The sequence below is a fragment of the Tympanuchus pallidicinctus genome, unplaced genomic scaffold (genome assembly GCF_026119805.1).
Source record: "Tympanuchus pallidicinctus isolate F22 unplaced genomic scaffold, pur_lepc_1.0 scaffold5, whole genome shotgun sequence".
In the NCBI taxonomy this organism is placed as follows: Eukaryota; Metazoa; Chordata; class Aves; order Galliformes; family Phasianidae; genus Tympanuchus; species Tympanuchus pallidicinctus.
This window is the reverse complement of record NW_026294769.1, coordinates 48,654,357-48,758,474: the sequence shown is the minus strand read 5'-3', so window position 1 is coordinate 48,758,474 and position 104,118 is coordinate 48,654,357. Positions and strand designations below refer to the sequence as shown.

At 42.8% G+C, this 104,118-nt stretch overlaps 1 protein-coding gene across 2 annotated transcripts; it reads left to right on the top strand.

Moving 5' to 3' along the window:
* Window positions 1-8,700: 8,700 nt before the first annotated feature.
* Window positions 8,701-100,382, top strand: ZNF704 (zinc finger protein 704). Of its 2 annotated transcripts, none has more exons than XM_052704014.1 (9): window positions 8,701-8,913; window positions 25,686-25,933; window positions 68,936-69,039; window positions 73,378-73,610; window positions 76,458-76,558; window positions 78,404-78,665; window positions 81,614-81,718; window positions 84,943-85,037; window positions 86,742-100,382. In XM_052704014.1, exons 2-9 carry the CDS (start codon window positions 25,707-25,709, stop codon window positions 86,851-86,853), a joined length of 1,239 nt encoding a protein of 412 aa, XP_052559974.1. In that variant the 5' UTR covers window positions 8,701-8,913; window positions 25,686-25,706; the 3' UTR covers window positions 86,854-100,382. The 2 variants fall into 2 exon arrangements, with proteins under 2 accessions (XP_052559974.1, XP_052559976.1); XM_052704016.1 differs by lacking the exon at window positions 8,701-8,913 and adding an exon at window positions 9,072-9,093.
* Window positions 100,383-104,118: the final 3,736 nt, after the last annotated feature.

Sequence of the window (104,118 nt, the reverse complement as noted above, 5' to 3'; positions counted from 1 at the left end):
GCAAAATAAAGAATACAACAGAGGAGTAAGTTTGCAAAATGCATGTGCAAATGCAGTATCATTCTCTGTAATCTAGTTGCAGAAAACTAGTAGGGATAGATGGTGTTGGTTAACTAATCTTTTTTAAACAACTGTGCAGCGCTTTTGTCATTAAACTTAAAATACTCAAATAATAATTCATATGGCACCTAATGCTCTGTGGTAGAAGAGGTTAATTCTCTGCCAAAAGCAAAATATCTTTTTCTGCAAGGTGAACTTTCTGATACTGTAAAGAAGAGGTAATCTAGATCCCAAACATTAAAGTCTGGGTTTGCAGCCAACCAAATCTCCGAGCAGAAGGGCGGTGTGACCACAGACGTAGAAGTACAGAATAAAAAGGATCCAAATATTTTATCGGAAGCTGTATCCAGACATCTTCAGGATATTTAGCTATGTCATGAGTAACTTGCGGCCTCCCATTGAGGGGTATGATGCCCATTTGGTTACCTACTTCTCCTCTGTCCCAGTAAACTCTACCAAAGAGTTGTGTTCAAGGGAAAAATATAGCAGAAAATAAACATTAGAAACGAAATTTTTTGTTTCATCAGCTCTGCTTTCCCTAAGTGCCTTACAGCTCCTCTCTTTCCAATGCTTGACCCCTCTTAGCCTCCTCTGAGGCTTCCTCTTTTGCTGTCCTTCCTCTGTGACTATAGACAGACATCTTTCCTTTCTGTGTCCTCCGTCTCTACATTGTATTTTATTCTTTTTTTCTGCTTTGAGATTGTTTATCTCAGTAACATGTTCCAAATGATTAACTCAGCCAAAGCAGTAGATGCTTCATTAAGTTGTAGCTCAAGAAAGACTCATTATCTCTCCATCTACATCAGACTTGTTTCCACTTTCTGACCCACCAGAGGCAGGTGGCCTGCGGGGCTGCTGGGCACAGCCTTTCCTCCAGCCCTGCCTCCCTCTGTGCCTCCCACAGCAGAGCCTGCAGCAGCAGCTCATTCAAATTCTAACAAAAAAAAAAAAAAGTTTATACACAAATAAGTTTGTACTGTAAACACTGAAAAAGAACTCTTTGTATCTATAACACTTTCCGTACCCGCAAGGTTTCCTTCTTGCCCACACAAATCACTCATTACAATGCAACACACCACTAACAGAGGAAGCCAGCAAAGCAGGATCCTTCTGATGCTTCTAAACAGAATGTTGCACTTGAAAATGTAATCAGAAAAACTCTACACAAATGCTTCAGAATTCAATGTTTTCATTGTATGAGATTGACCCTCCCAGGACTAAGCCAAAGCCCCCAGCAGCCAGGGAAATCAGTGAGACGCAGCACGGCTGTGTTGGACTGCAGCACTGTGGGAGCTGAACTTGCCACAGCTGTGGCCATGCCGTGCCCTCGGGAAGTGTATCTCCCCCAAACCCGCAGCATGTTCCATGTCATGTGTTTACATGCGTGTTATGTCCGTAAAGCACCTCACTACGAGGCTACAAACTGCCCCAATCTAAATGAGATCGTAAGCTGAGCTTCCCAGTTTTAGCTTGAAAATCACAAGACGTGCGCGAGCCAAGCTTTGGTCATTGTTTGTATTTGCTGACTGCTGAACTGTTTGTTTATATCGACTTCCCAAACTTTTCTGTTTTTTTTTTTTTTTTTTCCTCGCAGAGAAGGGTTACAAAGGTTCTATTTGGGTGGTTTACTGAAGGAAGCTGAAAGTCTTACACAACCCTGGCTCCATTAACTGGGGCTTTCAGATGTTTATTTATAACCAATTATAAAACCGACTCCGGCCAACAACTGAGCAGCGGTTCGCCGAGGCGCGGTGCGTTGGGGCCAGGGCGCATCTCGGCCCTCACCGCCGCCATAGCGTAGGAAATGCGCAGATATGTCGCGGGGGCCTGCACCGAGGAAGGGGGGTAGGGCGGGCACAGCCGCCTCTGAGGGAGCCCAGGGCCCGGCTCCAAGGCGGGTACACCCGCTCCGGATGCCCGGCAGCCGCCTCTGCCCGCGGCAGGGGTCTGCCCGGCAGCCGCCGCCATCCCGCGGCGCCGCCGCCTGCCCTCAGCGCGTCCCACACAGCGCGCGCGGCGGGCGGGAATGGCGGAGCGCGCTGACAGGGCCGCACAAGTTGACGGGCCGCGCTCTGCCGGCGGGAGGAGGAATCTGAGGCAAAAGCCGAACAGGATCGCGGGCGGGAGCATGGATCGAGGGCTGCGGGGGCTCGCCGGGCCGTCGGGCGGCCAGGGACAGCGGTACGGGCGGCGGGGAGGGGACACGCGTGGGAAAGGCCGCGCCTCGACGCGGAGCGTGCGGCGGCGGGAGGCTGCGGGCTGATGGCCGAGCGAGGTGGCTGCGTCCGCGCCTCGCAGCCCCGTGAGGGGGGGTGGGTGGGTTTTGAATGGAGGAGAGGGGCAGGGAAATCCAAAGCCAAAAATCTGGAGTGCTGCTATCAAAGAAAAGGGTCCGTCTTCAAAAATTAAACATTGATGTGAATAAAACGATACTATCTTAATATAGTAAGCAATGCGATCAAAATTAAAATGTGTCTGTTGCTTAATGTGTGGGGTGGAGTATTTTCACTGGTGACATCGAGTGACAGCTGTATAATGACATACTCTCCTTGGTTCCACCAGATTCACTGTGGAGTTTCCATGTAAAAAGTGAGTCTGTAAGTGCTGCTTTGGGCCGTCCTGTAATATTTTAGGTTGGATATCAGGGAAAACTTCTTTACAGAAGGAGTTGTTAAGCACTGGAATAGGCTCTCCAGGGAGGTAGTTGAGTCACCATCCCTGGATGTGTTTAAAAACCATTTGGATGGTGCTCAGGGACATGATTTAGCAGAGGGTTGTTAGAGTTAGGTATGGTTAGGTTGTGGCTGGACTTGATGATCTTGAAGATCTTTTCCAATCTGAGCAATTCTATGATTCTAGTCATGTTTTCATGAGTGCTCGATCTCATTTGTTCATTCTGAAAGGAGCAGCTAGTTATTTTCTTTGTAATTGCTACCTCTGCAAATTCAGCGTTGACTGAGGATCAAGCTAACTTCTTTGACACTTCACTGAGAAAGAGGAAGTTGACGTCCCAATCTTGCAATTTTTAACATGTTTAATTTAACCTACCAGTGAAGTTCCAACTAGATTATGACAATGACAACACTTACTTAAAATAACATTTGAATACTACCATCATTCCTTTTCTATATGCATCCTTTATATTCTGGTGCAATTTTAGGAATCATCATTCACACACTGCTGTTGTGCTTGGGTGAGCACAGACCACTTTAAACTCCCCCAAAAGATTTTTGTGTAAAATGCATATCCAGATAGAGACATTTCTTTCTTGTATGTCACAGACATTTGCATGCAAGGCCTGTATTTTCCATGTTTCTGTTCTCATTGTGGATAGGTTTTTTTTGTTGCTTTTGTCCTGTGCTGATTTTGTTAAGAAAAAGTGTTGGTTTTTTTTTGTTGTTTTTTTTTTTTTTTTCCTTTCCTTTGATGGTCTCTCTGGACTAGTTAAGAAGGAAAACATTAGTCTTATAATTTTTTTTCAGCTTGGTGGCTGCCCTGTTTTTTTTGGTTGTTTTGTTTTTTGTTTGTTTTTTTTTTCTGGGAAACAAAGCCTTTTGAGAGATATAAAAGTGTAAGTTTTGTGAAATTACTTGTTGGAATGGTTAATTACAAAAACATTGGTGAGGGGGTTTAAAGAAGCCATACCTTTCTCATCAATATTCATTCCCTCACAGTCCAAGGATGGAACATCCAGAATTCCTCTCCAGACCGGTAAGATTTATTCAGAACTCATAAATGTTTCAGAGCAGTAACCGAGAGGAGCGATGCTTAATAGCTGATGGATTTTGCTGCTTCATTCCAATACATGGCTGGCATTGGAACCTCCTTCAAGCAAAAAGCATAGCCCTGTCTGCGGGGTGGAATTTTACTGCACAACAGCCAGACACAGAAGTGACCTTGTGCTCCCCACTCAATTGATGATTGGGGCAGAGGGATGTCGCAGAAGCGATGATTGTGCTCATTGAAAAGGGGGTCAGAAGGTTGCCACCTCTCCTTTCAAGCAGCATCTGGTAGAAAATTTTCCGCCTAATATTGTCAATCATTCCCTTGTTCTTGAAGGTGCCTGACTGTCCTCCCAGCTGGAGTGAGAACTTCAGTGATCACTATAAAGCAAAACAAATGCAAAGTTTAGAAAGGGGGTGTGGAGAAGGCAGGTTCCCAAAGAAAGAAGTTGGCAGGGTCTCAAATGCCTGGGATTATGAGAGAAGTGGAATGCACGTGATTAGTGCACGTGCTGGTCTGAATACTAAGGCTCAAACAAATAGATTTGTTGCACACTAAAAAATGAGAAGTGACTACTTGAGCAGGTTGTGTTTTGAAAAATGTGATTAAGTGAGCAGAAAATTGAGAGCTTCTTAGCACCAATTGGTGCTAGGCTTTTTTAAAGGCCAGGGAGTGAAGCATAGCATTGGTCTGGGGAGGAGGTGGGAGCAGAGGGGATCTTGCCTCTAGTGATAAGAAAAAGCTGGCATTAACAGACAAAACTATTCAGAGACTAAAGAAAATAAACCAAGAAATGCATTCTTTCTTTACGGTTTGGGGGGGGGGGTGGGAGAGGGGGGCAGCAGGGGGAGGGCGGAAGAAGAAGAAATCAGAATGCCAAGGTGAGGATTACAGGCAGTCCAGCAAAATACACTGTGGAATGTCTGCACACTGCTGCTGTCAGCCCTGCTCAAGCACACCCTTACCAGTGCCTGTGTGCAGCAAGTAGTGGTTGGTGCTGCTAGCAGCTTGCACTGCTGACTGATGGCCCTGATGGTAACAGGTCTGGGACCAGCAGATGAGGTGGTCACAGAACAGTGCCTTCCTGAAGCCTTGAGGAGGAACTTGTGGTTTTCCAAGCAGAATAGACTCCCCAGCTTTGTGTCAGGCAAGCTTTGCTTGCAGTCACGATCAGGGTATAAAGTAGCAGAAGCTGAATAAAGCAAAATGTCAAATATTTTAGTAAATAATTATATAAGAAGAATACTTAGGTAAAAGGTGGACTCTATAAAATGTAAGTTAAAAGTATATATAATAAGAAAACTCCACCGGACTTTGATCAGTGTAGACTACTTGTGTCGGTGCCAGGGAAAATCAGAATTTTCCTGTGCCTGGTGCATAGGGCTGCCCACTGGATTTACTGGAAGAAATTAAATGACTATTATTCAGTACAGCCTGAAAGCTGACGCTTGTAATTGACTTCTGCAGATAATTCTAGAATAACTTCTGGAGGAAAGATACCTGTTGATGGAACTGTTTTTCATGGCTTTCTGTGGTGAGATACTCACTACTTCCGTTGGAAATGTGAACTGATTGCTAAGATTTGACGCACAGAAGCACCTGAAACATTTCTTCTGTTTTGGAAAGCTGTATACATGAAGAGAGTGTCAACGTGCACATTAACTTTTAATAAGCTAGGAAATCATTGACGTGTAAACAGTTACTGCCACGGCCAGAGCCTGCAGTTCTGTCAGAGGCGTATTATGCTGTAGTCCAGTCAGCAGATTACTATTTAGTTGAGTGTTACCATACTATCCTGTGTATCACAAGGATTTTACTAGGTGGCAGGATGTGGCTATGGGCCAGAATTGTTCAGCAGTTCATCTCAAGTGCTAAGACTGAGTCTGAAGGGAAAAAAATGTAATGGGCAATAGCGGATTATGGTTTGTGTTTGCCTCTTTCCTGTCTGTGAACGTAGCAGGGTAAAGATATTGCAGAGTCCCGTATCTAGGGCTCGCTGTTCTTTGAAAAACTTTCTTCAGAAGTTAACTCCTGTGGGAAGTGCTGAAAGGGCAATTCAGGTTCAGTTGCAGCTCTATTCATGCTGCAAGTCAGACAGACTGGAAGAAATTGAACATTTCAGTCATTTCTATCGTTTGTATCAAGTACTGTAAGAGAAGTTATTACTACCGCTCCAACCTGGCACGCCTGGGAAGTGCTAGAAGTCTTTTAACCGATCTGTTACAGAGTTGTCAACACTGGCTTCTTGTCTCATGTGCTAACCCAGCAGGAGTAAAAAGCATTAGCAGCTCAGCTGACTGATCAAAAGTCAGTGTTCTTTGAGCCCCTTCTTGGGATTGCCCTGCCTGTCTGCCCAGTGAACTCTGGACTTCCTTTTCCCTCCTAATCCCTAAAGTATTTTGCCTCCTCTTCCCCCACGGGGATTTGGTGACACTCTTCCCCTTTACCCTGCCCAGTGTTTCCAGGGTTTGTCTGCATTCCTGCTGTGCCTTGAGAGAGCTGCAGGACCATCGCCTATGGAGTCCTGAGAGGAGGAGGTGGTGCGCTGGATGATGGAGCAACCTCTGCACAAGGAGAAACACCACATCTGGCAGGCAGGCAGGCAGGCCTGGTCTTTGCTGTGTATCCCTAAGGACTTTTCTCTCTTCTGCCACTATGCTCCCAAAACAGAACCTGGTTAGTAACTGTAGAAACAACTGTTGCAGAACAAACAACTGAAAGGCTGATTGTTGGTTAACAATCCTTTGTGCTCATGCACTGAAACATCTCAGCGAGAGGCATCAGGTCAGCCGTGCCTTGGAAGTAAGCTGACCAGAGGTCTGAGTGCAAAGTGCACATACAGGCTGACTGTGAGGTTTCACTGAAGTTAACAAAGATGTTTGTGCAAGCCTAGCTATATAATCACTGCTTTTTACATGAGATTCTATGGGCTCTGTGCTATTACTTGGGGTGTTCCTGCTAGCACATGTCATCCAATTTTGAGATAATGCATTTGGTTTGTCTATCATCTTATTTTTTATTCTGCTTTTGCTACAATTAAAAGATACAGACCTTGGAAAAACTCAGTGAAGTCTTTCAGGATCCACCCTAGTACATACCAGGTAGGAACAAGACCTTCAGTAACACAGTAATAGTTTAGATAACTGGACATAGGCCACTGCAGAAGATCAAAGTTAGATTGTGGTGCTATTCAAATGATTTGAGGATCTATGAAATACTTTGAATACTGTGAGGTGATGGAATGATTCTGTCTCTAGAGACCTATGCCTTTGAGGCACAAGCATGAAGGCACTGAGAGTGCCATTTAAAATCATGGTGGAATCCACAATTTAAGGCAAACCTTAAGTGTAATTTTCATCGTATCTTCAACACAGAAATAAAGCTCTGAAGTGTTTGCCCTGTTTTTTTTTTTTCTCCACAATTCTGTCCTTCCATCGTTACCCTCATAAAACCAGGGCGGACCCTCTCAACAGGTGCCACGTCTGCTGTGACAGCTGCAGCCACACGTGAAGCTTCAGGAGGACGAATTGCCACTGGGCTGGTGGCAGCACACCACAGCTGTGTGCTGTTCTGCAGCAAGGTCGACTGAGCCAGCACTGCGCAGCCAATAAGGTTGGAAAGCCCAGAAGTGTGGGGAAATGCTATGGGAAAACCAGGTACAGTAGGATTTGCTAGTGAATCTGTTACAGATCTTGTCCAGAAATACGTTGTCTCTGAAAACCTGGGAAAGAGGCTGTTTTGTGAAGCCAGGTGGAGAAAATTGAAACAACTTCCCTAGTTAGACAGGAAAAGCATTTTCATTATTTCTGTAAGAATGGTAATTGTATTATCTATAATTTCCTGCCTGCACTGTGTGTCGTATTCCAAAGTGAATAAAAATCATTGTGTTAATTTGTCACTGTCAAAAGTAGTCGTGGAGGCTGGGTTCCATGCTGGTACATTATTTGTGCATGTGGCACGTGAATGTTTCTGTACAGCAAAATGCATGTGGGGACGGGTACTAAACACAGCAAATGGAATTACTGTGATTTGCTTGTAAATGGGAGAGAATATATATATGTAGATATATGTGGCTCAGAAATAGCAAGCAAATAAGACTCAAAACTTAGTCCAAGAAGAAATGGTGAGGAAAAGGATGAAACAATTCTAATTATAATTTAATAGGGTACGTCAGTAAGTGGTAGAGAAGCCTGTAGGAAACGTCAGTAGTTACTGCAATGTCACGAAACTCTCCGTTTTGAAACATTTCTTTCTAAAGTCTTTCGTGTCCCAAGGTTCAGTTCCTGCATTTCAGACGCGCGCGAGGAGAGGTGCGCTCCCGTCACCGCCGCCCAGGCCCGAGCCGCCCCAGCTCCGTCCCACACACCGAGGGCTGCCGCTCCCCCCGGCTGCGGGCGGTGCCGGGGCCGGGCCGGGCCGCAGCAGGTGGGCGGCGGGCGGCTGCGGCGCTACGCACGGGAACCCGCCCGCGGCTCCGGGCAGCGCGGCCCCGCGGACGGCGGGAATCCAGTCCGGGTTTTGGTGCCGGGGACCGGCGGCGGCGAGGAAGGGCCGGCGGGAGCGGAGCCCGCACCGCGCCCGACAGCCGGGCCGGCCGGGCAGGGCAGGGCAGGGCAGGGCGGCGGGCGGGAGCAGGTGGGCGAGCTGCGGGGCAGCCGCGCCGGCTCCGGGCCCGCCTCGCCGCGCCCCGGGCCCCCATGGCCGCGGCGCACCCGCCGCACACACCCACCGCCGCCCCCCGGTGAGCGCCGCCGCCGCCGCCCCTTCGGCTCTGCGCTGCCGCTGCGCGCCCGCGGCGGGGCCGCCGCCCGCAGCCTGCGCTGAGCGGGCCGGGCCGGGCGGGGCACGATGCAGGCGCGGCGCCTGGCCAAGCGCTCCAGCATGGGCAGCCGGCGGCTGAGCGCGTGGCCGGCGGCCGCGCAGGCGGACGGGGCTCGGCCCCCCAAGCCCGAGAGCGCCTGGAGGCCGCCCCGGCGGGAAGGTTCGGCCGCCGCGGTGGAGGAGGAGGACGAAGACGAGGACGTGGTGGTGGAGGTGGAGGAAGAGGAGGAGGAGGAGGAAGGCGGCTTGGGGAGCCCACCACCGGCGCTGAGCGCCCACGGCAAGGGCCCCCTCCGGGCGAGCCTCAAGGTGCGTCCGGGCGGGCCGGGCCGGAGCGCGCGCTCCCCGCTGCCGGCGGGCGGGAGGGCGGTGGGAGGAGGCGGCGGCGGCCGTGGGGCGGGCAGGGCCCGTGCCCCGGGGCGGGATGCGGCGGGAGCGGCCCCTCCGCCCGCGTCCGGCGCTCAACAAGTCCCGCACAAAGCGGCAGCGGTGCGTGGGCTCCCGGAGCGGGGCCGGAAGGGCGACGGGGTGCGGGCGTCCCTGGGAGGGAACGCGGCGGGAGGGCGGCGGCGGAGGGGGCTGAGCCCGGCCGAGTGCTGTGCTGCTCCCGGCGGAGGGTTGCCGCCGCGCGTGTGGGCTGCCCGGTGTGCGGCGCTGGGGGTCGGAGCCGGCTGGGACTTCGGGAGGGGAATAACGAAAAGTTGGGCGGGCCGGAGGGCAGCGCAGGCCCCGTTCACAGCCGGTCCCGGTGTACGCGGTCGGGCTGTATGGGGAGCGCCCTGCTGAACGCCCTCACGCTGGGATCCCGCGGGCTTTGGTTCAGGTATTTTGTTAGGAGTGCTTTGCTGTGGGGGGGTTTTCTCTTGGGATAACGCAGGGTAGAACAGTTAGGTCCATGTGCAGGTTTGTAGAGGATTCACGTGGTAGGAATGCAGGGAGGATCACAAATAATTGTGCTTGAGAGTTGAAGCTGTATCCATCTGAATTTTTATTTTTTCAAAATTCTCTATAGAGTGTCTTACTTAGTAGGAGGGGAGGAGCGACAGAGTGGCTGTGCTGTATTATCCTGTGGTCTCCCCTATACCCACAGGAGAAGCACAGCTAAGGAGAGGAACGGCTGCCACACGGTCCTAGCAGGATAGGTACAGCCAGACACAGTGACTGCCCGGGTTCCATGAGCCAGTGCCGCACAGTGATGGGTGTGATCCCGGCCTCTGGGCTGCTCAGTGCTGCGGAGCCCTCAGCGCTTCACTTGGTAGCCAGGCACGATGGCACGCATGCGGCGTGCTGCTGCTTACCAGGGCTCTTGGCTGCCATGGCCCTTAGTGCTGGAGAGTGTTTGGGGAGGGCAGCTTGGGCTGGCTGCATGCATGGTTCCCTTTGCCAGTCCACAGCACACTGTTAGTATCTGTCTATCAGTATACATTAAGGCAGCTGATATTTGTCTCGCTTAATTCAGTCTGTATGTTCGTACAAGAATGTTATACTTGTGTGTATTTACCTCCCTGGAAAGTTAATCCGCTTCATAGATGAGATTGCTGCTGTTGGTATACACAACAAACTCTGAGGTCCTTGGCAGTGCTGTGTGGCTCCCTAAGTTAGGTATGCACTCACTTACGGCTTTGGAAGAGTATTTCTACCTCTCCTGACCCACTTCATTTCTTCTTTCAGCACTTACACTTCTAAGTACTGTAAACTAAGAAAAATACAATAACAGGTAAAGAAATTAAGTTGTCTTTATTTCCACGCATTTCTTTAGGGATTGATAGGATAGGCGTGCATAAAACTCAGGGTCTTGCAAGGAAGTTTGGAGTGACAGATTAAAAGTGGGAGAAGCAGACCAGAAGTGAACGCAGGGAACTGATCATGGGACTGTGAGAGGGTAATGGCCTGGCATGACACACCCACAGTTAGACAGAGTTGGGTCCCTGGCAAATGGAGAGCTGGCATAGGGTGAGGGGTGTCTGCCTCCTGAGTTGACCTTTGGAGGTCAGCTTCTAAAGACTGATCTTGGATTTCTGCTGTCCTGGAAAGAGACAATAAATGAGAGAGAGGGAATAAGGGGAGGGAGAGATTGCTTCTTTATGTCAGCGTAGCCACAAGGGGAAGAGGCTGGGCACTGGAGAGGGCTCCCTTTTTTCTCCTTTCCTGTTTCCCTGCTGCTCCAGCATGATGCTGGGAGAGGTGTGAGCATGCTTTACCAGGCCAGCGGTGGCTGGCAGGAGGACAGCCCAGGAAACCTTCTGAGCCTGTAGGGCCGTGTCAAAATTGCCAAGATTGCTGATCCTGCCAGAACCAATTCATTCATGTGGGTCAGAAAACAAGCAAGACCAAGGTGCCGTCTGCACCAGTTCATCTTGTATGTGAAACTATGTAATCCATGTTTTGTGCCTTGGCTGCATCTAGATCTCCAGCCTTTTGAGATTAGATGAGAAAGAAAAGTCTTCTAACTTTGGAAGAAGTTAGTTGCCCCTTATTTACATGCTTTGTTTTATTTCATTGAATTCTCTCACCTTCTTTTCTCTACCATCTTTCTAAAGCCAGGTGTGAATTCATTGTCATCCTTTAAATCAAATGTCCACGTTTACTCTTTAAACAGATTATAGGCTCACCTCAGGCAGAACAAACCTACTTGTTGCTTGATTAGTCGAGTGCTATTTAATTTAGCTTTCCTGTGTGCATGCCAACGTATTTGAACTGGCAATTTACAAAAAGCAATTTGTCATTAAATAGTGACTTCACTTTCTGGTGGAGAGGTCTCAAAAGCACTTTGGGAGCTTGCATGCTAACCTAAGAATGAACAGTTTTCTCTGGGACTAGTATTGGTAGGAACAATTGCTTCTGTAGAAATATCTGTGTAATACAGAACTCACATCGTGGCCTGGGAGCAGGCTCCTGCTATGCTGGGCTGTGCAGGGCAAGCACAGTGCTGCTCTGTTTGCTGCTGTGGGGTTGAAGAGAGAAAAAAATGGGTACTGATAGGCTGTGGAGGATAAGCAAATTAAGACAATACAGATTTATTAACACCAGCAGCTCCATTGTGTTTTTCTAAATATAGACTTTGACTGAAAGCCTGGCTGGTGACTGGGTGGAAACTGCCCAGGTAGACTTGGCTTTTTCCTCTTTATTACAAATAGAAAAGCTTGTGTGTAGTATGGATTAGTGGAGGGATGAGAGTGGTGCAATTGTAAGGTGGTATTCTTTTTCCTCAGTCTCCCACAATGAAGAATGAACGGGAGCAATTTGCTGGGAATTTTTGGTGCGGTTCGTTTTTTTGTTGTTTCTTGGACACTGACCAAGGGTAATCGCTTTGCCCTTAGAAGGAATTGTGTGAGCAAAGTGTAACTATGTGTGATGAATGAGGTGTGCTGGAGCCACTGGCAGCTCTAATCCATGTTTGTGGGACCATTCTCAGCCCCCAGTGAGGTTGGTTTGAGTGACCATGAGTTGCTGTCAGGGACACAGCGTTTACTGCTGGTGGATGTGTGCTGCTTGCTCTTTGTGTCTGCAAACTCAATACTGAAAAAGTGCTTTTCGTGATGTGGTCCTCAGTATGTGTAACGCATCCCATGAGAAGTATGGCTGCATAGACTTATGCCCTACCAGAGGGCCCTGGATGGACTGGATCAATGGGCCAGGATAAACTGTATGAGTTTTAGTATGGCCTAGAAGGTGGCCAAGAAGGCCCAGGTGGCCAAGAAGGCCAATGGCATCCTGGCTTGTATCAGGAATGGTGTGGTGAGCAGGACTAGGGAAGTAATCCTGTGCCTATATTCACCTCTGGTGAGGCCTTACCTGGAGTACTGTGTTCAGTTTGGGGCACCTCAATACAGAAAGGACATTGAGGTGCTGGAGCAGATCCAAAGAAGGGCAACAAGGCTTGTGAAGGGCTTGGAGAACATGCCCTACGAGGAGAGACTGAAGGAACTGGGGCTGTTCAGTCTGGGAAAAAGGAAACTGATGGGAGACCTTATTGCTCTCTTCCAATACCTGAAAGGTGCTTACAGCGAGAGGGAGTTGGTCTCTTCTCACTGATGTCAGGTGGCAGGATGAGGGGAAATGGCCTGAAGTTGCTCCAGGGTAAGTTTAGGTTGGATATCAGGAAACACTTCTTTACAGAAGGGGTTGTTAAGCACTGGAATAGGCACCCCTGGCAGGGGGCTGATCACCATCCCTGGATGTGTTTAAAAACCATTTGGATGTGGTGCTCAGGGACATGATTTAGCAGAGGGTTGTTAGTGATAGGGTAGTATGGTTAGGTTGCAGTTGGACTTGATCTCGAAGGTCTTTTCCAACCTGAGCAGTTTCTGCACTGCTCAGCCCTCTGTAAGCATTGCTGTGGGTCGAGCATGGATGGTGTTTGTTACTTTTTCTCCGCAGTAAGAAAGTGCCCACTAGCTTTCTCTTCATTAACCTTGAGTATTCATAATACTTTCAAGTGATTTATTGAATGACTTAACTAAAAATAGCAAGCAGCTTGACTATTCCTTGAGGTCAGCCAGAAGGAGACTGAGGACTAAAAGAGAAACTGTTATTAGTGTTTGTATTTATTTGTAAAGACTGAACAGGAAATAGAAAGTGAATAAAAAGAGTGTGAATAAAGAGTGTGTGTTGCGTTCTGTGGTGCCCAGCTTAGAGTTCCTGGTCTGGTGGTGACATCTAACTGCAGAGCGTTGCAGAGCAGAGCATATAAGCATTGAGCGGTGCCAGTGCTGATGAACAATCTGCAATTTGATCACTTTCACCTTTTGGGCACCTTGCCAGACTTTCTAGTCTGAAGTGGTGGCTGTGGTGACGTTTTCCTCATTGTATGAGAAAGTACATGTGTGGGTGGTATTTGTTGTTTGACAACAAAACTAACGAAGACAGGAAACTGAACAACTTCTGTTGCTCGAACTCGGGATAAAAATACACATCTTTTCATTGCTGTTTTTGCCAAAGATAAGAGTCAAACTTCCCTAAAACCCTGACTCTGATGAAGCTGATGGAAAAACCCCGCTAGTTTAAACAGACTTGGAATTAGAGCCCAATTACATAACCACGGGTGTGCATCCATTAGTCTCTCAAAACCTCTCTCCATCAGTCCCACTGATCTTTATGTACGGCTTCAATCTACCAGAGGCACTTACCATCACTGGACACAGAATCGGAGCAGGTAAAACGCCTCAGTGATTGGATACTGAAGTGTGAAATTACACAGCTCATCGTTTTACCATCTTGAATGTATTTTTTAACGGAGTGGATAAAAGCTTACTTGTACTTTAGATAGGCAATGCAATTATGACAAGCAGTCATGAGATGGGCTGGTTACTTAGGAAATTTTCTGCTTCAGCAGATCAAGTGGTAAACGCCTGCATCATACTGACAGAAAGAACGTTGTATGGAGACCTTCAGTGAACTGGGCTTTTTGAATTTGGTGAGCTAAACATTTGAGCCAACTTGATCCTTTATACATACATGCCTACGCCTTTGAAATGGCCAGAACAGTCTTTGAATTGAAAATGTTTTTGAAAACCTATTTTATAACAAGTCTCTTCTTTATGTAATTGTGTCTAATGTAAGTGCTACCTACAGAAAGAAACAGAACCAACTTTTTTACAGCCCGCTGTGGTGCAGTTGTTGCTCTGACAATCCGGGTGAGCAGTGGTGCCTTGCTAGCTCATGGTTCGCTGCTGCACAGGGCTCATCTGGCACGGAGCTGGAGGGGAAAAGTAGGACTGTAAATAATGGTGAAACTGAGGCTGCTAGGGATTTGCTTATGGATGTGTGGCCAGGTGTTGTAGACATCTGTCCTTCTTAGGGCATGAGAGAAGTGGCTTCTTCTGCCCTTTTTCTTCCCAATGCTTCCTTTGGGATGGGGCTCTGGGTTTTACCTACAGTTTGCCATGTCAAGCTGACCTGTTTCATCAGTACGAAAAAGGGTAAAGCATCCCTATTCCTTCTGGCCTTCCTTCTTCCAGCTCCCTGTGATGCACTGGACTCATTATAGAACTTGTTGCATGCTGCAGTGGGCTGCCGGAACTTGCCTGAACTGCTTGCCTAAAGCTGGCAACCAGTACAGCATCCTGATAGTGCGAGGGAAGAGGTGATAACGTCCCAGCTAGTACATGAAGGAGGAAAAAGAAAGGGAGGGAAGGAAGCAAGCCTTCCTCCTTTTGGGAACAACATCAGTTTGACTGGTTGATCTTTGCACAGAACTTCGGGATTCATTCTTCATGTTCTTAGTGAAGGCTCTTCTCCTATGAGGCATGTTCAGTCCATCCAATTTGCCAGAGGATTTGTGTCTAGAGACACTGAGGAAGCAGAGGTCACTGCATGTTTTCACTTGTGTTATTCCTTTGCCTGCAGGGGTACAGAGATGAAACTCTGATACCACTTTGCTGTGTAGTCAGACCCAAAAATAAGCTGCTCTGCTGGCACCTCTCCTACTCTGAACAGGAAAACTGTTAATGTTTTTGTCTGGAGCCAAACATAGCTCTGGGAGAACATCTGAACTGGTGGCAACACTCCTTATGTGCTCATCTCCTCTGGAGGGCTGTGCTGTCCACGTCCTGACTTGAAACAAGTTAGGGAAAACAAGAATGTGTGTATAATGTGAATGTGTCCTCCAGGCTGTAAGCTCTGGGGATCAGCTCTGACCCTTGAAGCTTTTATCCTCAGTGCCTGATTTCATTCAGAAATTGGATACATCTGTGAACTACCATTGTCTGATTTCTCCAAAACATCAACATTTAAAAAAAAGGCAGAGGTCCTTATTTTCCACTGTGATGCTTAGGCAAATGGATTACATTTTTGCACCCTTTTAAGAGATCTGTAATCTCAAGTCTCTTATTTCTGCTGGCTGCTCCCAAACTCGAGCAGTCGATTTTGGCCTTGGAAACCTCACACCTCTTTGTATCTGATCTGCAAGAGATCTTGAAAGTAAAGCTGATTTCTTTTTTCATTAGAGACACTGCTATACATCTTGGTCCACACAAAGAGCTTTCAGATGCAGACAGATCAGATGAGTGTTCTTACTTAGGAGCCAGTGAGGCGGCATTTCCAACATCTTAGTGTTGCATGTGGGAAGTTCTCTGCTGCCTCTCAGATGCCTGGATTTTGGGAGTTCTATTTGCTTAACCCTGAATGAGATTATAGGAGAAGTGATGGTGTTTCTCCATCCTGCTTGCAATCACTGCCATTCTTACTGATATCAAACCAGGAGAAAATGGAAAGAAACAAACCTTCTTGTACATCTTCAGTAGCGTTCTTCAAGTTGTTGAAATCAAGAAGATAAAACATTAACATAGATTATTAATATGTCTTTCACTTACACTTACAAAAAATGGATATTTCTGCCCATAACAGAGTCCATACACAAGGCTGTATTAAAGTAACCTGGAGCTGTAGTGTGCAGCATCTTAATGTAGACAGAATCAAAATGAGGGTCAGCAAAGACAGCGGATACTTTTTCATTAGCTTCTGTTACCTTCTTTATATCTCCTACAACAGAAGAAAATGGTAATTTCAGGGAAGATGCATGTTCATAGGAAGACTGTAGAAAATACCCTGATGTGAGATTTCAAAGCTTCAGCCACTGCAGTATCAACACCTGATGTGATGGCACTCAATAATTGCAGCTTGTGATTACAGTTAGCAATATAAAAGAAGTAACAGCCAAAATTGCCTGTAGTTTAATGAATTTACCTGCTGCCTTGTGTTATCACACTTGTTTTTAACTGTTTTTTCAGGCTTTCCCAGAGCTGGGCAGGCAGACGTGGGTGTGCCCTGCTCTTCTCCTTTTCTGCTCGGCTGCCCTCCCCTGTCCTCTTCCTGAAGCTCATAGTGTCTCGCAGGGACCTCCGACTCGCAGGGCCAGGCACGTATGCCACCTCGAGAAACGTGATAATTGTCTTAGTTAATTTTAAACCCTCCGTTTGGGAAACCAATAATTGGAAAAGCAATTATGGCTTCCCATTTTGGGCCAACCTGCTCCTTCTTAATTCGTGTCTGGTGGAAACCTGAGCGGTCAATGGTGGGCGTGTTTTGCAGAGTGTAACGTGAAGTAGCAGGATTGCTGAATGAGAAGTGAACCTGTTTTGCAAATACAGTCCTCTGCTTTCCTCCTACCTGAGGCCTTCCCTTTGTTCCTGTGATCAAGGAGGAAAAGGCTCCAATATCTCTAAATAATTTTTGTTTAGAACTGGATGTGGTGTATGGGAAGGGCCGTGGTTGTTTTCCATAGAATCTCCTATAATCTTATTGACATCCCTCTCTCCAAGTTTAATAGCACACTTCCTGCGTCAGTTATTGCAGGATTTCAGATGTCACAAATTGTTGCCTGTTCTGTATGGGACAGAACGGGTGCCTGGGTGAGTGCTAGATTTTAAATGTGGAATGTGCTTGTAAGTGTGTACAAGTACATGTCTAAGCCCACGTGCAAGTGAAAATTTCTGGCATTCATCTGGATGTTTGCTGATGGACGAACATCTCAGATTGGGTTCTACACTTGCAGATGAATTAGATTTAGCTAGATAACGTGTGTGTGTCTGCTGTGACAGTGAAGTGATGGAAACTTCTTGGTGACTCCAGTTCTTGCTGCCTAGCACCATACTGTGCATCTGTACAGCAAATATTCAGATTCGATTTTTAATGTTTAGAAAATAAGTACTTTGGACACTTTCTATATTCAGACAAATGATGAAGATATGGACTTTGTTCTAGCTAGGTTGAAAACAAATACTACGATCACATTGATATATTGGAGAGAACAGGTACAGTGACCTTAAGATGCTACATCTTAGGTGTTAGAGAGCAGTGGTTTACAAATGCTTGGAGTGATTAGATTAACACGGTTTGTGTATAATGAGCAACTGCTGGTGAAGCAAGTAATTAAATGCAAAGTATGCTCCAAAATGTAATGATACATTGAAATTCAGGGCAGATTAGTTCCAAGCATCATTACAAGAATGTCTTATCTCTTTGTATTCCTGTATGAATAGAGGTTTCTGGCTAAATGAAAATTCAGTCCGCACAACGTTTTCTTCCCTTGTGGTGAGAACGCAGTCTCAGAATGGCAAAAATGAGACCCTTCTTACATAAAGAATGCTGCTAAAATAACTCAAACTGCAAATACTGTATGAAGTAGTAAGAATAAACCTAAACCTTTGTCCTCACAGGGATTCAATTTAAATATTTTTTACTTGTATGATGTTATCTTGGTAATAAGTTCAGTGTTTCTCATTGCTGCTATTCTGTTTGCTGTCAACTCTGCTGCTGATTTCTTTCTTGTTCAGAAAAATGGATAGGCTTATTGTTGTCCCTAGAACATAGCCTGCTGCTCAGGCTGTGCTTGAAAATAGTCTTGCAGGTATTGATCTCTTATTTTAGATGAACGTGTATCATGTCAAATGTATTCATTTCATTGTTACTAATTGGCATGCATTTACACCTTCCATGTTAGGCTGAAATATATTGATTCCTTCTTTCTCTCCTCTGTTGAGCTGTGTATTTGTTCAGTTGTGAGTCAGAAATGGTAGAGCCTTGTTTTAAAAAAATCCTGTGACTTTTGTTTTTTCACCAGATGGCAGCTTTAGTGGTGGTCCATAACACATAGCATGCTTGTGTCTATTTCAGAATGTGGAAGAGGTGGCCACAAAGCTGGAATAGAAAAATAGCTTGTGAAATGCAACAGAGCTGTGTGGCAGGTTGGTGGCACTAAACCAACTTGTGGCTATCAGTGCTTTTCCTAGGAATCAGGAGAGGGTTTTCTGGTAGAATGACACCAACTGGTCTCATAGGCAATGAGATGGCATTCCAAAATCCCCATCTTGAACCGTGCTTTCTTTAGAAGCTATACAGTGTTACTACTGTATGTAAACCAAGGATCTCAACATTAAGTTGAAATCATTTATGTGTTGACAATACAAATTTATCCAGAATTGGAGCAGTGAGCATTGATGTGTGGTGTTGATGTGGTTGGTGTCTTTTTTTAAAAGAACTTCTCACCCATCTTTTCTGCAAAGCAGACAGGGTGGCTTGCAAGGGATCTTTGTTTTGGAATGAAGTGGCACTGGGGCCAAGTCTGACTATGGTGGCCTGTAGTTGAAATACTGCAAGTGCAACTTTGAGTTGAGAGAGAAAAGGAAGTTTGTATGAAAATGATAATGGTGTCAAGAGTATTAAGTTATAGTGATGCTGATTTTTTTTTTGTATTTGAGCAGCTGTTTTCCCAAAGCACATTTCCACTTGCTTTTTTTTTTTTTTTTATCCAGAGGTTTGAATGAAGTCAATTTTTGTACACTCTTCATCCTCATAAAATATTTCAAAATGTTTTTCTAGAGGCAATTTTATTTTGTTATAATATGAACTATCTCATCTGTAGGGAAAAAAGTAAGTAAACACAAAATGGCACAAATTGGCAATAGTGCATGGCTATTTTATTTACCCCAGCCTCTAGGATGCAAACTTTGCACAGAGGGATCTTGCTCAGGCGTCTTGGTTCTTGGGGAGTCCCGGCAGACCCAAGAGGACAAGTTGGTGTTGGCAGTTGTCTCCCAGAAGAGGAGAATGGCAGAAGGTCGGGCAAATGCAGTCACCTTCCACTGGCACAGATCAGTGCAGCTTCACTGTGGGTTGAATGCTGTGCGATTGGGATGAGCAATGCTGCGTGCTGAGCAGCTACTTTCTTTTTGTTCCGTCTCACTCATTGATGCCCACCTTGTTGGTAGATTGGCCCCTGGTTTGTTTGTAGAATTGGCAGCAAAGTATGTGCCTTACGTGACTTGGCAATTCTGATTGTTTTTCTATTGCTGTCAGCCTGTGCAGACCCTTGAAAGGCTATTAAAAATAAGATCTGTGCTCCTGGTATGCCCACCTGAATCAACAGGTATGGCACAAGAAAACAGGATCTGCAAGGACATGTGTGAGAGTCAGTTACAACCTTTACAGGGCCATTTCTGTACATTTGAGTCACATGTGATATTCTTGGGATGCTAATACTTGTCAGCTTATAGAACAGGCATCAAGGCCAGTCTGAATGGGGCTGTGAGCAACCTGGTCAGAGGGAGGTGTCCCTATAGCAGGGAGTTGGAACTAGGTGATCTTAAAGGTCCCTTCCAACCCAGACCGTTCTATGATTCTATGGTCTTAATGCCTTTTAAATGTTAGTGACTTATTTGAAAATAACTATCTTCAGTTTTTGATCAGCAATATACCAGAAGCGAAGGAAGGTGCTAAAAAGCCCCTTGAGATTGTACTCAGGATGTGAATTTGTAGTCTGTCAGATTTAAGGCTGTCGGTTTGATTCTAAGTATACCTCTTCTTATGTCTGCGCTTGCAGATCCCTTGGCTAGGTGGTTCAATACTCGAGCTGTTTGATCAACACATTTATTGCTATTCAGGGAAAAATCCGAGGTCAAATTGAACTGAAATTGGAAGAGACTGAAGTTTGAATGCATTGTGGTCATAGTATCAGGGATATGGCTTTGGGCAGATTAATAATGGTCTGCAGATATGTTAAGGTATAAACTATTGAAAAAACTGTAATCTGCATGTCCTTTATAGTGAATAGAGAAAAAGTTATCTAAAACTCCTCAAAAATAGGACTGATATGGAGTGTGCTTGAATTTGGGCAGGACTTCCATTGCAGTGCATCAACTTGATCAGGGCACATGAAATTCAGGACTGGCAACTCGGTGGTGACAAGGTACTACCAAACATAGGCTTCCATAGGCAGGCCAAGGTGACTTTTGAAAAAATAAAAAATGTAATGTGCTGATGGAAACACTAAAAATATTAACAGTGTGGTAATCATTTAAATGTAGGATTAAATTACTTGAGTTAAAGAATAATTTAGAAGAAATTTAAGCTTGAAATAAGAACTTTAACCAAAATATGTGTCATGGTCTTGGCAACTTCAAAGCAGAAAGTAAAACTTTTTCTGCTTTTGGTTTAGGAAAGGTTCTGGCTAGAAACCAAAGCAAAAAGTTCCTTTCAGTTTTCATAAGATTACCAAACTCTGGCTGAAGCAGCACCTGCCTCTGGTTTGCCTGAGCATAGCTAGAGTACAGCGCCATTGCAGACCTTGGAGAAGGGGAATACTTCAGATTAATCAAGGGTAGAGACTTTGTAACCCTGTCATTGTCTCTGAAGAAGTTCCTGGAAATGTTCCTGCTGTTAGATGTTGAAAACTTGAAGGACTGTGTGAGAGGGCCAGCACTTCTTGAAAAGGAACAGAAAGAGTAGAATCGGGTTAGAGCCAAGTGGGTGCAAGTACCAGATCTGAGCTCCAGGAAGGAGAACAGGTAACATTCAACTGTCATTTCCAAGTGTATCAAAAGTCTCATGTGCCCATAGTGGTAGGAGGGAAATTGTCAAAGGGAGGTGACGGTAACTGCCGATAGAAAACAAGGGTAGATGAAAATTTGCAGATCTTTTATAACTTGTATTTCTGTAACTGAACTTCCAAGCAATGTCAGTTGCCTGAGGGCAGGTTGCAAAGCACTTGGCTCAAAGCAAGCTGAAGGTTACGGATGGCTTGAAGGGAAAAATATGCAAAGAGTTGCATAGAAAAGCAATGACTGTAACATAAAGTGGTTTGAACGTGTGGTAATTACTTGTGTATGGAAAAAATTATGGAGGTATTTATCAGCAGTTGATACTGGAGGCAGTAAGGTGGCAAGTATTGAGGTATGTTGGCAAGAAAAAGCAAACCATTAGCTGGCACCATAATCATGTAGTTTTAACCACTTCCTAGCTAATGAGAGAGAAATGCTAAGTATCAGAAGTATTATCTGTGAGACTGCCTGCTTGCATTAGACATTCCACTAAGTTTTTGCTGCAATGTATTGTAGCTTTACAGAACTGCCAAAAGCCTTGAAATGGTTAAAAGGCTTCTGGATTCACGGGGAAAAAAGTTTCTGATAAGATAGAGCAGATAACTTATTTGGAAAAATACATTAGAAATTGGTAATGCTATCTCACAGCTATGAATGATCATGAATTAGAACGTGAAAAGTGGGTAGCCCCAATGGTTTATCAATGGATTTACCAAACAGTGAGAAATTTGATCAAATTACTGTGGCAGATGATGCTCTCACATTAACTTGCTCGTACATACATACTAGGTTGCCATAAAAAGGTCATGTACTCTTCCACAAAGGGCAGAAGTTTCAAGTGGAACTGGCTCTTGTAGGTGTGGATGAATTAAAGGAAAAAAAGCTGTCTGCAGAGCAGAGGGGAGTTACCAGACAGTAGCCACTGAATTCAAGTCCAGACTTGTTATCATCACCTGTTTTTAAAGGAGAAAAGATACCTTATGAGAAATCACGAGGGGGAAGTTTAGAAAGATGCTTTTTTTTTTTTTTTTTTTTTTTTTTTTTTTTTTTCCCCAATTATCTGTTGAAAGCAGAAAGAATAAGCACTAGATGTGGTCTCCTGCCATTTCTGGCTATTTAACCAATGGACCTGATCTGTTCATCTGCTGGTGGACCTTCTGCAACCTTCTGAACATTTGAATCTGTGGTCATTTTTCACTTTCACACACTTGCTTGGATCTCGCTATTAATGATGATATATTGAAATATGAAAACCCAACCATTATTTGAATGTATTTGAGCTGAATGTGAATATCATATCATATCATATCATATCATAGAATGGCCTGGATTGAGAAGGACCACAATGATCATCTAGTTTCAACCCTCCTGCTGTATGCGTAACAGTTTGGTTTGTATCACAGTAAAAGTGATTCTGTTCTTAATGTTTTTGATTCTATTTGTCTAACCGTTAATTTAGTCATGTCTGCAACCTTTTGTGATCACTATGACTAAATTTAATGATGTGTGACAATATATTTGTTGAAAATGAATAAAATGTCATAGTCCCATTGAGAACAAATTATTTTCTTCTTTGGTAAAATGATGAATATATTGGGTAGAAAAAAAAAAAAAACAACAAAAAACTAAAAACAAAGCAAAATCATCCTGTTGGATAGAGTGAATAGAGAAACTGAATGCCTTCTTTGCTTCAGTCTTCACTACCAAGGCCAGCCCACAGGAATCCCTGACTCAGGAGACCAGAGAGAAAGTGTGGGGAAAATAAGGCTTTTCCTTGTTTGAGGAGGACTGGGTTAGATTGGTTTTGGCAAATGTGGCACCCACAAGTCAATGGACCCTTCTGGGATGCACCCACAAGTGCTGAGGGAGCTGCTGAACATCACTGCTTGGCCATTCCTGATAATCTTTGAAAAGTCATGGCGATCAGGAGGGATGATTGAGAAAGTAAGCAGATGTCACCTCAGTCTTCAAAAGGGCAAGGAGGGCCTGGGAAACTGCAGGCCATTCAGCCTCATCTCCATCCCTTGAAAAGTAGTGGAGCAACTCATCCTGGAGGCCATCTCTAAGCGTGTGGAAGACAAGAAGGTTGCTAGAAGTAGTCAGCATGGATTCAAGAATGGGAAATCATGCTTAACCAACCGGCTTAGCTTCTATGGGATGACTGGCTGAATGGATGAGGGGAGAGCAGTGGGTGTTGTCTGCATGGACTTCAACAAGACTTTTGTCACTGTTTCCCATCATACCATCAAACTCACTAGGTGGGAGCTAGATAAATGGACTGTGAAGTGGATTGAGAACTGACAGTGCCATGTCTTAGAGGTTTGTAATAAAGGACATGGTCTGTTTGGAGGTGTGCAGCTAGCAGTGTCAGTACTGAATCTAGTATTGTTTAACTTGTGTATCTCTGACTTGGATGAAGGGATACAGGGCCCTTCTCAGGAAATTGGCTTATGATATAAAACCAGGAGGGGTAGCTGATATCCTGGAGTGCTCCACAGCCTTTGGGAGGGTCCTGTCAGGCTGGAGAGATGGGCAGAGAAGAACCTCTTGAAATTCAATGAAGGTCCTGCACCTGTGGAAGAATAATCTTATGCAGTGGTACAAGCTGGGGGCTGACCTATGGACTTAGCAGAGAAGGACCAGGGGATCCTGGCGAAGTACAAGTTGAACGTGAGCCAGCATTGTGCACTATTGGCCAAGAAGGCCAACGGTGTCCTGGGTTGCCTTAGGAAGTGCACTGCCAGCAGATAGAGGGTAATGATTCTTCCCTTCTGGTCAGCCCTAATGAGGCATCACCTGGAGTAGTGTCCAGTCCTGGGCTTTCCAATACAGAGGAGACTTCGAGTTCCTGGAGCATGTCCAGGGAAGGGCTACTAAAATACTGAAGGGACATCTCACATGAGGAGAGCTGGACCTGTTCAGCCTGAAGGAGAGAGGACATGGGGGATCTCCTCAATGTGTATAAGTATCTGAAGGGAGGTGTCAGGATAGGATCAAACTCTTCTCTGTGGTGCCCAAATGATACAGGACAAGAGGCAATGGGCACAAACTGAAACACAGGAATTTCCATCTGAATTCAAGTAAAACCTTCATTTCTTTGAGGGTGACAGAGCATTGGGATAGATTACTCAGACTCCTCATTACTCCTCAGAATTGAGGAGTCTCCTCCCCTGGAGATATTCAGAAGCTGCCTGGACACAATCCTGGGTAATGCGTTCTAGTGCCTTGCTTGAGCCAGAAGGTTGATCCAGTGACCTCCAGAGCTCACTTCCAACTTCAGCCATTCTGTGGTTCAGACTGGAATTGGAGAGTAGAGAAAGGAGGAGTCTGCCTTTGCCTTGGAAGATGATAAAACAGCAGAATTCAAATTTTTATACACACCTTCATTTGGCTTTGCATAATCTCTAGGCTGGATATTGGAACCTAGGTGATCTCAGTCATTTCTTGTCTTCAGTGCATCACTTATTTCAGGTCTATCTCCTTGAAAACAGAAGGTTACTCAGTATCTGAAAATATTCAGACCCTCAGAAAAGACGTTTCTGTAAATCTAAGAACTTTTCCAAAAATACGTATTAGATCATAATTAGATTTATATTGTTTATATGTCTTCTTTTAATTCTGTGATCGCATGCTGATTGTTTTGTCTTCCAGACAAATTTTCTTGGTAATGTGTCATTTTTTCGTGTGTGAAGTGTAAAATGACTAATTCTTTGTACTGTTTACATTCACAAAGTAACAATTTCAGTTTTGTATTTGAAGCAAGTGCCAGAAGTCCTTCCATGGAAACACAAGAATGAGACACATTAAATCACTGGTCCCAAATATGACATATACTTCACATCGTAACAAAACAAAATTACCTTGGCAAGACTCTTCCTTGTGAACTGGAAATAGGTTGCACCTTTTTATACCTGCCAAGATCTGAAAGCTATAAATAGATTTGTGGGGAGGAGATACATATATGTATTTGTATACATAGGTATTAATTACATATATATTTATTCATTTTTTGAACAATGACAAGAAGGCTTAAGGTGGCAGAGTTTACAGAGGAAAGGATTCCTGCTTATCTGTGCTGTTGGTATCTGATGGTAATGCATCCTGGATTTCACCACTGTAACATCCATAGTAATAGTAACAGGTGTCTAAAAATCCACTTTGCAAGTCTTGAAGACTTCTGGACACCATGCATGTGCTTTGGAAGTACATCTATTCCAGCCAGGTTGTTCTGTCTTCTGGTGGCCATTTGGCTTCAGAGGAGGGGACTGCCACCCAGGACTAGCCCTGGAACTTCTGGCAAGCTAGTGGTTGAAACTCCTGATGTTAAAAGCACATAAATGGCTTCAGAAGCTCCTTTATTTCTTGGTTGCCTTTTAGAAAGACATATGTGTAAATTCTGACATTTAATGGGATTTTAGGATGAGAGCAGTCAGAATTTCTTTTGAATAGTTACACAGCACAGATGTGTGCGCATTAAATATAAGTTGTGCGTACTGTGGCTTACGGTGTTTCAAGTCCAATACCTTTTTTATTTAACATTAAGACTTACTGGATTGCTTTGCCAAATGGCCAATAATTGCTTATTTTCCTGGGCTGTCTTTAACACTATGGAGAAATTAGTAGCAGTTCCAGAATTTATGAATAGCAAAGAAATAGTATTCTCTGATTCAAAGAGCTAATTAAAATGTCTGTGGATATTGGGTCCTCACCACCACTTTTTAGAGAAATAAGAGAAAAATTTAATAACTGCTCTTAATTTTGCAGGCAACCAGCATCAAGCGTGAAATGACCTTCCCTGCATTTCAACAGGAGGATGTAAAAACTGACATCAGTCAAAAACTGCCAGACCAACAGTTTCTCCTGTTCACCACGAAGGAGGAAGATCTAAAAACAGCAGAGACCAAAAAAGCAAGCAGAGTTCATGAATATGAAAAGGAAAACACTCGTTCTGTTTGTCTTCTGGAACAGAAGCGCAAGGTTGTTTCTTCAAACATTGATGTGCCTCCAGCAAGGTAAGGGAAGTTTGGTTTGGTTTGGTTTTGTTGTTGATTGTTGGAGTTTTTTATGCTTTTCATGTGTATTTTTTTCTTCCTGGTGGGATATTGAAGGCAGCTTTGCCAAGTGTACTGTGAACTGTTAAAACTGGTATTTATGTTTAAGCAGCCCAAAGTTGATCTTGACTGTTCTACTTGAGAGATCTGCTGGAAAGTAGCAAACAGTAGAAGGAGCTGAGACTGCCAGAAATGTAGGACTTGCAGTGATTTTGCTATTATCACATGCTGCAACTGAGATAAGCCCAGAAGAGGATGTACCTTAACAGGGGGAGATTGTTGACCCATCTTCAGCTTTGCCTGATAAATAATCTTCTAAATGTGACATAGTATCATACCTACAGCTACCTATTAGTCACAGGAATGTGCAGTGACTTATTCTAGAAATTGAATTTGTAGTATCATATTTTCCTCCATCTGCTTACATGGGGTTAAGCTGAGTCATGATGTGGTCTATGAAATGAATTAACAGAAAAAAAGTGGTGAGGAAAAGCCAGTGCAGGAAAATCAAATCTGTATGAAATGGGAATTTAGGGATTTTGTTGTTGCTTTTTTAATTCTTATTCCTTGGATTTCGTGTGGATACACATAAATTATTGTGACTGCAGCGCTACACTTCTAATTATAAAATACTTACAGGGAAATATTTTGAGAAAAAATATTTGTTCTTTTATGTTTGTTATGCATTGTCTATATAGCAGCAAAAAATTCAAGATTTATTTATATATATATATGTATATATATATTTTTTTTCTGACATTTAGGTGCAATAATAGTAAGAGAAAAAGAAACAAAGAATTTTGTACTAGCTAACGATTAAAGAGAAGGGGATAGAAAAACAGCGTGTAGAACTTTGAACTTTTTGGGAAGGAATTCTCTTCTTGGAGAAAAGGAATGACTCCTCTAGGCAAGGGCTAGAGAAAGAAAAATATCCAGTAACTCTGAACAGATTCTCTTGAAACAGTGGTGAAAAACTGATACCAAATTGGGTGTTCTGTCTTGCAAGATAACAAGTGCATGAGAGTTTTTTTAATATTCCTAGTAAATACACTTGCATATGATATACAGTGAAGTTCCTAGCATGTTTATTTTCTAGAATGTCACTTATTAAGTAGTCAAACTGTACGTTTTGTTGGTTTTTTGATTGCTTTCTAAAAACAAACATAAAGCTGCATGTTTTGTCATGTCACTCAGAAGAGAATCATCTTACTCTTCTGGCTCTCATGGATGACAATTGTGAAAACCACTAAGTTCACAACCACTTTGACAGAACTGTCAAAGGAACATGCTAGTCACATTTACTAGGCATTTACAAGGCATTTACTAGGCACATATCTAGTAAACAGCTATGCCTTAAATAGGATGCTTACTTATTTTTTTTCACTCATAATCAGCCCTGTAATAATGACTGAGTGCCCACATATCTCAGAACAAATGTAATGATCAGAAGATTCAGGTCAAAAGGCACCGTAGGAAGTGACCTGGAGCAGTGCCCTGCTCAAAGCATATGTTAGCACATCCATTTTAAAATGTGCAAAATAAAGGTTCGGGCTTTAGGAGATTTTTATTTGACTTGATTGAGATAATCCATCTCAAAGAGTCAAGCTCCTCTTTCCTGTAACTTCGAGATCATCTTTCTTCTGAGGGATGAACGTTTCTTCCCCAGCAATACGGAAAAGAGAATGAATAAGCATCTTTAATACCCCCTTAAAACTAATTGTGGCACTAGTTGTGAGCACAGGATACTAGGATGATAAGAAGCATATTTGTTTGCAAAAGTGTCCTGTAAAATTGTTCATCGTTCCTGTATTTTGTTGTATGCACATATCTGAGAATTTTTTGCATGTTTTCATATGTGCAAGTGAAGCTGCTGTATTAGGAGACTTAAGGAAGAAAGCAGGTAACAGATCTAGAATCTAAATTCAGTAGTGATAAGTATCTTGGTCACTCCTGCTGCACGTTTGATTTTCCATTGGAATGGGAGATGGCTTTTTGTCCTGTTTGTCAACAACACACAGGAAGTGTGCAAAAACCTTTGCTTGGAGATCTTACTAAATACTTGTTGTAATGAGGGGAATGCCCAATCCCACTTTGGTAGGGACTGTTGAATCTGTACAAGTCATGTTGTCTGGGGTACAAAAGAATGTAAGGCCAGGCATTTGACATTCTCCTAGCTCTTTACAATAATATGATATTTACAAAAGTGTGGGAGAAGTCAGGAGGTGAATATAATCTTCAGTTTCATGTGGCTGTATCACCATCTTGAGAACACCTAACACTAGCTAAAACTTAGCTAGTGTTTTGAAGTGCTATGAAAATGCAGTTCACTCTCTATTCTGTTCTAAAATTTTGATGGAGCTGAGGAGATTATCAGCTTTGCTGATAATGCCGAATTGAAGAGGAAGGTTGAACTTTACTAAACCCTGAGCAATATCAAAGTGGTTTAGAGACAAGTTTATCCAACTGCAAAATCTTCATTAGCAGGAACGTGTGAGTGTCCTCATAAGATCTATGGAACATTGTCTGCAAGAGGATTGGTAACATGGAAAGGTATCCTTCACTTTGACCACTTAATGAAACAAAGTCCATCCCATCTCATCTGTTCTTAAGGATACTAGAGAATGTGAATGAAAATCTTTGTGAGACTCTGTATCCAAATATCGGACTGCTCAAAAAAGTTGCTGTGATAAATGCTGCTTCTCAGACTCAGCTGCAGTAGTGCTGCAGTGCTCTGATTATTGCTCACAGACTACAGTCTTAGAAGCATGTGAAAATATTTTATCGTGGTCTCTGGCATTTCAGGTGCTTCATTTTAAGGTGCGCTGAAATTACTGTAGATGGAAATACAGAGGGGAAACATCTGGGTCACTATGTATGGAAAATGGGAATCCAGTGAAGAATGTGGACAGTAGAATTTTGGTTTTTGAGGACTGGTAGATCCATAGTATTTAGCAGCCCAGCAGTAGTTTTCTGGAGGATGGAAGATGTGGGTTCAGGCTCTTCTGTTGTGTTTGGAGCAGTGCCATGGACTCATCCAGGGAGGTGTCCTGAACATTGCATTCCTGGCATACTCTAAGTGCTGCATGGGGCAGATCTTTAAAGTAATAGTGTCAGGCTAAATGTACCAATATTTTATTACATACTGGAAAATTTTAATACTGAAATACACATTAGCTTTTAAAGATGATTGTTTACATTTTCTGTTTCATCTTGCATTATACATGCAGACCTTTCTGCCTCTTTCTTCTGCTCTATTGGAAGTTTCTGCTAGATTAAAGTAGAAGATTTTAAAAAATAAAAGCTATTTTTTAAAATGTTGGAATACAAAAATGAGATATGAACTTAAAAGCATGAAGTCTTTCCTTTTTCAGATCTCTTCATTCTGTCGTTGTACAGAAATACTACACAAGGTGTATAGCACTAATTTTTCAAACTCAGATGAGTCCAGTAAAACTGTTAGCTTAGCAAATTAGCTGTTTAATATAAAGCAAGGAACTCAAATTTCCTTATCACTTTTCAAAGTTTAAATTTATCATCAGTTTTAGTGCTTAGAGTACTGGTCTTGGAGAAGACGGTCTGACAACTCCACTACAAACTGCAGTTATCTCCTGAGAATTGAGATTTTGTCTACAGAGCAGAGCATTTTTGTTGACCTGCAGTTCGACTACAAGCGATCAAACATAGAACAGATCCCTGGGATCTGAGTAGTGAAAGGTCATTTTGTAATAAGAGTGGTGCCACGCAGGGAATAATAGTGTTTCATTGTAGGCAGAAGGAAGCCCAGCTCTGCTGGTGTTCTCAGCAGCTGTATCTGCAGAGGTCAGCTGCAATCAAAGATGATGTCCCCAGCAGGCAGCAGTGTAGAAGTTAGCGGAGCCTTTTCACTCATTTGTATTTTCATCAGTTATGCACCAGAATCCACACTTAATCCCAAAGCAAGTCTGCAAGAAAGAGAAGCAGCCTGGACCAGTGGCAGCACAGCTGGGAGGAGTTGGGGCCTGGACAGTGACTGCTGCTCAGTTCTGTAGAGGCTGCATGTGCTGCAGGGATTGACTAGAAGGTGAGCAGCACACAGCAAGGGGTAAAGTTTCCTACTTTCACGTGAAACGTAAGGGTAAACATGTAGAAGTAGTGTTGGGGTTAAAACTTCATTTAAACAGATGTGATTTGACCAGCTGCATCTGGAAGCCCTTCATAACATCTCTGCATTTCCTGCAAAGGTAATGTCAAAGCTTTTGACACCATCTCCCACGGTATTCTTCTGCAGAAGCTTGGCTTGGACAGGTACACTCTTGGCTGGGTAAGAAACTGGCTGGAAGGCTGGGCCCAGAGAGTGGAGGTGAACGGAGTTAAATCCAGCTGGTGACCTGTCATGAGTGGTGTTCCCCAGGGGTCGGTGCTGGGGCCTGTCCTCTTCAATATCTTTATTGATGACCTGGATGAGGGCATCGAGTGCACCCTCACTAAGTTTGCAGATGACACCAAGTTGGCTGGAAGTGTTGGTCTGCTGAGGGGTAGCGAGGCCCTACAAAGGGATCTGGACAGGCTGGATAGCTGTGCTGAAACCAGTGGGATGAGGTTCAACAAGGCCAAATGCCGGGTCCTGCACCTTAGCCAGCAACAACAGGCTTGGGGCAGAGTGGCTGGAAGACTGTGTAGAGGAAATGGACCTGGGGTGAATGATTGATGCTCGGCTGAACATGAGCCAGCAGTGTGCCCAGGTGGCCAAGAAGGTCAGTGGCATCCTGGTTTGTATCAGAAACAGTGTTGCCAGCAGGAGCAAGGCAGTGATTGTCCTCAAGTACTCAGCTCTAGTGAGGCTGCACCTCGAGTGCTGTGTCCAGTTTTGGGCACCTCACTGCAAGAAAGATATTGAGGCCCTGGAGCGGGTTCAAAGGAGGGCGACAAAGCTGGTGAGGGGTCTGGAACACAGGGCTTATGAGGAGCAGCTGAAGGAGCTGGCATTGTTCAGTCTGGAGAAGAGGAGGCTCAGGGGAGGCCTTACTGCTCTCTGTAATTACCTGTAGTGAGCTGGGGATCGGCCTCTTCTCTCATGTAACTGGAGATAGAGCTGGAGGGAATGGCTTCAAGGTGTGCCAGGGGAGATTCGGGCTGGACGTTAGGAATTACTACTTCTCTGAAAGAGTAAGGCACTGGAATGGGCTGCCCAGGGAGGTGGTGTAGTCACTGAGCCTGGAGGTGTTCAAGGAACGTTTGGACATTGTGTTGAGGGACATGGTTTAGTGAGAACTGTTGGTGATAGTTGGACTGGATGATCTTATAGGTCTTTTCCAACCTTGGTGATTCTGTGATTCTGTCTTTTCTGGTGTGATGGAAGGGAGCAACTTGAAATGTCCAAAAGGGGTGGAGAATCAAGGAAGGAAATGAACAGGCATCACTCCTACCCTTCTGGAGGGTGGCAGTGTTTTAGTAATTTTGTTAACTTCTTACTAAATGATGTCAAAAATATTATGAAATATGTATTATCCCCTTCCATATCCTTCACCCAATCCCTCCAGTACCATATCTCCTCTGGAAAAAACAAAAGGGAAGAAACCCGAATTTTCCAACTGCTGAATTTTCTTTACATTGTTTGTGCTCTTAATGGAAAAGCCAGAGCTAAACCTCAGTTGTGTAAGTACTTACGATAGTGAGAAAATAGCTATTGTGCAATAAAAACCTCTAGTTCCTTGGCCTTTCTTGTTCACTGTTAAGTAGTGCCATTTACAGTGACAATCATATATGCTGGATCTTCCTATCTTGTGTTTCTTTTTTTTTGTTTTTTTTTTTTTTTTAAGAAAGAGTTGCACTGTTGTTACAAAATGAATTTTTATTCATGTAGCTATACATTATCTGCTAATTAGTTCATAATTTATTGGAAAAATATGTGATAGAAATTGAAGTAAAGTAAATGAAATGTCTTTAGGAATTCTTTCCCTCATTGCCATTTTATGCACTTCTAATAGAGGCATGGAAAACTACAGGAAAATAAATGGTAGCTGTGTTTTCTAGCCATCATTGTAAGGAGACAGCTTAGGCAGTGCTGTGTTTTTGTCCCAGAATGCTTTTCTTGCCTGGTATCTCCAGGAACGTAGCTTTGGGCAACCTTCTGGTCAGGGGGTTTGCTGTTGATCCCTGCGGCCTGCTGGGCATGGCTGGTGATGCAGCATGCATTTCAATGGGAACATCTGCATGTTTTCCAAGCCAAACCTCTCCAGGAGCCTGACTTTTGAGATCAAAAGCAGTATCTGCATAACTCTGATATCCTCAGGAGGAGGACTTTGTGATGTACTTGCAGGAGGAAGAGCCCAGTGATCACATTGTGTGCTGTTTTGTTTGCCCAGAGATGTTTATTCAGATGCAGTCTTCACATTCGTTTAGAAGAGCCCAGCTTCACTGTGAAGAGCTCCTTTTTTATTTGCTATGTAATGTTGGCAGAACAGATCGATCATGCAATTTCAGAGGGAGTCAACTATTTGTTGGCCAATGGTGCTTTTCAGGCAAATGGCTGAAAACAGAAGGCCAAGAAACCAGGCTGTGCTGCAGATTTATTGTAAGCTTCTGCAAACTTCCTTCCAGCTCAAAATCGCTTCATTTAGACATTTTTCAATTTTTTTTTTTTCCAACTACCCTTTGGACTGAATGTTCTCATCTCTTTAAGTTCTATTTTTTGTGCATTCATCATAGTTGGAAACTTTGAAACCCATTGTTTTTCATGTAATGAAAATTACACCCGAAGTAATTCCCATGTTTCAGAGCTTCTGTAATAATGTTGGTAGTTGGCAATACCATGTGTTTAAAATCAGCTTCTCCAAATATCCGCACCAGCTAATTATTGAAGTATTAAATTGTTGCTTTGTTTTGCTAGGCTTCTTTAGTTAAATTTGTGTGCAGCTTGATTGGATTTCACCCAAGCAGTCATTAGAGCTTGATTATGTTTAATATTGATGGTGTACTGCTTGTCATGGTCTGCTGCAAAAAAGACGTGCCTTCTAGGATCCCATTGTTAAGGGGGAAAAGATGTTTAGACAAAAAGCAGTCGTGTTCTTCATGTGCTTCTTGATGCTGCTTTCCAGTACTAGATTTTCTTTATCTTACTGTAGCACTGTATGTGTATATTAAACTCTAGGGGCCTTTGAAAATGCACGTGTAACAGAATGTAGCAGAAGTTGAATTGAAAAATATAGATTAAATTGCAAGTAAAAACTCTGTAAGTGCTTACTACAGTTAGAACAGAGCCAAACTGTAACTCCCAAAGTTACCTTACTCATTTAACTGAGATCTTCCAGATCCCTTGCCTCGGTGTTCATTGCCATGATAGATGAAGCAGCTGCTTGTGATGCTGAAACAGTAAAGGGGAAAATGTCCATTGATGTATTTGTGACTGCATTTGAGCTGTGGAAATCTGACCTGTTATGTGATGAGGTGTGTCAGGTCTCAGTGACCCTGAGGAGCAGAGGACATGATCAGGAGGACTATCCCATTCAAAGGGTGGCTGAACCTGGGGTGGCTGAGCTTGTTACCAATACTGTTGACACACTCACGTGTCAAAATTCATAAGTCCTCACTGCCATATGTTAGGGAGGATAGTTTGCTGAAAAAATTACTTACATGTATTATCCATTGCTGAAGAAGAGTTTACTCTGTGTACATAACATATCTCTACTTTTCCCTTCCATTGGATATTTTTGTCAGTCCTGTTTTGTTGTGTTGTATTGCATGTATATCCATCCAACAGCTCCAAGATCTCCTGTACATGGCTTTATGACTATAATGGTAATGGTTTCAGCTGGTAATGAAACTGGTTATGTGACTAGTGCAGTTGACCTTCGTGACCAATCTTAGATATATGCTAGCTAGCCTTTCTAGCAGAATTTATTCTTGCTAAAGTGTGAGTTTTAGAGGAGATTAAATTACTCTGAGATTTGTTTTTTTCAGTAATGTCTAAATCACAGTGAATATTAATCTCATGAATAAATCAGACTGCTTTTTCTGTTCTTTACTAAAGATCTTCTGCATTGGGTAGTGAATTTTACACAACTTGGTATAATGCCAGGTATGTATGTTTGTGGTATCTCAGCCTGTTTTGCTGTACTTGATCCTGTGAGAGCAGAATGTTATTTGCAACTGATCAAACAAGCAAGAAAGTGAAATAAAGCTACTTCTCAGGAATACATTCCTTTCTGGTTGGTGGGTTTTTTTGTAGCAGCAAGTCATCCCATAGACTTCTTTGTTGTTCCTCTGTCTCTAAAATGTAATTGGTGCACCTTTTCTTCTGAAGGATGCAACAGTACTCTCATTAGGAGAGGAATTTAGCCACTTGGGATTTTGGCCAGTGTTATTATCCCTTTTATTTTATTTTGGTAAAAACTAAACGCAGGTTGAATTGTTTGTGCAGTTAGTGATGGTCATGTTAAGCTTTCCCGCTGCCTGTTATTGGAGTCGGTATTATTTTAGGTGATCACTGTTTTCATAAGGAGACCAAAAAGATTTTGCTTGTGTCCTGATGCATCTATCCACACACGTTTACTATATGTGTATGTACATGCATATGTGTATTTCAGTCTCTCTAGAAAATTCTATTTTCAAAGAAATGAATAGTTGTCTCCATCCGTAGAAATGTCTTTAAAACCTTATTTCACTGGTATTCAAGACAAAGGGCTGAATTATTTCATCTGTGCGACCAAAAGTTGCCAATGGACAGTGATCTCATTATCAAGCAGATTTCAATGAATTCTTCTAATGTGACACATAGGAAAAATGTGTCCTTAATCTACAACGAGCACTGGGCACTGGTTCTTGAGGAGCTGCATTCAGCAGTCATTGCTGCTCTATCTGCTAGCTACCACTGTGAATGGACATCTTGTTCTCAGCTCTTCAGTTCCCTAAAAAATGGAGTATAATTTCAAAACACTCTTAAACAGCAGGCAATATTCAGTAAGGGTAATTTCTTTGTGGTTTGTGTTAGCTGTGGAGCAAAAAAAATTCCTGTTGAAATGCCATCTGTGCTGAGAAAAAGAAAAAAGTCAATGGATATGTGGTTTTTAACTTGTCTGTCTGTGAGACGTGCAAGAATGGGTTCCCGTGCATGTGGTTGTGTAGAAGCATAACTGTAGCTGCAATTTTATTTAAAAGCTATAAAGTTAAGGTATTCTGGCTAACATATGATCTTCAGTACTGTATCATTCAGGTCAGGAAGGACATGGAGTTGCCTTTCTGAGAGAAGTTCTAACACTGATAATTATTTTTCAAATATTTTTAGAAAGTTCTGTTTAACTCCTCTAGCCTCATCTCCATGATAACATTAATTTTACACATTAAAAAAATTAGATAAAAAATGTGACCTTTCTATACTTACAGTAATGTACTTTCATTATGTACAAGGCTTTTTTGGTACTTTGTTCATATTCCTGTGATTACTACTCTATTGTAAAGCTTATTTCACCCTACTGATTTTATTCTGTACATAAAGAGTATCTTTGGTTTGCATAGATGAAAGGTTATTTTTAAGGTGACTTTCATTAATTTCTGTACCAAATATTTTTCTGATTCCTTTTATATAGAGATTTTATATGCATCTGGTACTTGTTTTACCTGCTACTAGTAGAGTTTTTGTGATAACAGGAGTGTGAAAGGCTGGAGCACTTAACCAAAGTACTGATATTTCAACATGATTAGGATATGTATGTATGCATATATGCATGTCCCCAATGGGGAGAGGCTGAGAGTTGGGGCTCTTAAGCCTGGAGAAGAGAGAAGGTACCCAGGTACCTTGCAGAGTTTACAGTATCTGAAGGGGTCCTACAGGAAAGCTTGGGAGGTACTTTTTATAAGGGCGTGTAGCAATAGGATGAGGGGAAATGGTTTTAAACTGGAGGAGGGTGGATTTAGACTGGATATTAGGAATAAATTCTTTACTGTCAGGGTGGTGAGACCCTGGAACAGGCTGCTCAGTGAGGTTGTGGATGCTTCCTCCATGCAAGCATTCAAAGCCAGGCTGGATGGGGCTTTAAGCAACCTGGTCTGGAGGGAGGTATCCCTGTCTATAGCAGGGGGTTGGAACTAGGTGATCTTAAAGGTCCCTTCCAACCCAAACCATTCTGTGACTCTATGATTTTATTTGAAACAGAACCACATCTTTCTGTGGTTTCAGCAGTCTGCTGAATATAAACTGAATACATCCAACTCATCCCTTTTACTCCTTGATAGTTTTGGAAAAATGTGAGAACAGTAGTGTTGTTAGATACACAAGATTCTGCATGAAGTACTTGTTATTTTGGTTAGTTGCTAGTCTTTCCAAGCAGTGTATTTGGCCTAGTGGTTGACCATGCACAGAATATACATTGCAGGCATTCTGCACCATACTGTTGCTTCCATATGGAAAGCGCAGTGAATGCATACGTCTTGCAAGCTTGCAAGTCAGTGTCTTCGGTATTTTTAACACATACCACATGACCATTCTACAGTTTTCCTGTGACAGTAAGAACTAGTTGCTGTTCCTCAAGTGCACAAGACAAGCTCATTAAGTAGGAAGTTCCATGATTTTGCAGCTGCCTTTCTTTTAAGTTCTGCTGTAGAAACTCTTGCTGTTGATGCTATGCTAAGCCTGCCACATCTACCAAGATGCTTTAGACCTGTTCAGTGAACAGCACAGGTACTATCTTTGGTAAGACAGGTGGAAGCTTTGGGTGAAACACAAACTTATGTTTTGACTGATCCCAGTGAAAAGTACGTCCTATAGTCCTTTGCTGTTCCGCCATGCAGTGGAAGTGGGTGAAATGAGTTGAGACATCTTGTTCAAAACATTCCCAAGCAAATGTATGTTTACACTTTCCATAGAACTGATGTTTAGAAAAACAACTCATTTTGGGATAAAACATTCACTGTTGGTGGCTGTGTGTGAAATTGTTTGTTTGATAATCACATCTTCAAAACAGCTCCCTAGGGAGCTGAAGTAAGAAGTATAGAATAACATTGCCAGAAAACAGTAGCAGTGTTTCTTTTTTTATTTATACATCATCATATGCTGGATGTCTGGCAGTTGCACTTGCTTCTATCAAGGAGCGAAGCAGACATTCAGTTGTAGTTGGGCTCCTGACCTTTGTTATCCACCAGCAGCAGAGGTAGCGTCATTGTGGTTAGCTGAGCTGTTTCCAATGTGATTTTATCTGGAACATTCAGAAAGAGCCATTTCCTTGAGCACTGGTAAACATCCAGCTGGTGGTGGTGGCCTGCTCATAGTTCAAACCTCTGTCTCTTAGCACACACCTCCTCTTCAGGGGCATTGGACTTGCTGTGTTACTGCAGTGCTTTAGTGGGTCCAAGCTGCAGTCGTTTACTGTTTGTAATGAAATAAAACCTGTGTTCAGGTGATGCTTTCCCATTAAAACAAAAACACCTTGATTGCTTTGTAGACTTAATTTTGTATACAAAGGACATTCTTGTTGCCTGCTCAAAAATTTAAGCTCCTTGCTTTGTCTGCCTGTTTTTTCTTCATAATTTCATAGAATCTTAAAATCACAGAGTATCCTCAGTTGAAGGAACCAGCAAGGGTTATTGAGTCCATCTCTGGGCTCTGTACAGGACTACTCAAAGTCCCAACCCTATGTCTGAGAGCAGTGTCCAAACGCTCCCTGAACTCCAGCACTCAATGCCGTGCCCACTGCCCTGTGCAGCCCGTTCCATGCCCACCGCCCCCTGTGCAGACCCTGTCCCTGACCCCCGACGCAGCTCCACGCCGTTCCCTCGGGCCCTGTCGCTGTCACACACAGCAGAGCTCAGCGCTGCCCCTCCGCTCCCTGTGAGGAGCTGCAGCCGCCATCAGGCCTCCCCTCAGCTCCTCTGCTCTGTGCTGAGCGCACACAGGGTTCTCAGCTGCTCCTCATACGCCTTTCCCTTTTGACTCATCACCATCTTGGTAGTCGTCCTTTGGACAGTCTCTAATATTTTTGTATCTTTATATTGTGGTACCCAAACCTGGACCCAGTGCAGGTGAAACCACACCAATGCAGAGTAGTTTTGTTGTCTGGTGCTTTCAATAATAACAACAATGGTAAAAATCTAACCTATCCAACCCTTTAAGACATGGTGTAAAAGCCTTGTGGTTACACTTATTTGTGTTTTGTGGTATGTATTTTGTGATGCTGTTAACAGAAATTATAACAAAGGAGGATATATTACTATCTCTTGCCAGTCCCTGGTGCAAATATATGCAGTATTTTTTTTCATTTTATTGTGTTTTAATCTGAGTAAGAAGATTGGAGAGGAAATCGATGTTGTATATTTAATACTGATCTTACAAAAATAAACCAGTTATGTAGTATACTTTTATCATTAACAGTAAAGCAGTACAGAAACAAGCTTTCAATTATGTTTCAAATTAAGACATAATGTGTGGCATTAATAAACATGGCTTGTATTGATCTTACAGATAGATTTGAATTACATTACGCAGCAAATGTTGTTAGTAATCCAAGTTGTTTTTGTTTTTTTTCCTTGTTTCATTTTTTTGGCAACCTGTTGTGCAGACAACCAAACTGTTCTCAGTATTAATTAAGTTAGCTTGTCACTGTTATGGCAGAGGATCCAGAGAGGCAGCTTATGTACATTGCAGAGCTGCATTGACAAGTCAGGGAAGGATGTACCTGCTTTGATACATCCTGAAGAGGCAGTGGTTGTCCTGTTCAGTGTGGTGGTACTGCCCTGCACTGCTGGGGCTTCTTGCTGTGTGAGGGAGTTGTGGTCATTTCTAGTCTCAGTGTGTCTATGGCATTCCCCTGCGGTGGAAGGGGCTGCTCAGGAGCAGCTGGGGAGGTACTGACTCCACTGGCTCTGCTGATGTGATTTGTTAGCATCCTTTGGTGCCACGTGTGCCTTTTGAACCTCTGTTGGCTTTAGCGGTACTTGTATCGTGTGCTCCTAGGAGTATGCTTTTCTAATGTATTTGGTATCAAGTAAAGAAGAAATACAGAGAACAAAATCTTTAGTCAGACATCAAAACTGAAACCAGTTCTTTCTCCAGTCCATCCTTACGTCAAGTTGCAAATATTGAACTATTATGTTTCTGCTTCTTAAATTAAAGCTTGTCCAAGCTAAATCTGTCCCTGGATATCATGCTGACTTACTAAGTGTCTGGCCTAGAACTGCCCTCCTACTTTCAAAACCGCGTGTTGACTCACTGCCTTACAGCTTCCCACGTACCCATCTATCGCTACATGCTATGTTCCTCCCACTTGTTCTCCCCTTCCTGCTCCTGTTGTGGGTTTGCCTCTGCTCCAACCATCCTGTAAAAAACAAGTGAAGCTCCAAACCTCAGTTGCACTTCTAAAACCTTTCTTTCAGCTCCAGTGAGGAATATGCATTTTTCTTCCTCTCTGTCTCTAGCATTGTTGAAAAGATGCAGTTCCAAATATTCTGAGATTGCTCTCTGTATGCTTTTATGATATGTTACATAAGCAACGCTTAGGATAAATTATATTGTGCTAAACTAAGGAGAATTGCATTGTTAAAAGCTCTTAGTCTTATGTGATGCACTGAGTATACATGTGTGCATGGAAAATATCCAGATAACCTTTCTTGCCCTAATGCACTGGAAAGGAAGGCTGCAAATAACTGTGAGATCATGGAGGGAAAGAAGTAGCTGGGAGAAAAAGCAAGCCTGGCTAAATAAATATCTGAAACTAGTAATTATTTTTCGCTGCTATTTCTTTGAAATTGCCAATATTTGTTATATAAACTGATTATATCCAATCTTTGTTTCTGGAGGGAAAATTCACTTTTTTTAGGTAGTGAGCAACAGATCTGGTGAACTAGGTTTTCTTAGCTCTGTAACAGCATTTCATCATGCTGACGAAAACATGATGTTTTCATCAATGTACATGTGTCAATGATCCATGTACATGCTAGCATATGTTTATGTGAAACGCTTACTCACCAACAGGGTAGTTAAAACGTGGTGAGTAATGCTTGTGGTGAGACCCTGAACAAAGTAAGCACTGAGAGACAGATTGTTACTGAGTTCTTTAAGTACTGCAGCATAAGTAAAATATTTGTCTTCAAAGTCTGTGTTTCCAGTTCAAACTAATTAAATAAAGAAGAAAAGGTAAAGGAAAAAAAGAAGCCAACCACAAGCCAAAAAGCAAGTGAAGGGTAGAAAACAAAAAGCTTGGAGAGCAACCGTTAATAATAGCTGGCAAATTACCTCTGTTCTGAAGACAGTTTTGTCAATATGTATTGCTAATTTTAACAGTTTTTTCCTGTTTTTACTATACCTGAGCCCAAAACATGCATGGTTATCTGTAGACCATTATGGGAGTCCAAGTGCAGGAGGTCAGAGACCCTGTTTTGCTGGTTCTGCACAAATATAATAGAATAAGTGGATACCTGATATGGCAATTGTATTTCAGAAAAGAGTTAGAAGAATTGGGAGGCAGAATGTGTCTTGATGGGAAAACAGGATGCACTGTCTTTACCTTATGGCCTTGCCTTGTTTACAGAATTGCTGTAGTTTTAATTTAAAAATATTTGAACAGATTTTAACAACCTTAAACTCATACCATGTTCTGTTTAAAAAATATGTTCAATACTTCTCCAAACTCTATCTTTCGGGAGATGCATGACTGCATGTTTTCTTTCTGGTGTGTTGCCAGATTTCCAGTATCATCATCTGTGCCAAATAATTGCTCACTTATTATAGAAGAAGCTTAAATATTGTCTCAGAGATATGCTTAGGAGATACCAGTATGATAGATACTGGCATACTTTGATGTATAGCTCTGGAACAACAAAATCAAAGCAGGAAACTCCTCCACAGGTCATGTACGTGTTCTCTGGCCCGCTAAGAATTAATAAAGCTGAAAATAAATGGCGATGCCAGGAGTACGCCTTCTAACATGGACATCCCATCTCATGGGGACATGAATTCTGGCTTTCTGTCTGGGGCAAGGGGTGGGTGGAGGTCTCCCTGAGGAGCTGGCTGATGGGGTTCAGTGAGGAAGGGCCAAACCCCAGTTAGCAGATATTTGTGGTGGCACAGCCTGTGAGAACGTCACGAGCAGAAACTTGGGATGCCTGTGGCTTTGGTGTTATGTGTGAGGAATTTGAGGATCATGCCCTTTAAGCGTCAACTTGTGGCTTTATTTATTTGCTTTCTCTGTCTCTGCTCTCCGGTTTCAATATGGAAGGTAAAATAGTCCTCCCTGGTAAAGAAGATCACACAAACTCCACGGTTGGTCATGTTGAGTAACTCCATGTTATAAGAGTATATGATAAATAGGTAACACTGCTGGCATTGCCAAATGGGAATACAAGTAATAGGTTCTGAAAACTGAATCCAGCATTTGTTTTCTGGGAAAGAGAGCGTAATATTTTCCACATTAGCACATTGTATGGGCTCAGGGTTGGACCTAACCCAATCTGTTGTAGTTCATGTGTGGCTGGGAGCCCAGAAATGCCAGCTCTGTTCACGAAGGATGGCACTGAAGCTAGTTTAGATAGAGAAGGCACACCCGTTGTTCACTTGTAAAAGCCAAAGTCTCATCGGCACTGCCAGCTCCGCAATTTAAACTGAGCTGTCTCTTTTTGATAATGTGTTTATGTTGAGTGGTTGTGTTGTGTTGAGTTTAGAGGGAGGCAAGCCTCTTTTAGTTTTCACTCTGCTAATTTCTGTCTGTAACCAGAGATTGCTATCAGTGCTTAATGCGCTTCAGCTGCTTCTCCTGCCTCTGCCTCCTTCCCTGCATGCTCCCCAACACGCGCGGTCTCTGTGTGGCATGGTACTGTCAGAGCCCAGCAGGCACACTGGGGGTGCTCAGTGCTCTGAACTCTGTGTTACAGAAGGTAGAAGGGAGATGCACGGCTTCATGCTCAAAAGGAAGAGGAAGTGTGGGGCTGTTGGCAGCTGTCCATGCGTGCAGCTTTGCAGCTTTGAAACCTTGGTGGCTGCTCGCTGTTGCACTGGGGAGGTTTTGACAAACTCCAGATTGCAAAGTAGTGGTGATGAAGCATTACTTTTTTATAAGTAAATGACACATATACATATATATACGTGTAAAGAATGCAAATTTGAAATGACTGAGGTTTGCATGCGTTTCAGGGGTTGTTTCCCTTTCCTTATCCCAAATATACTTTGTTTTCTTTGGGAGTAATGTTCAGGTTAAATCTCTGTAAAAATGGAACGGTGTTTCCATCTGAATATTTCGAGTACGTTGTTCAGCTGAAACTTCCAGCATCCAGAAGCTAGACACTTAAAGAATGGCCATTTTGCTGACCATATTTGACAAGAAATGTTTCCTGCATGCTTTCCCTTGTCCATGTGTGTGTGCTATTATGAACTTAGGCGCTGCAGTGCTTGTGGTTTTTGTGCCAGGTGATTCAAATGAGAACCTTTTGCTTAACAACTGAACTTCTTTAGGCATTCCCAGGAAAAGAACAGGAAAAAATGAAAGTATTACTCAGGTATTGATAGCTTCAAAAGTTCTCATGTCCACCGTGTCCAAGATAGCAACTTTCCTTTTAATATAAAACAGTAATGCTTAATGCAGTGTTTTTGTTCAGTGCTGCATAGGTACTAACACATTTTAAAATAAGAGAGAACACTAAGCAAACCTGCTTTAAAGATGTACAGAAAGGGATATAAGAGGAGGAAGTAGCTGCATAGCATGGCAGGGACTCTGTGAAGGTTAGAAGTAGACTTTATAGCCCTCTCTCCCAGCAGCCAGTCTCATTTATTTTATACCCCTTTTATGCTTTCTTGTCTGTCAAAATCCCTCTTCAAAATTGATGTGAAAAATAGGGAAAAACCTCCAAAGAAACCAAAGCAAAATACCTCCTATTCCATTTTGAAACATATTCCTTTCTTATCAAAAATGTTTCATTGCTGCCTTGTATTTCTAACGGATAAAATAAGTTCTTGGCTTCTCTTACATGTTAAAATGTTTTTCATGTGCTCATACTTGGATTCTAATGATAGTAGAAGTAGGTGTTTTTAAAATGTCTTTTTTTTTTCTCTTGTTCCCCAACAGTAGGTGGTTAAGTTAAACCATCTAGGCTTTGTCTTTTAAATGTGTTGAGCCCAGAGTTGCACTTGTTTGGGACATTTCAAAGCAAGGCCCATGCATGTCATGAGCCTGACAAGCTGGGAATTGCCCACTTTCTGGAGGTCCTGGGGTAAGTGAGCTGGCTATATAGACACAAGGGTGATGTTAGCATTGGAAGTGAATTGTGACAGTCAGTCCTGGCACAAACAACAGCTTTAGGTTATTGCTGTTTTCTGATCAGTCCTTGTTCAAGTAATGATGAGGTGCTAAAAATGTTAAGTTTTAATTGTAGTCTGAGGTTGAAGAACTGAGATTTGCATTTATATTTTTTTCAATCTTGTTTAAAGGAGATTTTGCAGGTTGATCTTCAAACAAAACGCTGTGTTTCACTGCAGAAAAGATGTAAAAGAAAAAAAAATAATCAGTCATTCTTTGTTGTAGCTTACTTACAAAGAGCTCGGTGTCTCTGATACCAACCCTTACTTTATCTACCCAAGTATAATCTCACTTTCCCAATATACAGAAGCAAATAAATGAAGGACTAATCGTTGACAGCCTTGTCCATGGCAGGTGGGTTGAAACTAGACGGTCTTTAAATCCAGATTGTTTTATGATTCTGTGATGTTCAGACAAGAAAGAACGTATTCCAGAGCCTGTTGCTCCCCGTGGTGCAGACCATGGGGATATTCCAGGCAAGTCCTGCAGCAAGCCCTCTGTGAGCAGAGGTGCTCAGAGCACCCACACCACGGCAGGCACTCATCAGCCACAGCCTAATCTTTATTTAGTGTGACTTTACCAGCTAGGCATCCCACATGGAAATGCTTTAAGGACTCAAACCTTGATTAAGCGACCGCATGCTTCAGCGAAGGAAAGTCTTTCATTTAATATCTGATGCAGTGATCTGAAACACTGCATTTGTGACCTTCTAGGCTGTTGTTTATATCTAGTAGCTCGAATTAATTGAAGTTCTGACTAAAGGAGCTCCCCAAAAGTAGTACTGCCTTATTTTATTGAAATAGGAAGAGCTGTATTTAACCGAAGTCAACCCCTCTTTTACAGCAGTCATTAGGGACAGCAGAGTTAGCACTCTCTTCATTATGCTGGTGCTGTAGGATAAGCGTTTTTAGAACAGTCTGTAACTTGGCTTTACATTAAGACCTTTCTTTTTTTTTTTTTTTTTTTTTTTTTTTTTAAAATAATGACATTATTTCACAATTTGGTGAATTAGTAGTTTTCCCTGTTTGACCAGACCAGTGCAAGTCTTGTATTGGCTTCGTTTCTCGTTTTCTGCTAGCAAAATTTTATAATGCTTCACTAGCAAATAAAATAGAAAGTGCATGAGCAGAGAAACTAAGTAGTGGGTGTGGAAGCATAATTTTGTATTCTTGTGTAACTTCTGAAGTCTGGGGTTAGCCTGAGGGCCCTTCTTTTCCGCCCACTAGCACTTAGGATCTCTGCTGGCATTTCCATGTCTGTTCTCTCCCTGCCCTTCTCCACTGCTGATTTTGCTCTTTGGGTGGCTGTTGCCTCCCCATCTCACCACTGGAATTTTCCCTTCCACTGGATAGCCTTGCTTCTCCTTGAAACCCTTTGCTCCTTTCCTCTCTTGCTTTACTGCAGCACTCTCTCATTTTCCAGTTTTCAGCTCTGTCTGAAGTATTTTAAAAGGTCTATGACATTTCTTCTGACTATCTTAGCTCTGTAAATTACTGTGTATTCTCCACATACTTTCCTTGTGCCAAGCTCTTAGATTGTTTTCCGTAGTTAACACAACCTGCTTTGTTTCAGAGGTCTTCTGATCTTCCTCAAAGCTTCTGCCCAGTGTTACACCACGGGCAGACAACTTCTGTCCACTTTTCAGACGTGGACCTTCTTCTGCAGCTGGTGCAGAAATGCTGCTTCTTCCCATTGTACATTAAGGTCCCTGTGTTCAGAGGTTGTTGACTCTGCTCCTGTGTTCTGCAGATAAGAGATGTAAATTAATACATACCATTAAGAAAAAAGCCACTCAATCTTGCATGCAATTACAGTGTTTCTATGAGTTTTTCTAAGCCAATCTTTAAAAAGTTGTAAAGAATTTGAGTTTACTTTCTGCATAAATTGTAGTAATATCATTACTACAGTAACATCTCCCTTACATTCCGTGCAGAATTAATTATTTAAAAAAAACAACTATTAACAATAAATAATCAAAGTGAGCCTATCACTTTGCCTGGGAATCATTTTATGCATTTTTTTGAGAATGCAGAAATACAAGTCCTCTATGTGAGTAGAGTATTTTCATGCTGTAACTCTTCATTGACGTATTTTCTGCTCAGAGAGGCTGCCTGATCGCTGAAGACTGTATGCATATGGAAAGAAAGGTGGGGAAAAGCTTAGCTAATAAGTTATTTTTGTAAACTACAAATCTAAGTGGAGGTATTACAGATGCATTTTGTTAGCATCTTATGTGTCAGAGTAATAGCATAGGGAAATAAAGCAGTCTTTGCTTCATCTGAGCTTTCTCTTTCTGCTTAGCCTTTTTCCAAATTAATCTGAAGCATCCAGTTTTGGGGAGAGAGGTTCTGGCTTGGTAGCACGATGAGAAGAATAAGGAATAAGGGCCAAGTGTGTGTATTCTGTGCTGTGATAGAGTGAAGCCGCAGAATTGGGATCTGGGGGCTGATTGCCAAAGAGTCTGATGTTAAAATGGGAGATTTCAAAGCAGTTCTTTACAGTACGAACTCTATTTACACGATCCAAAATCTGCACTTGGAGCAGAAGAGATGTTTTGGCTTGTTTTCCTCTGCTGCTTGTTTTCTGACATCTCAAGCGTAGCACCGTGCAAATGTTTACATAGTAGGAGACAGGATTCCTTGGAGGGGAAGGAGATTCAGGAGGGAGCTGACGTGTTTGCACCCATTGCCTCACTGCCTTTCATTTTCTCTGATACCACCATCTCTGCCTCAGGCTACCAGCCAGTGCTCGGTGCTGTCAGGTGCAGCAGGAGCTGTGTGAAGGAGCGGTGCATCTCTCACCAGAGCGCTTGCAATTTCCAGAGGCCATTTTTCAATGGGCTGAGAGGGAGTGAGAGAGGGGTGATGTACTACTTCTGAATTACAATCTTCTTCAGTCTGCTGGGCTCCAAACAAAATGCTTCCTTGCCTCCTACCTGCTTTTCTGCTGTCAGTCCCAGGGAAAGGCCTCTTCTCAGGGGATAAGGTGCACCAGCTTCTGCTTCATTTGTCTCCAAGCCCCAAAGTCTGACTTTTTCCTCCAGCTTCTGCAGGAGTCTGGAGCTCTTTGCCACCTCCTCGTACCATCTGCCAACCTCCTTTCTCCTGCCAGGATTTTTGTGTGCTCTTCAGAACCCCTCAGACATGCAGAACTGCTGTCTGCGCAGCAGGGCCTGATGTTGCAGGCCACCTGTGCTGCCGTGTGGCATTGCACCTTGGCTGGAGTGTGTGATACTGAGCTCGTGAATGGATCTTCATGTCCGTGTCCTTAATGTGCCACTGCTGTCAAATTTACTGTTTCTGTGTCTTGTCTGTATTTGCTCTAATTTTGTATTTTTTCTGTTCACCTAAAGAGCTATAGAATCTCTCTCTGAGAGCCCTGTTTGAATTCGCCTGCCTGACATGAGCAGGAGCCCACTGTATGCTTCTTTACTACACACTGTTAGCAGTCCGTATGAATCCCAGAAAATGAACTATGGCAAATCCATTAGTCTCTGGGGGCTGGTTTCTGTCACTCTTGGCAGTAGACAGAAACCTGTTCCCTTGACTTTGGCCAGGCTGCAAGGCAAGAGGTGATGCCACACATTCCAGCTACATTACTTAACTTTGGGTATGTTATGTCAGGTTGTTTTTACAAAGGTTTTTAAAATCCCTTTGTGTCACATCCTGTTGGTTTCACAGTATGAGTACCTGCCCTTTGTAAGTAGGCAGGAAAGAATATGTCTCAAAAATGTAGAAATGGCAGAAAGTATAATTTTGCTATCTGTTTTATCCAGAATAAATGGTGAGAAAGTTTAAAACTTCTCTTAGAATTTATCTCTTTTGTGAAACACCCATTCTCATATAGAGGCTTGTAAGATATGCCATTATTACAATACATATATCTATCTGTGTGTGTGTGTAAATATATGTATATATACACACACAGAGGCATATGGTGCATGTAGATAGATCTAACACAGCTTTTACTCAGTAGAGGCTTATTTGCAAGACCAGTAAGACAGGAGCCTGAGGGCTGGCTCCAGTTCTGTTCTGTGCGGCAGTACTGCCCGCACCTAGCAGTGGGATGTACTTTCTACTGCCATCAGAAACATTATAAACTTCTGCAGCAAAAGAACTGTATTTCATTGAAGAGCATGAAATAGACCTAAATAGGTTTGTTAATGAAAATGCTTGCTTTATTGCTGAAATTACTGAAGCTTGTTAGGGCCCTTATCTGGCCCTTTCTGTTCATGGATAACTAACAGGGCACCTTGAGTTTCTGCAGATTTGTATCAGAACTGTTCACTGAGCTCTTCATTCACATACATTACTTCCATCTGTGGTCTTCTTAATAATTAGTTTGTCTGTTGAGTTATCCCATATTGATACTTTCTGACAGCATCTGGTGGCTAGCTGAAACTTAGGGAAATGACAAATTTCAGCAGCGTGGCTGAATGAACATCTTTCTCAAGCAAGTCTGTGCTAACCACTTGTGAGCCCTGGTTTTGAGAAAAAGGTCAAGACAAATGCTGGATGAATATGAAGAAAAAGCATCAAGCAGTGCTTTGAAAAGTGCTTGTGGATTTTGTTCAAAGGCACGTATCTTAATACTCTGTTTTTCAGTATTTTTTGAACTAGTCCTGTCCAAATGCAGTTTCATTCTGTCTTAGATAGAAATATAAGTTCTGTTGTGTCTGTGCTGGAGCTGTGACAGCCTAACAGAACAAACACTGGATTTAGTGGCAGGCCCTTCCACTTCTTTCTTCTACCTAGAATAATCTGTATATAACGATTTCCATTGGCAAAAGCTATGTGAAAAAGCAGCAGAAAACCTGTGTAGGGAGGAGGAAAGTGAGTGTGAGCACGTATGTGCGCACGCGGCTTTGCAAGCATGATGTCATCCTCATTTGCACTGCTAGGGGATGAGCTCATCGGGGAGGGGTCTTGCAGATTTACAGCTGTGCCAATTCATCTGTTTGGATTAACATTCTCCAAGCTCTCTCCTTGAACTAAACAACAGGCATTGCGTTATGAATTATTTAAAGACCTATGAGAGCTTCTACTAAATAAAAATGGAGTGGCGGTGAAAAACAAAAGAGTGAACTCTGTGTTTTGCTTTCACTCTGTTGTTAGAAAATGGCAAGACTACCATTCCCAAGTGGCTATGTGGGTTGTAGTGTACCCATTCCATATTTTTTTCTTTCTCCAGTCCTGTTCCGTAGATTTTTGAGCTACTAGTTTTCAGCAGCAGTCTGAGTTGTGTTTTTGTGGTTGGTGGATGATGTTGACCCAAAAAACAGAGAGAGAGATACCTATTGCTTGTCCAGGTACTGCGTAGCATTGTTAAGGCTGTATTATTCCACTGTATAGCTGAGCTTTCCAAGCATGGACTGCTAGAAAAACACCATGCTCTCTTATTTCTATAAGCCATGTTTAGGCTCTTTTGTTTTTCTTTTCAATTATCCATCAGAAAATATCTGAAAATGTTATAGCTTTGTTCTGCATTGTTTTTGGAATTTGACTGTGTGAAGTGTTAATTAGGATTTTCCATATACAAATATAGAAAGGAATTTAAAAGTTGTGCCTCTGATTTGAAAGAAGAACCAGTCTGGCCTCATGTGCAGGACTCACACCATTTTGCAAGCGGGTCAGAGCAGCTGCTCAAGTCATGTAAGTGACCTCTGAGCTGCTGCTGCCACCATCCTTTGCCCCGCTTAGCTGCAGCATAGGGGAGTGGGCACAGTGGTACATTTACCTTCAGTGAAGTCATCAGGAATGTCTGAGTGACTTTTTTTTTTAAGATTAAGATACTAGATTGAGATCTGCAGTACAAATAAAGTAACAAGCTGTGCCAGGCATCCATAAAGTACTCTGAGACCTTGCTAAGAAGCAGAATGCAGTATAAATGTTATTCTGGGTTTTCAGAGGCACCTCTTGTGTTTTTCTCCAGGCTGTCACTGATGGAGATGAGGGACTTTGTTTCAAAAACCCCAATTGCTCTTATCTGTAAAAGCTTCATGGCTTTGTTCATTCCTGTTGTAAGATACTTGAGTTACTTCCTTTTGATGAGCACATCAGCAAGTAATACAAACAAGGGAAAATCAAAAAAATTAAATAGAGATTGAGTTCCAGTTTCATTGCCTGGTTACTCCTGTTTTAGCCCCTTCTTTCCGATTTTGGCTGTGAGCAGAGCATGGCTGAATACCTGGACAGGGTTTTTCGGTCAACAACCGGTACCTGTATACAGATTGTTGGTGAAATGCAGGGGACTTCTTGTTCTGAAGAACTTCTGTGCACATCTAGGCACTGAAGTTAAAATTTAAGTTTTTGGCATGGAGACTTGGAGGGAGATTTAGTGCTGCTTTCGTGCTAGATCTGATATGGATACAAGAACTGCAACCAGAAGGCATCTCCAATTACAGTGGCTAAAAAGCACATGGAATCTACAGGCAGTGTGATTGCAAATGGCTTGCGGGAAAGTGAGGATGTTCAGTGCTCTCAACTGCATCCTTTTTGTTCCCAGGAAACTGAATTAATTTAGCTGGAGGCAACATGTTAATACATTTAAAAAACAAAAGAAACACAGGCATGGGTGTTGAGAATTTGTTCCCAAACAGTTCTGAATATTGTTACTTCCTATTATTTGCTTTGTTTTGTTTTGAGATGGTTCTCACTACAGGTGTGGTGAAGATGAGGCTGAGCAGAGGGGATGAAGGCTGGGGCTGCAGGCATGAGGTGCAGCAGGTGCACGTGGGTGAAGAACTGTCCATCCTGTATCTCTCCAATCTGTTTATGCTTTCACTGGGTACCTGGGGAGATTATGAGGGGAAGAAGCTTAGTTCCTGAATCCCAGATCAGCTTAAGTGTGGGTTTAGTACAGTACGTGAGCAACAGGGCTTGCTCCCCTACTGCTGGCAATGCAGGTGCCTTAGCATGGATTTCTGGGCACAGAAAGTACAACTTCTTACTGTACAGGAGTATCCTACCTGTTGGGATCCATGCTACTTGTTTTGGAGCTAACTTGGTTAACTCTGTATACTTCCACTGTGTTGTGCTATGTTTTCACTTGTGCTCCTGGTGAGTTATTGAGTATTTCAAGAGTTTATATTTTGAAACCTGTTGTTGAGAAGTGTCCCATTGTGTACATTTTTATGCAGCCATTTTCAGCTCACAGTTTCCAGAATGAGTTTAAAGGAAATGGGAACATTTTTCATGGTTTGGAAATGTAGGACATTTTATCCAGTTAGCTATTGTTTAATCCTGCACTCCCTGTCCGCAGATAAATAAATAGATAAATGCATCAAAGCACCTCACTCCCTTCAGTAGGACTGAATCCACAATGCATGTGCTTTATAATCCTCTCATAAATGCCAAATAGGCATTTTCTGGGTGGATCCAAGTTCTGTTCTAGAGGAGAAAAAAAGAAAAAAAAAAGTTTTGGTAAGATTGTTGGCAAGAATTTAATTTTACAGGACAAAGTCTTTCATATAGCAGAATAAAAAGTAAAATATCTGAAAAAAATACATTGTTTTCATTAATCCACCGTTTGATTTTTCCAGTCTGAGAACTTCTCAAAGCAAATCATGAGGTGTAGTAGTGGTTGCCCTGCTTTTTGGTTGCATCCACAAGGCTGGGACTCAGCTAGTTGTGCATCCAACTACTGATTTTCTCACTTCTGGCTCAAAAAATACACAGAGAAAAAGGTCACTTTGGCTAAAGAAGCGAAATATTTGCAGAAACTTCTTGCTGAGTCCTTTGTGTTTTCAGCTGGGAATTTCTCCAGTGGAAATTTAATGGAAATTAAAGCAAGTAGCAACTCACCAGAGCTGTCAGCTGATTTCTGAGTACAGCAGGTATTTATTTTCTCCTTTCACCAATAGAATTGTCACCGCTATAAGTGAATTTTAAAAAGTGTTACATAATGAACTGCTGTGGCACATTAGCAAGCTGTGCTCAGCTTCTTAAAGTTATCTTGTCAAATTACATCTTAACAAAAAGATAGAGGAGACAATACAACTTCGTAAAATATTTCTGGAGTGTAATTGAGAGGAAAAAAACCCAACATTTTGTCATGCGGGCTTCTTATTTAGTAATGCAAAAGATTGCGAGCTACTAGAAATTTCAGCTGGTGAATTGTCCCAACAATATAACGTGGAAAAATGCAGACTGTAAGTGTGATGAAATCCTTCAATTTGTACATAGCACTTCGCTCTGTGCTATCTGACATAGCTTGAAGATGCACAGTTTCCATCTAATAGAAAAGCAGTGAAAATTACAACCTCTGCAGGACTGGGCTTGCCAGTTACTTAAGCATAATGAGTATTGTATTTCATTTGATTAATTTATGTAACTTCACAAATGAAATAGAAAATGGATTTCAATCAATTTAACGGTTAATGTAGTTTTAACATACTACAGTTAAAGTTTGTGATTAAAAAAGTAAAAGCTCAAGATGTTCATTTTTTACAAACTTCTGTTCACAGAAGTTGCAGTCCATCTACCTGGACTTGTGCAAAGCATCGGACACTGTCCTGCATGGCATCCTGGTCGCTAAATTAGTGAAAAGTGGATTTGATGGATTAACCACTCACTTGATAAGGAATTGGCTGGATGGTTGCACTCAGAGAGTTGTGTTCAGTGGCTCAGTGTCCAAGTGGAAACCAGTGACAAGTGGTGTTCCTCAGGGATCGGTGTGGGGACCAGTGTTGTTTAACATCTTTGTGGGCAGTATGGGCAGTGGGACACAAAGATGATCAGAGGGCTGGAGCATCTTCCCTTTGAGGACAGGCTGAGAGAGCTTGGGCTCTTAAACCTGGAGAAATGAAGGCTCCAAGGGGACTTTATAGCAGTACCTTAAGTGGGCCTACAGGAAAGCTGGGGAGGGGCTTTTTATAAGGTAGAGGCAGCACAAGGGGAACACATGACCTTAAACTTGAAGAGGGTAGATTTAGACTAGATATTAAGAAGAAATTCTTTACTGTGAAGATGATGAAACTCTGGAACAGGCTGTGGATGCCCCCTCCCAGGAGGCCCTCCCAAAGCCAGGCTGGATGGCGCTTTAGTCTAGTGGGAGGTGTCCCTGCTGATAGCAGGGGATTGGAACTAGGTGATCTGAAAGGTCCCTACCAAGTCAAACCATTCTGTAATTCTGTGAAGCTGAGGTGAGGCTTAAAATGTACTCCAGTCCTTCAGTTGGGAAAAGATAAATACGGACACATTTTTTCCTTACAATTCAGTTTGTAACAGACCTCCACTGATGGATATTGTTAGATGTAATCTCTTTCATAGTTCTCTCTCTTGCAGTTTTGAAGGAAATGCTCCATTTTACAATTTACTTCTTACTAACTCCCAAACCTACCCATAACTGCTGAGAAACACTGGCTGTTGCCTTTTGCATTTTTTGTGGTGTTGGAGAACATGTTATGTATGTTGTTGAAAGTGTTCCATGGTGTGTCTGGTAGCGTACTGAGCACAGCCCTCGCACACTGGGTGATGCTCTCAGCTGTAAGCTGCTTGGGAAAGTTGTTGGGAAGGGAACTTTTAAAACATGGCGTGCTTCTCCAACCCTGGTGAATCCTCTGTGATTTATATTTTTGAAATAATGTTAGTTGGAAAAAAAAAAAAAAATCAATGGAAAAAGCAGCTGCTTATTCTTGAGGAATAAAAATGAGATAAATGTCTGTTTTTGCTTACTTACTTACATTTTCTGTGTACAAAATCTCATCTGTTCCACCACTGCAGTAATAGTTCAGTAAGATTGTGCCAGACATACTGGCTTCCTTGTATAGCTCAGATGCCCTCAAGGCTAAAATGTGAAATCAGTTTTACTTCTGTGCATCTCTGATTCAGGAGCCATGTGAGAGGCTGCTGATTGCATTGTGTGATTGCAACAACTGTTTTCTGTGTTTGTTTGTTTATTGGTTATTTTTCCTACCATACTCTAGCCTGAGTGTTTTCTGAAAAATTCATCTTTCCAAGATGTTACGTTGCACGCCCCGAATTACTGTCTTTTTCTGGTTGTTTTTTGAGAAATGTGACTGCTTTTTAAACACGCATCAACAAAATTTTGTTTTGCTTTAGATTTTCCTGAAACGTTTTGTAAAGATGCTGATTTTGGCAAGTCTTCCACCATTGAATGACTCAAGGACTCCTATGTGCTCCTCTGAGGCTGGGTACCAGCTGAGCATCTTCTGCTGGAGCTGGCAGTGCACGGCCCGGCCCACCATACGTTGCATAGTGCCGCAGTTGTCTTCTCTCATATTGACAGACAAACATTTAAATGTGTCTCAAATCTGTTGCTTGGGAGTGAAGTATACTGGAGGAGGTGTGAATCACAGAAGTTGGCAAAAGTTTTTTTTCTCATATTTTGGATATGTTTTGTTGTGTGTTTGTAGCTAGCACTATCCATTTGCAACTCGTTGTTGGAACAGGCTGCCCAGAGAGGGTGTACCCCATCTCCAGAAACATTCAGGGCCAGGTTGGATGGGATCCTGAACAGCCTGAGCTAGTGGATGGCAGCCCTACCCATGACAGGGGCATTGTAGCTAGATTATGTTTAGGGTCTCCTACAGCCTAAGCCATCCAATGATTCTGTGATTCAAATTATCTTCCTTTGGCTAAGATATGTGTGTTGTTGAGATGTGTGTCATATAGATGTGATTAAACTGTGGACAAGCCTTGGCAGTTTATCCACAGACAGCTCCATCACCAGGCTCAGATACAGCGACCAGCCCAGCACCCTCCAGCAGCACCCATCCCAGTGATGAGCAGTCAGCATGAAGGACCAGCGAACCTGGGACAGAAGAGCTTTCTTGTCCTTCACACACAGGATCCTCAGAGTTACCTTAAGAGTAGGGAGAGCCTTCAGATGCCAGGCCGTGCGACCATTGCTCACACTGGGGATGTGCAGCTTCCAGCAGGTGGGCGCTTTGTGTTATGTATGGTAGTGCAGCTCCTGCCATGATTTGTGGCTGTGACGGAGCACCCCCTTGGCCTGTTATGCAGTGGGGAGAGCAGGCATATGATAAGAGTTGCTATTGGAAGCTGTCCTAGGTTTATTTTCAGTTCTTCAAAGCATTACCTTTGCCACAAAGAAAGGGAAAAAAAAAATCAGCCCCAAAGCTTGTGTTATTATTTTAATGGTTGGCTTGTAAAATGTTTGTGGAGGTTGGGACATGTATGCTTGCTTCAAAGTGATTTATCGTGCTAGTCATGTTGCAGTTTGTAGCTGTAGCTGAATACTTTTTGTGAGCAAATCCTGTTTATGGATCGTATACAGACACAAATGAGTGACTTTTAGGCATTGTAAATTTATGACTCTCTGTGATATTCCTTTAAATTGAAGGACAAATACACATTTGATTCATGGTTACATATTTAATATTAAATTAATGGATCAGAAATTCACCCATAAGGTTCCATGCAGGAGGCTGGCAGGCTGGATATGGAAAAAACAGCAGTAGTTGTGAATGGCAGAATGATGTTTTTCTGATTCCCTGTGCACGTGCACTTCTCTCTCACCTCCCAGTTTACTCTAATGAAACATGTATTTTCAAAGCTCTGGTAGGACCTCCACCCGGTGGCAGATACTGCAGACGCTGCAGCAGGCTCTGCTCTGGCTTGCTTCACTGTTAGCAGCACCCCCAAAGCACACAAGGCCATTTTCCAAGCTTCTTCTCATGAATGTTGTTCTAACCTCTTTTATTTGTATTATGAGTCCCAAAGTTCTTGAAGTCCCAAGTCTGAGGCTGTATTTGAGGCTGTGTTTTCCTTTCTTACTTACTGTGTGATGCCTGAAGCATTCTGATTTTTTTTCAGTTTGGTTTCTTTGTCTGCTCCCTGTGGTCAGTGCTGTTCAGATCATGCAAACTGGGAAGTGAGATGTGGTCTACTCGTGAAGCTCCAGCCGCAGTCACTGAGGCTAGATAAGAGCAGCATCCTTTCCTGTAGAAAGGGTTTGGGATAATTTATAAAATACTGGACAGCATCAGCCCTGGGGTGGAAGAGTGCTGTGTTGTGTGGTCACAGTTTCCATCTGCAAGCTTTTCTCATCCTACTCTCATGTCAGTCTTCTGCTCCCATAGATGGCTCCCGGGGCTTGTTCCCAGGATGAGTACTCAGCTCCCAAGTTCCTGAGCCAACAGCTTTGGCACGAGCTGGAGGAAGAATTTCACAAGCCAGAGATGGCACAGCCTGAAGGGATCAACCTGCGCTTCCTCATTCGCAGCATGCTGCAAAGAAAGATGCTGGCCTACATTTGCTCATCTGCTCACATCTGCTGTGTGAACAGCAAAGACCTGTTGTGTATGTGATGGAGAACAACCCCATTGTACAGGGAGCTGTGTACTGGGCACACCACTTCTTCCATGCCTCCAGAGTCAGGCAGCTGAAGGGAAAAGGGGCTTCTTGAGTGGGAATCAGGATAGATGCTGTTCTCAAGAAGGGTTCCCTACATCCATCTCTTTTTTAATGGAAAGTTTTCTAAGGACTCTGCACTTCAGTAAGGCAAAGAAAAGAAAAAGGCATCAGTGACCTGCAGAGCAGTGCTTGGGAAGGAAGAGAAGCAAGGTTCTCAGAGTATGAGAAGATGTAGTAGAGAGAGGGACAAAATACAGCTAAGCTGTGTTGAAAAGCCAACGGGTGAGGGTAGAAAGCAGGCTGTGGTCAGGCTGTGCTGGCAGTCCTGCTGGGGACTTACAGCTGCATTGGAGTTTTTTATTCTGTACTGAGAAGTACAGAGGAGAAGGAATGAACTCAGCTGTCTTAACTTTTCTGAAAATAAAAAAAAAAAAAAGAAATCAAATTATGGAAATTCCAAAGATAGATTATTCCTTATATAATGCTAAATTGCTGAAGCACACTTATGCTCTGCAGAGATATTGTGTAGCTGCAGAGCTGCAGGTCACACAAAATGCAGATAACACAGCTACAGGATAGGGATGTAATCTGTCTCTGGAAATAATCAGGTTTGTGTCTTATTAAAACTTGCTGTCAGGTGAACATCGTTTCCAGATAGTTATCCATGGAGAAATAACTCATTGTCCATTAGGGTCATATCTCCTTTGCCCTGAATAGCTCCCAGGACAGGGGGGAGGAGGAGGAGGTTGAGTCTGTGCAAGTGCTGCAGGGAGCGTGAGGTCAAAGTAGAGGATAATCTCGACTGAGAGCTTCTCACTCCCCTTCATTTTTATTTTTTATTTTTTATTTTTTTATTATATTTTATGACAAGATTTATCAATGGTTTTACTTACTTTAATCTTTCTGAATTTTTGTTAAATTGCAGCAGAATTTTTGGTGTGCGTACGAGTCAGGTGTTATAGGGGAAGTCCAACGTCCAGGTAAAAGGGGACCTTTGGAAGACTGGAGCAGGGCATCACAAATCAGAAGGACAGATGTCAGGAGGAGCTAAAGAGGAGACGATGTTTGAAATTATGGAAATTATGGAGTGTCTGCCTAGCAGCATGCTAAGCAGTATGTTGCACATTCACAGATCCTTTCTGTTTTCCAAGCCTACATTTCAAGTGGATATGAAGTTATCTTAACTGTTAACATTTCTCCTCTCAGTCTTTGTGTTCTGGAGAAGGAGGTAGCATTCACCATGTTGTGGATGAGAAGAATTACTTAAACACTTCTAGGGAAAAGTTTAAATGTCAGTGCCTATATACTCCCATTCTTTTTCATAGGGCTTTGAATGCTCAGCCACTTGTAGGTTTGTTATGTGAAGATGAAGAAGTAATGCCAATGCTAACAGTCTGATAATAGAAAAAAAGAGATGAAAAATGATGAAAAATGGCTAACAGAGGCAAAGAACACATTTCTCTATATGGATACAGGAAGACAAATTCTATAATGGAATATTTGGTATTTAAAAGTAGAAATAAGGATTAATAGTATCAACTGTAACTTGGACATTTCAGAGCTCCATATTAAATATGACATCGGTAAATGATGACGTGTGGCTGTAATTTTATGTAGAACACAGCTTCTGTAAAACAGTACAGAGGGATATATGAAGATGGTGTTAACACCATGTGTTAACATGACAGTTAAATCTCTGTTATGATTTCTTTAGGTGAAGGTTACTGTTGTTCATTTAGCTCTCAGTATCAGGAGTAACTTTATGAGCTTGAGACTGGGTAGCATGAGCATAATATCAGACTCACAGCAAATGGCTGGCAACTTTACATCATGGTTATTGTTACTTTTGCTATTTGTTACAGCAGCATTTTTCCAGACAAAAGCAAACAAGCAAAAAACAACAACAAAAACCAACTTACTCTGCTATGTAATTTAAAAATCTACAGGAACAAATTTGATATTGCTCACTTTGTAGAACAGTGTTACGACTTCATATATGTGTTAATCAAGGGAAATGTTTTCACCTAACAAAAAGAACTGGAGAACAAGGCAGGCCTGGAACTAGGCAAGGGCTGGATGTTGTATCCTTAATTTGTTTTTGATATCTGTAGGTCACAGTTCAGTCAATTTCCCATAATTGGAAAAAAAAAAAGAATTAATTTAGGATGAGAATGCTAAAGGTGAATGTAGAGTTAAACCAAATTTGTTCTTCTCATAGTGTGTATTATGTCAGTTCCATTGTTTTAAGTGGAAGGCATTCAAATAATTAAAAAATAAAGCACAGTGAAGGTTCAGTGTTAAAAGGACCTTGGAGAATCATTTTGATCAGGAGTGCTTATAAATCTTGCTGACATCTCTCTTCAGTTTTGTGTGTTCGTGGTTGTTTATCAGGTAAAAAAATTAATTGTAGTTCTGCATCCATTTTTGTTTCCGTAACATCTCTACACTTCTTAAAGTTGTCTCTTCCTTCAAAATACACGTATTGGTTGTGGTCATCTTTTCTTATAATGATGTCTTATCATACATATTCAGAAAGAATGTCAAAGCAGAAATTTGCAGATTGGATTTGCCCGGATCTGCCACTGTCCTGGTGGGATCCTGGATGGTAATCACTGCTGCCAGCTTTTTTGAGTTCGCTGTCACTTGGAAGCTGTGTTTTCAGAATTGCCAGTTGCAGATTATTGAAGATAAACTCTTCCCCTGTTCTCAAACAGTGTGTTATCCACCCACCTGCTTCACTGTGCAACCTCTGATTTTTGATCTTTTGATGAAATGGTGTTGTGGTGGTGTCGATTACAGGGGTAGATTCCAGCATCAGGTCCAATTTGCTCTTTTTGACATGTGTCCATAGGATGTTTTGAAAGCACAACCCTGGGTTGTGATTTTTGACTATGAGGGGCATTTAACAAATAGCCCTAACAAGAACGTCATTTCTAGAAGTGAGATGGAGGAAGGACAGATGTGGAAAATACAGATGGATGCCACTCTAAGAAAAAAAAGAAAAGGGAACCAGGCAGTGTGTAACAGAAGCAGAATCACAGAACAGTAGGGGTTAGAAGGGACCCAGGACCACATCTAGGCTGCTTTTGGAGATCTCCAAGGCAGAGACTCCACACTAGGTAACTTGAGCCAGTGCTCCATCACCTTCTCAGTAAAGCAGTGCTTCCTCATGTTCGTATGAGGCCTCCTTTGTTGCAGGTTGTGCCCACTGCCTCTTGTTCTGGCATGAGGTACCACTGAAAAGAGTTTGGCTCCATCCTCTTTGTGCCCTCCCTTCAAGTGTTTATACAGGCAGATGAAATCTCCCCTGAGCTTCCTCTTTTCCAGGATGAACAGTTCCAAATTATAGCCAAGCTTTAATGAGTCAAAAATTAGCCAACTCCAACAGATTGGAAAGGCAGTTGTAAACCAAGAAGAATAAGACAGGTGTCCCCCATCTCCTTGAATGCCTGTCAGATTTCAGTTGTTCTGTCATGCCTGTTTTCATATTCACAATTTTTGAAATATCTTTAGTTATTATCAGTGCAGTAAAGAAAAAATATTTTAAGTTGTGGGATATGAGAAGGCTGATCTCAAGTCCACTGATCTCAGCTGTGGTGAGAAGATGACCGTGTGTGAGTTTGTGCTATGGAACAAAGTAAGTTGTTAAGTGAGGTCTTTGAAAAGGTCGACCTATTGCTTTAAAGACAAGAGGAAAGACTGGCTAAATACATGTCAGCTTATAAAAGAAGAGATGTTTGTGTGCTGTTTGTTTCCTGAGAGACCAAAAACCACGTGCCCTTGTTGAGACACATTGTGTTGGCCGGACCTGACGATATGATGTTAATACTTCATCAATTCACAATGTGAAGTTTGATTTGCGAGTGCATTTTAACCAAACAACTGGAACCTCTCATCTGTTGTAAATATGAGGCTTAATGGTAAAGTACATGTGACCTGGAATGAGATTATACACTGGGAAGGAATTATGGAGTGTGGAGTACGTGCAGCATGATTTTACTTACTGCAGAATGTATTTTTAATATGGGGAGGTTTTTTTTAATACCTATTTCAGTCTGTAATCTAGCATTCTTTTTCCTAAATCATAAGGACCTAATTCTTCTTTAGCTTTTGTGCACATCATTAACTAGACAGAAAATTAGCTTCCCTCTCTCCTGACACATCATGGTATAGAATAAATGAACGTGGTTGAACTCCTTGTCCTCAGCAGTAGAGCATATCCTGATCTGTGGCTTGATGAACATTGGCATGAAGGAAAACTGAAATTGCTCTGTACGCTCACCTCAAAAAAAGAATGTATCGGAGGAAATTAAGTAACAATGAGCAAAAGTTGCACTTGCAGCTTCTGCTCTCCCTGTCTGGTAATGGGAAAACAATATAAATCAGAAAAGTAACCAAACCAAACTGACAAAAGGTAATATTCATCTAGTAATGTGACTAGATTGCAGGGCTCCTTGACATGGGATATGAATGAAGCCCAGGCAGGAGGGCAGCTTGCAGAGGAGGAAGATAATGCAGAAAAGAAGCTTCCAGATCTATAGCTGAATGCAAATGCATTGGAAGATAGGGAGTATTTTGTTTGTGGTTTTTGAATCTGCTAACAGATTGTAAGGAAAGTTATAATTCCTGGAATGGTTATCACAGTAGGATCTCTCTTGCAGCTTCCTTTGAATCAGTCAGTGCTGGCTGCAGAGTACTGAACCAAATGGCCCCAGATATAAATGTGGGGTTATGTATGCCTGGTATTTGCAGCTTGTACCTTCCTGGCCTTCCTGAAAAATATGTGGAAGAGCTCTTATCTCAGTAATGGGCTGTTCTAGATAAAGAAGTTTCTGCTTTTAATTTTTATGGAAACGTTCCTAGCAGCCTCTCAAAAGGGAGAAAAAAGTTCAGTATTACCTACTAATTCCAACTTCTTTTGCAGTAAGTAACTGATGAAAGAAATGGCAGTGGAGTTATAGTGCTTGTTACAAATGACTGAGCTATCACTGTGAGTCCAACCGTAGACAGGGAAGCACTCCTGTCCTTGCAGAAGGTGTGGGTAAGACCATACCAGGAACACTTGAAACAGCTCTGTTCATGGAGAATGTGCTCTTATCAACGGGGAGCACAATTGGTTCAAGGACATATCAGTGAAAGGAAGGCAGAAATGGAGAGGACAAGATGAGCTAGTTTTATGCCTGTCTTGTTCTATAACTGGTTGCTAATGGATTGAGAAGGACAAAACTCAACCAGTTCTGAGGTGTGTCTCTGGATTGCTTCTGTAGCAAGGATGGTCCTGGAAGCTTTATAGTGCTGTGACTTTTTGGCTCATGCCTTAGAAACTACAATTTAATGTTGAGTTATAATGTTTTACCTTGCCAGGAAGCAGAGGGACATCCCAGATGTATTTCTGTCTCTGCTCTTCAGATCTTGTTCAGCGCACTGGCAGCAGTAGACAGCCTTGCAGCAGTGGCTTCTTTCCAATTCTGTTTACTTTCAGATGAAAAAAAAAAAAAAAAGAATCACATGGATAATAAAAATGACTAAACACGTAAATATTAACAGTGAAGAGTAACTGACTCTTACCCCATGAAACTGATCGGATTTGGTGAGCAAAGTGCTCACCATCCTGTTCATCCTGTTGGTGAGCAGAAATGAGGATAAATGGACTGGAGACTTGCAGGCTTTGTAAAGTCTTTTGTAAACATATATTATTTTAGAAAAGCTAAATGTTGATGCATGAAGGTAGTTAAATAATTCTCTAAGGTTGACTAAGAGCAACTTTTTGTAGATAAATTGTGCTAAGCAAGTAGCTGATATTTTTGCTCCATATGGATGTGCTGGGGCTGTATATTGGCATTGATAGCACAAAACATTTTGGGAATGTTACAATTAAATTCATTTAAAATGAGAATCATGCTGCTGACTATTGATAGGGAGTAAAGAAAGATGAACAAGATGTTTCTGGTGTGGTATTTTGCATTTGCCTTTGGGAAAGGCAAAATTCCCACAGCAGGAGCCTCAGGGGTGCTGTTGCCAGTGGTCCAGCAGCTCTTCCCACAGAGTGCATCATTATACTCAGAAGTGCAAAATTTACTATGCTGTAAGCAGTACCATTGAAATGGTCCCATTTATGAAAGTGGATATGCCTTTGAACAAGCTTGAACAGCAGCAGTAAGCAAAGGCAGAGAAGGGATGAACATGAATAGATTGGATAATATCTGGAATAACTGGTCTGTTGCTTCAAGGCACTATTAAGATGTGATTTGTAGAGGCTGATTTACTTACTGCACCAGCAAGTGGCCTTTTAACATAGAGGTGATGGAACAGAAAATCTTCCCAGAAAATCTTCAAGGATTGTGGATGACTGGAAGGGAAAACAGTTCTCTGCAGGATTCTATTATTCCTTTCTGAATTTAATTTTTGCTTTGCACTCATCGCCTATGAAGTGATTGCTGTTTATTTGATTACTCTGTTTTGAAGTGGCCAATTTCTGCGTCATATTCCTACTTCAGCTTCTGTTGTTGCCCTCGGGGATCTTCGGCAAGATGAGTTTTCCTGTTAAATCAGGGTTGCTTGAAAAGAAAAATTATTCATTGGATCAACATTTTCAATACATAAAATTGTGCCAACTACAGTTTATCTTCCATTGTTGAATTTGGCTTTCTTAATACTCTACATAAATAGAATTAAATTGTTAAAATTGTCAACCTTAACAACAGTCAGTAATTACAAGGAAACTCAAGGGAAATACTCAAAAGGAATGAAGACAAGAAAGCTAGATGTGGAGTTGAAATGTCTCTACACCAGTGTACGCAGCTTGGAAAACAATCAGGAAGAGCTGGAAGCCACTGTGCTACTAGAAAACCATGCCATTATTGCCATCACTGAAACCTGGTGGGATGATTCCCATTACTAGGGTATGGCTTTCCATGGCTACAAGCTGCTCAGAATGGACAGGAAAGGAAGGAGTAGGGGGTGAGGGAGCTTTGCCCTGTACATTGGGAAAAAGTAGAATGTGAAGAGCTATTGAAAGGATGGCCACGAGCAAGTCAAAAACCCATGGGTGAAAATTAGAGACAAAGGGAACTGCTGACCTGTCAGCCCCACCTCTGTGCTGGGATCGTGGAGCAGATCCTCCTGGAAGCTGTGCTAAGGCACATGGAAGAGAAGGAGGTGACACCAGAGAGCCAGCATGGCTTCACAAGGGCAAGTCACACCTGACCAACATTGTTGCTATTAATGATGGCGTAACTGTGTCAGTGGACAAGGGGAGAGCCACTGATGCCATCTGTCTGGACTTCAGTAAGGCCTTTGACATGGTTCCCCACATCATCTTTCTCTCTAGATTGGAAAGATGTGGATTTGGTGGGTGGACTGTTTGATGGATGAGGAATTGATTGCAAGGTAGTACCCAGAGACAGATGGTCAATGTATCATGTCCAGATGGAGAGATCTGTGATGAGTGATGTCCTTCAGGGGTCAGTACTGAGACCGATGCTCTTTAATATATTCAGCAGTGATATCGACAGGGGCATTGAGTGTATCCTCAGCAAGTTTGTAGGTGACACCAAGTTGTGTGGTACCGTCAACATGCTCAAGGGATGGAATCCCATTCAGAGAGACCAAGACAGGTACAAGCAGTGGGTTTTTAGTGAAGTTTAGTGATGCCAAATGCAAGATCTTGCACCTTGGTCATGGCAACTCCCACTACCAATACAAACTGAGGAATAAAAGGATTGAGTACAGCCCTGACACGAGGCTGCTGGTGGGTGGGAAACTGGACATGAGCCAACAATTTGCCTTCACAGGCCAGAAAGCCAACTGTATCCTGGGCTGCATCAAAAGAAGGGTGGCCAACAGGGCAAGGGGCAGCTGCTCTGATGGGGCTTCACCTGGAGTACTGCGTCCAGATGTGGAGTCCTCAGTGTAGGAGAGATGTGGACCTGTTGGAATGCAGCCAGAGGATGGCCACAAAAGTGATCAAAAGGATGGAACACATCCCCACGTAAGGACAGACTGAGAGAGCTGGGGCTGTTCAGCCTGGAGAGAAGGCTCTGGGGAGACCTGGGAGCTGCCTTTCAGTATCTAAAGGGGGGATATAAGAAAGAAGAGGGCAGACTCTTTGGCAGGGTCTGTTGTGATAGGGCAAGGGAAAATAGTTTCAAACCACAGGAGAGGAGATTCAGATTGGATATAAGGGAAAACTTTTACAGTGAGGTTGGTGAGGCAGTTGAACAGGTTGCCCTGTGATGTGAGAGGTGGTGGATGCCCCGTCCCTGGCGACATTCAAGGTCCGGCTGAATGGAGCTCTGAGCAACCTGATTGAGCTATAGGTGTCTCTGTTCATTGCAGGAGAGCTGGACCAGAAGGTCTTTAAAGACCTCTTACAACTCAAACAATTTCTATGATTCTACAATTCTGTAATTACAGTAGTGTTCCACTGCCCACTCCATCACACTGATGCTCCACATGGTGTAGATCAGATGAGGAGACCTAGAGCTCAGTCCTGCTCCCATCTGAACGCGTTGCAAACTTCAGCTAACTTTAAGAAGTCAGAGGAGGCTCTTAGGAGGCAGTGATAAAAAGGACTTGTATGAGAGATATTTTCCCCCTGCTACAAGGAGGGGTATATCAGCTGCTCATGGAATTGAGAGCTCATGGTTGCACGGTTATCTACATCTCTGAAATGGTTGTTGAAATTGATGGGTTGTTTTCTGTTAAGTTTTAGCTCTGTTAAGGATAGCTAGAAAGGATAACTAGAAAAATATCTGAGTTTAGAGTCGTTTGTTTCTTTTTTCTTTTTTCTTTTTTCTTTTTTTTTGCAGAGCCATAGGGAAAGTGATTGCATTGTCTGATGTGAGGAAACATGAAAGACTTCAGGAAACGCTCTGTTACCAATCTCTTTCCCTGCAGTTCTCCTGTTAAACAGATTTTCTGTTCCAAAATGCTGAAAATCACTTTGCGAAAAATGCCTCCCATATGGTACAACTGATTTGCAGGCACTTTATTGTCATTAAACCATTATGGTCCAGATAGAAAGTCAGTATCTGCTCTACTGATAACTCAATAAAATCTGCTCAGCCTCTAACAGACCAGCCAGGCTTCCAAGGATGCTTTGAATAATTGAATCCCAGGGTCTATCAGATCAGCCTGAGGGAGGTGGAGTGCTTTGAGGTGGCCTTTGATGCCTTTTTCTTTTCTCCTTGAGAATTTCGAGTATGCTTTTCAGAAGAAAGTTTCCTGTATCTGTGTAATAAGGACTTGGATCATAATTAGTTTCTAGTAGCTGTTAGCATCCTAAAGAATTGCTTGTGTATAAGCAGAACAGCCAAGAAAGACACAGAAATAGGAGCTAGCCTGCAAATATTTGCAAAGTTAGTGTGAAGAAGGATAATTGCATGTGTGGCCAATACAAGCATAAGCAGAAGTTCCTAGCTTCTAATTAGTGTGTCATATTGCTGTGTTTGTGCTTCAGATATCAAACAGCAGTTCTCTTTTCAGACGTGTAAATAGTAACTCTCCCTTATGTTTTAAGAAGTATCATTGTAGCACTGTAGTTATTTAATACAATCTCTGAAAATATTTCTGTTTTGCTTCATTTTGAGAAGTCACAACTGTTACCGCTGAGTGCTCGGGACCTCTGACTGTGTTTCTGTGAATTATTCTTTGGATAATAATCTCCCTTTTTTATAAAGCAGGTTAATTTTTAGTTTTCATAATCAACAAAATCATCAGAAACATCAGCAGCTAGCAAAATCAGTTTATTTATTTATCTGTACTGTCAGAAGTTTGAGTTCATCAAGGGTAACCAAGTATTATTGTAAATACAAGCTATTGCAAGGGTTAATAGCATTTTCAGCACAGTGTGGTAGATCTCTAGCTGTTTCAGATGTGTGAAGCTGCAGCCACATGCGTTGTTTCTCTTGCTGCTTCCTTGTTAGCATATTGCCTTTGTCATTAATGATGAAGAAACTTAAATTTGTTTTGATTGTACTCGAATGTAATGTAGGATTTTCCCTCCTTTCAGAACTTCTGCTGTTCCTAGTACACTGATTACAACAATTTGTTATATGATGAACTATATTTTTGCACTGCAAAAGGCTTTTTAACAACTTGTTTATCTGTCAGTATTGATACAGCGCTCGGTGTGACCACCTCAATGTCATGTACTTATAATCAGGTGGTGCAAGTAATAATTAAAGGTGGCTCTATGTATGAACATTTAGAAGAGCAACTATGGGAGGGAGAGAGCAGTTCTAATATACTGAACTATTTTTTCTGATTGTGACAGGTACTCGTGCATATTCATACAGTATTTCACCAACAGAAGTGGTGACCCACTCCTGTCAGCTGGGTTTTGGATGGAGAGCAGTGTCCAGCTAATGGCATAGTAGCATTCAGTAGTAGAGTTCAGTCCCATGAGGAATCGTGGATCCTTGGGAGAGTCAGCTGTGGGATGTGACAGTGGGATGCTGGATGTTGTGTCAGCCTCCTGATTCTCTGGCTGATGGCTGCCTTCAGGGGCATTTTGAGAGGACCAGTCAAAAAAACACAAAAACAAAAGGGAGTGCCTCCCTCAGAGGCTCAAGTGAATCAGCTCAGCATTAAAACCCAAATGAGGGCTTGCAAGGGATTGCAGATGCTGCATGGGGTTGTGGTGGTGCTGCAGGAGGTTCTGCCAGAAGTCTCATCCGGAGCTGACCCTGGCCATCAGTGAGAGGCAGGTGGTTTGGGACACTTGCCTGGCCCTGGGCTTGCCCTCTTCTGTTCATCTTTTGGATCTTAAGTTCACGTTGCTCTGAGGAAGATGGAGTTTCTTAAACGACTTTCAAAAAAGTGGTGGATTCATCAGCAAGACAGACTGAAGGTGTTAATGGGCAAGGATAGCATCTAAATTTAAGTTGAGCTCGTTTATTAAAGAAAAGGACTATTTTAAGATGATTTTACAACTGATTTAGGTTTCATTGTACTTAATAGTTGTTTAAGCAATGCCAGAGATTATAACTTCAGTCTGCAGAAATTCATATTAGCTATAGTGGAATAAATGGTTTGTGAACAATCGTTTTGTAATGGAGCAGTTCTCCTTCCAGCTGAGAACACTGTTGAACAGCTGTGTGCAGATTCAGCTTTCCAGCACAGAAAGCTGGAAAAGAGTGGGGCAGTCTCAAGATTTCGACTCAGCGTGATGCTGACTGAATGCAGATGGCTTAAGTGGTTCCTGTCTTCAGTTCTGTGCTTTGCCTGTGTCTTGAAGGCTGCTGCTATTCCTCCAGCAGTGCTGGCTGAATGACGCATGCAATGTCTGTTTACATTTATTAGCCAAACTGTAGAAGTGTGTTTGGGAGCGGATTCACATCAGGCACCACTTGTAGCTGCTGCAGTTCTTGTGGCTGGGAAGTAAGAGTGCATCGTTGCTGGGCTGCTGAGAGCATCTGACGAGCAGGAAGTAGTGAAAATGGCTGGAATTCAAAATGGGTTGTAGGTAGTGAGGTTGTATTTACTTGGGCTTTCCATATTGAAATGTTAGTTCATCAGGTAAAAGAAAAGCATTCCTGTAACTGCAAGGGCATTCAGAAATGGAGGGAGGTCTCGTGGCTATTCCTGGCCTTTGCTTACATGTGAAAATGTTCATCTTGTGCACAGATGCACTTGCTTACAATTTGGGGCATCACTGACACCAGGCCGGAGCAAAGGGTGGATTTTGAAAGTGACAGTGTGAGTCACTGAGAGAAGACAAATGCAGCAACACACAGAAGAACCACAAAGAACCAGAAAAAGTTAAATGTATAGAATATGTGGAGTAACTTTGTGTTTGGGATTAGCTCTGGGTCTGTAGACTCCGAAATACTGACACCACTGGCAAATACTTGCAGCAAGTGCTGTTGTGTGATTTTGCAATTCTGCAGAGGCCCGGAGAGAAGCACGTTAATCCTGTTGCCACACACAGGGCAGTCTTGTTGGAAATCAGTGTCACTAGGGGTTGGCTTTCCCAGCATGTCAAGAACCTGTGGTAGTTTCTTCCTCCTCTGTTGCAGAAGTGCAGTATCTCCATGTCATCTTTGAGGAAAAGTCTGCTGGGTGCAGAGGAATCCAGCATTCTAAGTGACACTGCAGGCAAGAGGAAGTGAAGGGTGATGGGTTCAGGTGTTCGTTGGTCACAGAAGGCATCTGAAACCTGTTCTTGTATTTGATGATGGCTGCTGTGGTCTTTGCAAAAACATTGGCTGAATGAAAGGGGGGATTTCTGTGGCTGTAACAAGAATGGAGCAGGATCAATCATCAGCATCCAGTTCCAGGCACTGGTGTGTTAGGAAAGACAGTCATGAAGAGCTATGTTCTCTGGCATGGAAGGGTTCATGGACATCCACAGGGTTCCATGCATCATCCAGAAAGCAGCTAGGCACTGTTTTGTGGAGCAAGTTGAGATTTACTCAGTGGAATATCAGGAGGTTTGGATCATAGCATAATTTCCTGTAAATGAACCCTTTGCTTGACTTGAGATTGCTGCACACAGGTAGATGGATAAAGTCAGCATCTGAAGTGTCAGACAGCTCTGTGTGCCATCTCGGCGTACCCCAGCTGGAAGCAAGTGGGAACAGTGGGTGGGGTTCCTGAAAGGGGACTGCAGCCCCGTCCTGCTCCTCTGGGTGACCAAGCTGCCTGGATTCCCCTGTCCTAAGGCAGTGGGGAGCCACAGTCTGCTGAACCTGCTGGTTTGGCAGTTTCATTTGGATGCGTTGACATGGGCTGTCTGCATCGGTTTTCTGCCCATGTAATGAGCTGAATTAGTTCAGGTGCTGAGGCTGCTGGCCAGGCAGGGACCACCCTTTGCAGCATCACTTCTGCAGTCCTGTTAGCTCATGGCTGGTGGTGTTTGAATAGGTGCTGTAAAACCAAAGGCCAGTGCAGGTGGAGAGAGCATGGGTTGCGTGTGTGGGTTTGAAATAATTAATAGTCTGATTAGGAAAAATTTAGGATTAGAGAAGGTATTGGAGAGCTAAGAGTATTAGAATGGAGCAACAAAATAAAAACATCATCCCTCCACTCTGGTTCCTGCGGAAAGCAGCGCATGCTTTTAGCATGTGAATAGCTGTGGTTCTGAGAAAAGGGAACAGAGTCAAACTAATGGAGGATCACAGTAATCCTGACAACTTTCTCTGAAGACATATTCTCTTCTCTACTGCTTTTTCCATTAACAGTGAGCTGGTTTGCATAAAGTAGGTGCTTAATGTGTTCAGGTTGATGGAGGAGGAAATCTTGCAGTATCTTGCTTGCTTTGGTTGCTGTGCTTTGCTGTCCTAGGGTTTGGTTTGGTGTTCAATGGCCAGAATGCTAATGATTGAAATAGTTGCTGATGTGCCTCCTGCCTTCCCTTTGCTGTCTTCTAGAAAATCTCCAGAAGAATTGGACATGGATAAAGTGACAGCAGCCATGGTACTGACCAGTTTATCCACCAGCCCTTTGGTTCGCAGCCCTCCCATCCGGCCCAACGGTAAGCCTTGTTGTGCTGAAAAAGCCACACCTGGGAATGGAGGACAGCTGGTGTAGGGGAGCAGGGAGCTGAAAGGAGAAGAGTGGCTCTGCTTGCTGGCATAACGGTCTGCTAGCAGCATTGGGAGCTGGTTGGCAGGAGTTGCAGTGCAGTGGAGGAGAAGGCAAGAGAGGCTGGAAAGTAGTAATGCTGGGATAGCACCAAGGTGCAGGCCACGGGTGAAGGATGGGCAGAAAGGAGAAGGAAGTGTTTCCTTCCCAGTGAGCTGCTCTGTGAGGTGGGAGATGCCCTCTGACCAGGGAGGACAGGAGGGGGAACAGGTGCCACGGAGCCTTCTGTCCTCACTGAGGCTCTGCCTGTCTGAACAGTGTGTCTGCAGTTGCTCATACACAGTACATGTACCAGCAGTTGCTCCTGCCCATACAGCACTGAGATGGGCTGTTCCTCAGCTCTGTGATGAGCTGAGGAGTCTGTGGGCTGCAGCCCTTGTCTGACATCTGTGTGGTACCGGCCTGCAATGGCAGGGCTCTGCTTAAGGCTGGGGTCTGCAGTTCCTGCCCAGTTTATATGTGCTCTCTACAGCTCTGGGGCCTGCTGTCAGACCCATAACCCCTTACAAGGCTGCTTAATTCATGGTGTAACATGAGGCACCCAGATAAAAACACACAAGAAGTACGTGATCATAGTAGAAAGGCTAAGGAATTGTGATTAATCTATGAAAGCTTGGCTGGAGATACAAGAGGTGGTTAAAACTGATACATGTTAAGGACTAATCTTAAATGAGGACCCCTCATTAGGAAGTATCAGCCTTGTTTGTATGTCGCTGGCTTTTCTTATTCACTTGCAGCTTTTAAAATAGATGCTGACTGTACTCCTGCTGTAAATGAGTGCTAAGAGGAATACTTACAGATTGTAGTTAATAGGAATGTACTCTTTGCAGATCTCACTGTTGCCGGGGATGACCCTCTGAAAGGCATTATACTTAGCAGACTTTGTAAGGGCAGGTAGTGGCAGGATGAGGGGAAATGTCTTCAACTGGAAGAGGAGAGATTTAGACTAGATATTCAGAGGGCATTCTTTACTGTGACTGTAGTGAGATGCTGGAACAGGTTGCCCAGTGAGCTTGTGGATGCCCCCAGCCTGGAAGCATTCAAGGCCAGGCTGATGGGGCTGTGAGCAGCCTGGTCTGGAGGGAGGTGTCCCTGGCTATAGTTGGAACTAGGTGATCTTAGGGGTCTCTTCCAACTTCAACCATTCCATGACTCTAAGATTCTATGATTAAGTGTAATCTTTGAGGAATGCCCCAGTTTTAAAGGAATTTATATGAATTTATTTATTTAAAGGAATTTATATTATGGGCTGTTTCTTTTTTTTCCAGTTTCTTTGCAGAAAATGTAAGCTTTGTCCATTTAGCTCAGTAGCTGGAAGTGTAGCTGTGAGAAGCCACAGATGCCATCTGTGTTGTGGCATGCACCTTCCAGGTGTTTAAAACCAGCACTGTTTATTGCTCATCACTGCTGTGATGAGCCCTGAGGAGGCTCTGACAGTGGCAGCCCTGTGGGATCAGAGCAGCTGGGGCACACTGGGGTCCCGTTAGCAACCCTGTCATGGTCTGGTGCTGCCTGTGGGGCAGAGTGATGTCAGTCACCTCCGGCAGGCCGAGCAGGTGGCAGCTCCCAAAGTGCAAATTAGCTGGCGTGGCTTGGTTGGGAAGATCTCCCAAAGAAGCCTCTTTGAATTACTAAGAACTAAATGGTAGCTGATGGATGCATTTGATACTTCTTTATGCAGGCGGAGTGCTTGATTTGATATTCTTCACATAGACTGTTTGCATCTTGCCTGAAATCTGGGAAGACAAGCCTGAAAAAGCAATAGAGATATTTTCAGTAGTCAGACAAGATTTTGAAGCTGTTGTTGAGCACGTTCTCCCTGAATATCTTAATATTTCCCAAGTGGAAGCTTACTAAAGATTTCAATAAAAATGCAAAGATTGGATAATTTAAAACTCTCTTGGTATGGCAAGGCTGGGCTCTGCTCTTAGCAGTATGAGGTACAAACCTAGTAATGATGAATTCCTTGTACATCCTTTCCCCTCACAAAAGAGGCAATAAGCAGCAGTAATTACAGGAGGATTTCTTTTAAAATAAACTCTTTAGAATTTTGCCTGGAAGTAAAACAAAATAATGATATTGGCATTAATGTGAAAATCCAATCTTTGCTGGAATTACTGGGTGTGATTGCCCACATAAATTGGATCAGAGTTTGGCCCTTGTTTCTCTGCAGCTGAGTAATGCTTGGTCTGGTTCTCTTTCACGCAACTCCAGCAATGTGAAAAGAGCACCAAAGTAAGAGTAAGTTGCATTTATTTATATATTGATCTCCTTTACATTGGCAGATTTGTTGGTTTTAACGAGAACCAGTGTTTGTTTTCTTTTTTTCCTGTTGTCAGCCTTATTCACATTTCACACACTACTTGTAAGGCGTTCTCTTGATCTAAATCTCTTTCTCAGTAAGGTGAGGAGGAGCTAGAAACACTGAGAATACAAAGTACCACTGTAAATGTGTCAGAAAGTAGTAGTTGAGAGAGTGCTGTTTCCTTTGTTTATTTGAACAAATGGAAATTTTAAACTATGCAAAGTTCACAAGTTGATACCAGATGTATTTCTTGGCTTTGGCCAGCAGCTCAAGTACAGATACTTACAAGAAGCAAAGCCTACCTCGATTACAGTCATGTGAAAACTCAGAAGTCTGTAGCTGTGAGTCAAAACATTACATTTCGTATATTTTAGTTATTAGCTACAGGAAATGTGTATGTCCTTTTGCAAACAGGATTTATTTTTTCAGGAAAAGTGGGGTTTGTGATCAGTGCCCTCTGTCAGTAAGTGCATGGATTTGGCTACTGACTGTGCAAGGAGGTATTCTTACACGTGTGCTTACGTGATGAAGCACCAAATTCAGTTTTATGAGCAGCTGATGTTAATGATTAAAGGTTTCATCCAAAACCAACTGAACCAGGCGTAGCAGTCATTTGTTTAAGTGAGGTTGGGGTAAGGCTTTGGTAGCAGTTGGCAGATGTTATTTTTTCTTGCTGATGTCATTAGTTAAATTTAACTGTAAGAAATTGGAAAGGAATGAAGGAGTGACTTCTGCAGAACTCTTAAAAGCAGGCAGAGACTTGAAAAGACTCCGTCTTGCACTTAGAATGAATAATGTTTCTTCAACAGCTAAAATCTTACATCGTTGCCAGCTCTGAAGTTGGGTATTGCACAATGCTCAGACACCCGTGGTGCCACTGGGTAAACTCCTGATGCCTGAGTTCTGGGGAAAGCTCAGCAAACCATCCATGCACACGTGCGCATAGATGCTTCCTGAAGCTTCCTATGGTGTCTGGCATTGCCCTGCTGGATGTGCTCAGTCCACACATTTGCTGGTGACCCCAGCGTTTCTCTCCTGCCAGAGGCCCTTTAGGGGCTAAGAAGAGTGACATGCCACATTTAGCTCCTGAGGACCTCAGCACGTGAAATGCAGCTCAAATCATGCCTCAGACTGCAAAGGCAGTGCTTTACTCCCACCTGCCACATCGTGGAGTGACCGTGGGCTTGGGGGTCTCTTACAACCTAATGCCAAGGTAGCTGCTGCAGTGAGGGAGGGCTACCTGCAGCAGATAGGTGAAAAAGCAATCCAGGGCCACAAAAGCCACATCTGAAACCCCATGCCTGTATTAAAAAAGGCAAATCCTTCTGAGGATATGTACCACCTCCATTACACTGGAGTCAAAATAGATGGAGGTGCACACACTGGCAGATTATAAGAAGGCAGTGAGAGTGCAATTATGGTCTCCTGTGGTGTTTCAGTAGTTGGATGATGATTCTGTTTTCACAGATGCAGTTGGTGTCCTGGGGCTCACAACTTGTGTCCTCCTCCTGGGGTCTCTCTCCTCTTTGTGGTGCAGTGGTTTGGAGCTTGCCCTTACATCCCACTGCAGTTGTGTGTTTGTGGTTAATAGTTGGGAATGTATTTGAATGTTTTTCCTTGATTGTGCATGCAGTATCTGAGTGCTTGTTGCTGTTTATGCTTTAAAGCAGGTTATTTGCCCAGAATTTGTTTAAAAATACTTTTTTTTCTAAACTACAAAATCAGGTGTGGAATCTGGATGTTGACAAATGTAATCTACGTGCTGTGGGATAGATGTAATTGTCCTCTCTGCGTCCAAGGCTTCCACTTTTCTTTATTTCTTTATCCAGTTAATTGCTAACATTGTATTTAAGCATTAGATAAAAGAACTCCTTAGCCCTAAGATGATACTGTTGTAATGACAGCTTTTGTTGTTCTTGACAGAATCCCTAAACGGATCTTGGAAAGAAGGAGGATTTGTGCCTTCTAGTACCAGCAGCAGTGGATACTGGAGCTGGAATGCTCCCAGTGACCAGTCCAACCCATCTACCCCATCTCCACCTCTGTCAGCTGACAGCTTTAAAGCTTTTCGAACACCTTCCCAGCCAGATGATGGCATTGATGAAGCTGAAACAAGCAACCTTCTCTTTGATGAACCCATCCCTAGGAAGAGGAAGGTTAGCCTCCTGTTAAATTCCATGCCCATAGGCAAATACAGTGTCAGTAGACTTACTGTGCTGTGAGAAAGGAACACCTCACCTAGAGAGAGCTCTGTATGCGTGCATTCCCTCCTTGGCATTCAGTGAACATAGGTACTGAGCCTAGTCACTGTGCCTAGCTCAGCCTAGTCACCTGCTGCACGTGCCATCAGCACCACATATTTGCTAGCAGATGGTGAGGTTCTGCTGATCCTCCTGCTCAGAAAACAGTGATTTCCAGAATGCGTTGCCTCTGGCCAATCGAGGGATTCTTCCCCAATTTGGCAGATTCTTTGTGTGAAGGATGCAACAGGTAGCCTTTACGTGTCATCACAAAGGCTGCACGTGGCCTTGATATTTCTTGTTCCGTGGAAGTGCTGTTTGTCTGACAGTGTGTCAAATACCTTAATACTGCGATGCTTTCACTGCACAAACATATGGGGTGAAAAAAGGAGGGGGAGATCAAACCTGATGGCTTTTGATACAGCATTAGCAGTGGCCAAATTCATCCTTGGTAGGAGTCTGCAAAAGCAGACTAAATAAAACACTGAGTAAAAAAGAAAAAAAAAAGTCCAAAAAACCAAAAAGGCACCTTTATGCTAGCAAGCAGGCTGCTCTTGGAGAGAAAAAGAAAACAAAGACATGGCACTGGTCCAGGTTCTCTTCCCTCCCAACACAACAGGACAGGTTTTGCATAGCAAGATGGGAAAGGACTTTATGCAAGGAGGAGAAAAAGAATCTATTCTTTCATAGTGACACTGATTCTGACTCAGTCTGGGGCAGTTAATTGCTTCACCACCAGCAGGAGGAAGTTCTAATGATTGTTTAAACGTGTTCAGATTTATCTTGTTGCTCCAGAAGTTGCTTATTTGCTGACCAACGCTGTTCTGCCCTTGTTTGTGGGAGAGGGGTGGTTAAATGTTTTTGCTTTTTTCTGAAAGGGAAAGAAAATATTTTGGAGGACACATTTATTAAAATAAATCAGAAGTTGGAGCTGGTTGTTAAACTAAAGCAGACAGTTTTGGATTGTGTGAGACAGGAGGAGTAGGAATGCAGAAGCGCGCTGCTTTGCCTTTTACTTGTCAATTGAAGTGATGCTTATTATCATCACTGCTATTGTTGGGCCATGATTAGACAGATGGTTTTACAGCTGCCATCTTTATTGTTATGTAAGTTGCCTGTGAGTATTTCTATTTATGTACTCACCACAGATACATTCCACTGTCTCTTCCTGTTCTCATGGATTTTGCTCTGAATGGCAAATGTTTAACTTTGATAAATAATAACATTACCTGCCAAACTTTGTTACAGTTTAACTGCATTTCCTGCACTTCTTTTTTTAATTCTGATCCCAGCATGGTACTTTATCTGAGTACATCTTCACACGTTTAGAAACTGAAATGAAAATGTTCGGGTTAATTCCTATTTAGGGCTTCACACTTATTCCTTTTGATTTTGGAAATAGCGATTGATAACCTTACTTCGACTCATGAAAGTTTTTTCCATTGCGTGTTTCAAAATGTCACATTAGCAACCACATTCCAGTAAGAATCACAAAATCATAGAATGGCTTAGGTTGGAAGGGACCATCCAGTTCCAATCCTGTGCCTTGGGCAGGGCTGCCACCCACCAGCTCAGGCTGCCCAGGATCCCATCCAGCCTGACCTCACACGCCTCCAACGATGGAACATCCACAGCTCTGGGCAGCTGTGCCAGTACATCACCACCTTCTGAATAAAGAATTTCCTCCTAACATCTCACCTGAATTTTCCTTCTTTTGGTTCAAAGCCTGTACTTGCTTAAAAGTTCCCATTAAGGTAGTAGTCCCCGTAATTCCCCACCAGATCTTCTATCTGTTATTTTCTTAAATGAAAGTTAAAGTCTGATGATGCAGTTGGACTCGTCAGAAATGGAAGCACGGTTTATGTTCTGTATTTCCGCCCTGCGATATTTCTTTGGGTTATACTAAAATTTGCACATTCCCAGCATGGACAGTAAAGCTAAAAATGCAGTAGATTGTTTTTGCCATCTAATCAGAGAGGGGTGTTGAACCGCTCTGTGTTCATAAAGATGTGCCTGGTGTTGGGGATGCCATAGGGGAGCTCCTGTGAGGTACGTGGGAAGTGTAGTCTTCATGTTGTCATGTGGTTGGTAGAGATTTGTTGGTTCTTAAGCTGATTACTGCAATCAGCTTTTGCTTTGACAGGCCAGCAGCTGAGATTTTTTTTCAAGTCCTACTCTGTTATCTTTATAGCAAATGCTGAAATTTATCATGTACTCAAGTGCAATTCCAGATGATCCAAAGTGAACCAATCACGAGGCTGATTTCTGTTGAAGACACAAAGGAAGCATGTGCTCATCTCTAAGGATATGCTTGTTTTTTTAATTGAATGTTATCTGGACATAATTACTTAATCCTACGTGTAGCTTTTGAAATAATGCATTCTGTAGTATTAGAGAAAATGATTTTGGGGAAGCCCAAATTATTCAGGCATTAACATTCAAAATTAGAAATGTGTAAAATTGGTTTCATTTGAGGGACTTGAAACTGGAATGGGCAAATTAACAACAAGCCGTGCCAGAGAGCAGGGAGAGGTAAAGCTTGGGCACAGGCCACTCCTTTCTCTGCACTTTGTAGAACCCAGTGGGATTGTGCTGTTAGCTGAGACATGGCAGTGTTAGAAATGGGGAATTAGAGGCTGTAGGCATTCAGCGATTGATTCGGCTTACAGATAAGACTGTTTTATAAGTCTGTGCTTGTTTTGGGTTGCTTTCTCCTTCTTCTGTCCTTCTTGTGACTAAGAATACATTGCTCTCTTGTTTCAGAACTCAATGAAGGTGATGTTCAAATGCCTGTGGAAAAACTGTGGAAAGGTACTGAGCACAGCTGCAGGGATTCAGAAACACATACGGACCATCCACCTCGGGTAAGAGACCGCTGCCTTCAGAAATCAAAGGGATTTGCTGTGCTTTGCCTGGGAGATGACTGAATTATCCCTGTCTTTTCTAAGATCCAAAGGTTTCTGGAGTAGTTGAGGAGCAATGTGTAGAGGTGAACAGAAACTTCTTCCAAAAGCAAAGCACTTTCTTTTCCAAGCTTTAGTGAACTTTGCTAGAAGGTCGCAAGAAGCTGTGATCACACTGCGCTTCCCCCAGCGGCAGCACAGCTCAGAAACATTTGATGGAGAATTGTTTCCAGTAATGCCTGCTCCCTGCTTGTTATGTCCAGTCTGCAGCTGGGTGAAAGATGGCAGGTTTCATGGTGCTGCATGAGTACTTTCCAGTTTCGTTTCACATTGAATTGCATTCTGAGTCAAAGCAATTAAGAAAACTGAAAATGAAACCAAGCTGCTAATTCCATGTGTGTTTATTTGGACTAGAAGCAAAAGCTAATGAATCTTGTATGACATGAGGTTTTTTGAGAGCTTTAGTTTTCAACTAAATTCTCCTGTGCAATTCACTGAGTGACCTAGCTGTTTAATATATTAATTACATGGAGACCCAGTGCTACCTCACAGCGTTAGTGAGCAGGCAGTCTGGGAGACAGTCTGGACATGATGGCAGTGGAAGGGGGCAGGGTGTCCAGGTGTTGCCTTACATGCATATGCAATTGAATCTTTTTTCTCATTTCCCTTCTTTGTGGTCCTCACCTGAGGGTTATGTGGATGTATGTGTTGTGTAAGTCTGTGTTACCCAGTGCTTATAAATTAAAAGTGACTGCGAGTTGTAGTCTGGCATGGAGCTCTGGGGGGTTGTGCAACAGTGCTAGTAATTGGTGTTGGGCTCAAGTTCCAAAGACTGAAGCTGTCGGAAAAAATCTCTTTCAAAATGCAGTTATCTTCTTTTTGCTTCGTCCTTTGTACTGCTGGGACATCTTTTGAATGGCATGGGGCAGGGAGAAGTAAACAGCAGAGCTTCCCAGATGGAAGATTCAGGACAAAAAAAATCATGTATGAGCCGTTAGGTTGAATTTTAACAACGTGAGTGTTGGGAATGTACTAAAATAGTGGTTTGTTTGGGAGTTCCTGATAATGTGTAGACTGTCAGGAATAATTGCTTGTGACTGGGCTGCTTCATGTCCAGCATTTGTTGTCTAGCACACAGCAGGTGGGGTCAGGGGATGCAGGGACAGGCAAGCCTCTTGCAACTCCTCCCTCAGTAAGTCTGCATCTGAAGGTTAGGACCAGACAGTCCAGCATGGGCAAGCCAGCCCTTAAGTGTCCTTTCTGTGCCCATGTTGGAGTGAGTCGCATGGTGAGACTGTTACTGAGCAGCTATTCTATTAGGCCACGGAAAGTTACAGAAAACCGTGTCCAAAACAATGTTTGACTTAAGAAACTAGTGATAAGATAATAACTTATTTCCTGTTAGGTTAGCAGGGTTTATCTTGCCCGTGCTTGTTACCTTTAAATGCCCTTTTGTGGCTGCTTTGTCATTTATGAAGTTAAAGTGCTTTGAGATTCTTGTTAACTTCAATAGTCAGCAATGGGAAGCAAGTACTGCTTGATGTTTATGCTAAGGCATAGAAGTTAAACATCAAGTCCAAGGTCAAAGAATCAGAAGAAATAAAGTTTAAATTTCTGCTTCTTTTCCCTTCAGACTGGATAATTTTCTTTTCCTCCCTAGAGTCAGATCTCTGATAAGGTAGGAAGAATTAAAACTGGAAATACTAATTAATTGACAGCATGAATATATTTGCTTATGCATCTAGAACTTAAAATACAGCTTAAGGCTCTTGCTTTCTTTTAATCAGTTCCTTTTTCTTGATACAGACGCGTAGGAGAATCTGACTACAGTGACGGAGAGGAGGATTTTTACTACACAGAAATCAGGCTCAACACGGACTCAGTAGCTGATGGCCTAAGCAGCCTTTCGCCAGTCTCTCCATCTTTAGCATCTCCTCCTTCCTTTCCCACCCAAGACGCAATCCGTCCTGAAACTTCCTGTGCCAAAACTGAGACTAAATTGATGACACCTCTGAGCCGCTCAGCTCCTACCAACCTCTACCTCGTACACACGGACCATGCTTACCAGGTAATGCTGCTCAGGGTGAGCTCCACTCACTGCACTGACTTCATTAATGTAGAAGATGTCTAAATACTGTGTTTAGATTTTGAAAAGCCAAGCTTAGTTTTAGTGAGTCAGAGAGTTTCATAGAGCAAGAACAGTTAATGGGGCTTGTTTCATTTAAACCATATGTCCACTTCTGGGTTAGTACTTTCTGCTCTCACCACAGCCAGTGGACTTTTGGGTACAGTCTTCCAGTCCTGTGTAGAGTCATTGAATTGCTCAGGTTGAAAAGATCTTCAAGATATCAGGTCCAACTGCAACCTAACCATACTACCCTAACTCTGACAACCCTCTGCTAAATGGTGTCCCTGAGCAGTACAGGTGCATGCTTCGTGTTGAGAAGAGTTGCTCTGTGTTTTTTATTCCACTGCCTACTCAGTTATTTCTCCAATGACCATAAGGAACACCTAAGGTGACGTGTTCTCGTGTGGTCTCCTGCATTGTAAACAATCTCTATCAGTCAGCTAAATCCCTCCCAGAGTGTTAGCTCTGCTAATACTGAATGTCTGGAAGCAAGTACCCAAAACATGCTAGGAACAATTCCTTTCCTCTGCTGTGTGCAGCATGAGATGTCAGTTTGCATATGTGAAGAAGAGCAGGAAAAATGAAAAGAACGTATGTGATACCCTCCCGCTCTTAGAGATAATTCTTTGCAAATGGGAAAACTCCAGTCGTATCCAAGGTGCTGTTCAAAAAGCTTCCAACTAAGTTCAGACAGAAGGCATTAATTGGGAAAGTGCACTAAAATTTGGTATGTTTTGGTCTGGATGCCATATGAGAAAATACGAATTGAGACTTTGAAGTGGTGTGGTCCGTGACCTGCGTATGCACTGGAGAACTGAACTCAAATTTGTCAGGCGCAGTAACTCTTGTATACAGCATGGTGCAGATAAAACCCGTCTGTTGTTTGTCTGGAACAGCACAGTTTGATCTCCCACGCACTTTGGAAAGCATGAGTGGAAGTCTGGGACCTCAGGTGGGAGCTGCATCAGGTAGTGCAGCAGCCTGGGCACTGATGAAGCCAGCTAAGAGAAGGACTTTCTTCTCAGTCTCGCTTGAGCCCTGCCTCTCCCATAGTGAGGTACCAGATCCTGGCTGCTCGCTTCGTCTGTTATTTGTAGGGCTTTTTTTGCCATGTTCTTTCCTGCTGTATGAAGACTCACTCAATCCTCCTTTATATAGCAGAGAAAGGATATGCCAGCCCTTTCCATTTTTTTCCAGCCTTTGAATAACACACTTGATTAAGGAAATTCTGTTTGAAATGTTTCAACTGCTTGAATTGGATTGGGACTGATGTATTCCATGGTATCATACTGCATGTGCCTGAACCCTACAAGTGCCTCCTTGTCACGTTGCTCCATTTTGAGTACTTCATTTTATCAGTGAGGAACGACCCTGTGCATACTGCATAAGGCATTCTCTTGAACTGAGGTCCCTGTTCCAGTTCCCGTTCAGGTTTTCTTTGCCAAAGAAGCAGCTTATGTGGAGCAGATCAGTGGGATGCAGTGTTCAAGTCTCCATCCCAACCAGGGGAGGCACCCCACCACGTGGAGTTACTGTATTTTTCCTGTTGCCTTTCAGTGAGGTTTTTCTCTTTCACTGAACTCAGCAGACATGTGCTTCCTCGAGGAGTTGATGTGTCTGTATTTAACCTCTTGGAACTGCAGCCTCAGCAGCATTGGGAGCATAGCTGCGATAGATGGAATCATTCAGTGGCCTTGGTTTCTTTTGCTTGGAGAGATTCCAGAGAATTGCTTCAGCAATTTGCTCCAAAGAATATTTTTAATGGGAACAATCAGATAGCAGTTTGTCATCGCTCCTTCTCTTCAGAGTGGTTCAGGGAAGCAGTGAGGTGACTCCAGCAGCCTCAGACACAATCTCTACTTAGATAAATGCTTCGTGTTGCTGTGAGATTCAGTGACTGAAAGACAAAAAGAAAGCTCATTTTTAAGAGCAAATTCTTTGTAAATTTTAATCAAGAAGTCTTTTATTTTTTGGGGGGGATGAAAGCTTGAATCTCAGGAGTCAAGGGAAGCCTGTGTTGATAATTGTCGCACTCCTGCCAGAGTAAATGTGAGGTAATGTGAGGTTACAAATTTCCTGACTCTGTCAAGTGAAGAGGGATGTAAAATGATGGAGGAAAGGAATTCCAGGGGGCACAAAGCCAAGTGAGAAAAATTGAGGGAAGACATAAGATGAAAAATACCAAACAATCCTAAGCTGAGCTGGTTGAGGATTGCAACCCGGGTATTACTGGGTGTTACAGCCAGATGGAGGGAAGGTGAGAGTTCTTTGTACTGAAAGCGACCTTCAGATATTTGCTTTAGCTTCGGCTGTCATTGAATCCCAAGCTTCTTGTTTTTAATAAGAGCAGCTGTTCTAATTGGGATGAAACATTTGTCTGATGAATGAAAAATGGCCAGCCCTTACTGTTAATGCTGTTGTCCAAAAGTCCTCTCCATCCAATCTTCAGTTACTTTAACCTGCTGTCACCAGTTTATATACTTCCTTGTTTATCACTGTGGGTAGGTTAATCATTTGTACTATTTTTTTTGCTGCCAACTGGCATTATTAAAACAGGGTTGTTTTTTTAATATGGTACTTGAGTTCATGTTTTTTCTACCAGACCCAGGTTTTAAAGGTTTTGCATGGATTCTTGTGAGAGCTATCATCTTCCTCCAAACAGGGTTTTAACAAGAGCAGTATATAAACATGTTCCTTCCTTACTGGCTTATCTGTGATTATCCTTCTCAGCAACAGGGTAAAATGCTTGTCACTGTCAGCACTGTGAAGGTTTTTTCCACCTCTGAAGCTCTCCTGCAGATTTACAGTTTTAAGGGGTAAAAGATCCCTTGACGTGCTTTGGAAAATGAATGGTTCTTTTACTGGAATGATATTTTCTTTTCAAACAGGCCACTCCTCCAGTGAACATTCCAGGGTCAACTAAATTCACTCCCAATGGCAGTAGCTTTAGCATCTCTTGGCAGTCGCCTCCAGTTACCTTCACCGGCATCCCAGTAAGTGAATGACAAGAAAAAAGAAAATAAAAAAAAAGAAGGAAAAAAAAATATTGAAGAACTTTTTGTGTTTTCAGAGTATCTCATAACAGCAGTGATTTTGACAGAACAGGTACAGAAAAGAAATAAGTCACGTTATGCCCCAGTTTGCTTGTGTGACTGACTGTAGCCCTCTTGCCAATCTCTTAAATGCAATACAGTGCTTTTTCTCTTTTGTTTTGTTTTGTTTTTTGCCTTGGACCACAAGCAGAGAACAGGATTGATAGTATGTGTTTTAAAATACCCATTTTCGAAAGAATTTTCGGGGAGGTGCAGAACCCGTCACTGCATGCTGCTTTTTCTGCCACTAAGAGATTGCTTATGAGGCTGGAGATAAAACTAACAAGGCAGTGGTTATGTTAACAGGGTAATTGGAACCAAGCAGCAGGGCTGTTATCTAAATGAACTCTGAAGATGAAGTATAGTTGAAAGGCAGCAGAAGGAAAGAAATAAAGTATGAAGTCTGACCCCAGTAGGCTACAGGGATGTAGCCTCTACTGACAGCAGAAGGTTCTGTAATTTTGCACAAAACAATGCATGTAATACATAAAGTATTTTTAATGTTACTTTTAATATTAATACGTGGTGCAGCGTGACAACGTTTTAATGAAGTATTGGATGCAAAGTCAGCTCTGGCCCTTCCTTCACATAGATGGATAATGTACGAGGCCGTATTTCTTTACAGAACTGCAGAAATTGGTTGTTTGCTGAAACATAGGTTTCCAGTAGTCCTAAACGTGAAGCAGTGTAGGTGTGGATACTGTAGGGGGAGGTAAAAACCTTAATGAAAGCTTCAGAGGGATTAGGTGTCTAGTGCCTCGCATGGTGAGTGCTAAGAACAAACGTAATCACTGCCTTCAGTAAAGGAAGATCTTTTATGTAACAAGGAGAAATAAACATATATCAAATTTATTCTGATTTTTATTAGAAAGCATTTTTTATTATAATTTAAGATTCCCTAGTCATGAACTCACTTCATATAATAGTGTTTCATTTAATATTGTGCCTTCTGAATTTTTACAATGTATTGCATAACACACATTGCTCATTTAAAGATCCATATAGCTTTTTGTCCTACCACCAGTGAATATTAGACATGGTGATAACAGATGCTATTTCCCTCCCTTTTCTTCACCAAGTGAATCTCCAAAGCTTCTTAACGTCAACCTTTGGCAAATGTTGGAGATTTTCTCAGACTGTGGTATCCTGCAGGTCTGATAAAAAATGAAAGTGGCTGAATCAATTACGCTGTGCTCTGCCAATGAATATTTATTAAGTTCTATCAAGGAACAGCTCACAGTGAAAGACATCATGCTGTCAGCAATTTGAACAAGAGCGCCTCGGCAGAGCGTGCTATCTGTGAAGTTCCTCGAGTGTTTGATTTCACAACAATGGGGTTGATACAGAGCAATGACAAAACTGGCTCCTTCTGCGGAGTAGCAGAAACTGGTGCCAGTAGTGTTGGGAATCTAAAAGTGCAATTATCCACACTGTAAATCACACACATAAGCCGACAGGATTATACGTGTGCGTTGAGTTTGCTTGCTCAACCAACAACATTGAACCCTAGCTTTAGAGCTGACTCTTCTCAAGGGAATTCAAGAGATGCCAAACCACTTTCACAGAACTGCGTGAAGATAGCAGTGATGTAGGCACGATTCAGAAATAATCCCAGTACAAAAACCTCGGGAAGTGCTGATGATAGCAGAATAATAAAGCACTCTGGGAACCACATGAACTGATTTTTATGTGTCTGCTACGTAGGTCGCAGTAATGCTCCTATTTATTTCCAGGGAAACTCCAACAGATACAAAGAGCACAATGGCACTATTTGATAGAGCATGTTCTCAGCTAGAAAGGCATTTCTTTTGGAGCAGCCCTTGTAATATTTATAGGGCTGCCAGCCAAAAACAACCTTTTAAGTTCATGCACACTTTCATATTCTGTCAGCAGTGAGATCATTTAAGAATGAAAGCCTTGCCTGTAGTGGGAAGTGATGTGTGGTAAGAGCAGATGTAAATACAAAGTGATGCTAAATAACTGCATATTAAATGAAAGTTGCATTTCGCTTGTGTTTTTTTAAGTAAATGACGTATTGCCTTACAAAAGCAGGGCTGTGTTAATTTTCACCCTTGCAATGAGTGCAACTCCTTTTGGAAAGTGGTAGTCATACAGTGGAGCTTCTCTGCCTCACACAAGGCTTACATACAACCAGCCTGTGACAGAGCCAGTGGAATACATGCTTTGCTCTGAGCACTATGCATGCCTTTCTGTATGTATTTGGCCCCTGAGGTTAGGTGCATGTCCACAGCAAGCAAGGGAACTTAAGAGGGTAATTCCAAGCCATTACTTTCTGTCTTACCCATAATAGTTACAGGCAATTTTCTAAAATAGCTTTGGGCTACCTTTTTGGCTGGTGACAAACCACTGGGAAGTAAAAAATGGGTATGGATTTACAAAAGTATGTAGGCTACAAATTCTTTCGTGTTACCAGCAGTGTGGGGATAGGATGAGTGTGTCGTGCCAAGAGGGCTGTTGAACCAAGAAGGCTTACAGTGCATAGTAAAGGACTTAATTCAGTGCAGCTTGTTAGCAGCCATGATCAGTAGGACTGTCTTGCACTCCCACTGAAACCTGGGGGGCTGCACTGTAACTGGCCTGCAGCAAACTCCCTTCTCCCAAGCTGTCCCTGCACAAGAGTCACAGGTTAGAGCAATGTAAAAAATCCCTTCATCTCACAAGAGATTATTAGTATTCATTGAACACAGGCTGAGGTCTGTTTTTGTAATTATTTTAAACTGGAGAATTTTAATAAGAGCCTTTCAGAGTCTTAAAAAGCATGAATGCATGCATTTGCTGTATTCCCCCAAATCTTAAGTGATGCTGCTCTGTACTCTGGCTTACTCTGCTTGGGTGACTAGACAGAGAAAAGCAACGTGGAGCTGATATCATGTACATATTTACACCTCCAGCTTCTTCAGACCTTTAAATTATTTGTATTTGTATGCTGTTTACTGACCTCTCCTTGGTATCTCAGCCACTGTGTATCACAAATTACTTTTTCAGGAAGCGGTTCTATCTGTGACAAACAGCAGCAGTTTGATTACCGTAGATTTAAAAGTGTGTTTCTATTGCATTCATGTCTGCACGCAGTTCATAAGTGACCTTTTTGTCTGTATTGACAGGTCTCACCAACTCACAATCGTCCTGCCGGGAGTGGAGAGCAGAAGCAGTCCCACACAGTTCTTTCATCACCACCCAGAGTAGCGTTTGGATTGAGGTATGGGACCATTGGCTCCTGCTGACAGACCAGTAGCTTCAGACTTTGGGGGGTGTTTAGTACACAAGATGTCGGTGGCCACAGAAAAAGAAGAACTACAGCACCAAGTGTGGTTGCAGTTGTCAGGTAGCTTCTTACTGGGACATTTGGGGTTAACGTATCCACGCTTTTCATTAGCACCAGAAGTAAAGTTCAGGGGAAAAATGAGTTGTCGGGGAATGAAAAGGGCACAGACTGTGAAGGAGAACTGCAGGCCTTACGCCAGGTAGATCTGGAGTTCAGATGCACATCTAAACTCCCCTGTAAAGCAGTGGTATGCAGATCCACAGTTCCATTTGAAGCATCTTGAACTTTGTTGCTTTTTTCTCTGAAATGCTGTTGCATAAAAAAAAAAATCAAACTGCAATGCTGTATTTCTTCTAGTAAAGAAACTCTTCGTTTCTCACAGTCCTAAAAGGTGACTGAACCCTAAAAAGACAACAGAGAGCACTGGGAAGATTTTATGCTTTTCAGTTTCAGTGTGACTCTTGGATCATCATAAGTGCTATAAATGGAACTTGGGATGTTCCCAGTTCATGGACTGTGCTTATTGTCAGTAATAAAAAAACTCATGAATATGCAAGAGAATAATCACAAGGCAGCTCCTGTGTGCCATGCAGTATCTCATGCAGGTATTAAACAGTTGTGTCTGGCTGTACACTCATTTGACTTAAGGACTGTAGGTCTGGCAGCTCTGCTGTCATGAGCATTGGGTCATTCCTTGTAGATTGCTCCTCAGGTTTGCTATGTGTTGAGTAGTATTTTAACATTTATCTTAATCATTTTCTGCAATTCTCTTGTGAGCTTTAAGTATGGTGGTAGGATGGAATACATGACAATCACGGTGGCTTTAAAAGCAGGTACTGCCTGCCTTGCTGGTTTCAGGGAGGAAAAGAGCACACGTGAACACAGAATCACAGAATGGCCCAGGCTGGGAGGGACCTCAAGGATTGTGAATCTCCAACCCCCCTGCCACAGGCAGGGCCACCAACCTCCACATTTAATAGTAGACCAGGGCCCCATCCAGTCTGGCCTTGAACTCCTCCAGGGACGGGGCATCCACAAGCCCTCAGGGCTGCCTGTTCCAGCACCTCACCACTCTCATAGTAGAGAACATGTTGCAGCTGAGGGCTGAAACTTGTTTTTAATTGCCTGGATGTTGTTCAGTCTGTGAGCTCAGCAAACCACGCAGGAAGGATGTACAAACTTAGGAGCTGGCAGCTCTTCCTCTCTTTTGCATAGCTGCTGCATGCCTACAGCCAAGGTCTGCTGTGCACTGGGCAATGTATTTGTAGCGCAGCGCTACAGCAGAGAGCACCCATGTGTGATGTGAGCCTGGCTGTGCTGTGGGATAGCAGTGGTTGTCCATTACACCTTGGCACTGCGTGTGGCTAAAGTAACACGAATGTAGACCAAGCTGGGCCTGGCTGAAGTAAGGGCTGTGCACCAGCCTTGGAAGAGGGGAGCAGGCTCAGCAGCTGCAGAGGCTTCAGCCTTGCCGTGCATCTGCTTGCTTCATCGCTCTTGGTCAGCTCACAGATGCACCGCAGTCTCTTAGAAAGTGAGGCGTGCTCAGCCATCTGCTGAACTCACTGTCCTGACCTGGGGAGGTGAGGCCAGGCTGCAAAACCGTAGTGTTAACGAGCTTCCCTTTCTGTCTGACAGGAAGCCGAGAGGGGAGGGGAAGAAGTGTCGGAAGGTCTATGGGATGGAGAACAGAGATATGTGGTGCACTGCCTGCCGGTGGAAGAAGGCCTGCCAAAGGTTCATCGACTGAAGAGCAAAGTTATGCAGAGGATTTAGGGATGGGGAAGGACAACGACAGGACCAGATTGCTACACCTGCACTGTATCACTTCCCGTTTCCCTCCAGTGATGTGGTGTTGGGATTTTTGTTTTATTATTTTTTGATTTGTCGGTTGTTTTGGTTTTTTTTAACAAAGAGAGCTTTGTATCTCCAAGTGAAGCACTTGTAGCCAAGGAGAAGCACTAATTAAAACCTGTGTGGAGCAATAGAGCAAAAAAAAGTAAAAATAAAAAGCAAAACCAAGAACACACAACAAAATTCTGTCTTACGAAGTATTGACACCGGAGCAGCTATCAGTGTTTTTCTGTGTTGGTTTTTTTAAAAAAAAAAAAAAGGAAAAGTGAATTCCTTGCTAACTCTCTGAACTATTTGCTCCTTTGGGTTATTTTTAACCATTGCAGTCTCTTTGCTGCCAACATCTGTATTTGCTGAACTGGACATTTTTTCTTTTCCTGAAACGAAGATCTCTTTTTGAAAGCTTTCTAATAAACACTTCAGAGTCATATAAGCTACAGTTTACTCAACAAAAGCTGTAACTAAGACTGGAGACTGCTAAATAATTCTCCTGATACGAATGATCACGATGATATTATATTTTTGGAAAGGGGCTGTGGGAAGGAGTTGGGATTTTTGTTTGTTTCTTTCTAGGAGAAAAGAAAAGGCGGAATTTTCCTGAAGGACAAACTGCTCCTGGAAGGCTTTTAAACCATACACAGACCAGCAGAGTGGAAAGAGTAACTCATGTACCAAACTGGATTTCGAGCCTTTGGAGGAAGAGAAGCAGCAATGGACAGTCACCAGCAGATCCATCACTGCCAAAGTGGAGGGAAGAAATGCAATGACGGTTGATGGAAATCCGTAAGAATATAATGGGGGTCCGCTGGCTTTTCTTACTGCTCTTCCTGTTCATAGGGAGGAGCAACAGCTGGACCAGCACACGCGGTGCTGCGGTAGGCCTGTAAAGAGCTGGGAGATGCACTAGGATTCCATGTAGTACCTGTTCAGGGACACGATCCAGTCCAGCAGTTCTGCTCTTGCTTCCTTTTCTCGTATTCGAGAGATGGTTAAGATCATGGTTTGCTCAGCTTTGGTTTTTTTTTCTACATATTAAAGTTGCTAAAATTTATTTTGCGCCAAAAAAAAAAAAAAAAAAAGAAAAAAAAAAAGGTAAAGAAAATACCACAAAGTCATCTCAGAAAAAGAAGTACAACAGCTAAGGAGCAACATATGTATGGTAAAGGTTCATTTCTTAGCTCGTTTTGATAAACGAAGTGATGGGTTTCTATACTTGCAGATGTTGGAAAGATTGGATACTTCCATGTCTCTGTCCATTAGGAAGTACACCTGAGTGTGGGAAGCTGTGTTCTGTCTCAACTTACGTGGAATTGCCATTAACTGACCATTATTTCAATGCAGAAATAAAATAAGGATTTACTATGATATGAATGTATACCAGTAAATGACACTTGTCTGTTAAACAAAGCAAGACACCTTAAGGGGGAAAAAAGAAAAGCAAAACTTTGCTTCTTATGGAGGCGTAGAGGCCCAACATTTCTGGTTTTCTTTTCTTCAGACCATTTGAAATTAGACCAGATTTTTTTGTTGTTAATTATTTAATCTGCCTTCTCCTCTCTGAGATAAGGGACTCTTAATTATCCTGACAGCTTTCTAAAATCTGGTCCAGAGTTCACTTGATAGCTTTATTGAGCATGCACTGCTGCTTATGCTTGTGTGAAAGCACAGAACAACATTGCGGGCATTGAGAACGTGCACTAGGAATTCAGCAAAGCAGTACTGAGAGGTGAAGGATATAATAGAAGCTACTGGAGGATGTCATCTGGGTTCTTTTTAAACAAGTTAATTGGGCAATCAGATGCATAATTTGAGCGTGCTATTTCTGCAGTTGTTTACAAATTGTGTAATTTACATGCACAAGCAGCAAGATATGCTTGCATGCACGCAATTTCTTGCTTATTTGCCTATTGTGTTCTGTAAGTCATTTAAGAAAACAACAGGAGGTAGGCTCAAAAACATAGGTTGAAATAAATACACGTATGTATGTGTGTATCTATGTATGTGCACACATACATGTATGTATACGTAAAATCTGGAATCAGAAGGGAGGAGAAAGATTGGGTATCCATAGCCACTGTTTCAACATTGTTTTTTTCCCAGCAAAATGTGGGTTTTCTCTGCATGTTGTGTTGTTTTGGTTTTCTTAGTAAAACACCTCTGGGAATTCATAGCTCCAAATTTCATCTTTGAACACTTTGTGCATTTCTGTAGTAAGGCTTACTAGACCTGGGTCTTTCAGAGATGCTTCTGCTAATTTGCCCCTGTTTTTACAAGCACTGCTAAACTGATTATAAGGCATCTCATAATTCATTTGGCTATCGTAAGACCTTCAGTATTTGCTTATATATTTGTTCTTCCCCTCCTTTTGTGTTTTGCCTGTTTGCTTTGGAGAATTTTGTAAAGATAATGTATTAGAATGTATGTTATTTTCTTAACGTCATGGCATCATGAGAACCTTTCCTGAGGGCACTTTATGAATTATTGTAGTAAGATTATTCTTTATAGATTTCTGCACAGAAGATGGGTGGTGTTGTCAGCACAGATCGCTCTCTGGTACACATTTCATACAGATTACGTATAGGCACAAGAGCTGCGAGTCATCAGGTGTGACAGAGAAGTTTTGTTAAGCTGAGACTCGGAAATGCTTCAGCCACCACAGATTCTGCCAGGACAGAGTTAAACAATCCGTATTTTCACACCATTGGCAATCAGCAGAGTTTTTATTGAATGAGTTTGGTATCTTTAGGCTGTGGCATTTCTGGTGCTGCATCTCGCTTGTGGCCTAGGGTGGCACAGCCCTTGTGCTGCCTGAGGCCATCCCCCAGTGCTTCAGATCTCAAGTTCAGATTGTTGCCTGTCCTGGCATTACCAGGCACCATGCTTTGCGTCCAAGTTCTGCACAGTTCCTTTTAGAAAGAGTAAAATCCTTTGTTCCCCAGGGAGGAACTGGTTTGAAAGGCAGCTCAAACCTTGGCTCATTTCTCATCATTGGTACCCACCATTTTCTGTAATTTCTGTGTTTGTAGTTTTATAGGCCTTCATCTCTGACCTTCCAGAGAAGTCGGGAGGAGTGGCCAGAGTTTATCATGCGGTGTTTGTGTGCTGTGGGTGCTTGGGTGTGTGTGTACTTATGGCAAGAGCTGGGACCTCTCCCTGAGGTGTAAGGATGGAAGGATCTGTGTTAGCAGTGTAGCTAAATACTGCTGTTGGTGCTGCTTGGAGAAACTGCCCATGTCAGTGTCCCAGTGGCTATCAGCAGCATAGCTCCCACATCTTTTCTTCAGCTCTCTTGCTTGAACAAAGCTACATCCCGTGTCATAGAATCATAGAATGGCCTGGGTTGAAAAGGACCACAATGATCATCCAGTTTCAATGCCCTGCTGTGTGCAAGGTCGCCAACCAGCAGACCAGGCTGCCCAGAGCCACATCCAGCCTGGCCTTGAATGCCTCCAGGGATGGGGCATCCACAACCTCCTTGGGCAACCTGTTCCAGTGTGTCACCACCCTCTGTGTGAAAAACTTCCTCCTAATATCTAACCTAAACCTCCCCTCTCTCAGTTTAAAACCATTCTGCCTTGTCCTGTCACTATCCACCCTCGTAAACAGCCGTTCTCCCTATTTATACGCTCCCTTCAAATATTGGAAGGCCACAATGAGGTCTGCCTGGAGCCTTTTTTTCTCCAAGCTGAACAAGCCCAGTTCCCTCAGTCTTTCTTCACAGGAGAGATAAATGATCCCATTTATTCCATCCCTAAACAACAACAAAAAAATCTGGAAAAAGAGGTATTCTAAGAAATGCAGTTTGAAAATGTGATTGTGTTCCACCTGCTTCTCTATGAAACAGCAGCTACTGGACGTTACAAACTCCAGTCATCATCTTCATAACATTTGTTTCCATCCTGATGTGCCTGATTCTCTAGTGCCTTGCACAAGTGTAAGGGGTTACACAAGATGCAAAGTGAGCAAAAACTCTTCCACAAAGCAACGTGCAGCTTTGCACTTGCCTGTGATCAATAGCGGTCAAGGCATGAGCTGGACCTACAGGGCCTGTGTGATTCAGCAGGGCAGAAGGCCAGTCCCTCGAGTTGCTTTGCCTGCGTCAGTAGCCTGCTGTGATCATTAGCTGTCTGACAATGCATGGATTCCTCACACCATTCTGTCACCTGCATCACTCTCTTCATTCCTTCTCCCCTTCAGTAGGAAAACAGACAGACAGACAGCAGAAGGCAAAGCTTTCCCAGAAAGTTCTTAGAGGACGTGCATTTAAGAGTGGATTCCAGCTCTGTCTTGTCTCAGACGTGGATTTCCTTGCCCCAGAACACTGGTTTTCATTTATCCCCACCCGCAGGACAGGCTGTGGTTTCTTGTCAGTGCTATGGGCTGGAAGCAGCTGGAGCCACCCAGCCCAGGATGCAGGGCAGTCAGTCATGGCTGTTAGCGTGGCAATGCAATGTGATTCCTTCCATCTTTCCTCTGTAAATTTGTTGAAAAATCACCTCAGAACACGCACATGAAATGCAAAGATTGCTGGCCGTATGTAGAGATCCAGCAGGTTGCTAGAGAGGCTTGTTCCTGCTCAAATTGAAGTCTTCTGTAGGGGTGTGCTCTCCTTTTCTTAAAAGCATTTGAATCGGGATATGTTTGTGAAGTCTCACCTTTATCTTCTGTTTCCACATTATTGCATCTTCCCTTAGGTGATGGCACCGGAGTTGAGACCTGCACCAAGCAGTGGGTTCAACCTGTGCTTGACAGGGGTTAGCAGGTGGGTGGCTGGGGGCTGCTGGAAAGCAGCAATGTGAGATTTTGGGCTACTGTACGCACATGACAGCTTTATGACACCCTTAGCAAAATATTTGGTAGTGCATTAGCAAAAACCCAAGAACAAGGTCTGCTTCTGATGGCACCGAGCAACATAAAATCCTTGTTGGTCCTATTCTTGTTTGTATTAGAAGCAGGAATTCATTTGAAATGTAAGGGAATGATCAATTCATTGGCAAGCCACTGTTCTGCTTTTATAATACATCACTCCAAGAATATTTTTCCTTCATTGTTAATGGGAGATACCTAAAATGCCATGAGATAAATGAATTAAGCAGTGCCAATACTACTGCAGCTTCTAAATTACTTTGGACAGTACACAGTATTACACTGTCACAGTAGGGTTTTGAGATTAAATCCAAATTCTTGATGTGCGTCTTTGTAAGACATGGTCTCTGATGTGCTTACGTGTTCATTTTTAACATCTCTGCCAATGGGAAAGGCCATGATTTCTAACTTGCATTTAAATCCAGTCCTGTTCAAAAATTTATGTTTGACCTCAGAGTCTTTATGCCGCCACGTTACACCCTATGGCCATTCGCATACAGTGCGTGACGTGCAGGTAAACAGAACTTACTGAGCTGTCTGTACACAATGCCTTGGGAGCACTAGCAAAAAAAGAGATGGTTAACACAGATTTCCTCAGGGACCACAGGAAGGCTGCAAAGGCAGGATGTAGCTTTATTTGAGTGGTAGATGGGTGAGAATTTGATTATTTCTTTTTTGTATTCTAGGCAGATTTAAAGAGCAATATGTCACTACTTGAATCATTAAACTTGGAAGAAAGCACTAACTGGTGAACGTGATCTCACTTAACACTATCGCTTATCAAGTTCTAAATACAAAACAGACATTTTAGCTGTTAGAAAAATGTAGGAAATGAGCTTGAACCATAATCTAAATATAGTACAAACCTATACATTTGTATAAATATTTTCAGAACATGCTGTAAATATAAAGGGTTCTTGTTTATATGATTGCTTGATTGAAGCGTACTTTGTTTATAATTGAACTACTTCCTACCAATTTATTTCAACAAGCAAAAAAAAAAGAACATGCTAACATTAAACCCCACAGGGTTTTTGGATTGCAATAGGAATGTGAGAAAAAAGAAACGTTGTAACTGTATATTTTATCATATGCAAGCATTTCTGAGATAGGTAAGAGGTGTCTATTATTTGCCATCAAGTGGCAGGGAACTTACCTGAGCACATCAGGAAGAAGTGTGTGAGCTGCATGAAAGTGTTGTGTACAGTGCCACCCACCTGAATTGTGGTGCACACAGCACTCCTGGAGGCACAGGGCTCTGAGGACATCAGGAAATAAGGAAGTTCACCTAAAACACGAGGATATTGTGCTTTTAAGACACAAATGATGTTGTCCCTGTGTAATTTTCTAGTGCTAAAGATCATCAGTACTTTTACTGCAATGGAAATTGCAGCCTTATTAGTAAGGTGCAATACTTACGAAGGGCTAAACTGTGGAAACAAGTGGTGAAGTGGTGTGTGGATACATCACTGCCAAATGTGCACTCTTGTAAAACTAGTTTCTTTAGCACTGGGATGTAAGTACCTCTCTAAAATTATCATGTTGGTATGATTTTATAACCATTGATTGTAAGTTATGAAACAGAATGTGGGATTTCAGAAGAACCAAAAGGAAGAGGGGAAGCTGTAAATTACATAGAATAGTGGTATGTTGTCTTATGTGGCAGAAGTAGCTGTGACACCTTTACAAAGCTGTACACATTTTGGATTACTGAAAAAAAAAATAATACCCTTGGTTACAAAAATAGTTCAACCTGAATGCAGTTTGGAAATTGCATTGATGTCAAGAAAATACCTTCTTCTGAGTAAATTTTGCTTCATTTCTTGCCTATTATTATCAGGCTTTGTTTGTTCACAATCAGTGCTCTGATTGTGAAGATATTCCCCAACTAGCAATACATGGCTTGAAATCGTGTTCATTTGAAAGTACCTTTTGAAATGGAGAGATTTCTTCCTTTACTACCCCGTATAATAATGATTTGTGCTGTCTTGAGTAGAGAGTCCATCAAGCAAATAGATTTGTACAAAAAGATTATTTTGTAGTTCTGTTATGGAAAGAATGGGAATGACCAAATGGAAGGGCTGCTCACCTCGTTCCTGGAGAATATCTGCTCTCCATCCGCACTGTGAGGTCCACAGAATACAGGGTGCCCAGTGTGGTGCATCCTGGGCTTTCGCTGTACACTAAAGACATACTGCTGTTTTTCCATTGCTTACTGCTTTTGTCATCTTCTCAGAATCCATCATCTTTTAGTGAAAGATTGGAACAATTCCATCTGCTGAACAGGAGGGGTTTGTTCTTTTCTTCTGACTTCCTCCAGTAAGGGGCCAGAGGACAAGCTGAGATAGAGACATCAGCAACAGACTTGAGCCTGGAGGGAAGACATGAAACAAAATTGCTCAGAGAAAGAAAGTAGAAGGAATCTTGTGTGTTGGCTGTTTCTACATATGACTGATGCCTGTGGCTCCAGAATAAGGTGGCACAGAGGAAACCTTGTAGCACAATCCTCATTCAGATGCTGAAGCACTTTTTCCTCCCTCGTCATGCAAACAGTTCAGCAGGAATTACTTCTAATTAGTCTGAGGAGGAGAGGAAGAGCAGAAGGTGTTGTTGTAAGGAGGGCACCTTGTGAAGCCTGCATGAACCCTGCCTGCAGCCAGGGTCCCGCACTGCATCTCTCATCCTGCATGAGTCCAAAGCAGCCAGTTACAGATGTCTCTTTTGATTTCATTTACAAGTCTGGTAAGACATCTTGTTGCACAATAAGAGCAAAATGCACTGTAAGGAACTGAGCTTGATGCATTCCATTTTTTTCTCAGGAGAGCTCCATTAGCCCTGTGGATAACTTCAGTGACCAGGACTGCTCCTGTGGGTGGCAGCTGTAGAGAAGAGGCAGTGGATTTTCCTCCATGCGATTGTTCCCACTGGCACTGGGACTTACAGACCTGTGTGTCTCCCCTTCTGAGTGCTGGAAATGAGAAATGTGCAATCAGGCTTTGTGAGAGGGGTAGATGTGTACCTAGAGATGTGCTCACTGCTGCTAGGCCTTGGTGGCCTTTCCAGTGATACCAGAGTGACTGTAGGTTGGATGTGTCATTTCGGCGTGGATTTAAGAGCTGCTTAGCACGTGGTGTTCAGTGTGCCATGCATCCCACTGCTGCCAGTGGGAAGGAGGTTTCTCAGAGCAGGATCCAAGATGGCTGCCAGCCCATCATGGCCAGTCGCGTAACCTGGGCCACCCGATGGGAAGTCACCCCGTGCTCTGTAGAGAAATTAATGTTCTTCTTTCCAGAGAGTGAAATGGGACTGCTCTGGTTTTGCCTAGCACTGCCATTTCAAAGCGGGTTCGATGGGCTCCTGCCCTTGTCCCCGGACTCTTCTTTCTGCTGGGGCCTGGGGAGATCTAGCCCAGGTTGTGCTGGCTTGGACCCCTCCTGAAAGCACAGCCCTGTATACAGTGCCTAACGCTGCATCAGAGTGTTGCTTCTTGGGTTGGTAGCTCTGCATCCCACGTGGCAGGCACAGTAACGGGGCCCTAGCCCCTCCTGCCTCAGCTGTGGGCTCAGTAGGGGCCTGGACACCAAACCCCTACAGCTGCACTGGCACCCGCTCACTCAGATCTCCTGCAGTACTATTAGAATAGCATTGATTTTGATATGAAAATGATTTTGTAGGGAAAGTAACAGGAGTTATATTAATAATCCTATATCCCGTGAGCCATAATGTTAAGCGTGGCATGATTTTGCTAAGCAGATGCTGGAGGACTAATGGGACATGAAGAGCAACCTGTGGGGACCTCAGTCCTGCCCTGACCACAGGTACACCCTGGAGCCAAGCTGATGTTATTTGGGTTAAATGGGGAAGTGCTGTCTTTCTCTCTGTAGATCTCTGGGCCACAGAGAAGCAGGATACATTTCTTGTCCTGGTAGTGGAACTTTCCTAAATAGAAAGACCCATCTCTTCTTGCAGATTTTTGGTCTCTGGAGTACAGTGTCAGTGGGACGGTGGTGGGGAGTGCTGGGGCCTGGTGGGGAAGGGTTCATAATGTACTTGGAGAAGGAGAAAATCAATTGCACTATGATTATTTACACTGTGTGAAAAAAAGCAATTATACTTCCTAGTCATCTGCTGTTTATATTTTATATTTTAGAAGTATTTCTAGCTATAAGTCTGTAGAAAAGCAAGAGCCCAGTTACCCGGTGTTAATGAATACAGAACTTCTCATACATGCTGCTTGCATAAGACAACAGTATCCATGCATCCTTCTGTCTCTTTTTAGTCATGAAAGGGAAGTACCTGCCTGCATATACTGGTTTTCCTTTGAGTCCTATCAAGTATTGTTTTAGAGAGTATAAAGTAAATTGAAGTTCCTTTTCTGCTTTATTTTTAGAATCAGAGCATCTTCTCTTACAGTGTAAATTTACTTTTGTGGAGCTCTAATGTGCTCTGCATTGCACTTTATATATTTGTCACTTGTTGGGCCATTTATTTTTGATATACAAAACAATAAAATTTTTGTTACTCTAGTTTTACCTAGAAAATAACCATGAAACTAAGATGTTTGTATAAAAATGCAAGTTCCATAAAATGTAGCAAATGAACTATTTAGATTGGAAATGTTTTTAATGATAGTGCTGAGAAATATTATAGCCTCTGAAATGATTTACTATTTAGGAAATTCAATATATTTATGGATAACATGAGTATCCACTGGAGTATCAGTCAATGGAGTATGAATAAACAGGAGACAAAGCTGAAGCCGTTGGATTTGCTCCTATAAAAGACTTGTATTAGTTCAACTGATATGAGCCTGAGATGGCCTTTGGCTCTGCAGGGCTGCACTCATGCCAGTATGACTGACTACCATGAGAAGCCAAGATGCTGTTTCTGCTTGTTTTTTTTCTGGCTTTATCCCCTCCAGCCTGGGGAACCAGCGTCCTAAAGACAATCTTCTTGTTCCTAAGTGCACTAATGAAGAACTCGTCTTCCCCAGAATTTTGTTGTCAAGCATGGGACGCTAACACTGTCCACATGTAGGTTAATATGAGTGCCAGTTTCACTGCTTTAAATGGAAACCAATTTCTCTGCCACTGCACAGAATCTCTTGAAATTTTGTGGAGTATACTGAAAGAAAAAGACATTTGCACTTTGTCCAAACTGCGTTTGCTCCAAATCACAGCTGGTACTGTGTGTGCCTGCGACAGCCATCCTGCAGAGCCGAACCGTGAAGGGGACGAGGGCTGCGATGCCCCCTCCTTCACGTGGTGAAGCATTCTCCCTAGCTGTACGCACAGGTTCTCTGTGGAGAGATGGATATCCCCGTGAAAGCTCCTTGTCAGCCATGCAGCAGAGTCCCTGTCCCCCTTCAGAGCCTTCAGACGCTCTGCTTTCTCATTTCTGCACCCATAGGTGCCAGCAGAAGTGAATGGCTCAACCTCACAGTGTGAAGACAGTCCCAGCTTGAGTTGCGAATGCATCACCTTGCCGTTGTTTCACACAGCCTCACCTTCACCTACAAAAGATAAGCAGGGCCAAGGGACTCTGACGGATGGTGGTTCTTCAGGCAGCGCACACAGCTCTGCTGCCCAGCTGCTTTCTGCATTCTTGGATGTGTTTGAAGGAAAGTTGAAAAGAGAGGAGACTTTTGCAAGTAGCTGATACTGGCAATCTCATTTGATCCTGCCAATCTGAGGCAGTGGTACAGATGTAGGTTCTTCCACTGCTGGCTGCTTGTACATGGCTAAACATCAGCCAGCACACACTGTTTCTTAAGCTGAAACCCCTCTCAGAACAGGAAAATGCCACCATGAAGACCTTTGTTATCTCCCTCCCTGTCTTCTTGTTGCACTGGCAGCAGGAGAAAAGTGCAGAAATCATAGGAACCTGGCCATAACTCATCCAAATGCCTTTGCACTGCCACAGGCATTAGATGAAAAACTCGGAGCATCCAAAATTTCTCTAGGAATTTTACTGTTACTTTCTTGGGGAAAAAAAGGATTTAAAGTCTTTGGGTCCACATCTGAGTTGATTTTGCATGCTGAATCAAGAGCACTTCCAACAACCTTCAGATACATAGGCAGTTATCCGTAGTACAAGTGATGCTACTCGAACGTTTTGATTATTTTTCTTAAAACATTTGTGAAATTAGCAATGTGCATATTAGTATCTTTAAATCTATGAAGAAAATAACATTAAATATTTTTTAAAAGCATGTGCTTTCACTTGAAATGTGAAAGAAAACTACTGAAAGTATGTAGTTTGCTAAGCACTGGCTCCTGAGTTTGTTAATGCACTAAACTTGCATTCGACAGAGTAACTTCTTCTAAGTAATAATTTCTTCTCTAATTATTTGAATAATTCAGGAGATGAACAGTTTGTTTCTGGTCACTGGGTTTTAGAAAGAAGAAATCTCGTCCTGCTGCACTTTTAAAATTCAGTATTTGTATGGAAAAAAAAATCTTGTTGCTTTTCCATTTCCAACTGAATGATCAGCTCAAATAAGGATCTGAATCATCTCGTAACTTTTTTCTAAAGTAAAAACTGAGAACATGAAAAACCGTGAACGCGAGGAATGGTGCACAAAGTCATGAACTATGTTCAGAATTCTGATTGGTGAAAGTCTTTGTTAAAATTATGTTGTGTTGCACATCACCCTGATACAGTGAGAAAACAATTTTTCTTCTGAAAGAAAGAAGGAAGAGGGAAAAGGACAAATGGAAAACAAGATTAAATGACATCAGTTAAACCCAGGTTTCCTGCTTGTTTTTAGGTCAATCCCTCCCATTCTGTCACTGCTATGGGATGCTCAGGACAACAGACATTCCTCATGGGAAGCAGCTCGGCTCCAAAGTGGGAAATCAAAGCTGTGAGCAAATTTGTAGAGTTTTCAAAATATTAGCTATTGCCAAAAAAAGCATCAAAGCACTACTTGCTACTGAACGGGAATTTCGGTGTTTCAAAGGAATCACTTTTTAATCCAGATCATTGCTGTATTTACAAACAGATTTCTGTCGGTCTACTTGCTTGTCTCTTAGGGCTATGTATGTCCACACCTCAGAGCAGGACACAACTAATACTCAGATGGCCACAACTGAACTGGAATCTCTCGCACTTCCCAGTTACGTTACACATTTTTGAAGAAAGAGCAATCTTTGACTGAAAAACTACTGAAAACCATCTCAAAATAAGGCAACGAGAAAAAGAAACAGCTTCATTTGGGAAACACCACTGAGTTCCCATCAATCCACAAGATGCGTGCTTAGTTGCCCTCCTGTAGCTTTGTCAGATCGCATTTCTGTTGAAGGCAGGCGGTGATTAAACTACATAGCAAAGAGACTTCCTTTGATCTATGTAAATGAATGTATATGTATCAACTATGCATTTTCATCCAGCTGCAAACTGTATCTCTAAGCAGTTAAATCTAGCCTTTTTCTCAATGTTAGCAACTCCCAAACTCTAGGAAAAGAAGGTGCTCCTCATCTTTTTTAGCATATAATTCTCTCCTGTCTTGCTTCTGTGCTTTACAAAGGCAAGATGTGTGAGGGGAGAGCTGTGAGGCCCAAGGAGCACCGAGCAGGGCCATGGCTGAAGCTGGAACCTGTGACCGAGACCAGGCTGGGCCCAGCATGGTTGAGCAGAGGGCTGTGGCTGCTGCTCCAGCTCCAGCACGTCTTCCACAGTCGGGCAGCGGAGCGGGATCAGCAGCTGCTGCCTCACACAGGGTCAGTGGGAGTCTGCAGCAGTGCTGGAAGAAGCTATGCCTAAGAGGAGGCCACTGCAGACTGGGTTTACAGCCCTCGCTGTCCCCCTGTGAGAGCTTTTCTGGCCACCACAGCCCCAGGTCTGTCCTTACCTCTCCATGTCACACAGCACCCAGGAGCCTCCTCTGACTGCAGGTGTATGGCAGCGCTTGCAGTAGGCAGTTCTTCACTGTGAGCACTGCTGTGGCTTCAGGAGAGGAAGGGTCAGGCCCCGGTCTGAGCGTATCCCTGCTAGAAGGAATTAGGAGAAGTTGAAAACGGAGTCTTGTTCCTAATAAAATGAAGGAAAAAGGTGCTGCATGCAATGTTATTACTTCCATTTCAGGTTGTTGCTGTAATATTCATCAGCCCGGTCTGGTCAGTGAATTAAGTGTGTTTCTTATGGCTTATCTTGCAGGAAGAAAGACCAAAAAAAAAAAAATAATAAAAATAAAAAATAAAATAAAATCCTTCTCTCATATGCAACCTATTCAAGTATTTGATACTAGTATGGCAGCAGTGGTATTTTTATCTATCCAGAGATGTGCATTCATTTGGGTTATGCTCGATTGAGAAATATTTTTGCAGTACGTATTTGTATTTGATGGGCTGCAGCCCTTCATTTTATATTCTCTACAAGAATTAGCACGGAAATGATGCTTCCCCATTTATTGAGCTACCTGACCATCCCGGCTGTCTGCATACAAAGTATTTCCAGAACTTTGGAGGATTTGGGATTTTGGTTTGGTTTAAACACTGTCCTTCTTTAAAAAACAAAACAAACAAAAAAAAAATTAAAAAAAAAAAATTAAAAAAAAAAGCAGTGCTTAATAGAAAAGCATATTCCTTACCAGGGCTCCTGCAACGTGATGCAGAGAACCCAGTGACACGATGCAAACGCTTGAGGCCAGGTCTCCGCGGGTTCTCAGCAGCCACAGCTCCCATGGCTGCAGCACGTCCACCAGCAGAGGAGCTGCCCCCAGGAGGGGCACGTGGAGCTGCGGGGTGCTCAGCGTGCTGCAGGGGCTCTCTGGAGCTGGCACATCCTCCTGCCAGGACGTGGCCTGTAACAGCAACAGAAGGACACTGCTGCATCTCTGCAACCCGGGATGTCCTGCGGGTCTGCTGCGGCTCTGGCTGCAGTCCCTCAGCTCAGAGCTCTGAGCGCAGCTCTCGGGCTTTGGCATCACTTACCATCACAAAGGTAACTTTTTAAATGAGAAAGAGCTTCCAACTCTGGCACTAATGGAAATACTGAATACTTTTAACATATATATATATATACATGTATATATATATTTGGAAAGTATTTGAAAAGAAAAAAAAAAAGTGTGGTTTTATATACAACTTATACAACTTTTAGCCAAATAGAAGCATTCTGATTATTACTTCTGTGGACAGCTGTCCACCTGTAAATAAGTTCCTGTGTTCAGGTACCTGAACTTGGAGAAAAAAATAATAAAGACTGTTCACTGGCTATGCGCTTTGCTAGCTCTTGCTTCCTTTGTACATAAGAGGTAACTGTTTAAATGTTGGGTGGGGTTTTTTTTAATTTAACTGCTGTTCCTCTAAAGAAAGAAGAAAAAAAAAAATCTTTTGACTTTGTTTTCTCTTTTCTGAGTCAATACAAAGATTTTGTAACTTTTTACTGCAGAAATGGATAAATCCGTGGTGCTATGTGAATCTGAGAGTCAAACTGGCCATAGCAGACACACAAGTTAGGATGCACTTTTCCTGTGGCACACGATGTATTTTCTCAGAATGGACTTTCAAAGGACCATCAGATGTTTACATTTCTTCTTGTTGCCCCAAAAATCATTTTGGATATAGAAATAACCTCCAAAAATAGAGAAAGACGCGATGCATTCCCGATGGGATGAATCCTTACACCTAGCTATCTACAACAGTTTGTACAAATACCATTTTAGAGATAGTTGAAATATTGGGCTTTCATACTTTGTAATGCTTGGATGTGACAATAAATATGCTGTTGCTATCTATCTAGTCTAACCTCATTGTAGGCCTGTAATTTCCTGTTTATGGTTATGTCATGAATTGCACTGGCTTGACTTCAGCCAAATACTGACTGTTCAGCTGAAATATTCCGACTGTTATGATGTCCACAAAACATTAATTAAATGCACTTGTAACCGACTACTGAGGAGTATGTCAAGTTATTCATGTAATAAAACCCATATGTATGACTTTTGCAACTTGTTTATGCGACTTCAGTTCTTTTATGCCATGAACACCAGCACATCGACCAAGGGCCAATTTAAGTCCATGGCAGCCTTCACGTGGACTTCATTACAAACAGGACTGTCTCCCCTCCCTTGGATCAGAAGGCAGATAACACACCAGAGCATGATCTGAGACATACAAGATAGGAACAGGGACTTCAAGTTTTACACTTGGGCCCACTGATTGTTAAGTTCAGCCTTCAGCAGGTAATTACTCCTTGCCACTTCTGGGCTTATGCTACAGAACTGGTCCTCCTGATGTACATTACATTACAAGCACTTTTTCCTGCCCTGCCCTTGCCTAGCAGTGGGGGTGCTTCCCTGTGTACACTAAGAAACATTCCTGACAGCCTAAGCTTCAGGATAAGCCTTCTTTCTCATGGCAAGCCTAACAAAGCTAACAGCTTCCAACTTGCAAGTTGGAGACCATCCCCCAGAAAAGGTAAAAATTTACACTGTTTCTGTCCAAACTCTCAACTTTCCTACTAGCTTTGTTAGGTCATATTTAATTTTTCCTAATGCATTCCTACCCTCTCCTGCAAAGCCAACTGCAATATAAATAGCAGAGCTATTAAATTTAATGAGTGGTTTAATCACTCTTCGGTTCATATTTTTCTCCCTTCGGGCAACACCTCACCGCACACGCGGAGAAGCCGTCGTCCATCTCTAGTAAGGAAGATCTCTGAGCTCACCCGTTCTCCAAGGCAGTGAGAACAGCTCAGTGAAGTGCCTCCATCCTGCTGCCCACCGCTGCCAGTCGGGTTAGGGTTAGTCTGAACGGCCCCTCCTGAGCTGCTGGGAGAGCTGCTCCTTGGGAGCTTCTGCTGGAGCAGTCCATCAGCTTCGGAGATGCCTCCTGCCAAGCAGGCACCCAGAGCCGTCCAACCTGCACCATGGGAGACCTGTGACTTAGTGATTCCACAGCCAGCTCCTCTAGAAATAAAAAGGATTCTGAAGTCATAATTAGCAAGGAAGCGTTTAGTGCTATTTCAGATTAAATCCCACTAATTAAATGCCACTCTAAGAGATAATAATCTCTGCTGCTATTGATGTTTCTGAAGACAGGCACGCTGACCACCACAGCTAGCCTCATGCAAATGACATGCTTCGTAATTCTGTATAAAGCAGAAGAATTAAAGAAAAGCTATTTCAGTTTAGTGTAAGCTTGAATCCCTTCACTCCCCACAGGCTGTGGCCCTTTTTGAGCTAATTCCAGACAGCTTTAATAAATAAGTGACTACCTCACCTGCATTTGGTTTAGAAATATTTTATATCTTCACATACTTCAGAAAATGTTGAGCCAGAACAATCCTCTCTCTGCACGCATTAATAACTTTCTCTGAATTCATTTCTTTTATCTAAAATAATTCCCTAAATTCAAATTTGGGTTTCAAATACTCTTGGCTGCAGGAAAACGGGTTTTCTTGAAATATTCTGTGCATTTTATATTTCAAATACTGTCATCTTTTTCTACACCAGTGCCTTTGAGACCTGTTCTCCAAATGTAGTGTTACAAAATCATTATGTTATGGTCTTGCTTCTTGTGTGAGATCCCAGTAGGAACTTGTTGCATTGAAAAAGAACATTTTAGCAGTGAAAGTGCTGCTTCAGGAACAGTAGTATTTGGTTCCCCTTAAATGAAGGCATTATTTTCTATTTTACGTGCTTAAGCTGTCAGCTTTTCTCTTCTCCTCCCTCCCACTCTCTTATGGTGCCAAGAAAAATATTTCAGTTATAAATTTGGCCTTATTAGTTTGAAGTCTGAGCTGTGAGAGATCGTGTTTTTGCAGTAGAAAACTTCTTGAATTAAGCTATAGGCCTTTACTAAACTCCCTTACAAAATGGCTGCAGGGGTTGTTTTTCCACCAAGAGCTGTTGAGGCAGAGCCTAGTACAGAGTTGAGTGAGAATGCCAAGTATTTTGTTTTTCAGAACGTTCTGACCAGGTGGGTGGATATCAGTAGCAGCTGAGGCAGATAGGTAGGGTAGGGAGAGCCTCGTATACCTTGTCCTCCTGTCCCCCTTTATGAATAGGGAATTACAGGTGAGCTTATTGTCCTCCTGTTCCCCTTTGAAAAATGAAAAACAGGTGGATGATAGACCTAGAAGCATACCTTAGCAACTACTTCGGGTAGGTTGTGAGCTTGAGATGCTCGGCCAAGGAGTGCCAGAAGAGATGTGACACACGTTGGAGAGAGGATACGGAACAGAACGGACTTCGCTGACACGGTGTGCAATTCCACCCTCGCCACAAGGGTGCGTGCATCCATTACTGCAGTAATGAATAAACTTTGCTGCTCCACAGAGATCGCTGCCT

Excerpts from the sequence above, each read along its gene's own strand:
- ZNF704 (XM_052704014.1), top strand. The coding sequence starts at position 25,707 with ATGACCTTCCCTGCATTTCAACAGGAGGATGTAAAAACTGACATCAGT. Across the intron at positions 69,040-73,377 it reads CCCTCCCATCCGGCCCAACG|AATCCCTAAACGGATCTTGG; the intron begins GTAAGCCTTGTT and ends TGTTCTTGACAG. Across the intron at positions 78,666-81,613 it reads ACACGGACCATGCTTACCAG|GCCACTCCTCCAGTGAACAT; the intron begins GTAATGCTGCTC and ends CTTTTCAAACAG.